Source organism: Nyctereutes procyonoides, unplaced genomic scaffold (assembly GCF_905146905.1).
Source record: "Nyctereutes procyonoides isolate TBG_1078 unplaced genomic scaffold, NYPRO_anot_genome, whole genome shotgun sequence".
NCBI classification, from domain to species: domain Eukaryota; kingdom Metazoa; phylum Chordata; class Mammalia; order Carnivora; family Canidae; genus Nyctereutes; species Nyctereutes procyonoides.
The window spans coordinates 22510007-22654185 of NW_026575052.1; the positions used below are offsets into that span (position 1 = coordinate 22510007).

General features: G+C 41.2%; 1 protein-coding gene across 2 annotated transcripts; it reads right to left on the bottom strand.

Moving 5' to 3' along the window:
- Positions 1-4263: 4263 nt before the first annotated feature.
- Positions 4264-108741, bottom strand: TOX3 (TOX high mobility group box family member 3). 2 transcript variants are annotated; one of them, XM_055332399.1, is made up of 7 exons: positions 108616-108741; positions 33919-33984; positions 29534-29785; positions 16652-16921; positions 12062-12289; positions 10242-10322; positions 4264-6185 (listed from the first exon to the last, which is right to left on the bottom strand). In XM_055332399.1, exons 1-7 carry the CDS (start codon positions 108700-108702, stop codon positions 5436-5438), a joined length of 1734 nt encoding a protein of 577 aa, XP_055188374.1. In that variant the 5' UTR covers positions 108703-108741; the 3' UTR covers positions 4264-5435. The 2 variants fall into 2 exon arrangements, with proteins under 2 accessions (XP_055188374.1, XP_055188373.1); XM_055332398.1 differs by having other exon boundaries at positions 29534-29788.
- Positions 108742-144179: the final 35438 nt, after the last annotated feature.

Consider the following 144179-nt stretch of genomic DNA (forward strand, 5'->3'; position numbering starts at 1 on the left):
AGAAGTGTATATCCACATTCATGTTTTCTATGAAGGTTCTTCTTTGAAATTAAATCGAGACCATCACCAACATCCCTCCCAGTGCTGCCTGCCTGAGATTTTACTCAGCAACAAAGCACAGGCTTCTTTTCATCATTCATCACATTTGAGTTCAAGCACTGAGAGGTACTTTTCACCAGTGGTGAAAATAGCTTTCTTTTCACAGCAGAAACACAGAAAAATGATCTCCCTCTTGATGCTAATGTAGGGATAAGGCTGACTCTACAGTTGTTGCCAAAAAATGCCTTACTTTGGCTCTGTGGTTGGTGTGTTCTTGCACGGGGAAGGTGGGAGTGGGGTGAGGCTAGGGAGCATGAAGTGACAGCTTTATTTAGGTATGTGAATAATTAAAATATCGAGACACATTTTCAAATGGGAATCTTGTTCCATTTTTCTTTCTGCTTTATCGCCAACTGGATTTCCCCCTTCTCAGAAGTCAGTTGATAAAATCCTTTGTGCATTTAATCAATCTTGATCATATCTTCCTCATTTGGACTTTAGTCCTTTCTGAGCTAAGCCAAAGTCCTCCTTGCTGGGCTTATAAGACCTCCTACAAACCTAACTCCTAACTTCCTTTCTAGTACCTTCTCCTGCTCACCTTCCCAGTAGCACTGTGTGTCCAGTTTGCTATGCTGCTGTTTTGATGGCGCTTGTGCTTTCGACATGAATGGCTTTTCTCCTGCTCCCCTTGTCTGGAGACATCTCCTGCTTGACTACCATCCTGGCCTGCTGAAATCCCACCCAACCTTCGAGGCACATCTTAAATGATGATGATTCCATGCAGCCTTCCCTAATACCCCTGACCAATTGCAATCTCTTCCCTTTTTAAATAAATTTTTCAATTTCTTAGACTACCAAAAAAACCCCCCCAAACAAACAAAAAAACAGCCCACCAAAACAAAACAAAATACACCCCACAAATCCTACTCAGAAAAATTTGCTTTGTTTCTTGTTAATACACTCATCATTCTGTCTGGTGGGTATATTTCTCCACTACAATACAAAAAATAAAAAGCTCCTGATGTTGAAGATGGCTTACTATTTTATTTTTTGAACCTCTGTTATGGAAAATCTCAAGTATATACAAAGTAAACAGAAGGTCTTGTTTATTTTTGTGTGTCCTTTGGGACCTATTGCCATGTTTTACATGTAGCAGAGCTAAATTTAAGTAATTAGGGCCGTAGGCAAATGGGGCTGCCTGTCTGCATATCTAACTCCAGGTTTCGTGGGTAGTTAAGCTTTTCCCCTCCATATTCATAACCTTCACACCTGTAGGATCACAAGCAACATGGGTTGAACCATTCATTGACTCACATTCAGGGAAAATATTTGTCCTTAAGGTTACTTCAGATAGTCGGTGAAGCTAACCATACTTGATGAGATGAGGAGAAAATTTTATCTAGGAATATTTTAGAAAATAAAGAGAATATGAATCTGGTTGTGAATCTGTGTAGTTTTCCTGCTCAGGCACATTTCCTATAAATGCCAGATAGGAGGGCTATCTAAACATACCGGGGTCATAGCTTTTCTTTACCTTGCATTGTTAGTTGACACAGGTATCATTATGCCATGTCCTCCCCTTCCCAAAACCTCAACCTCCAGCTCTTAAGCCTACAATTTTAGACATTTTTTTAAAACTTGTCTACTTAGCCCATTAATTTCTGCTATTACTGCGTGTGTCTGTGTGAGCAATGAAATCCTTAAAGCAAACCAGAATTCTGGAGTGATAGATTACATGCCCATGCTGTGTCATATCCAATTAACTCAAATTGACTGTACAGTGCATTATTCTGTGAGTGCATGGAAGATCAATAAATATGGGGAAAATCCACCCCAGCGCCCCACTTTCCCATCCGATTCTAGTAGATCGGTGGCGGATCATGCTACTGTGATGTGTATGCCACAGCCCAGGCAGGCAGGTGGTGCACAGACACCATTCAAACTTGGCCTATTCAATCTCAACGCCTCTAACTCGCCATTCATGCATAGCAAAACACCATCTGGTCCTATTTTGCCTCCAGCAATCACAGCTGACCAAAACCGATAATAACAGCTGTTGCAAAACAAAAGCCAAACAAAGGGGGTGGGGGGGGGGAAGGAAAGGTTAGATTGAAGTCCAGTGCTGAAAAATGCTCCATGAAGTGAGTTACGGGAAAGGAACCATTCAGAGGTCTGAAGCCTGCTGAATGGACACAGCGGAGGACTTCTACTTAAACTTGAGGTATTAATCCATCTGTCCAGAACGCCTTCAAACCTCCGTCAGGTGGTAATATATGGCAGAAATTATGCTGCACGAAGGCATTTAAGCTTTTGCTCTTTGAGTTGAGAACTAATGACCCCGTGTCAGCTAAAAATGAAAATTCCTTATGCTCCTCCGTCATACGGCAGTACAGGTTAATGCAAAAAAGGGAACATGTTTAGCCGGAGTAATAAAATAATGGGCACCAGGCAGGGGGAGAGGAAAGGTGTGCTCAGTAGAGGTGGGCGGTGCACCGGCGCTTTGTTAATGTCTCGAGACCATTTAAGAGGAAAGGTAGTTACACCATTTAGAAAGCCCACTAATCAGACACGACATTTCTCATGCCTATTTTTCATTGCCCTGACTTATTTCTGACCTGTAACAACAAAAAAAGAAGTACAGCAGGTACTTACTGATGGTGTCAGGAATAGGAATCAGTCCCATGTATACACTGAAATGCAAGTTGATTCATAATATGCTTTGGCGAATCCTGAGAAAAATAATCTGGTGACAAGGTTGGAGAATTGTTTTCATGATTCAAGCCTTTTGACATTTTAAACATACAGTTTTGCCTGATGATTAATTTTCTTAAACTGTAGTAATTAAACTATTTTTTTTCCTTGAAATTGACCGTCAGCGGCTTAGCAGCATTTAATCAAATGTGATAAAACCCAAGATTTATAAAATCATTTAAGAGATGTTACAACACCTGCCTCTAACTGCAAACAGTTGAAAACAGACTTCGCTTGCAATTAAGTCTTATCACTAGTGACATTTTTTTCCAAGCAATACTTCATGGGTTTTCAAAATGACAATGACAGAACTAATACACAATTACTGTCACATGTAGTTTAGCAATTAATTTTGAAGACATTTGTCTAAAGGTTTCACAACAGAATATAAAATGGTTCTTATTGTTATGTAATGTTAGTTTCAATTCACAGAAAATCTCTTACCATCAGCTCGGCTTCTGATGGGTCTGAGGCAAGCAGATCATTTCTTTGTGGAACACAATTGCCTCCTTGTAGATGTGATTAGGCATCATTCTAAGACTGTTTGAACACTGATACCTGTCAACTAATACATCTTATGAAAAGCTTCAATTTAGACATAAATTTTTCTACAGCAAGAAATCTATAAATTTATAATTAGAATCTCTTGCTGTTCAATATTTGTACATAATACAGAGTACGAGAGGATTATGAAATATTGAAAGCCAAATTCATTATTCATAGCCCACAACATACAGTAAATATTCTTTGAAATACAACAACAACTTTGAGGAATCTATATCCCATTATTTCTGAATGCCTTGCACACGGGAGCTATGGACACCATAACCCACACCTTCATTTTTGCCAGATTAGGATTCTGGTCAGGGTTGACACTTGCTGTTTTTAATTTTCATTTTATCATAAGCAGTTTAAGACTGTTGCCAGTGGTAATTTGCAATTTTTATCAAGACCTCTTCATTATAGCTTCTGACAGGACAGATGCTGTAATTAATCATGCAAGACAACTGGGGATAGTGGTCACACTGTTCTCAAAGAGGAGCCACTACAGAGCAAGAAAAGGGGGGAAGAAATGAACACTGAAATAATTATTTTCACCGTCCTTTTTAATAGCAATAACAACACAATGCCGGCTAGTTCTAGCCCCAAACAGAAGACAATTGCTTCTTCCTCTGTACTTACCTTGCCACTTGCATCTTAACAAAAGGATCATTAAAAAAATATTTCTGATTTTTTTAAGAAGTCCTGGGCTTGGGCCATACAATCCAAATTCTTAGCAACGAACATCCTATTTCCAAATGAATACAGAGGATGATGCTTTGGCCCAAGGAAAAGCTGGTGTGTATGTGGCGTCTTTTCCCATCATATACGTATTCAAGGAACCCAAAGTGAAATTTGACATATCATTTTATTTGAAAAGTGAACATTTTCCTGGTTGTTGCATCAAAATACAGTCCACGGTTTTTACTGAAATGTGTTTATTCTATAGCAAGATAAAAGCATTTTTGTTTTAGTTAAGCAAAATACAAACAACTTAATTGCTGCTATCATAACTCATAAAAAAGTATAAAACAGCATAAAAACACAATAAGCAACGTAGCAATGAATGGTTTATGTCACCAGTGTTTACGTTAAAGCCTCGTTTATGAAAACTTTACAACACATGATATGAAAACTTACAACTTTGAAAGAAAATATTTACATTGATTATTCAGATGTGGTGCGTCTTTTAAATATTCTACCGGTATCACATCATAATAAAAACTCTTGCATTTTTTTTAAATCTTAACTTTTTGTAATAACTGTTTTCATTTAAGTGCATTTCCCTTTTTAAAAATACAGTGTTTTTATTTTTCGAAACTTGTCACTCAAAACACAGAATATAATATTCACATTCTTTTCTTCTAATTGGAATGAGTATGATGGGCTAACAGTGGCCATAGATATCGTCACAACATATACTGTGGTTTGATTTGGAGAAGTCATGGGTTAAAAAAAGTGGAAATGAGTCAGTAATGGAATCTAATCACTTGCATTTTTTTTTCTTTTCTGGAGAGATTTAGGAAAAAAAAATAAGAGCTTTGGCAAAAGTCTGTGATTTACATTATTTTTTTTTTCATGACAAAAAAATGCCATCAACTATTCACGTCATACAAATGTTTGTATGAAACTGGATCTCCGTATTTCAGGTAATTACGACTGTGCTTTTTATTTTTAGGGCTCCGGAAGTTCGAATAGCCTCGAAGTGTGGTTTATTCACTTCTGGGGAAATAAGGCCATTTTCTATGACTCAGAGAGGCCAGGTTACAGTCCTCAGTATGTCCCAGGATTCATTAAACGGTTTGATTCACATATTGTAGGTATATAGCCTGAATAAATAAAAAAAAGGCATCACATAAAAGAGCACAGCTTCTCTTGTTTAGGAACAAAGTGATTTATAGTCAGCTAGGAGATGGTACTCAGCTACACTGTGTTCTTATTGCCTATCTAATAGACACTTGAGAGGACCATGTGATCTGTTACACATTTCGGCATCGCCAACAGCAACTTACAGGCTGCGGCGGACGGCGGGCGAGCCCTCCTCCGCCGCCTCCTCCGGGCGCCCGCCTCTGAATGCACCTGCACCTGCCCGCCGCGGGCCGTCTTCAGAAAATACTGACCTGTGACAGTACTTGAGTCTGTGTCTGGGCCTGTATTTGCGACTGGTGCTGCTGGGAGGCCGGCTGGGGGCTCCCGATGGCGGGGAGGGGCGATGTCATCTGGGAGGTGGCGGGGGAGTGCTGCCGGGGTGAAGGCTGGGACGGGTGCTGCAGGTGCTGCAGCTGCTGCAGCTGGATGTGCTGCTGCAGCTGCTGCTGCAGCTGCTGCTGCTGGCTGATCTGCTGCTGGAGATGCTGCTGCTGCTGCAGGTGCTGCTGCATGTGGTGCTGGAAATGCTGTTGTTGCATCTGCTGCTGGATCTGCTGATGCATCTGGTGCTGCTGCAGTTGCTGCTGCTGCATCTGCTGCATCTGCTGCTGCTGCTGTTGCTGCTGCTGCTGCTGCAGCTGCTGCAGCTGATGCTGTTGGGTTTGCACGGAAGGGCTTACTTGGGTGGAGGATGTTGAGCCCACCAGGGTCGTTCCCATGGAGCTTATCAGTGGGGCCCCAATGTTCGATGGCATGTTGGCTGCGATGGTGACCGATGTGACAATCTGGTTCATTGGGAGTCTCATGGTTAGGGGTTTGGGGGCGATCGACCGAGGGAGTGATTGTTGGAGAGTCTGAGGGGAGGCTGACACGGTTCCGTGTTGCGACAGCGGAGGGTTGAGGAGGAGCGAGGATGTCAGATTGGTGGACGCCAGGGTCTGCTGGACAGAGCGGATGGTCTGGGCTTCTGCGGATTCAGCAGCAGCCTGCATCGTGGAGGAGAAAATCCCCAAATATTAAGATACCCAAGGACTGGCTGTTATCTAAATGTTTTTAAGTGTTGTAAATGGATTTTAAAAAGTGACTGCCATCATTCGTTCTTCCCTGTACTAGTCTCTTGTCATGTGACTTTTTAGCTTCCCCTCCCCCAGAGGTAGCATCAAATTCCCTACTCTTGGGATCTGGGCTGGCCCTGAGCTCTTGCAGTCGCTCTGGGAATCTGCCGTCACCATGTGCGAGATAAAGGGGCACGTGGCCCAGTCACCACTCAAAAGCCAGCCAGCTAACTGCCACATACATGAACAAGCCCAGGCCCGGCCAACCTCCATGCAGACCAACGAGCAGGACTAGTGGATTCTGCCAGGCCTAGATTGAGGAACTAGCCAGTTCCCTGGCCCCCTCTGAGGTAAATGCTGTTCTAAGTCCCTGGGCTTTGGGGATGGTTGTTACATGGCATGATGTAGCAAAGGTAACTGATACACATGTTCAAGAACAACATGTCTTTAGCAGTTAAGTCTGAGCTAACTCTCATCACTAAGAATCATACTGAAAGACAACAGAGTAGCAACTGCCTGAGTTCAAATCCCACTCTACCACTTAACGACTCTGTGACTCTGGACAAGTTAATACACCCATCTGTTCCTCAGTTTCCTTACCCATAAAATGGGGTTTTATGGCTTTTGCCTTATACAGAGGTTGTGAGAATTAAACTAACTCATGTTTGTTAAGAATTTAGAATAGTGCCTGGCCCACAGAAGCATTCAGTAAATGTTAGCAATTTTCATGAATTAACAATTACTGTGACCAGAAAACCACTACTCAAAAACATCAAGGCTCTGTACTTACATGGCTGTGTATGACAAGTGCTCACCTGAATATAAGAAAAATGTAACTGAATTCCTCAGAGATACTAAATGTGAGTATTTTACAACCTAAGAAAAGTTTTAGTTTATCCAATATTTTCAAAGATCTCCAGATTTCAACACTTGGCTGATGAATCAGCTGTCATAAGATAAACAAGTGATCTGATTTGAGGCTTAACATAGAGAGAAATGATCTATTAATTCTGTGCTAAAAATAATTATTTATTTTTAAATAATTATAATTATCTCCACAAAAATAAAAACTTTTACTCATACAACAATGATTGCCACGATTGCTCTATTTTTTTCTCTTATTCTTCATAAAATTGGGTGCTTTGGGAGGGGGTTAGTGGGAGCACCTTGGAGGCATCCAGCTGATATCCACTCTCTTCAAGGATACTATTTATTTCCAGATTTTTATTACTCACATTTAAAAAATCTACCATTAGAAGGAAACTGAAGGGTGATCTTCTATTGAAAATCACTTCATGTAGAAGAAGCCATTGTTGATGGCTTCTGTTTGAACACACTATCTTTGGAAAGCACCATCTATCGGTGGACAGCTATGGTTTTGTGCAGAGGTTTGGTGGGATTGCATTCCTACTGGAGGGGTACATTTTAAGTCTAAGGTAGGAAGAAACCTGCAAAGACTCACTGATCACCTTTAAAAAAATTAAATCACCCATCAGGTAAAATACACAGGGTCATCCGTACAAACATGAAAATAATTCTTATATACTCTAATGTTAAAAATTACCCAGGTAGTCTTAAGGATGAAACTACTATGGAAGTCCACATTTAGGCCCCTGGGCAATCACCCCAGTGTGCCCTTAAGATGCCACCCTAGAAGCAAATAGAAATGAGCAGATGAGTGGAAAGAGGCCCCGCTTGCCTGCTCCATTTACTCCCTTATGTTTTAATATTAAGCTCTTACTAATTTTTGTTGGTTGTTCGGAAGATTAAAAGTAATAGCAGAGACACATCTTAAGAGGAGGGGCCTAGGCTCTGAATGTAGGGGCATAAGTTAAGTGCAAATATAATGCAACCCTATTTATGATTCTAATGAAGGCTGAAATTTTGCTGCCTATGACCTCACTGCTTGGACAAGACCTTACCTCTTGGACGAGACCTCACCTCCTGGATGAGACCTCACTTAATGGATGAGATCTTCTATCTGGGGCACAGAGTTCAAACTTAGGCTTCCCACATGATGGCCCTTCACTTGAGGACCAAGATCACGTGCCCTCGAATCCTTGTCTCCCTGATTCGTTTAATTATTTGAATATGGTCTGATTTTCAGTCCTCACCATCATGGAGGCAACCTTCCAGATGGGCTTTCTGTTGGTTACCATCTCTCTTTAAATCATGGGCTCCAGAATGGAACCAATTCTTCAGATGTGGTCTAATCATCACACTGTACAATTAGATTCTACTTCCTATGAGATCACCACATTAGAAGCTATTTTACACTTTTGGCTCAGACTGAAATCACTTTGCGCTTATGCTTCAAGGACTATTTTAGTTATCTGCCAGGGCTCTGAATATCAATTAAGGATGCTCTCAAACTACACTAACTTAATGAAAACAAAACAAAACAAAACAAAACAAAACAAAACAAAAAAACCAAAAGCCCCCCAACAAACATCCTTTTCAATTTAAAACTCTTTAAAATTCTATCCTATTGGTTTTCGGGAATCGCTGAATTCCATTTGGTGATACTTCTGAATCCCGATTCTGGTACCCAGTGTATAACTTTTAAAGGTATCCCTTCTATATCAGTCATAGGTTCAATTAGCCCAATCGTGGTTGCTCTTTCCCGAGTGCCTTTTGAGACACTGGCTCTTGGCTGAAATCCATGTGTGGTCAATATTTCATGCTCTAATGCACCAAGATCACCTATTCCTACTTCTGGGTAAATGAATGAATAAATGATCCACTTAGGAAGTACATGCACACTGTTCCTCTATTTGCGTCACCCTATCTAATCAGCCAACTATATACCTCCATCCTTAACATCTGTAGCCCACACATCTGGCCATTTGCTGCCAATATGCAAATCTGAGGCCAGAACTGGTACATCTTATAATGTGTGTCTTCCAGCATCTCAGAAAAAGGTTTTGCTATTGACCTGATGAATGTTTCTGTTTCTAACGAAGGGGAAGGTGTCCTCACTGCTGACAGGAAAAAAAAAAAAAAAGAAAAGAAAAAAGAAAGGACCTCTCCTGATCTGACTTGAGCAGCTGCCAGGGGTAGATCTTAATATAAAGAAAGAGCTCAGGTGAAGAGAGAAAAAAAGGAATTAAACTCTGTTTAAATGGCTTTGCCAGCAACACGGATGATGCCCTGTAGCCCAATGTGGTACTTGAGGCAATAAGCATGACAATGGAATGGGATCCCCAGTTGCCAGAGGAAATACATCAAGAACAAAAACATTAGTTCAAATTATTCTCCCCAAAGCCTCTCTAAATTCTAGGAAGGCTAAAGACAAAGTTAATTAAATGTTAAAATATAACCTAATAGCTCATGCTCCTTTTGGATCAAGGTAATAATAATCTAGGCTGACATTTGCTTTGGGATACTGGTGCATTTTATAATACATCAGGGTCCATTTTATACTCTATGTATAATACATATACACGTCTTTTTTTTTAAGTACTTGGAGCATAATTTTATTTTAAATAATCATGAGGTTTATTTATTTATATGATGTGGAACAGTTTGGTCAAAATGCAACATCCCCTATTACAGTAATACAATAAATTGGAGAATTTATGATAGGATGTCCCAAATAGGACCAAACAACCCCCGGTTGAAACAGAGGACATTCTCACAGATCTCAATCCCGGACAAAGAGTAAAAATAAGAGGCTACTGAAGATTCGTCTTTCATATTGGTGTTTGTTAAATAGTTTCAACACACAGAAAGAGATCCAGCAGTGAATCTTCTGGAAACATTTGAGACTCAGCAGCTTAAACTAACTCCTATTTTTTTTGTGTGCCATCACTGTGGTCACCTCTAATAGAAACAAGTTAGGTTTATGAGTTGTTCAAGATCCCTTTTTTGGGTCAACTCCAAAAGGAGCTGCCTTTGTGTTTTCAATGCTTGGTGTGTTGGGGGGGATGGGGGGTGCTTGTTTTCAACATGGTGACTCAGAGACTGGCTTTCCCTGCACAGGTTTACCTTCGAAACGAGGCTGGCCCGGTATGCAGCCAAGGCCTTCAGGTATTCCTTTTTGGCAGCTTCTGTTTTCCTTTTATAAACCTATAAAAAAAAGACCACAATTAGCACCACCTCTAGCATACAAATTCTCAGCCACAAAATGACGGCTGCACAAATGAGGTCACAATATAACTCACCTAAATCACTGGTCTCTGTGGCTTTGAGTGTTAAATGTGAACACACACACACACACTCACACACAGAAATATTAAAACCCTGCTATCCCCACTGGGAGCACAATTTTGATGTTTACGATTATAAATGAAAAAATATTTCCAGTTGTAGCACAGATTCCTTGAGAGAAACAGCTGAGGGCCTCATGCTCAGGCAGCAGATAAGGTAGCAAGAAGAGTCAAATTGGCTACAAATGGTTCAAATTACAGAAAATCACGAGTTTCTCCATCAGTGTCTTCTTTCCCTTATCCATATTTCTCACTGGCACTGAATCAGAGGATTAAAAAACCAACGACAGGTACGGTGTGTTAAAACACAAGAGAAAAAGATGAAACCACCTTGGTTTTCTTTTGAAGAAAAAAAAAAGCCAGAAATAGTTAAAAGATAAGAAATTTCCATTAGTGAGGTCAATGAGTTACATAAACAAATCCCAATATGTTAAATGTGATGTGCGCTTCCTTTTCTTAATGGTGTCTGATGGCTGTGTGTTAGACCAAAGCGCAACCATCTTTCTCTCCAGAGTTAAAAGATGTAGCAGTTTGCCAGTCCCTGAGGATTACATTTCTGGGGCAGAAAATCACTGTGCCACATACAACAATAAGCTCACATCAAATGGGCAAGTTCTATAGCTGCATCATCCCAAGCTAGTAGGAATGAGGTCATGATTTGTAAAGAAAAATCAAGAGTTTTCTTCCACGTTTCATTCCTGAGATGGTTATTCTATTTTATTACTAAGATAGGTAATATATGTCCTGACTGAGGACATATAACGTCCACTCCTACAAATGGTCATTGGGAGTTTCATGCAAGGAGCAAGGAACCCATTCTTCCTCTTCATTTGTGTGGAGGACCCCAAGGGGAGGCCCAGGAGTCGAGGCCCCTAAGGAAGTTATCTCCCACCAGCTTGGCTAGTCTCCCCATACCTCTCATATGGTCGAGCTTTCAAATGAACTTGGAATAAAATTTCAAATGCCTCATCACAATAATGAGACTCGTGGGGGGGGGGGTGGTCTTCAAAGTTTGGAAACCCACCAGGACAGCACAAGGGTCTGGACAGATGATCAAAGAAAAGGCAAGGGGTGGGGGATGGACCTAATCCCTTTGTAGTGCCCTTTCTGAATAAAGAGGCCAAATTCCTCATTATTTAAAATGAAAAGATGATCATCAAAAGTTCATGTGTGCATGATGCTGCCCAAATTTCCCCATTTCTCCTCTGAATGGGTTCTGAACACGTACTCTTAAGATGGGGGGCACACATATATATAGCTGGGAGGGGCTTGGATTTATACAACTGTGTTTCTAAATTCCATAGCTTAGAAAGGTCCTGATGAGAAACAGTCAGATTAAGTGAAAGTTCACTCAGAAAAAGTATGAAGGGAGCCTGGGTGGCTCAGTCGGTGAAGCATCTACTTTCGGCTCAGGGCACAATCCTAGAGTCCTGGGATGGAGCCCTGAGCCTGCTTCTCTCAACCCCTCTGCCCACCTTACCCCTCTCACATTCTCTCTCAAATAAATAAAATCTTTTTAAAAAAAGAAAAAAAAAGGTGTATGAAATACTCTGGAAACCTTTTCATATACAGACATATGCTGGATCTTCTTCACCTCACCTGCTTTTGCTCTTCCCCAAGGCTATCCCACATAGATGCGACGATTTTTGAGACCTCTCCAAAGGTTGCATTGGGGTTTTGCCCTTTAATTGCAGCCTGTGTGTCCCTGAAAAACAGGGCATATGCAGACACTGGCTTCTGGGGCTCGTTGGGGTCTTTCTTTTTCTTTTTCTTTGGAGTCTTGGGCTTCTTGCCAGAATCTGGAGCAGCTCTTTTCTCTCCAATGGCCTGCAAAGCAGGAAGAAAATTCACTGCCTAGAATGTACATCTGCAGAGAAGGTGGCAAGACCTACCCAGGTCTGCCACTGTTCTTTTAAGGTTTTAGTCAGCAGATTCATCAACAGACCAATCCCTGGCAAAAGCAGGGGAGGGGTGAGTTTTCTTAGAGTTAACTGGACAGCAGAGATTAGCATTTAGAACATTGATTAATGAGACCCAGAAGTATCTTCAATATATTCACAACATATGCTCTAAATAGCAATTATGAGTAATGAGAAACAGAACACTCTGTACCAGGCAATGAAGTGTGTGCATATGTGTATATATATATATATGCGTTAATGTGTACATATACAATATTTTATATTTTCAGAAGTTTTAGAAGTAAATCTAAGTAATCTGGGATGTGAGCATATTCAGATATTTTAAATGAGGAACCTTGCCATAGTCACATGCCATATATATATATATATATATATATATATATGATCAGTTTGAATCAATTTTTCGAAGCTTCATTTTTTTTTTTATTTTACCAGAATGCTACCTTGCTCATGGGTCTCCAGAATGGAGACTCCAATGGAAATCAGCTACAATCTTTAAGTTTGTACAATAAAAGAAAGGTCATCTTTATTTCTTTAAGTAATGATAACTTTCAAAAGAACAGGATAACAAGAAATATAAAAAATGCAAAACTCCTTTAGCTGGAGATAAAGAAGAAACTAATATTCTTCATTAAAATTAAAAACCTGGGGATCCCTGGGTGGCTCAGCGGTTTAGCGCCTGCTTTTGGCCCAGGGCGCGATCCTGGAGTCCCGGGATCGAGTCCCGTGTCGGGCTCCCGGCATGGAGCCTGCTTCTCCCTCTGCCTGTGTCTCTACCTCTCTCTCTCTATGTCTATCATGAATAAATAAATAAAATCTTAAAAAAATAAATATATAAAATTAAAAACCTGTACAAGAGCAATCATTGATACTTAAAATCACCAAAACTAAAAAGAAGACTGCTAAGAAAATAGTCATATGGAAAGTAATTCTGTTCAGAAGCACACTGCCGTAGGGACAGTAAATACCTCACATATATTTACCTTAACTCTCTGAGCTCAAAGCCACAGGAATGACACGGGTATAGATCCCCACGTTTATCTACCACTGAGCTCCAGATTCACCTGCTACTCCCATCATCTAATTTCCATGATCATAGAATATACTTATTAGAGAAGTAGGAAAAAAGATGGATCAGCCTTGTGGTATCCTCGTTGATTACAATATGACTGTACTGAAGTTAACTTCCATTGAGAGTGCTGAAATGTTTGACAAAATCGGTTTTAAGAGCCAGCCCATGAGGAAGATCAACAGAGAGACTCCAGTTACTAACAGATAGGTTTTTAATGGCCTTGAGTCTCGAATCCTAAATTCAAACTTTCCAAGAGCATCATTACTTTCTGAATGAGAGTCATTTGGAACATAATCCAATTACTAAAATTCTTAGAAAACTGAGAAGTAACTGGTCTCTGAGAGCTCTGGACCCTCAGAGTGTTGGGGAACCCTGAGTCCACCTCTCGGTGGGCTGATCACATGCTCCACCTGAGTGATAACAACATATGTAATTCATACAAGTAGTTCTCACACTTCACAGGGTGGTGAGCCACATCTCAGCTCTTCTCCAAAATGCCATCTTTCATTAGCTCACACGAAGAATTCAGTAACTTTCAATGGACTTTTTTCCCTAAATTCTCAGCATAAGCAAGACTTGTTTAATTCTACCTAAAGAATCTGAACTTGTAAGGGACTCAGATGCTTTTCAATTAGAGCTTCAATGGGGGCCACCGTTTCCTTCAGTGAAAAAAGACTGCTTTAGCCCCACGAAAAAAAAAATCCAGAGACACAGATTTTTGTAATTGAGTCAAACAACTAATATTGTTTTCCTGGAAGACAAGCTGGCACTGTTTTCACCAAAAATGCCCTGACCGATGGGAAGGTGAAAGTCATTTCCAGGGCAGCCTTTTCAAAAGAAGAAGAGCTCGGTCTCACGCTCTCTGTAAAACAGCATTCCAGGGGTGACAATCTTTTGATAGCTTCCTTGGACAACCATGACTTTCCCTAATCATCATTACCTTTTAAGAATAAACCCGAAATGAAGAATCTCCCAGTTTAAACAAAAGCTCAGAATTAATTTTCTAAAGAAACCTGTATGTAACTGACCGAAGAGTGTCGGGAAAGGTGGAGAAAGAGTTTTCTCCCGAAGAGATACCATCAACGATCATTTTAATCTTTCTTTCTCAACTCAGTTGCTTCAAAGATAACAAACTGGATTCTTTGCCTTTACCCAAAACCTAGACCTCTGCTTAAAATGGAGGAAGCAAGGAGTCCCAGATAAGTTTCTCCTTAGCCAGGACAATTTCGGCGTGGGACAAAAGGGAGTAGAAGATGAGTGGGAATGGTGAGTGAAATGGAAGGAATCCGTTTGAATTGTGTTATGGCCGGTTGTAACTCAGCTGGGCCTTATTCATTCACATCTCTTGAGTTTCTTTATAATTATTGTTTCTCACTTCACCTTAACAGAAATCCCTGTGAGTGTGAGCAGTGACTGTTAGTGCATTTACCCAATCTGTGTCCAGTAGGATGCTAACACATACATCAGTGAAGTGATAGCATTTCCAGTGAGGTGCTAACGTGTCCAGTGGGGTACTAAGATGTCTGGTGGCGTGCTAACCATGTTGGGACAGATCAAACCATCCACCTTCAAATCCTTGCAGTATATTCTAACCTCCCTTCCCCTCCTCCTCCTCACTCTCAGCCTTCTCTACTTCCTCTTCTTCCATTTGCTACCTAAAAATAAATGATGCTCAGGGCTCTGGCCCTGACTTGCTCCTTACACACTCTGAGAAATGCTGATTTCTTCCATGTCTTCACATCTCTGTGCTGATGATCCTCAGATCTGCAGTAGCACCTCCACTGAACTGAGTTCTAGACTCAAATGTGGGTGCCTAGAATTCAACCCATACTATGCCAAACTCTCATCTTCTTCATGGGAGAAAAAGTTAACATTCCTCTTTCTGCACTGATTCTCTCATGTACTTAATGTCCATGCTGGCTCTCATACTAAAATCCCACTTATCCTTCATTCCTTCAAATCCCAGTAGATTACCAAAACTGCATGGTTCTCCCTCTTACAAGTCTCAACTAATCTGGTACTTCCTGTCCATTCACTCCTGTGCTGAAAGGAAACACTTCATAACAAGTGTTGATCTGTTTCCTGTCCTCCTGTCCCTCCCTTTGTAATGCATTCCCTCTAGAGCCAAAGCCATCTTTCTAAAGCATTAAGTTGCTTATGCTACTCCTCTATCCAAATAATTAAGCAGCTCTCAAATACCTGCAGGAGAAAGGCTACCACATTTCAGCTACTGCTTTCTTCAATTCCTATTTCTTTCCTCCTCATATCAAACTGTTCATGATACTCATAAATTGACATGTACTTCCATTGCTCCCTCGACCAGAATGCTGCCCTCTCTCTTCTGCCTCACAAACTTTTATGTATCCTCTTAGACCTAATTCAAATATCACCTTCTCAGTAAAGTCTTCCTCAAATCACTTCCCCAAGCAGAATCGATTACAGTCGTAGCACACCAGATACATCAATTATACCTCTAATCACATCTGGAGCTAGTATTAAACATTGCTTTTCATCCCCAGTGGAGAAACCCACCGCTAGTAATTCTCTTTAAATCTTTATATCCCCAGAACCAGGTAAAAGGCCCAGCACAGAGTAGGTGTACAAAATATTACAAGTAAGGAATGCATAATTGTATACAAAGGATAAGTAACTTTAATGAAACAGAATACCTTTCTAAGCATTCAGAAAAGTCCTCCCAGCAACTAAGTTTTTACAAACCATGTATGTCATCTCCGCGACAAAAGCAGAGATGTGGGATGATGAGAACTTACTAAGTGATACACATCATAGAAGGTGCAAGGCTGTCAATATGACAGTGACTCGGCCAACTAACTGGATGAAACTTATCCACACGAACATTAACTTAGGAGCAGAGCACTTCAGAATTCCTAGGGGATCTAGTGTAAACTCTCCCTTCCACAGAACAGGAAAATCATGCCTACAAGAGTTAAGTGACATGTTCAAAGCCTTACAACCAGTAGAAGAAGCCAGATCTCCCAATGTCCAGTGGAATATACCTTTCAACAGAAAATGAGTAAGTAAAAGAGTGAAGAAAAAAATTAAACCATCATGAATTTAAATGATAGCCAAATCCACAAAGAGAAAGAAGATAATACCATGAGTGAAATTCAAAGACACAGCATGGGGTGATTCCAAATTCTCCAGTAGGTGATATAACTAAGGCAGTCAACTTACTCTGTTGGATTCATCAGCATCCTCTTCATTGATGGAGCTGGAAGGGGAAGGGGTTGCCGATTTGCTCGCTGGTGGTGAAGGAGACGTGTGTGGCATACTGGTACCTCCCAAATTCAACCCCAACTGGGCACTGAGCTGAGACTGGTTGATGGTGGTGAGCTGGGTGGGAGGCATGATTCCAGAGCGAGCAGCATCAGTCATATGGACGATGGACCTCATGATCAAGGAGTGATCCTGACGATACTGGGGCACTTGTGTGTGGCTCTGGTCCTAAAAAGGCAACAGACAACAAGGGTGGGTGAGAAACTCTTAGTTTTCCCAAATATCAACAAGCTGAAAATGTTAGCATTAGTTCCTTAGATAGGTCTCCAGGATGATGTCCTATTCATGAACTATAAGGACTTGTGCCTCAAAACTGAAAGTCAGTAACACAAAACCCAAATTATCCAGCCTAGCTATTTTGCTCTGGAACTGTCCACAGATGACTTAAAAAAATAATAATAAAAGACTATTGGCAAAGAAAGAAAACTTCCAACTCTTCTTGCTTCTTATTGAGGAAACGGACCAGGAAGAAATGGCTGAAGCAGAGGTTCAGTCCTTTCTGGCTCACCAGTGGGTCCTCATCCTTCTTACACACACATTCTGGTTCCATTCCCCTTTACCCAGCTCTGTGAGGGAAGGCGAATCCGTTCTTTATTTTATCCATCCGGAAGTGCATCTGACCATGTAGAGAGGATGGGCTTAGGGAGGCACAGAGCCAACATCTGTTTGCTTCAGGGCACCCTTTCTCTAAAACCCTCTGTGGTTAACCAGAGGGTCATTCCAATTCTGAATTACATTGTCAGTAGCATCTGGAAGTCATTCAATGTCTTTAGGATTGGATATCACTTTCTTCTTCTTAAACCTGCTTTGTTTTCTTTCGTTCAACTCACCATGATTTAATGGATTAATGGATTTTTAAAAATATGTATAAGGAGGAGGTAGTGATCATCAGAATGGGCTTCTCTGAAAGTTACTATAGTCCCTTTCAAAAGTGGCCTTCTGTTTTTGGCAGTCATATAAAGGCTTTAGAGTTGTTGCCTTTCTTGTTTTAATTCCAAAGAATTAAAAAATGAAGACACGGTTTTAAACAACTTACTTTAAGACTTGTCATTTAGTGTGAGTCTGTGATTTTTACTGAAACCAAATTCTCTTGACTCACAGCGACCCAGAATCTAATTTTATACACAAGCCTAAAAATTTTTAAGTGTTCTTCTTTTTGAGTCTTTCTGATAAGATATATTTTTGCTCTTTAAAGAAACAAATGAGTTGTAAATATCTAAAATGGAGCATTTGGTTTCTTAATATTAAATATATAAATGCCGCTAAATAAGAAGCCATAGCTATCAATAGGAAACTAGTTGAATAAATTATGACCTACTGTCCTACAAAGTATTATGTAGCATTTTAAAATAATGAATTAGATTTATGTGTATTGACTTAGAACAGAGTTTCCAATCTTGGCTCTATTGACATTTTTTTTTATTTTTATTTATTTATTTATGATAGTCACAGAGAGAGAGAGAAAGGCAGAGACACAGGCAGAGGGAGAAGCAGGCTCCATGCACCGGGAGCCGGACGTGGGATTCGATCCTGGGTCTCCAGGATCGCGCCCTGGGCCAAAGGCAGGCGCCAAACCGCTGCGCCACCCAGGGATCCCTCTATTGACATTTTGAACCAGATAATTCTCTGTTGTAGGGCTGTCCTTTGCATTGTAGGAGGTTTACAGCAACCCTGGCCTCTACCAGATGCCAGCAGCAACTTCCCACACCCCAGCAGTCATGACAATCAAAAATACCTTTCAGGCATTGTTCCTTGAGGGGCAAAAATTTTCCACCTGAGAACTAGTAACCTAGTGTGATAGCCAAGATTGTAATTGTAAAGTAATTACAGAACATAGCCCCCTCTTTTAATTTTTAAAAGATTTTATTTATTTATTCATGAGAAATAGACAGAGAGAGGGAGAGACACAGGCAGGGGGAGAAGCAGGCTCCATGCAGGGAGCCTGATGTGGGACTCGATCCCAGGTCTCCAGGATCAGGCCCTGGGTCTAAGGCAGACGCTAAACTGCTGAGCCACCCGGGCTGCCCTAACCCCCTCTTTTTCAAAAAAAGGACTATCTAAACTTTTAACAGTGGTTACATTATAAGGGGTAGAACTGAAGGGCAAAGAGGAGAGCATCTTAAATGTTTCCATTTATAAAAACACAAAATGAATAAAAAACACACTTTAGAAAAACACACTAAGCTAAGAAGACCAATAAGTAGTTAAAACCATGTATCTAATTGCTAGGGTTTCATCTTAAATATATAAACATCCAATTTCCTAATAATTTGAGTTATTAAATTGCTGTGGCATCCCTGAGGAAATGTGTCACATGTACCAGAACACTCCCACTCTTTCTTGTCTCGCTGACAATAACCATATCCTCTTCCAATGTTCCTAAAATATCACATTCTATTGGCAGGTGTCCCTCTGCAAACTTGTATCACAGAAGTGGGTTTTATGTTATCAGTTTGTTCTATTTTTTTTTTGATTAGCATTCTACCACTCATTTAGCCTTTTCTCCTCAAAAATTTGAGCTGTCTACTCTTCCACGTTCTTTTTAAGTTCCACTGTTGTTTGCTTACATCACTTCCACCCTCCAACTGCTGGCAATTAAGCTATCTTCTTCTTTTTATTTTTTCTAAGTTGTGTTATTATTTTTTAAGTGGGCTCCATTCCCAACGTGGAGCTTGAACTCACGACCCTGAGTTTAACAGTCATGTGCTCTACTGACGGAGCCAGCCAGGTGCCCCTTAAGCTATCTTTTTTTTTTTTAAGATTTTATTTATTTATTCATGAGAGACAGAGAGAGAGAGAGAGAGGCAGAGGGAGAAGCAGGCTCCATGCAGGGAGCCTGATGTGGGACTCGATCCCGGGTCTCCAGGATCACGCCCTGGGCTGAAGGCAGGTGCTACACCACTGAGCCACCTGGGCTGCCCCCCTTAAGCTATCTTATTTTTAATTCTACACTCCATCTATGTTCTTCAGAATACATTTTAAAAGTCCTTTCAGACTTATTTAAATCTGGATGTTTTAAGTATTTAGAAGGAAACGCCAAAGTCCATTTGAATTAAGTATTTTAATTCTGACTGTAAAAGAATAAATTGACTGGCATGACCATGAAATAGGATGATCTGATTTACACAACTTTCTCATTAACACACAAGTTGCTTTGCTCCAATACCTATGAAAATCAGCACATACAGATAGTTGTTTGACTTATCCCATTTACAGCATTCCAGATGGAGCTCATGGTCAAACAAAAGGCCAAGAAGTAAGTTTTCTTGGCTTCATCAGCTCTGTAAATTCTACCTGCAATGCCACAGAGCTAGTTTGATGGGAAAACTATGCTCTAGGGAGCCATGGCCCAACAGTGAAGGCAAGTGTTGACAGAGAGAGATGAATGGGGCCCCGGGCTCTCTACCACCATCACCCCCACCCCCCTTCAGTGAAAGCACTCTGTATTCATTTACTTTATAAATCAAGAGTGCTCATAACACTTCGCTTAAAAAAGAGAGAGAACTAATGGGGATTTTCTGAAGTGGGGACAGAGTGAAGACCATTCCTGAAGCATACTGTTGGTGGGGCCTAGGCCATCTCCAAACTTCGAGCCATCCACACATAGCCTTCACATCTGCAATCAAGCTGGCCCCATCTTTCTTATCTCCCATAGGACAATACACCAAAGATCTCGCAAGTATTTTCAAGTAACTCCTGAACCACATAACTGATGCATCAAAATGTGTTAGCATTTGCCATGGTCCACAGCTAGCCCATAAAAACTTCCTATGTGTGAGGATTACAGTAGAAGATTAATGGTAAAAGGGACTCTTTACAAATTCAAGTTCCTTTAGGGCTGCCAATTATTAACAACTCACTTTGGTGAAGTTGGTGATTCTTAACAGCTCTAATCATTTTCCATACAAAAGGTAACCTTTGAAAGACACTTACTTTGATCTTAGGATTCCCACTTAAAGAAAGATGTTAACTCAGTTTAAAAGTATTTACTGAACACCTGCTATGTGCCAGGCCAGAGAAAGGAATATACCAATGCTCAAATCCTTAAAAACTAGAAAACTAGCACATGATTCTTTCAACATTACCCAAATTAAACCTAATTTAGAATGGACTAATAAATTTACTCTGACAAAGCGTAGGCAAGAATAATTCATATATACTCCTCAAAAATAGCTAGCAATTTCTCCTAGTAGTCACGACACCATAAGGAAATATAGAGTCATAGATAAAGCCCTAGGAAATTTAATGCATTTTTGAAAATCATTACCTCTCACTTATTAAATTCAGTCTTAAAAGAGTTACCAATGATCACTGAAAGACAAAGCAACTAGTGGGTTATAACAGATTGCTATGATTATATCCAACATAAGAGCTGAACACTGGTAGCTTTCACAATTATATTTTATACCTCCAGTTTACTTGTATCATTTCCTAAACTGTTCATCCTTTGGGAAAAACTCATGGTCCCTTTTTGGCCTCATTCTGCCCTCTGATGTTATTAGGTAAGAGTTTCCCAACCTCAGCAGGATTGACACTGTGGTCCGGATAATTCTCTGTTGAGAGAGGAGTATCTTGTGCATTGTTGACTGCTTAGCAGCATCTCTAGCTTCTGCCACACTAGATGCCAGGAACCTCCCCTCCCCAACCTGGTTGTGACAAGCAAAATGTCTCTAGACATTGGTGAATGTCCACTGGGGGTGGAGGGCAAAATCCCCCTCATTTGAGAATGACCTTATTAGACAAATATAATGGAAAACATCTTCTTAGGAAGATGGATTGTGGAGGATGCGGAGGAGCCTACAAGAAAAGGAAGGGAAGGAAATCGTGTTCCAGGCAGAGGGAACAGCATGTGCAAAGTCTGAGGTGGAAGAGAGCTTGGCATGCCTGAGAAATGGAAAGGATGTCGGTATAGATGAGAGGATAAATGAAATGGAGTGGATGGGAGAAGTGGGAATGAGCTGAATCGTGCAAGGTGGGGTAATCAGGGAAAGCTTCCTGAGGAGATAACCCACTAGAGCCGAGGTATAAAAGGAGAGTAAAAGCTATTAAGTTAGAAAAGAGGGAAGATCATCCAAGGCAGAGAATATGTGCAAAGGCCTGACACATGAGTAAATAAAGTAAAGGGCAGTGTTACCAGGCCAGGAAGCAAGTCTGGTTAGGAAGCTGGAGATGCAAGGAATGGCCATAAAATGACAAGTCTTGTAGTCTATCCTAGGAAGTCTGCATTCTATTCACAGTGTAGAAGGATGTCACAGTAGCTATAAAGGCTGGGTACCTATCTAGTGGGGTTATTTATTCCAATAGATCTTAACTGATCACAACTCATGGGCAACTCATCTAAATCAATGGCAGGAAATTGGATTATAATATAAACGATATAAATATAGATCCGTATCCTAACACTAACCTACGTTTTGAAGAGTACGCAAGTCTTTCTAAATGGGCAGGCCATGGACTTCACAAAATAACAGGATGCGCACTGCCTTGTCTTTGCCTATCAGTACAATTCAACAAAGCCTTAATGGTTTGTGTAGGTCTTGCTGTGAAGAGTGCTCACCTGAGGCCAGCTTCTCTCTCCACCTAATAAAAGAGCCCCTTTGTCTTTGTTTTAAAAAAGGAAACCATGGAATGGATATCTCTGATAGCAGTCCTTCATTTTCTTCAATTGCCTGAAATCCAGTCTATCACTGAACATTAAGCATTTGAGTAAACTATTAAAATCTGAATAATTTTATGCTAAAAAGGAAACTTTGGATCACTAGCACAAATTAAAAACAGGGGACACCTGGATCAACAGAATGCCAAATAAAGACCAAGAAAAGGAAACAACACTGTTGTAGTCTGTCTAAATATGGGGCCTGCCTAAGGCTCTGAGCCAGACCTCTGCTTTCTCTTATTTAAAAAGGATAAAAGAGGTGTGAAAGACTTATTAGCCCCAAACTGAGACTTTTTCCTGGACTTAATCAAGATTGAAAGAAATTGGCAAGGTGAAAAATGTCCTCACTGTGTAAATCACAATGGGGTATCACCTCAGCCATGCTTCATATAAAGATATGTGGGGATTCCGGGAGGGGGTGTCTGGTGGGAAATGGGCAGTTTGCTCTCACTTTCTTAGGCAACAAATTTCAACCTCCTCTACATATTATAATCTGTTTTCACTCATTCTATCAAGCCTGGAGCAAGAGACCTGTCTTCTATGACATCTTCTCAGTACATGACTAGGACTGCCCTCCCTCCCACCCGTGGCACTTATTATAATATCTTTGTGCTGCATGCTTAGTAGTACATAATGGCATTGTTGAGTACTGGGTCTTGGTTTCTTTTGCAAATGCGAGAGAGAGGCTTTCCAATTGACATCTTATTTGAGATATGGCACATTATTATTGTATTTTACTTCTTTTTTCTTATGACAGTGGTACTTACTTCCATCTGGGCTGATTTTACCATAAAGGATTTTTAAACATCTAATATGCACCTTCCGTGCACGTTTACAAATAAATATTCTCCATAACGATCCAATGGTAGGTTTTCATAATAGAGGATAGCATCTAATTAAGAAGCAAATAATCCAAATATATTAACGAGTGTGACTAAACACATTCGCACTGGGGTGTTTTTAATCAATAATTCTTGAGAAATGGAGCAATTAAACAATTATCAGTAATAAAAACTGCTTTGTATTAATAAAGATCAGAGAACTACAAGTATGAAATTCAGGTCGGTAATTTTATGCTCAATTATTTAATCTACGTCCTATAGCAACGTTAAAATTTTGTCTCCAAGTGAACAATAATCAACTGCCATGCACAGCTAGGGTATTCCTAACCACACTAAACCCTGAAACAAACAGTTAGGACAAATGCATACCAATGATAATTATAGACCTACATGCCACAAACTTTAACTTCATCAAAATATCTGCACTGAAATAGATAATTTTTACTTAATAGCTACTCTCAGGGTTATAATCAAACATACCTACACATGACTGTTTTGTGAAAAACAGTCTTCCCAAAAGTTAATTAATAGTTTCTTAGCAAAATAAAATTTCCAAGAGTTTACCATAAAACACTTAATGGTATTTCCCTCATAAGACCCTGTAACTCCTTCGTTTTACCAAGGAGTCAGCTCCATGCTTATTTTATTCAAGCCTCAATGAAAAGTGAAAAGACGAATTCCATTTTTTACAGATGTTTATACTTCAAACCCCTTCTTTCTCATTTTTAGTTAGTAGTCAAGGTATGTTCCTAATGGCAAATACACATTCTTTCATTTAGTCGTATGTTCAACAAATATTTATTGAGCGCCTAGTATATTCCATCCCAAGTGCTGTTCTAGGTGTGAGCCTGACAGCAGCCCCTGAGACAGGCCAGAGGAGGGGACAGGTTGTGTAAGAGCAAAGGAGGCCATTTCAAAGAGCAACAGGTGACATGAATAAAAGGAGATGGGGCAAGAGCACAGATGTAATGCTCACCCCTCTAAAAAAAAAATGAGCCTCAAGCCAGTTTCATTTGACAATCCGAAGGACGTAATATGGTATCTCTACTGTCCCTGACACCCTAGGAAGTACTAATGGTATCACTGGATAGTAGGTAACTACAGATGATCTATGTCAAAAACAAGATACGGGGAAATCATAACTTTCTAACTCCACTTTTCCTTGAATGTTATAAATCAATGAAGTGATCACATGTCACACTTCACACAAAGCTCATTGGGTTTAACAGAAGTCTAAAACATGCTCCCCTTTTAATAGATGACCCTAACACCAACCCAACCTTAAACACAGCACTCATATGTTCAGGATGAATAGGTATTTACAGATCAAGAAGAAAGAATACTTATTTAAGCTACACATGGTACAAGGAAAGCTCTTTGCTCTACAAGAAAAGGCAGCTCATAAAAATGTCTGCGGCCTGGTGTTTTGGGTATGGAATTGTCCAGGTGTAGTAACTGCTAAATTAAAAGTGACAGTGGACAATAAACATCTCTAAAGCAGTCATCAGCCTCTGAGTTTTTGTATGACATGGAAGAGACACTGGTATTCATGAAAGCAACTTTGTAAACAGTATATATAAACACTCTCTACCTGTTAAGAACAACGTACGACACGTTATTGGTCTCAGCAAATATTTGGTAAAGGTTCATACCATTTCAATTTTATGATTTGGACTTGAAACATATGGGTCCCGTTCCACCCAAAGTGGGTGTTTTGCTTGTGTAACTTGTGTCTTTTCTACTGTTAACTCAGAATAAAAATATTTTTTTTTACCATACTGTGACCAAAAATAAATCTAACTGAAGTAATCATTCAATTTGTATGAGACTGTTGGTACCTCCAATGGCTATGTGGCAATTGTCCTGTGGAATGTAGCTCTGCAGACTCTATTGACAATGGCAATGAACATGTTCATAACAATAATAAGGGCTTGTTTTAATAGAACGTTCCACGCATTAAACACATTAATGATCCATGAAATAACTGTTTTATCTGTAACACATTAAGCAACATTGCTAAAACAATGTATTAATTGAAACTCTGCTATTTCTCTAAATGCAAGATTTTTTTTAAAGTATAAAAATGGCATGAAAGTTGTTTTGTGAAAACGAAAATAATTCAACTTTGAAAACAAAGCCATAGCAAATGACTGTGAGAAAAACTTTGAAAATAAGCCTGGTAGTTTTCGATGTATTATTCTGCTATATTCCCATTTCTCTGGTTAAAAGTGATATCTGTCCAGAGTGTGACTTAAGAGTCTTATGAATATTTTAAAAGCTTTTAATTTTCTTCTCTGCATGCATGTCTTCTATAGGACTTTTATCTCTCCTTTTCTTTCTCTTTAACTGGTACAGAAACTTCCACACTCAAATATGCCTCCCTTACTTCCTGCCTTTTCAATTTCCTAACACCATGTTTGATATTACCAGAGCAACCAGAGTAACATTCATTTTCTATAAATATGTGGTATCACAATTAAATCCAAAGCAATATCAAACAGAAAAATGTCAGTCCTCTAAACATGAAATATAATGTATGAAGAAAAAGTATGTGAATTATCAGTGTGTTTTATAAATTCTCTTTTGGGGGGCATACAAAATATCAGACTAGAGACAATTATTTTACTGTCTGTTTCTTGGATATCAAAGAGAATTCTGAAATTCATCAAAGCTAACCTTCTGTTATGTACAACAGGCTAAGCTGAAAAGAATGTTAACAAGTTCAATTTTCATTCAATCAGCACTACTGCTCTCTGAAATGTTTCATTGCAGGAAAGAAATAAAAATAATCTATATGGTAATTATGAGGATGAATCCCCCAGTAACTTTCAGCTACATGAAAGGTCAGTTCTATTCAAGATATTTTATCAGTCCCCTGCACATACTCCTGTCCTGTCATTTTAAATCTGAACAGCATTTTATTTTCCCATTTACAGCTACCTGCAGAATTAAGTACTTAAGCCAAATAAGAAAAAAAAAAAAAAAAAAAGAAATGTTGAACGCTGGCAAAGGCTATAATAGCACAGAGATAAATCGTTCAGCTGCTCTCTCAAGCCTCTAGGGCTGCAGATTTTTCTTCTCCTGGTGCACTGTGGGTATTCAAAACTTGTTCAACATGATTTCATTTCATTTCAGGCACTGCCTCAGAAAACTAAATTACAGAATCAATCATACAGAAGGTCAGAGTGAGACTTCATTACAAGTATTGCATGCTTGCATGAATATCTTTCATTTATGACTGACCCAATATGTCACAATAGCTGTCTAGTAAAAATAATCCACTTTCTGAAATTGATGTACTACTGATGTCAATGCTACTCAGCAGGCTGGGCAGATTATAGAGAGGTGTTAAAACACACACACACACACACGCACACACGCACGCACGCACGCACACCCCCCCAAACCCTTTGGAGCGCATGTAGTAGATTTTTAGAATCGCAATCATTTGGAGATTAAAATAATTTCCAGATGAGCATCTGAACTGACAATAATGATTAGAGGTAAAGATTTTTTAACCCAAATATACTGCTGGTTTGGACTGGCCAGTCGCATCTTGTTTTAAAATATACACATCCAGCACACACAAATCAAGGTTGTTCTTTGAAGTCACAAATGCCTCGACATTCAATTTTTCAACAATTTGCTTTTGACTACGAGGGCATTATTTGCATATTTTGAGATGTGAATGCTAATCATCGGACTCTTTTTAACCTGTCCTTTTTGTTCCTGCTCTCTGTTTTTAAATATAGTGGCATAAATTTAAGGAAGTTAAACACGGTTGTGCTTGTTGCCAACAAAAATGCAGCTAATCAGTAATGTGACAAAATTGTCAGTCTTTCCAAAGGAAAACCAATGAAGCTCTGAAGAAAAGCTGGTTCAATACAACATAAACAAGCTGGCTTAAAAAAAAAAACAAAAAAAACAAAAAAAAAACCAAGCTGGCTTTTCTCCTTCTAGGATAGTCTTAATTCACCACAGCAATCCTTAACAGACAGCCATATTCATTTGGATAATAAAACTTCTTACTTGCATAAGGTCTGAAATGTCCAATGCACACTGGGAAGCTGAATGCATGATGTATAAAGTATTATTTATTATTTTTCTGGTGACTTTCCTGAGGGAAATCTCCGAGGAGCTGCTGTGGAGTATTATGATGTAGCCAGCCAACTCGGTACCCGGAGGGAGATATAGAAGAACCTTGACATAGCCTATTTTTAACCATGCCTCTGGCGATTCTGAATTCAAGTTTATAGGTGAACATGTCAGGTAGTACATAGAACAAAGCCAACGACACATTGTATTCATCATAATTCTGTCCAAGTACATTTTATTTTTTCTAACATTTGTGATTTAAAATCCCATGACATTTCTTCAAGGTGAAATTCTACTAGGATTTTCAACAAGATTAGTTTGTTTCAAGCCAAAATAAATATCACTCAGGTTCAGCAAAACTTCAGAAAGGCACCCAATAAATGTGATGAGGTCCACGTAAATACCATGACAACAGCCTGCACTTAGCTAAAGCACTTATACTTTTAAAAATCAATGAAATAATTCAACTGCTTTAGTGATTAGCAATACATTACAAAAGAAGCATTAAAAATTGAGTCCTCTCTCCCAAGGCCAGTCCGTGAAAGCATTGTTAAGTGTATGTGAATATCATAATTATTTTATGATTCCATCTTTAGTTCTTTCCAATATAGTAAATTCAATTGACCATGAAATGAAATTTCATAGTCAAAATGCCTCCTTTACACTTTTTTATAGCAGCAATAACAGTTTTATAGCTTTAAGGCAAGGTAATTCATCAGATGTTTAATTTAAAGGCAGATTCTTATATTATTAATAAATATTTACCAATTTAATAAAATACACATTTTAGCATGCATTATATGGTCTTTTAACTATTTCTGCAACTTCAATGAGCTCACTGAGCGTCTATGAATAATGGTGAACCCTGATAAACTCCCCTGGTGACTAAATATCCTTTTTATTTTTATGCTTTTCCAGGCACAATGCTGCAAGCCTGACTTGGAGAAACAGAGGACAGAACCCTTCATTCCAGTGTCAAAGGGACAAAAATGTAAGAAAGTCCACAGGAAACAATTATTTGTGATGGTGAGGAACATTTATGAATACTTAATGACCATTTCCCGACTGTTCACTGCATTCTTTTCTGACAAAAAAAAAAAAAGTAAAAATAAAATCCCTGATGTTCAGCTCCAACACAAAAGATCACAAGCAAAGAAAATTATGTTGCCACAATCCTATTTGGGAAAGTAATCTTATATTTCAGAGAGCACGCTGAATCTTTGCACCGCTAATCCACTACATATTTTGCAATCATCTGTTGTTATCTGGGGAATTAACAATGAAACCAATAAACATCACTGGCATGGTCCTAATGTGCAGAGAAATATGTAAACAAGCAATAGGATTTGTTTTTTGTTATACCAACACATCTGTTTCATTTTATCAGGGTTAAAAAAAAAAAGCCCTATAAACTATTAATCTTGTTTTAAGATGTCTGCTTATACCTCACCTAGATAGACACAAATGTATTATATACTATGATGGGGGGAAAAAAAACAATCCCAGCAGAAGACTTTAAAATACTTAAGCAGATTTACTCTGGTGATTGCTGACTATAATTGCACACTAAGAAAAATAGAACCAAAATTATTGCATTAGTGATCTTGGCTCTCTAGAGTGCCTTATTCCATGTTTATGACAATAAATAACACAATTAGGTATATTTCACACAATAACCCACTCTCTATTTTCCTCTGCTGGCTAGGAGCAATTATTCTTTTTTCCCTTTCTCCGTATCACAGTTTGATATTTCATTTGAGGTAGGAGCAAATCATGTATCATAGACATTATGTTATAATCCAACAAATGCAAAAGACCTAGGTACCCAGTAAGGGCCTCCATTTCTAAAATCTCTCCTGGGCAAACTTTCCACTCAAGTACATCTTTGTGTTAAACCAAAGCCAAGGGAAGATTGGCTACTTCCAAATCAATGATTCAGGTTTGTTGAAAATTATTTCAAATCAGAAGGATCTTATTGGGTCATCCATCCTCCAACTGGGTTGCTGATGGTCATCAACCAACCCATAACTCTCTTCTCCCTGCATTTAAATGGCACGAGGACGAACAATCCTCAGGTCCATCGGTAAATGGGGAGAAGCCCATTTCGGACCACGAATTCTCAGGTCTTTACCATAAGAAGTGCAAATGATTAAAAAAACACTTTCAAGCAATTAATGTAGTGCCTACCATATGCAATCCACTGCTATGAAGCACACCATCTTGTTCCACAAGATTTCTTGAGATTGTAATGGAAGGAAGATCCAGGCTTTGAGGGGGAAACTGGGGTGTGAATTCACTTCCTTGGGAAGGCAATGGATCGCTGAGGCCTTGAAAGGGCAGAAGAACATCGGGCATGCCCAAGGCAGGGTCTGATTCTGGAGGAGGTGTGATAGGGGGGATTTCAAACTCCTCATCCCCGAGGCTTGGTGTATGGAATGTCTGCTAAAAGGAAACAAAATATAGTTATTTTCATATTCTGTTCCTCTGTTTTATTTCTCCTTGGAGGGAAAAAGAAAGATTTTGCATAAAAACACTGCATAGCTACACCAAATATTTATTTCTCAAATGAAAACATCTTAAACACAGATTTCCATATATAAAGTTTTGCTGATCATTCTGATTAAAGATTTAAGTCTCATTATCATATGGTTTTAATGGAGTATCAGTATTAACAGTTTTTTAATGCGTACTTAATTAGCAACATCTGTCTTTGTTGTTAGTTGGAGCATCAGCGACATTAGATTTGGCTATATAACAAATTGCCACTTTATTGATATGTTAGCGAAACAGCTCAAACCGCTTACATTATCCACATGCTTCATAAAATGCTGACGATTTTGTGGTGCACACACACAACATTAATCCAGAAGTGAACATTACACATATTTACTTTCTGCCACAACATATAAAACAAGTAATATTAAATTTGTAGTTTGCTTTTTTAATTTCCTTATCGGTATATTCCCAAGTGCAGTGAACGCTTCTATGGAAATTGTTACGGTTTGTAATACAAAATTTTATATAAGGAGTATCAGTGCATATATTAAAAGGTCCCAGTGTTTTTATTTAAACTATAAGGAGAGTTATTTTCTTTTATGATGATCTTAATACATATTTATCAGAACACTTCTGGCAGTCTTCAACTCTGAAAGACTATCCATAGGGGCGCCTGGGTGGCTCAGTGGGTTAAATGTCCAACTCTTGATCTTAGCTCAGGTCTTGATCTCAAGGTCTTGAGTTCAAGCCCCACCTACTGTGGAGCCCACTTCAAACCAAACCAAACAACAACAACAAAAGAAAGACTCTCTACAGAATGAGCACAGAGATATACTGATAGAGATGTACTAGTAACTCCATTGATGTTGCTCACTTACTTAGACAAGTGTTACTTCTCAAGACCTAAGTAAATAATGTACTACTTGGATGTAAATCAGGGCCGCCATGTTCTACTACACTAACCACCTTTCTTAAAATAGAACTGGATTTTGGGGAGAGAGCAGGTCAATATCTAGGATATTCTAGTGAGGTGAAGGAGTCATATTTTTTTGTTCTAGCTCAGAGGATCAAAGTTATAGTGCATTATTAGTAGCATTTTTAAAAGAATTAACTGGTGCAAGGTAATTTGAACCTGCTACAATTGGTTAAGAGAATGAATTAAGAACTACAAACCATCATTCTTCAAACTATTAATGATGCTATAACTTAATAACCACTTGTGAGAGAATAGAAACAAACTCAAAAAAAAAAAAAAAACCAAAACAAAACAAACAAACCATTCCTTGTATCTAGAACCTGTCAACTGCTAATTGCATCTTACCAGAAATAAAGAGGTCACAAGTTATGGCTGGCTATGGTGGGACCAGTGAACATCTTGAAGTTCCTAGCAGATTCAATATATGCAAAACATTATAGCATAAAAACATATTTAAAAGCTAGAATGAAGTATTAGATTCTTTGACATATTTATTCTAATCCTGACCCCCAAAAGATGTCAATGTCTTACGATGGTACCCCAAGTTCTCAAACACAAAGGGATGGATTGGCCACAAACATGGTTGGCTAATGAACATAACCCTATGGCTGCATTTGCCGTTACTTTGGCACTAATGTGGTCTAGTAACAGATGCAACTGTAATTTGTGACTCATTTGCTACCCCATTACTGCTTAATGAAATCTAACATATCACATTAACAATACGGATAAACACTCATTCTTGATATGTGGCATTTGGCTGTTTTCATTACCACTGTAATTAACACTTGAAATATTATTTCAATAAATATTTAAAGTACTTTAAAAATGGTCAGGGTAATCATGACACAGACAGAAAACATAAAGCAAATGTGTGAATTTCAAACTCAGAGTATCCTAGTCCCCGTGGTGTTATCTACAGGGCAATATCTATGTGAAGGGAATTGGTTTCAGGCACAATTTCAACTTTACAGCATTCAAACCTAAAGTCTTCCTGAATTAGTTTGCACTCATTAAAATGTTAAAAAACCAAATAAATTTACTTTTAATGCAATGATTGGGAAATTAGGCACATGCTATAATGTGGTGCATTAACATTTACTTGGGCTTTATTTTTTGTTCAAGAAAAGATGTATGGCAAAATCATTGTGTAAGATTAGCTCTTAAACTCTACCATAAAGCAGGTCTTATGCTAAGACGGTCAAAACTAAGGAGGCTTTCGATTTTATTTTTGTTAAGGAGCAGAGAGATGTCTTATGTATAATAGGTCCCTATGGTGTAATTTTTTTAAAAAACAAATTAATTTTAAGGAAGAATTGAGTATGTTACTATAGCATAACCTAATAAAACAATAAAACATTCTAATAAATAACCAAGAGAATGCTAAAATCTTAAACCACTTTTAAAGAGAGGTAATATATGAACTATAAAGTTAAGCATTCCTTAGAGAAAAAAGTAACCCCAAACACTGGATATATCTGAGATTATAAAATAACCACATATGGCACCACCAACAAAAAAAGACACGGACTTTTTGCAACTCTGGCATACGACCAATATCAGGTTAATCATTTAGAGTCTATAATGATTACTTTTTACAGATATTGACTCTTCAGTGTTTACCTTGAACATGTTAAAATAGTATGTACATGGTTAAATACCATCTGTACTGAAATGTTCAAAACATTTGTTCCTTTTGATAAAAATGCAAATCTGGAGAACTGTTGTATCAACATATAACAGCCAATGTCTGACACGGTGAATTATCACAGCTGGAATTAAATTGTCTCTGAACAGCTGCTGGCAGTAGAGCTTTCATCAATGTTTGATTCAAATGTAGGGAAAAAATCCTACAGAATGAAACATCATGTTGTCCTTACAGATGGGGTTTGTGTTCATTATCACAAACAACACAGCAGCTAGTGCCAGACAATATCCCTTATCTAAGCCGTCTTCTTGGTGAGAGAGAGGATGGTCACTGTAAAAATGATTAATCTACGAATACCCTTAATTCTTGATTCCTCATTTTTTCTAATAATTTCTCAAAGTTAATTTCTTTCGTACCACTTGCTTCCCACTACCAAGATCATTTACAAAGCCATTATGATTTTCATCCTCTGGGGTCAAGCTAGTTCAGTTTCCTATATTTGAATGTATTTGGAAAATGAAGACTTTTTATTACGGGAACCCCAAGAGGAAATATCCCATTTGGACCAATTTCACCTGTGTGTTCTTGTTTTAAAATCTGAAATCTCACGGTTTGCCTTTTTTTTTTTTTTTTTTTTTTTTTTTAAGGAAACTGTTTTCCTCATCTAATCAAGATCAGGGTTTTTCTGAAGGGCAGGCCAATGAGCCCGGGCAACAGCCGTTAAAGTCAGTAAACAGGGAATGTAGTAGAAACAGCAACAAGACCTTTGTTCCATCTGTGCCGGGACACTGTAGACCGACCCAGGGCCCAGGTGATGCTGCCTCTGGAGTCCACCCCCCAGTTTTCCCCGCCATGCCAACCAAGCCTTGGAGCATATCCTCTCATTCATTCGTTCTATATTATATTCATTGAACACCTACTATGTGCCGGGCACTGTTAACAAGCTGTGGGGATCTAACAAGAAAACAAAACACTCACTTCACATCACTGTCACTGAAGACCCACAAAACTACAATACTATTTTGCCACCTTATCTCCCAAACCATGCCATCTTAATGAAATTATCCCCAGAGCTAGGTGATGGTTGAAATATTTTCTATTGAAAGTCACTTCCACCCCAGCTTTAAAAATAACCACTCAGTTTGCTCAGATACCAATTTGGCTAGATGGATTTTATGTATTTTCTTACATATTTACTTTCGTTTGCATACGTATTTCTTTCCATTAAGAGACGTGTGTGAATTACTAACAGTTTGTAACAGCCTCCGGACAAGTGATAGACTTGTCAGGTCATTTTCTTTTCCAAAAGGTTTTTCTCATTTCTCCTCCACAGTTGTTACCTTGCACCACATAAGAGAGATAAATTCGATGCTTTGCTTTTCCCTTCAAGCCTTTTAAAATGATCTAAACGACACACAAAACATGAACCGACATATGAAGATAGACACCTACCTCACTGGCTGCAAAGAAAGCATTGTTTGCCTCAGCCATGTTCATGTAATTATTGTTACTCCCAAACTGAAAGAAAACAGATTGTTTTATGTTAATATGCAGAAAGATCAAGAATCCTGTTGGTTTACTTAATACTGGAATGGGATTTGGCAAGAATGCTGGTGTCATGAGATAAAAGAGTGGTTTTCCTCAGACCAAACGTGAACTGTGACAGAGGTTTTGTGCTACATGCTGTCGGCTGCTTCTTTCAGAAAACAGAGCACAGAGTTAAGCTAACTTGATAATTCTAGAAAATGGTGTTGTTTCTCATCAAGACTGGCAACAAAGGGAGACAATTACAAACAGTTGGCCAACTGGTCACGTGTGGGTGTGGTTTGTTCAACTGGCATTTGTCAGAAGGTGGAAGGCCAAGTTCCCAAGAAAATCACCTTGACACATTTTTTAGAGCATGTTGGGATTTCATAGCGTACTTTCCAGGAACAGATGTCACAAGTGTGGGGAGGTTAAAATGTGAAATAAAGGGAATGGAATTCAATTCTCAGGACTCAAATTCTATTTTCTCGTGAATGGGGTGTGGCATGAATATAAATAAATAATGAGACTAAAGAATATTTTTTTTAAATCTCCAGAGTTGAAAACGATATCTATATCCATCAGAGCTGTTGAAAACAGTGATATTTAATCTCCCAATGTAACATTAAGTGCAAAGAGGTTTAAAAAATAAGCAGGATCCAATGAACACAGCAATTTTTATTTAATTCCCTAACACAATACCCCATTCATACCATCACAAATAAGACTGTATCAGCATTTCAGACATAAGCTCTTTACTGCTACAGACCTGTTATCAAAATGTAAAACTTGGATTTTGCCAGAAATGTATTTTCAGGTTCAGATGGTATATGTAGGCACATTTTGTTGCTTTAAACATTTTGTTATCAGTCTGGCAATATGGAAGGGCTCTGTGAGCATAATTATTTGGAGCTGTATTATTTTCACCATTTTTAAATGGTAAACGAATGCCCTTCTTTTTATAATGTGTATTGTTTCCTTCCTTCAGTGCATCAAATGACACACAGCTTTGGTCTCCAAAGGGTGAAATGTATATATCCATTCTCTAATATAAATAGAGCTAGTTAATTATTTAAAGTAAAAGGCATAACTTTCCCAAGGAGAGAGAGAGTGAGAGAAATACAGATACACAGACAAATGCAGAGAATAAACATAGACACATAGATATGGAAGACCCACATAATCCTCCTCTCAGCAAAGGCAACACTCATTTCCAGGGGGCTCTCGGCCCCTGACTCTGAACCTGTAAGATTCGTGCACAGAAGTGGGACTGACATGCTACACTTTATCATGTCAGGGATCCAAGAACTGAGCAGGATTTACACGAAAGGCTCTAATGGCTCCGGAGTGCGGCTATGGTCTACAGAAGCAAAATCCCACCCTGTAAAACGACCCCCTAAATACATACTCACACAATGAGCCCTCAGATTCATTTGGATAAACATCTTTATAAGGATTTCTGAAAGATGTATTTGTTAGCACTTGAGAAAGACCTGTATCTAGTTTCTCTGAAGGCACGTGATAGAAAAAAGACGTGTGGGGGTGGTTTCGCCAATGTACACTTATCTCTGAACTCATCAAGGTGCAAACGTGATATATGTACAGTGTGTTGTATACCATCATACCCCACTAAAATGGTTTAAAAGTTTTTATTTTAAAAAGATTTACATATTCATGAGAGATACACACAGAGGCAGAGACATAGGCAGAGGGAGAAGCAGGCTCCCTTCGAGGAGCCTGATGTAAGACTCGATCCCAGGATCCCGGGATCACTACCTGAGCTGAAGGCAGAGGCTCAACCACTGAGCCACCCAGGCGCTCCTAAAAATAATTTTAAAATTAAGCAAGATACATATGTGAGCAGGTGCACACGCATGGGCAAGGCCCACATACACATATTTTCTCCATTTTTCTACAATGTTCATTATATGTAAGAAAAAGCATAGGTTTCTGTCTCGGAATTTTCTGTGAATGAATGATTCTAGGATAAAAATCTCAGGTCTCCATTCTGAATGTTGTTTTTGGGTACTTATGAGAACCTGGGTCATGCTGTGCATTCCGGGCACCCACCCTGCCTCCCCAAAATGCCTGGGCAGCCTGCATCCCAGCTTTAGCGTTATTTAAATGTAGGTTTTGTTGGTGAATTAGAAATCCATTTAAGGAAAGCAGCTCATTATCAGAGAGTATTTTTTTAAGATTAAACTCACTTATTATCTAATAGCACCTAAAACAACAAAGAAAAATAAAATGGCTATTAAAGTAAGGGCCTAAACAATTCAAAAAACAAATTAAGCTTAGAGTGAAATAAGAACTGGGTTAGAAATCCTCTTCTGAACAGTTAGTATGCGAATGTAATTACTGAAGAAACTACAGCTAATCAGCTGTGAATTGTATCCATTAATTAGTATTTGCCCTGGAGAAATGAGAAAAATCAGTAACAACGCTGGCACCGCAGTGCGCTGATGAGCCACGCGCCCGCCGCGCTGCATTTAGTCAAGCAGGTGGCTCCAGTGGTCCACGTAATTTGAAAAGCTCTCACCTGAAGTACCGAGCTGGAATTACAAAGCACTCCTTGCATATCTTTTGTATCTATATCAGGCCTTAATTAATGGCTTTTAATTTGGAAACACTTGGTGATCAGGCGGGAACAGTTATAAATCATTTCAAATAGAAGCCAAGGTTTCTGTGCAGTTGGGGGTAAAAATACGCCCTTCAAAGAAGGCCTCAAATATTGACTTGCGTGGGGGACAGTCTTTTCTCCTGCACAGGTGGTTGGGCCTCTGGTGTAGTGTGGGAGGGGTAGCTAGATAAGATGTAGGATGTCCAGTTAAATTTCAAATAAACAACTTTGTTTCAAGTATAAGTATGTCCCACACACTATTTGGGATATACTTATCCTTTAAAAAAGAGCATTCTCCATTTATCTGTGGTTCAACTACAACTGGGTATGGTGTGTTTTTACTTGCTAACTTTGGCAGCGTGGTTAAATGGATCAGGATGAAAGGGATGCCACTTTCCATTTGATTTACCTTAGCTGGTAACGCTAGCTTAATTTAATTTGTTTTATTTTAAAATGTGACCTATGAATCCTCCTTTACTCGTTTTGTGTACGAACAGATCTGATTCTGAGAGAAAAAGTGATCCTTTGGGGCAGATCTCTAATATAATGACCTCAGAACAATTAACTTTAACTGAATTGTGTACAATTAAATTTGCTTTATGTTCTGAGAGACAGTGACATCGGTAAACACAATATATTACAAAAAATCCCCAGCTCCATGAGGGCAAAGGATTTTAATTGTGTTCACTGCTGTCTCCCCCAAAACCAACAACAATGTCGGGCATATTATGAGCACTCCAACGTTTGTTGAAGTGGGGGGAGGGGTTGGAAAGGTTGATCCCATTTGTAACTTCAGTGTCTTATAATCACACATCTTAACTGGAACAATTTTGTCACTTTTTTTGAGATGATATCAAGAATGATAATGATAATAATAATTATAAACCCTGAGAAATTATTTACCTTTTCCAAGTATGACTAAATGTAATTTATTTTCCCCCAGAACAAGTTAGAAAAAAAATCATTATTATCCCTATTTTATAGATAAACAGACTGAGGCTTCTAGGGGTTAATGCCCCATATCATAGATGTAAACATGGGAGCCTGGCATCCCTCTTGCCTCACAATATGTATCACTATGTTCTGATAACCATAAAACCTTGATTATTATTTCACTCAGTGATCAATTCAATGTTAAGACTATTTTTATCAATCTGACCCAAGTCTAGAATTTCACAGGAGGTATTTCCAGGTACCTCAGACTAGGAGAATGCTTCTCAAGAAAAAGAATTTCAAGGCCCATAAGTTTGAGAAAGGCTGCAGAGCACTTCCCCTCTTTGATGAGTTACAGAGCCTGCTACACTCAGTTAAATGTTCTGAGAAGTCCTGCAGCTCATTCATTCAGCAAACATTTATTTATGCACCTACTATGTGAAAGGCACTGTGCTAGGCACTGACCACAAAATGGTAAGAAAGATGGCAAAGTTCCTATCTGGATAGAGTTTACATTTTTCTTTAAGTGGGAGATAGTTAACCTCCCTCTTCCCCCTAGATTTGCCATGGGACACTTCTTTGGGTTTCCCCCACAGCAATCTGGGGGAACACTCTGGAAAACCTTGTTCCACAGCCTTTATTGACAATGTTCCTTTATTTCCCCTGAATCCTTACCAAAGTCAGTATCCTCATTTTGTACCAAGGTAAAGTTTACACATTTGGCGATTCATCTAAATAAGAATTTCTAAATTAAGCATTTGGGTCATCTTAATTTGGCTAATTTCTAAATTTTCTAGATGGTAGCTCTCCACTGATGTTCCTTCGAAGATCCCCTAACTCGACCAATATATGGTTTTTAATGTGATTTCAGGAATTGAAACAAAGTATTTCAAAACAGCCAATGAACATTGGGTGAAAGAGTTTACCTAGCGCAAAGAGCATATAAAGACATTATGAAAGAAAGAGGCTAATTCCTACTGTTTCAAAGAGCTTATATATTGGGGGAATGGTCACTGCGAGGCAGGGGCATTTATGAGTACACTGGTGATGATCGGTCCTTTCCACTTTGATAGGCTCTAATAGATGTGATCCCCAAAGATATAATCCCCAAAGATATAATTATAAAGCAGAACTAAATTACTCTGCATGTCGAACTTCTGTATCTTAATAATTTCACAAAAGAACATCTTCATTGTACTTAGAGGTAGATTTGCTTTTGCTGCTTGATGAATAATTACAGCTTTGGCAAATACAATTTATGAAGGACATCAATTAAAAAGGAGCATTGCAGGATTTCTAAAAAAATTTATTAAAGACCATCGTGTTCATGGCCTGTCTAACCGTGTGAAGTGCCAAAGTAAATTAATGGAGATTGTTAATTCTAGCTTGTCCAGCAAAAGGCTTGGAAGAAAGTAGAGCAGCACAGACAAAAACCCATCTGTAATCACAAGACGAATACTTCAGCTTGATGAGTCCACACAACATCATTTTCACTGAAATTATTTTGACACCCATGTGAAGAATTGTATAGGCTTCTAATAAAGCAGCATTAACTACAAGGTATCAAACAGCTAAATGGCACAAATTTAATCCTTAAAAAAAAGATAATCCTTCGAATTCTCTTTTCTTTTTTCCCATTAGATTTGTTAGCAGACACCATCTAATTTGATGCCTCAGTAAGGACATCTGTCAAGTTGCTTACACAAATGAACTGTGCCATCATGGATCAAGTGTGCCAAGCATGGTCACATGGTAAGAAGGCCATGCCGCAAAGTTCACACACTCTCAAAGGCTCTGCTAACTACCCCATGGAAAAGAACTTACCAGCGATAATCAAGTTTTAACCATGTTCAGCAGTGGTAATCCGTTTCAAGATATAGAGCCCAAAAGAGTGAATGCAAGCCCAGGATAGCAGATGGGGATACTGGGGATACTGGGGATTCTCAGGGGTGGATCTGGAGTGCCACATCGGGAACAAAGAATGATGCTGTGAGTAAAGACAGTCTGTACCAAAGGTTATGGGTTCGACAACAGCCTGGAAACAAACTGCAAACAGTGGACTAGGATGTATAATTAGCAGAAGATACACGCACACACATACTTCTGCTAATTACGTATATACAATTATATACAGAGAGAGGATTATGTACACACATATGTATAATTATACACATATACATACATATGCGCACATATATTAACAGGTTCAAATATAAAGCAGGATTTTTTTTAAGAAAATAAACTTTCAAAAATATTATTTGCCTTTCCATATGCTAAAAACTCCTAGATAATTATCTCCCCGTGCCAGACTCATCTATCCCACTGCCTACAGCATTTGCATTTGGATGTCAATAGGCGGCTCGATCATATGCACAAAACTGAATTCCTCAGCTTCTCCCCAGACCCGCTCCACCCACAGCCTTCCCCATCTCCTTTGATTGGAGAGATGACTCACTTCCGGGTGACTCAGGCCAAAAAATCATTCTGGAATCCACTCCTCCTCCCTTCTCCCGTCAAATCATCAAAGATTTCATTGGCTCATCTTTAGTTACGCCCCCACAGCTGATCATTTTGTCACCCAGGCCCAAGTCACCCATCCCCTCCTGGGTCACCGTGGTCACCTCCTAGCAGTCCTGCTGGCTCTACCATGCTGTCCACCAGTCTTCTCAGCACAGACCTGAAGAGATCCCTTGAAAACCCAGGTCATATCCCATCTTTTATCTGCATAAAACTTTCTGTGGCCTTCTATTCTCTCAGGGAAGAAGCCAAGACTCACAATGGCCCTGGTTTCTTCTCTGACCCTTGGCCAATGTTTCCATCCCTGCTTATCCTACCCTAACCCTGCTGGCTTCCATTGTTCCTCGAAGACCTCAGACACATTTCAACTGCAGGGCTTTCATACCAGCTGGTTCCTCTACCTGAACTGTCATTCTCGGCCACATCCTCAGGGCTCGCTCACTTCTCTCCTTTGGGGCCTTTACTCAGTTGTCACCTTCTGTCCAACTATAAAATGTCTTTGCAGCCCTCTTCCTCCTCCAGCACTTTCTACTGCTCCTCCCCGTTTTGATTTTTTTCGGTAACACTTTTCCACGTAACATATTTATTGTCTTTCTCCCCCAACTAGAATGTTAATTTAATGAGGATAAGCATGTGTTACACTGTTTACATTGACGTCCCAGTGCCAAGAAGAAAGCTTGATAAATAGTAGGTGTTCAACAAATCTGTATTGAGTGAAAGAACAAATAAATTAATTTCTGGAATGGGAAATGCTGCTATGCAGAACTGCTCTCCAAGCACAGTATACGCACTTGAACTTCAAGCCAAAAGGAGAAACCAAGCATCTATCACCACAGGTCCTAGCGTGAAGAACGACACCTCTGGGAGAGAAGTGGTAATAAGAAAGAATTCTATATGCTAATAAAATTAATATTTTAAATGTTAGGGATGCTTAGCTTGAAAAAAATGCTTTATTCTAGAAAATGCACTAACCCTTTTATAGAAGATATAGAGGCCTGGGTGGGTGAGGTTGGAGTGTGAAGTAGGGGTGCCTTGTGGTTGAAAACACGCTGCAGGAACCATACTGATTCTGGCCTGTAGATGTAGAGTTCAGAGAAGAGAAAGCTAATAATCTTACATCAAGGGGGCAAGAATCTGAGCATTCAATTTGACAGCTGATTTTTTTTTTCTAATTTAAAATACTATTGTTTTTTTAAAAAAAGTGTTTGCTTTATAGGCTGGGTCAGAGTTCCTCAAAGTGTGGTGCTAGGGACCAGTCATTAACCAGATGCCTGTTAAAAATGCAGATTATTTGATTCCCCAAAGTTTACTGTGTCAGAATCTCTAGGCACTGGGGCCCTAAAAATCTGGTGTTTTTAACCAGGTTCTCAGGAATTCAAGGAGACACTAATATTTGAAAACTACCAGCCTTGTTATTTTAGACTAACATGGAGGTTTCTTTTGTTTAAATAAACCTTTCCATACGCCCGATGATGATCTCATTGAAATGCTGACGTAGCATGAGCTGTTTTATTTAGAGCAATAAAGCCTCAGCTCAATTATTTCCAATCTCTTCTTACCATTGTCACTTATAGGAAACTGTAAATGTCCGTGAGGTGACCATCAGCCCCTCTCCCACCCTCATGTTCTAGAAGGAAGGATGGGAACATCTTAGGTTGGACCAATTAGGGAATGCAAGTTCCACTATTAGTTTTCTCAACAAGTTCTGTGGACCCACACAAGGAACAATAATGCCTAAACATATGGACTCTACCCAAACACGGAGGCCTTTGGATTTTCATGATCTGGACACATTTGAGTCTGTAAATTGCATAACCATCTGGACTAGTTAGAGGTGGCAAGGAAAAAAAAAAAAACCCACAACACCCTCTCAAACCCAACTGCACTTGTTTAATATCAGAAAAACAAATAAAGCAGAGGAGAGGATCCTAAGCTTCCCAAATTAAGTTTTCTTTTTAACAAAAATGGAGCAATCTTTGGGACTGGCCCAGCATCACCAGTATTCAAAGAATGAGGAAAGAAAGACCCGATTTGCCTTAAACGCACACCAACAAAAATAAGCCAGTGGTAATACATATGTGGCTAAGGGGCCGCATCTTTGGTGTAATTCGGGTTTCTTTCTCCTTCCCCCCAAAAGCCTTACCACCCCGAACCCAGCGCCAATTAGATGCCAACTAATAGGATACATGTGGGGAATATACCTAACCTTTCCAAAGACAGCAAAAGATAGAAGATACTCCTGTTGTTTTTAAGGGCTGTCAACCCAGTTAGGGTGATCGGGAAAAATCATTTCTAAACATAAGGGCCAAGTCACGGAGCAATGCTGACAAATGATACGCACATTTGGAAGAACCACACGGGAATGGCCACTCTGAGAACAAGTCTTGAATCAAGGAAGGAGAAAGGAGGAGGGGATGTCCCTGGTGGAGGGAACAGAGTGTGCAAAGCTGCAGACCTAAGCATGATGCACAGGCTTCATTCAAAGAACAAAGAAGAGACCATTGTGGCTGCAGGTAGGTGCCATTACTGAGAGAGGGGGAGGTAGGCTGGGGGACATGATGGGCAGCCGGGCTCTGGAGAGCCCTGAAGAGCAGGAGAGTTTTACTCCTCAAAGAGCTCCAATGGCTTCTCACTGCTATTTAGAGCACAACCCAAGTTCCTGTATGATCTGGCTGCCAGTTGCTTCTCCAAACTCCCTCCTCACTAAGTCCCAACCACATGCCCCTGACTACTCCTCACTTTCTTCTCTGGGCCTTTGTACCTACTGTCCTCCTGACCTGGCCACTCTCCCCTCTCTCCTTACTTTATGTAGGTTTCTGCTTAATGACTGGTCACATGTGGTTTCCTCTGGCCCTAGGACAACGGGTGGTCTGCGGTATGGAGGTACTCAGTAAATATTTGTTGAATGTGTGAGTGAAGGAAGGAACCAGAGAGATACGAGTTCAAATTCCAGTTCTGTTACTTATAAGCTGAATATGATCCGGTAAGTTGCTGCATGTTACCACTCTGAATTTCTGTTTTTTTTTTTTTTTTTTTAATTATTATTATTTCTGAGGACAGAAGAATAGAGCTCTGGGGGACTGGGCTGTGTAAAAAGTGAGATGACACATCCTTCCCCCCTCGACCCACAAACGGTCTTCTATGGAAGAGGCACTTGGTAAATGTCATAAAGTTTGAGAGTGAGGAGCCTGAAAAGCTAGGAATTTGATAATCTGAGAAAAATAAATGGGTCACGGAAGTATTTTGTGTAGTATTTATTAAGTGCCTATAATACAAAAGAGATAATGATGGATACTGGTAAAAAAATATATATAAGACGCAGACTCCACACGACAGGTGCTACTGTGTATGGAAATATGCAAAGCATTCCCCATGAAAAGTCAGCAGAAGATTTCAGAGAAGAGGAGCCATTTGAGTGGGGCCTTGGAGGATATGTAGGAGCTTGCCTGTGAGACAAGCCCATCGTGGTAGAGAAAACTACTTGGGCAAAGGCCTAATGTCACAGAAGTGGGCTGGCCAACCACAAGATGGGGAGCCAGGCCTTCTTGGCAGAGAGGGCAGAAGGAGGTTGAAACAGGAGCCAGCAAGTATACTTTGGAGAGTTTTGGCTCGAACATGCTGTAGGGATAAAAGGAGACTCACACATGTTTGTCGGGGGAGGGAAGGCCAAACACAAAAGTGAGGGAAGGTCAGCTAACAATAAGCAGAAGATAAGACTCAGAGTATGACTTCCAGAAAGTAAGACTAATCTCTGTTCTGTGTGTTTTCTATTGTTTCTGGCAAACTGTGGGCATCTTTTATATCATGACAACAACTTGTAAAACAGATATGCTCGGTCTTTTCTGGTTTCTTGAAAAATCACTGAAATGATAGCTAAGAGGAGTTATTACTCTGGATGGGAAAGGTGGCCACTTTCTTTGGTGTCAGCATGAGAACCAGAAAGACCCTGGCCCCCAAAGTTTCAACAGTCACATGCAGATTTCTAGGACCGGTAGCACATCACCGGAGTTTAGAAAGGGTTGGGTCTCATGGTAAGTTCTTTTTTTTTTTTTTAAGATTTTATTTATTTATTCATGACAGATACACAGAGAGAGAGAGAGAGAGAGGCAGAGACACAGGCAGAGGGACAAGCAGGCTCCATGCAGGGAGCCCAACGTGGGACTCGATCCCAGGTCTCCAAGATCACACCCCAAGCCAAAGGCGGCGCTAAACTGCTGAGCCACCGGGGCTGCCCGGTAAGTTCTAACATCCCTGGGAGGAATAACAACCTCGCTCTCCCTTGTCATGGGCACTTTGGTGTGAATTCGTTTATAGGAAATAGATCCACTGATGGGCACAGTGGGTATCATCTGCAAGGATGGTCAGGAAGTGCCTTGGAAAACTCTTTCTTGGCACCACCTGCCCCTACCCCTCCTCCCCACCCCGCCAGCTGCACTGAGTTCCCCTGCATCAAGCAACAAGGCAGTCTACGCATCACTCTGCACTGTGCTCAATTGATCTACTTCCACATCCATCTCCCTTGAGGGCAGAGGCTGTAAAAGTCTCATTGGCCGCTGCAGCACCATAGCCAGGCACATAGTAGGTACTCAACTGATGAGGCAGTGCTTCAGGGGCAAGATCGGGGGTACTTCCGATTGGCAGCTTGAGTGGGTTTCAAAATGTGTAACTAAGCCAGTTATTTTTCTGTACACGTGATACAGTCCACATTGAATTCAGGTGAACCACTGTTACGGTTTGCCAAAGTACCGCCAAGTCTTAAAACAAAACAGAAAGGGAAAAATCAGAGAAGATAAAATCAAGAGTTATTTTCCTCCTACTTCCAGACTCTGTGGTTCATGCTGCAAATGACTAAGGACCTCAGAGACTTTCCGCTGAAAACAAACTTTAAAGGTCTCTAATGATGTGACCTATTTATACCGAATACCCTTAGTAAGTCTCCTGGGCTGCACTCCTTGCACACCATATGAAATTTCAAATGTAAAAAAGGAACAACAAATGAAGCCAAATACCCCTCAGTTTTTTGAAATGAAAATGTTTTAACCAATTACAGCATTTCTTGAGTTCAATAACTAAACTCTACTGACCAATGGTAAAACACACACTCTCTAATTTCAATTGGTCCCATAATTATGATTTATCATGAATTCTTTCTTTCTTTTTTTTTTTATCATGAATTCTTTCAAAACATCCATGACTTTATAATGGGTCTTCTGTTCTTTGATCTCTAAAGTATAAAATGTTGTGCTCTTAAAGGATATCGTGTTCAGGTGCCTATAACAAATATGCTAATACAGGCATGCAGATAAAGCCATAGATGTGGATATGCAGATAGAAGCAGAGGTATGCAGATCACAGACTCTCAACCACAAGCAATTTTGCCCCTCAAGGGACATTTGATAATGCCTGAAGAGAGTTTTTACTGTCATGACTAGAGGGTGCTTCTGGCATCTGGTGGGTAAAAGCCAGGGATGTTGCTGCTACACATCCTACCATGCACACGGCAGCTCTCACAATAAAGAATTAACCTGTCCAAAACGTCAACAGTACCAAGACTGAGAAACCCTGATATAGATCAATCTGTACATTAAGCATAAACAAAAGATATTCCAAGTATTTTAAAAATAAATATTACAGGATTATTGTTTCTGCACTATCCAAACACCATCAGTGGTCTTTCTTCAAGAGGGCATTATGCTGACTTGGGATAGATCTACTTACAAGATTACTGCCTGCCATCAAGGATCACTTAAATGTGTTTCAAATATGTATCAACTAGTTGGTTGTCAGCTAGGAAGCTTTTCCATGTACATAAATACTCAGTTGCTTTTTGTTGTTGTTCCTGTTGCAAATAAATCAAGAAGTAGAAAGAGTGTAACATGTTATTCTAAGGCAAGCATTTAAAAAAGAGTAACAGGGCAGCCCCCGGGGCGTGGCGCAGCAGTTTAGTGCCACCTGCAGCCTGGGGTGTGATCCTGGAGACCCCGGATCGAGTCCCGCATCGGGCTTCCTGCATGGGGCCTGCTTCTCCCTCTGCCTGTGTCTCTGCCTCTCTCTCGCTCTCTCTGAATGAATAAGTAAATCTTGAAAAATAAAAATAAAAATAAATAAAAAAGAGTAACAAAACCATATATCCTTCCTGAAGAATTGTGAGTTCATGTGTTTGTTTTCCAGTCTCAATCATATTTGATAAACCAAATGCTGCAAGCCTACATAACTCAAAAACCATCAGTGATAAGACCCCAAACAGATATAATATACAATCATTTTAATGATTCATATCTATTAACTCACATCTATTATTTCCAAAAGTTTAAGGAAAAGTCTCAACTACTTGTTAAGAATGAGAATATAAGAAACTACTGGCACTGTCCTGGCTACTGATGCATGGCTGGGCTAGAGTTTTATAGCATGGTCACAGAGAGCTTTTGCTCATACTGCAAGAAAATCTCGATTACATACATCTTTCTATGATTTTATGATTGCCCAAATTCTGTGGGGACAACTTTTACCAGATGGGTGATCATACAGCTTTCATTGGTCTTCTGTATCCTACCTGCTATGTTTGTTTTTTTAATCTAAAGTCTTTTACTAGGAGAGAGCTCACACAAGACTCTAAATCCCACTTCTGATAAGGTCTTGGGGCAGGAGGGAGGAAAATTTTCATTCCTTCTAACCAGCTATTCCAAAATCTGTAATTTAAGATTTCATAATGTGTTTACTTTAAAAAGAGAGGGTTTTTCCCCCAGACCTATATTTTTAATTACTTTGAGTATGAGGCTAATGGTTTCTTAAACATAACCATAAAAAAAAAAAAAAACCTTCAATGTGGTGGCTGTTGGCTTTCATCTTGGAGACAAATAACGGAACTCAGTCAAGATGTCAATGTTAATCTGGTGTATAGCTCAAGCTTATTTTAGCATTTTATATAAAATAATCATGAATTTAAGTATTTCTAAATAAAGGAGGCATTTTATTCTTAGAAGCCCACAAAGTCGCTGTATACTAATACAGTCAAGATTACCTTAACATTTCCTTGCATGAATTTAAAGAGATGTGATTATACAGCAATTTGTAAGCAGCTCTTCTTAAAACATATATCACATTTTACGCACTTCAGCAAAATCTCAATTCTATTCCAGTGGAGTGACTCAACGATATGAAGGAAAAATTGTATGAAGCTGTAAATGCAAAAGTGACCAAAAATGAGGGGAAACAGATGCAAAAAATTCTTAAAACCATCATAAAAGGATATTAGTGAGGCTGCTTTTTAAACTAAAGACAGTTTATGAATACTTCCTAAAAAACTGCCCCACCCTCTTGATACACTCCAGTTAAAATGCAATATATCTGGGGAGGAAATTTTTGCTTAGGAACTTTACTACAAAAGGACAAACCCTTTAGCTTTAAAATAAAATGTTAGCGCCTTTTTATAGTGACTCTTCTACAAAGTGCACACATTACCAACCTGTACTGACTCCATTTATTCCTAGAAAGAATTTTTTTTTCCTCATTGCTACTAGTGGAAGAATATATATGGCACAAAGGAAAAATTGCTACGCATTTCCCAGTGCTGGTTAATAACTGAGGGAAAAAGTAAGATCCATCTATAAAACCTATCTATAAATTTCTTCGGCCTTCATAAAAATGTTAGAGGTATGATCTTTTTTTTTTTTTAAAGAACTGCAGCTGCTTTCATATCAAGATTAATATTGAAAACAAACCCTGTATAATAGGGCCCCCTGGGATAAGTAACAGATTCCATGAGGGGTGTCCATCTGCTACTGGCCATAAGCTATTCCCTTCCCCATCGGGCTGTGGAAACACTCCATACCAAAAATAAGCGCTCACAGAAAGACCATGCCCTCAAAAGCCATGCTTATTGCCCAAACTGTTTCACTCTTAGGTTTTAATAACTTTCATAAGGTGATAAAGAGATGAAGCTGAATTCCTAATGAACAACTGGGAGGGGAGGAAGTACATACAGAAGAAAATTCAATGTAAAAGATCAGATTTCCCCAATGGGAAAATAAACCCTCCGGATAACAGGAAATATATTAAGTCAAAGTTCTTGACTCTGGCAATGACCAGAAGAGAAGAGCAGATCAAATACAGAGGGTTCATCTCGTTCCAGCCTCAAATAATTACAAACTTGCCTCGTATACCTTGTGAAAATGAGGAAATCTTCACGTGCCTATGCATCTCTTGCTGGGCAAAGTTGATTATTTTATTTTATTTTATTTATTTTATTTTTTATGTTTTTCAAAGTTGATTTTAAAGTGGCTTCCTCTACTGGTCAGGGTATTTTTGAAAACAAGAAAAGTGACTTAACCAAAGAGACAAGATTCCATTTCTACTGGCAGAACCCGAAGTTCATGCTTTATGTGGTCACCTGGAACTCTATAAAGCGTCACTCTGACAAATATTGACCAAGGAATCCTCATCCTGCTCTTGAGAAATGTGATTAATGAAAGGTTCAGATAATAACAGGGACCTTCACTAAGTAGCAGTAGTTCTGAAGTGGAAAATGTATCTTTGACATGAAACACAACATAATAGATTTTAAATGGAGCCTAACTTTCATCAAATCTTATGGACTCCAGGAATCTGCAGAGAAACTTCACATACTAGGCGAGGTCTTTCTAAGAGTTTAACTGCGTCAAATATAAACATTCTAGAAAGGTTGGATGTCTCAAATTTATTGATTTTATTTTAAACAGTTCTGAAGTGGTTTTAATGACATCGGAAAATGGGCATGATATAAACACCATGATTCAAAACCACACACAGCATGATATAATTTTTCTTCTTTTATTTTTGTACGCCTTCTAAAATTAGTACCTACTAGTTCTGTAATCAGAAAAACACATTTACAATGGAACTGCACAGGATTTCCCTAATCCCTATCAGCCTAAAGCATGTAAGTAAATAAAAATCCTGAAAAATAAAAAAAACAGCAATGATCAACTTTTACTGTTCATTCATTTATACTCATTCTAACAACAAATATATTCCGATAATATCTACATTGCCAGGCAGCCTGCTGAAGTATTAAATATACAATATGAGCCAAAAAAAAGTCCCTGTCTTCATGGAGCACATAGGCCTGAGCAGGGAAATAAGAGAGTAATCAAATGATTATAGAAATACATGGTGAGGGGCACCTGAGTAGCTCAGTCGGTTAAACATCCAACTCTTGATTTTGGCTCAGGTCATGATCTTGTGGGTTTTGAGACTGAGCCCTGTGCTGTGTGTGGACTTTGCTTAAGATTTTCTTTCTGCCCTTCCCCACCCCTCTCTCTCTTTCTCTAAAAATGAATGAATGAAAGAAACAAAGATGTGGTGAAATGTCACCTGTGGAGTTTGCCATGAAGAAAGACATAGGGTGCAGAATGGATTAGAATAGGTGCTGGTAACACAGCTAGGAAAATAATCCAATGGACCAGATGAGAGATGATGGCAGCCTGAACTAAGGAGATAATGGCAGGGGTAGGGGGCGAGGAGAAAATTAAGGAGTGAATAGAGTCCCAGGATTTTGACCCTAGACTTGAAGAATTGAGAGGGGAGAGCGAATAGGGGCTATCAAGGAAGACAGCTAGATGTGGAGCTTGCAAAACTTGATACAAGGCAATGTCATTCATTGTCTTGGGGAAAAGGGGCTGAATCATGGGCCCATTTTAAATGTGTTGGGATTGAGGCACCAAGAGATGCCTGTAGTTTCAGGGAAAGGTGTAGAATAGAGATTTTGTGTGTGTGTGTGTGTGTGAGAGAGAGAGAGAGAGAGAGAGGGAGGGAGAGGGAGAGGGAGAGAGAGAGAGATGTGCAGAAGTTCAATGAAGCCAGGAACATGAATGAGATGAAGGAGAAAGACCCTACAGAGTGGGGCCAGTGGAGGCCAAAGGCAGAGCCCGGAGGAACTGGAGTGTTAAATAACCTGGATGTAGATCCAGTAAAGGAGCTTGTTAAAGTGACAAGGATTGTAGAAGCAGCTTAGAGAGGGCAGTACTGCTCATGTCAGGAGAAGACTCCAGGAAGAAGATGGGGATGAGTGATGTTAAATATTGAGACACTCGAAGTACCAGGAGGCTAAAGTGCATCTGTTTGTGTTAGTGACACCAAGACACTTCTCCATTCACACAAAGCCCAGAACCGAAACCAATCAAAGAGAGGGACAGGACTCTAGGCCCTCAAGGAGTAGTGAAAGACAGACAGACAGACAGACTTGCAACACAGAATCATATCCAAAAAAACCTCAGATACTGAACTCCAGGTTTGTTGGGAGAAGAGAAAAAAGTGGAGGAGCAAAAAGGCATTCTGTGGCTAGGGACAAATGACACATACAGGTGGCCCCTGAACAATATGGGGGTTTAGGGGCAGTGGCCTCCATGCTGTCAAAAATCCATGTATAACTTTAATTTCCCCAAAAGTTTAACTACTGACAGCTTACTGTTGACCAGAAGGCTTACTGACAACATAAGCACATATTTGCATGTCACAGGTATTACATATTCTTACAATACACAGCAAGCTAGAGAAAAGAAAATGTTACTAGGAAAATCATAAGGAAGAGAAAATACATTTATTTACCCAGAACATCCACATATATGTGGACCCATGAAATTCAAACTTGCATTGTTTCAGGGTCAACTGTATAAACAAAATGTGAATACCCATCTTGAGTTCCTGTTGATTATGGAAGAAAAGATAGTAAGCAATTATGGCCCTTCGCGTAATTATCCCTCAATAAATAAACAAGAGTTGAAAAATGTCTGTAAAGGAAGCTTCCTTAGAACAAATGGACGAAAAGATTTTCTTAACGCAGAGATGTACCTTTTGGGATTAGTGAAATGGCCTCACTCGCCTATGAACTGTGAGTGCTAAATGTTCCAGAAACTGGTTGGTTTCTGGTGGTAGTAAGCACAGGGCCACACAGTGGTCACACCTCTACCTCATATCCCTCCCTCCTTCCCCAATGCCTGAAACATCAGGGGCCATTGAAGCAGCTGAGTTACAGATCACAAAAAAAAAAAAAAAAAAGAAAAAGAAAAAGAAAAGGACATCCCCTTCATCATAAATGGTGCAAAAGAGAGTAAAACCAGCCTTCCCAGTACTCTTTCACTGGTAGGAAAAGGGCATATATACTAAAAGGTATTACAGGTAGACTCCAACCTCAAGACTGAATTCTAATCTAGGGACAATTCAAAATTAAACACCCATGTACTGAATAAGAAATCTCTCTTCTCCAGTTTTACTGACACCCACACTTTAAGTATGAGGAACTTCCAGATGTGTTCAGAGAAAAACGATAACCACTAGAAGAAACAGGATTTTTTTTTAATTTTTATTTATTTATGATAGAGAGAGAGAGAGAGAGAGAGAGAGAGAGAGAGAGAGAGAGGCAGAGACACAGGCAGAGGGAGAAGCAGGCTCCATGCACTGAGAGCCCGACGTGGGATTTGATCCCGGGTCTCCAGGATCGCGCCCTGGGCCAAAGGCAGGCGCTAAACCGCTGCGCCACCCAGGGATCCCAAGAAACAGGATTAAAAGCACGGTCTCTGTCTTTGGGACACCTGTAAGCTAGAAACTGCCACTGTCAGGTGTCTTCTCAATATTGTTTTAAAAACAAGAGGATCAGACTAGCTTTTATAGTTCAAGTTAAGGCAGGAAATAGTAACTGGACATTTGAGGAAATTTCTCATAAAATCTGAAACCATTCCTCACAAAGCAATTTGGTTTTGGTGAATGTTGATGTCGGGGCTCTTTTAAACTGTCTGGGAAGCAAAGTGAATTCTTACAAGTCTACAATTTTTAGAACCAAAGACTTAGTGGCTAAGAAAATATGGAAATAAATTCTCAAAGGAAAAAGAAAAACTTGATGATTAACAGGGAAAAGTGAATTCCACCCTCCCCATTCTGATGTCAGCTCTATCTAGTAAGCAGAAGATAAACTTCCACGTCCCCAGACTTGAGCAACTAGCTAAACTTTCTCTATTGTGGCCTCCTGGGATATATTTTCTGCCTAGAACATACCCCCACCTACTCCCCATCTGAAATGCTTCTTCCCACCCCCATTCCTACACGCCCTTGCCCACAGCTAAGGGCCTCCTGTCGAAATTCCTTTCATTCATCCTGGAGCAGAGCAAACACCTCCTCAGGCAGACACCCTTCTCAGCTCAGGCCACCAGGGTTGCTGTCTCCTTCTTTCGCATCTTCAAAGCCCTTCCTTCCTATCTCTTTTATGGCACTCAGCATGTGCTGATAATACAGAATTCCTCCTATGCTTCACCCCACCACCCACATCCCCCACCACACTGGAAGCTTCTTAAGGGCACGGACCATGTTGTCCCACAGAACTCTTTTTGCAGGACTAACTATCCACAGAAGGGCCACAGTTAAGTGTTTGGATTTATCTTTTCATTCTCCATGAACTTTTTTTTTTTTAAGTGTTAGAGGAAATACCAGCTGAAGACAAAAAAAATGAAGGTCATGAAAGTAAAACATAACAAGGAAAAGGGATTCAAGTCTTAACATTATATTATCTGGATTCCAGGAAATAGACCCCCCTTTCAATGGTCTGCAAATCTACAACAATTGACTCATTTATTCAACAAAGGTGTACTGAGCTTTCATTATGGAATATATAAATAGATACACACACACATATATGTACACACAAAGGATTAAAATAAGCCTTGGAGACATGAGCACCAATAATATGTATGTCCCAACAGGCATGATCTATCTCTTTATTATTAGGTTTCTGATCTCAGCAGAGCCCCTATGAGCACTCAGCAATCCCTAGTAACTCTTCCTATTCATTTCCTAGCACAGCTCTACCAAACCTCCCCTCCGTCCCCTCCCCTCTTTCCTCCAGCATTCTCTCCCATCCTCCTCTAAAGAACTTAGCTCCTTACTGAGAAATACAAAGGCCATCAGTTGAATTCTTCACCTGTCACCCCCAAAATCAGCACCTTAAATCATCCTTTTCCTTCCCTTTGCCAAGAAAAACATGTTCTTCCAACCGCTACTCTAAATCCCACCCCCATCTACATGTGCTCCATCAATTCACCTCTTTCTCAGCCCACTGCTTTCTCCCTCAACTTACAGAAATGTTCCAACCCTGTTCATTCTGGGAATGGGGGGAGTGGGGGAAAAACACTGAGACCAGTGAGTCCCTCCGAAATTAGTATCACCTCCATCCCCCATCCCTACTCACTGGCTCCATTCTCCCACCTTGAGCTTTCATTCACCTCCTAACCCTCTTGCAATCAGTCTTCTGTTTAATGAACCGCTGTCATTAAGTCCACCGTGGACTCCTAATTACCAAATCCCATTGACACTTCCCCACAGTGTCACAGTCTCAGATGATCACTTTTCCTCCTCTGACACTTTCAACCATTCCTTTCTACAAAAAGAGTATTTTCACTTGGAAACAGTTACTCTCAGACAGTTTTCTTATCCCCCTGAAGACTTCTCAGTTTCTTCCTCACACATGCTCTGATAATTCATCACGTCCGATGTGTCAACCACCACTAGCTCTCCAGTCTAAATAGCAGTCATTGCACTGAGTTACAATTTTCCAACTCCTTCTGCATTATCACCATGCGTGTCTTACCAACAACTCCAAGTCAACAGACCCAACTCAGCTTTTCTTTCTCAATCCTCTGCTTTTCTGTATCAGTTGCAGACAAGTTCCCCTCAAAGAACCCCACCACTCACTATCAGTTATATTTTCTACCCAAAATATGATCTTTTCTCTCAACTTCCATGAAAGGTCATTCAGCTAGTCATCCGGCCAGCTACACACACATACACACACCTTTCACATTGTTCTTCTAATGGTATTGCCAATCCCAGGCAGCCCTTGAATTCCTGTTCAGATTTGATTCCCTCTAATCCATGTCTGGAGTTAACCTTTCTTTCAATTTATCTTCCAAATAACCTTTTTATTACACTGTAAAACCAGATGGATAACACTGAATAGTATGGCTAACAGAAAAGCATTTCTTACCCCCACCCTATATACCATTCAATATTTTCGCATAATGCTTTCTCATCTTTTTCTGTCTTTCCTCTCTATGGTGCAGTCTTTAAAATAAAAATTGGGACCAAAGTGGATATTTAATACTTTCTAAGCTGAAAGATATTCCTCAACCATTTTCCTCACTGTTACCTTCTAAGATGTGATTTTTAATAACCACATGGTGTGCCAAGGCATGGGCATGGCATAATTCACATCATTGGTGCTCAGTAGGGTTAGCCTTCCAGAATGGAAATCTCACCACATGTGTCCTTGTGGGGCTTAAAGTCCTTCAAATGCTGCCCACAGCTTACTGATCACAAGCTCTTCCTCAGTAGGGCAAAAAGGTCATTCACAAATGGACCTCACCTTATCTATACAGGCTCATTCCCTACCTTTCCCCTCCCCCGCTGTCAACCTCACCCCCCTCTACTCCCATGATCCTTCACTTCTCCTGGAAGTGCTCTCTCCTCCTACTATCCAATTGTGACAAGTCTTGCTGTCAAGACGCCTGGGCTGCCTTTCACACTGAGTAAGACTGCTCTGTCCTTTTCCCTTATTAGTGTGGGCCGCTCTGTGAGACACATTGTCTTCTCTCATAGCTCAGGACTCCTAGCACCCCCTCAAATTTGTGTTAAGTAAGTGGGGACAATGGTGTTCATTTGGGTGTGTCACCAGTACAGAACTTACTATGCAATGCTTAATATAACAAGAGCTCAAATTTGTTGAATTCAAGTTTGTGCCATGTGCCAAGTTGTCTGAGCTTCAGAGGTGCCATCTTACATGCATTTGGATAATTATCTGCCTGACCTACTCGACCTCCCCATGGGCTGGAAATGTCTCAAGGCAACTACTTCCCTCTCAGTTCACTATCTGAGTATTGGACATACTCGTTGGAACCTGGTAGGTTCTAAATAAATGTTTCCTGCATCCGTGAACAAATGACCCTGCTAGGGGTCATTACGTTAACAGTGTAATCTTCATCCTTAAAGAGTGGAAACTGAAGCACAAACACTGTGGTTGGGGTTTCACATCAAAAATCAGACGATGCGTCAGTATGGTTTCAACATCCCCTAGCAACTTTTCTGAATGTTTCTTGACTCTCATGAAAGGAGACACCCACGGCCATATGCCAGGCTGTGCTCAGGGCTGTATGCCGCGTCGCCAGGAGCAATAGGAAGTTCGGCTTTTGAAGGACTCCCATCTGAACAGCTCAGCTAGGCCCCCTTGACATGACAAAGGCTGACCTTGAAAAAGACTCCCTCAGTTGTTCCCGGCTTTATACATTAGATCCATTTCTCAAAATGGATCTGCACAGTGGATTTTGGTGTCAAATTATTTTGGCAATATTGTGGAGATTGTTTAATGGAGCTACTGATGCCAGTCACTTTTAAAACTACCAAAAAAATTCCTTAGCTTTCCTTTTATGTAGAACATTCCCGAGAAGCTGCGTTTTCAATATACTGTCTCTGGGACCTAAGACAGATGGCCAATCAAAACCAAGTCCCTCTTCCCCTTTCCAACTGAGTCGGGGCTCCCAACATTACCAGGTGTTATCGGATATGACAAGAAAAATAAAAGGCCGTATCTTTGCTTCTGATTTGCAGAATGATGAAAAGCGTCTTCATTTTTTTTTTCCTCAAGAGTGGAGTCTTTCAACTCTCAATTTTGTTTTCATGAGAGGCACAAGGTAGATCAGAAAACCTAACTGAAAAAAAAAGTTCACCCCAGCTTTCGTTCTGAGAACAGTCAGATCAAAAGAATTTTTCTGAAGGCAAAACAGGTGGGTTTTTCCCCTTTATACTTAGAAGTGAAACAAATATGTACTTTGTACTTTCACTGAACACAGAACAAGTGGACAGAACCTAGCTTCTCCAGGCTTCGTTAAATAATCACATCTGCAAAGGACTCCTGTCTTGCAAAGGAAAAGGGGACTTACGCCGGTGACTTATCACTGGGGCAAAGGGAACAGGAATTCGGAAGCAGAATTGCAAACAACTTGTGCAGAATAAAGTGCAAGGGAGAAATAAATGTAAGGAAATGTCAAGAAATATTTAACCTTGGGCACCCCCCACTCAGCCACATACACACACATACATGCACATTGACCCGCTTCCTCTCAGAAACCAGCTCTTTGGAATAGTGAGAGCTATGGTTTTTTACTCAGGTTCAGCATATCCATAAATTGGGCCATAAAATAAAAGTAGTAATGGTGAGCTCCCAGGAGAGGTTGAAAAATAAATGTATAAATAAATGACAGGGTGATGAAAAGCAATAAAGCACTTTTTATACCAAATCTCATCTGAAGAGAATTACTTACTGGCAGGAATAAAGAGAGACAATTGGTTATAAATGTTTGACAACCCAAAATACTGTCTTTGTCCTTCTCGACCCCACTGTGTCTCCCCAGGAAATGTCCTCAGTGTTTTATTTTCACTTCAGTCTGTCTCGCAGAATCTTCTTTAACAACTGTGTCTTGTTTGCCTTCTCCAAACATCCAGTGCCTTTGCTTCTACCTCTTGAGCCCCCACCATTCCACTCTTACAAAGTACCCCCCACGCACAATTTATTTGGAAGAAAGGGAGTAGATTATTTCCCAAACTCCCATCCATTAAAGTGCATAATTACCCACACAGCTCTTGTCACTGCCACACCCTTATGTTCAATGTCAGGACTACAGATGCTTTTCGAGTGTTCCGAACTCTCCCTGCAGATACGTGCTCTTTAAACATTTATCTTCACCAACATTGAAAAAGCTTGAATTTTATATCTTAGGAGAGCAGGCCGTTTCTGACTGATCATCCAAAACTCCCCCTTGTAACCTTTCCACCCATAAGTTTAGGAATAATTTTACAACCTCTTCTTCCAACTCCCAAAAAGAATCCTCCCATCCTGGCAAACAAATCTGCTTGTCATTTATGGCTGCAGCTCATTGTTTTCTTTTCTTTCTTTTTTTTTTTTTTTAAGATTTTATTTATTTATTCATGAGAGGCACACAGAGAGAGAGAGGCAGAGACACAGGCAGAGGGAGAAGCAGGCTCCATGCAGGGAGCCTGACGCGGGACTCGATCCCAAGTCTCCGGGATCATGCCCTGGGCTGAAGGTGGTGCTAAACCGCTGAGCCACTCCAGCTGCCCAGCTCACTGTTTTCTGAAAGCCAGGCTCCTCTTTCCGTTGGGTAGCATGACTGGCAAACCCCTTGCACTGTGGTGAGGCCATGCAACCAGCTCTCAGGCATGCTCCTGCCAGTGCAGCGTGAGCAGAATGGATGGGTGTCACTTCTGGGCCAAAGGAGTTGAGAAGTGAGGGTCGCTTTCTCAAGTCTTATCCCAGCTGGCTACGGGACTTAAAAGGGAGAGAGCAGTCTCCATTGGCTTAGGTTCACTACTAACCAGATGACCCCTGAACTGTACAGGTGAACAAGAAATGCACCTCATTTCTACTATGTGCACCTCATTTCACATTTGGGACCTACTTGTTAGACCCATTAGGCTATTCTCACTGGGCGACCGTCTCCTGTTTACTCACACTGCTCATACTTCTGAGGCCATCTCAATGGTTCTACATTACTTAGATCATCCTGTGTCTTTCATATCCTTCAAATCGCTGACCAAGTTCATCCCTCTAACAAAAACTTCCACCAAAAATCATCCTCTGGACATATAGATTGTTTACTTTAGCATTCACTTGCATCTGGTTGCATCAGTCTTTCAATCCCCGCCCCCCTCAGTAAATATTTTTTCAGAACTTAACATCAGATATGCAAAGTTTTTGCCAACCTGCTCATAGGATTCTGGAAGAGGAAGAAGGTTTTTTTAGTTTGCCTGGTTTCTTGTGACAAGTCATCCACCTGTGTCACATGCCAGTGGGTACAAGAGTTTATGTCAATTGGCCAACAAGGGTTTAATTAGCTTATTTATGACAACACCCCCCCCCCTTAGTATCTTCCAAGGAGGGGTGGTCAATAAATCCTCCATGAAGGACTCCTAAAAATAGGAATAGTGCCTGCTGTGGTGGCAAAGGGCATGGGTTTGCAGTCCAGGGGATGGGAGTTCAAATCCCACCCACCAGCTGGAGTGATAGAAGCTCTCCACAAGTTCCTTAAATCCTCTGAGCTCCCACTTCTTCATCTATACAAGGGAGTAATACTGACATTGGCTTTGTAAGACTGTTCTCCATAAGCTGATGAGAGATGTAACCCCTTGTACCTTGAAGATATCAGAATACCAGCTTCCAAAGAAAGAGTCAAGAGTTCCAAAAGTGCTTTTTGGAAACAGAGAAGATCTTCCTATTCCTCAAAATGCAATTCCCTGATGCCTTACTTCCCTTCAAAATTCACTAGAGATGAATCTGAAGAGTAGATTCTTTGGAGAGGTGGAGAATAGTCACATGACTTTTCACTAATAATTATCAAATAATTTGGCAGTGAAAGGAAAGCTAGGTCCCAGATTTAGCGTTCTGAGTCAGGCTTTCCAGATCTTACTAGCTCTGAAACATCTAAGAGACCATAGGAACAGCAACATTCTTTGGCAAATTTCAGGACACCGTACCCTGACCTTAATCCAGTGAGGGATGTACTATTGTCTCCTCTGGTTGCAGATGCAGCTGATTCTCAGAGAAGTTTAGTATCTTGTTCAAAAGTCACACAGTACATGCACATGTGGTGGACACAGGATTTGAAGGGAGTCGTTGCCAGATGGTGTGCTCTTAACAACCACCGCAGTGTTTATATACACCCCTGCCCTTCCAGAGCCCAGCTGGCACATACATAATCTCCAAATTCTTGCAGAAAGGCACTGGATCCTAAAATTTCCCCCAAAGTCATCTAGAAATCCACCGAATTATCATGGGGTGGGGGAGGCAGAAGATTATCCACAAATCCTTATTTCAGTATCGTGAAACTCAAGGACCCCATTTGCTTCCATTTATTCTCAGTCAAGTCAATCTGAGAAAGTTTGACAATAACCCCCACCCCATCATCGACAATGATCAAATACTACCATTGTGAACCACAGGCTGGTGAAAAGAGGCGCTCTATCCAGTTTTACCAAATGCTATTCACAAAAAGAGTATCAAATTCTACCTGTGAGTTTTTTTCTCATTCTCTTTAACTAAAGACTTAAAAGCCTACATAAAATAGTAACTGGGAGCTTAAAAAAACATGGAAAATACCATATAATCAAGATTGTTTAAATGTATAAAACTGTCAAGTAGATTATCCTTTATGCAATTCAAATGAGCCTTTGGGAAACAGAATTAACTGAGGGCAAACAAGAGCTTAACTTTAAAAGACAAAGAGTTGGCTTATATCAAGTTGACACTTCCAGATAAGATACTGCATTATACCAGGTTATACTTGCAATAATAATTTTTGATTGGCATATCATTTGCCACTAACTACTGCTTGGCTTCCACCGAGCACACGCAACATACTATAAACTGTTTTGAAAGATGTCTTTGTATTGTGCAATATTTACAGGGTGTGTTATTTTATAAATGCTCAAGTTGGCATAAGTAAAAAAAAAAAAGACATTAAAACATTTCAGATCAAAACGATCTCCTTGGCCTCACAAAAGAAGTGCTCTCTAAAGACAGGTGACGATTCTGTTCAGAAATCTTCACACCAAGGCTAAGTAAATGTTCAGCGGTAAAAACAGAATTGCTTTGTTCAGCTGCACAAACAGATTTCTACATCGCCTCTATTTGCGTATTCCTGAATATCCTCTTTCAGATCCCACTTTTATGGGGAGCAAAATCAATTTTCTTTGGGACCAAAAAAGTGAGATCTGGTCTAATGATTTTAATCTTTTAAATAAACATGAACTGAACTTGGAGCACAGGCTTTTTCCCTTAAGAAAAGATCTTTGTTGTTCAGAAAGATCTCTTTCAACCTAGGAACAGTTAATGCCAGCGACAACCTAACCTGGGGGGAAAAAAAGGAAAATCTGTATTTCTACCAATGTCCTTTTAAAAGAAACAGTGAATATTACACACACACACACACACACGCACAGAAACGCACACAGAGGCACAAACACACAAACCTGGCAACCACATTATTCTGCCCCAAGCGTGGATGGATGTTGAGTTTAATTTTTGAAGCAAATGAGGTTCCCCAATTCAATTTTAAACAAATAGAAAATGAGAAACAGAAAACTCTCACATAAAACTTTTATGGCTACTTCGCTAAAAAAGCGCACTCATGTTTATGAAATAGAGTCTCCCTTAGCCTCAAAAGGGGAATTATTCTGAAATTTGCCAATGCTTCAGGATCCTCACGAACACCGGCCCGGTTCAGCGTTTCCAGGTCCCGTTTCAGCCCTGCTAATAGTTATTGTTTGTACAACTGTAACCAAGTACATTACCAACCAGTTGTTCAATCTATATAAATTTAAGAAACACACATTGCCAAGGAGTGACTCATATATCAGTCTATTATATGCTACAGGGCTGACTGTATTAAACAAATCACTCTGCCTCCAGCCGAAGAATAGAAGCTATATACAGAGCAGAGGTGATTGTCTAATTTAAATCTTGGCTCGCTTCCCAGTACTGTACAAGATTCCAATTTGTGGAAATGTTGCTCTTTGCTACTGCCAGAAAGGCTGCAGAAAATGGTATTGGGAGCCTTCCAGAAATATGTCTGCAAAATGCCAATCAACAAGTCACTAAAGATTAACAGTATGACTGTACCAAATTAATTTAAATTATAGAAACATATGGCTAGGATGTTTGCTTTGCACTTAAGACAACACCTTCCTCACGAAGAGCTAGGTTTGCTCCATGATATAAAATCATAGCCCCATGTTCAGATTCCTGCAGAATGTGAACATCAGCTAATAAACTGGGAGCCAGAGGTCCTTGTGGAGCCAATCCTTTTGGATGTTTAGGGTCTTCTCTCTAATATATTCAAAACATGGGAGAAAATACTTTTTATGACAACATAGTCTTCACCTCCAAAGAGATAAAGAAAAAATCAACATTATTCAGCGAGCAAAAACAATTTGCTCTGTAATGTGAAGAAAATTCTGGCTTTATTGAGATTCACCACAGAACCCAGAGGATGATGTGATCTATTGCACATCATTCCCAATTCTAAAATATGATAGTGGGCTAAGAATTTAATATATAGCCAAGAGAAATGCACCAATTATATGGCCAAATCATGAAAATCAAAAGACAACACAATTTATACCCCACCAGCTGCTCTCAATATATATTACATTCATGCTGCCTCCCCATTATTTTCACACGAATCTTTAATATATACAATCATGTCATCAACCAAAAGGGGGTGAAACCAATGGCACTTCAAGCCATAGTTACACATTAGTGTACGTTGTATTTCAACTGAATAGGAAGAGAACTGTTTTATGTTTCTCTCCACTGCTTTTCTATTATTGCCTAGCTAATGGAAATACATCAAACAAATGTTCTACAAGAGCAATAAATATTAAAGTTGACCTATCCATCTGGGAGAAATGAGAACAATACTGCTCACTTTTAGCCCAAATATGACACTGATAAATGGAGCGATGAGATTCCATCACACTTTCAACAATCTGGGCCGGAGCCCCCGCGTGATCCTGGTACCAGCAATTTTCTTCATTCATCTTCATTAGGCAGCCACTTGACCTGCCTCCCGACATCCCTGTCAAATCAGAACCTTTGGGGGGCTTGTTGTACTTTCTCACAATGTAGCCTAAATGTGCTCTTCATTTAAAAAAAAAAAAAAAAAAGCCAGAAGAAGGCCTCAATGAGCATGAAAGAGAGTGTGAACAATTCCTCTGGATGCAAAGAGACATCAAATGTTACTCATGATTAAAAGGGAAACTGTGGTATGAAACGGGTCTGTGCAGCCCCCTGCTCGCCAGCGCATCGCCAGGGTGGCAGGGGAAGCCTGGGGGGGTGGCCAACATGCACCCCCTGAGCCGTACAAAGACAATTAGGTATTCAAATGAAGGATATATGCGGGGCTTTATCACAGATGTAGAAATGCTTTCCATTTCCTTCCTCAATCACAGTTTCAAGTGAGCTGGAACAAGAAAGGAGGACATTCTTACCCTCGCACAATGAGCGGGTGTCATCACATTAGCGGTTTTACATTGCAGTCCCATTATTTTCTATTTCAACGGCATAATAAGAGGGGTGCTGATTTGATTATTCCATAATAGTGAAAATGAATACCAATGCAATATAAAATTGCTATTATAACACAAAGCTACTAATATGATTCACAAGACCCCCTGGAAATTAGGTTTTATAACTATGATCACAGGGGAAAAATTAGAAAGCCAGTAGGCAAGAAGGGAATTAGGTGTTCCCACACCAGTCTTAGCAATGCAGGCAGCTGCTCAAATGAAGCCAGGCGGTATTTACTTCGAATGACATACAAAACCCAGTCCGTGTGAATTATTTGAGAGGTAGTCCTTTCGTTTGTCTTTATGGCATGTGTTCCAAATACTCATGTTAACTAAAGCCGTGCTCGAGTAAGGCAAGGTTTTCTGATTCAAAGAAAGCCATAAATAAAAGAATGCTAGACAAAGTATGAAGAATCCATCACTTTTTCCGGAACCAGATTTTTAGGACCAGATGGATTCTAAAAATCCATAATAAACGGAATGATAGAAGTAAAACTGCCTGGGATTTTGGTCAAAATCCCTCTTTTATCCTGGTCCTGCATCCCAAATAAAAAGAATGAAAAGATAAATAAATAAAACAAAAAGAATGTAAACCTCGTGATTATTTCTAAACCAATCTCCTCCCTAGCAGTCTTGGAAGGATCTAAGTAAGACCCACTGCAGGATCCATTCAACAGGCAGAGTATGCGCCTGGCACCTGAGGTGCTACCAAGCTGAAAATACACTTTCCCTCTCGCTTCAAACACAGACCTGCCTGGACAGGTGGTGGTCATGAGCACAGAAGCTGCTGGACAACATCTCTAGGTCCCACCCAGGTATGAGATAAAGATGCAAGGCCCTTTACAGAAGCTCCTTCCAAGTCAGTTCTCTTCTAGTTTCTGAGGATGTAGGAGATGTCTAAAAGAAGCCAAAACCATGGCAAGCATCAATCTTTGCCTTAAACACAAGAGTCCCCGGCTTCAAAGTGACAACTGTAAATTTTTGCTTCTGACCCAGTGTAGGAATGGATATTTTTATGCAGCCCAAAAGTGTTCCACCTTGGCAAAAACAGGACATTCTAGAACTGGTAAAAGATTTCTATTATTTGTAGGACATGGTTTCCCTCTCCAAATAAAAGACATTCTGCTATACTTAAGGGACCTAAGAGAAACAACTCGTTAATGTTCCATGGGCAAAGGAAGCACATCAAATTTTACCCTGTATCTGAATACTTCCTCTAGTGTTTCAACATCTGTTATGGAAGGAAGTGGCACTATGCGGTGAACAAAAACCAAGGATTATGTAAATAAAACAGGTACATCCCACACACATCACCCCCTCAGCACAGGCCATAACTCTTGACACAGCCTTGTCATCAAAAGTTCCCTGCTCATTGACCAGTACTGGTACCACTTCAGGAGCATTTGATCATATGAACCAATGGTATCACACTGGAATGCTTCACAAAGAATTCCAGAACATTAAGATGCTGCCAAGTTTCTTAAGCAGGGCACCAGAGAAGCATTTCCAAGACTTGGGAAGGCAGACGGTGACACTCTTACTAGATACTAAGGGCTGATCTCTAAAACTCTGCACTTTGTGCAACTGCATTTTGTATTGGTATCTCCTGTTTTGAATAAACTATATGCCAATGTGTCTTAATAAGAATATCTACTGAGCTTCTTCTGGATACTGGGTATTATGCTAATCACATCCCGTTATCTCATTTATCCTGTACAACTATCTTAGGAGCTATAAACTATCACATTTCACAAAATCTAAGACACTACATTGTAAGATAAAATCCAAGTACAGACATGTTACAATGGGGAGAAAGTGTGTGCCTCAGTCAATGAAATATGGTATTATTATTATTATTATTATTATTATTACTACTACTACTATCTCCATTTGCACAAAGGCTCAGAGTTCAAAGCTCAGAGAGGTTAAGTAACCTGTTCACAATCACATACCAGGAAAATCTGGACTGAAACTAAGAGCAGCTGGATCCTGAGGTCTTAAATTCTACATAAGTAGTCTCCAGTTATTTTTATTACATGCCTCTACTAAAGACGTTCATAGAAATAATAAGAGTTAACACTTTTCTGTTACTTGCCATGGTGCCAAACACAGTCCAAAGCCTTTTCATGTGTTACCTCATTAATTCGTCATAACAACCTAAGACATTGGTATCGTCGCTATACCCATTCCATAGAAGAACAAACTGAGCACTTTGACCAAGGCTACATGGTGATGCAGACAAGCAGGCTCCACAGCCCACGTTCTTGAGCCGCTGTACTGTCTCTCTAAAAAATGAGCATCCACCCCCAACATATGCAGATTGACTTATTTATAAATTATATACACAATTGCTACCATCTGACAAAGTTGCATATTTGAAAGCATCAAAAATTGTAATAAGAAAGGACTGAAAATATAGAATTACTAGTATTTTCTCTAGTCATAAAGGTCACTCCCCCTGAGCTCTGGGAACCATAGTAGGGAAACCACTGCCCCAAGCCACTAACCGAAACAGATTCCTTTGGACAATTCTCCCTATCTAGAATGATCTATAAGAGACAATCATGCCACCAACTAAGGATCCATCGACCTTCCTTCCTGGGGTAGCATGGATTCTTCTCAATTAAGTCTTAAAATTACTCGAGGGAAGGAAGCAACAGAAAAGGGAAGGGGAATACTGTGGTTTCCTGTCATTTGAATATCCACCAAATAAAACTTGGGCCAGGTCAATAAGGGAAAAGGAGAAACCATCCCCCAGGTGGCTTATCAACACATGCTATCCTGAGACACTGCAAGTCCATTTCTTCCTTAAAGTTCCTTCCAATGCTCCAATAATAATATAAACAAGCATCTCTTGAGTACCTACTGTTAGCCAGCCCATGTGCAGTACCAGGAACACAAAACTAAAAGCTACCGTCAATCAGGAACAAGCATTCACAGTCAAAACTAAGAGGAAAATCTAACATTGGAAAAAGCCCCACTCTCCCATGCTTCAAGTTTAATCCTTATTTCTAAAATGTCTTCCCTTATGTATTAGCCAGAAAGCCAGTTTCCAGTATGATAAGCAGCAATAAATACAATGCAAATCAAACCTACAAGAACAGATCTTCAAGAAAAGGAAACAGTTTTCAGATCCACGCTGCCATGTCTAAGGCTTCTAATAAAATCTTTAGTATTGAAGTTTGATGCAAAAAATTAATTACATTGTAGTCAAAATGAAGAACTACACAAAGATCCCTCAAATGTCACTTCTTAACAAAAATAAGAGCAAAGGAAGTATTTTTACAATAATTTCAAATTTTTTTCTGAGAAACTAACATAAAATTCCATGATATCCTACTGAAGACTAATCTCAGTAATTCAGTTTCTGGGAATTTGAAAACACTGTCAAATAATATTGTTTCTTGCATTATAACTTGCTGGTACTAATACTGCTAATAAAAATAAGAGTCCATTTTAAAAAATATTTTAAAACAGGGGTCAGCAAACTTTTTTTTTAAAGGACCAGATTATAAATATTTTAGGCTCTGTGGGCTATGAATGAGTATGGCTGCATTCCAATAAAACTTTATTGACAAAATCAGGGGAACCAGCCCATGGGCCATAGTTGGCTGACCCATGCTTTAAATTATTATTTGTATCTATTTAGTTTCTTTTAACAATTAATATTTATCAGGCGTTTCTCATCATAAAAACTGTATTTATTCATTAAAGACATTTGGAAAGGATAAAAATGCAGAATGAGGGAAAAAAGCTGGACTAGGATGTCATACAAGGGCAAGGTTCCACACCAGCTGTGTTAACTCTGGGCAAGTGACCAACCATCTCAAAGTGTCAGTTTCTTCACTTACAAAATCAAGATAATGACTATCCTGACTTTAGGATGTCATGGACAGTGAGGACCAGACAAGTGAATGTACATAAAGCATAAACCCACCACTTGCTCTATCACAACTATTACTATCAACTTCCTTCTAATTTATCTCTGATGATATTAAAAACAAAACACCCAGCACGATGCCAATGTAACCAAGTAGGGCATACTCATATGCTCAGAATGAGCAAATGAAAACAATAAAAGGATGGAGGGAGTTGGCAAATTTTGACCTTAGCTTCCAAGTTAAAATAAAACCTGAAACACCTAATGTTTTCTGAAAGAGAAAGGCAACAGAAAGTTATAGTTAATGCTAAATATGCATCGATAGTTTTTCTAGAGAAAATTTCATATGCTTTTTCTCAAACTCCCGAAGAAGACATAAAAAGTAAAAGAAAAGAGCTGCTATCTCCAGTATGACTTGAGGCAAAGGATGCGTTCATGGGAATGACATACAACAATACTTCAAGAGCAAATGTGCCCCACAATAACACATCACTCCAAAGCCGGCTTTGTTGTTTTTAAAATCAAGTGGTCATATGCTGGTATTTGTCAGAGAACACCAACAGAACCAACAGAACCACTGCCTGATTATCCACGACAGCAGGAGATGAGATATTTAACAAATAATGGGTCAGGAAAATACAGGGATTAAGTCGTTTCTTTTGGCAAAATTGAACAGGAGGGCAGCGTAGGCCAACCAAGTTGTGCAATAAATTCTGTTGTTGAGAAATGATGAAAAAGTCCACTATGTTCCCTTAAGAAGCTCCCATTCTAAAACGGGGAGCATGAGGACATGTCTCTGTGCACACATACTCCCACATATACACATTAGCTGGAGAGTGTGGTTAGGTCTACATTCTCTCTTGCTCACATGACAACATTTCAAAGCACAGGGGAGATTCAAAGAAAGGAAGAGATGTGGTTTGTTTCACTGAGCGAATAAAGGAGGCTCTTGAACATCTACTGGGATGGCCAAGTAAAGAATCAAGCATGACAGACAGAAAGGCAGGGTGGGGGCTCCCTCTAGGGAAATGGGAAGAGGAGATAAAGACCATCCGATGGAACAGCAGTCTCTGGTGATGTATTAAAAGAAGAAAAACTTTTTACAAAGCAGGATAGTAAAGATCAGGTAAGGAAGACAATAGATCAGAAAGAAAAGGCCTAGCTAGGAATCTCTGAACCTTACCATTTCATCACTACTGTCATTTTAGTCATCGATATGGTTAAGATATGATGACTAATTTATGCCACCAATAGTTTTGATTTTATTAATCTCTTGTTCAAATAATAATCATCTGGCTAATCTATTGCTTCAGAGGGATTACTTATTTGCTTGTTTCTTTAGCTATAATAAATTCTGAGTGCCAGGGTCTCCAAACTAAGCATTAAACAAATTGATTGATAATTTGGAAGCATGGGAATAATTACAGATTATGCTAGACAATATAACTAGATTGGGTTTTCATGAAGCTGATGACTGGATTTTGTCACAAAAATCACTAACTGCTTTGGCGTCCAGAAAATGGCCTCATGGATAAGCCCCAAGTTCCTTCTAGAGAATGCAAAACAGTCAAAATCACATTCAACGAGCTAATAAATTTATATCACAATAAGAATTTAGAATCTCTAGGAAGGTCTCAATTTTTATCTAAGCCTATTTGAAATCTCAGTGATAAATTTTATTAACTTAGCCCTGAATTGACACTTCTAGTCAAAATTACAATCACTGTAGGAGAAGGGTCTCAGCATTAAACTCTTTGGCTATTTTATTTACATCCAAGAATTTAGGGTGCGGTGTAATTAAAACTTCTCATGCTAAAAACAATGCATAAAAAGTACTTCTTGGTTTCAGGTCTTACTAGACATATGCCTGAAACACACAAAATGCTCAAGCTCTAATACCCATGCACCCTAAGGTCCAGCTACCTTAAAAACAAAAATACACAGAGCAGATAAAGAGGTACATTTTTCCCAACTGGTGGAAGCCAAGTCTAAGGTGAAGAAAGAGGATAGAACACAAAGTCACGACTGCCTTCATCTCAACCTAACCCGTCAAGTAATATATCAAATGGGATTGTAGACAAATTAGAGGCTTTATAAAGTATCTGCTGAATACAATAGAAGTTGTGAATTCATAGCCCTTCTTTTGAAGGAGGGTTTCTGGACAGTGTTATAGTATAACTACAGGCTCATGGGGCCAGCCCCCAACTATAAGATACTCATTATCATAAGCATATTGGTCAGGTGCATTAAGTAATTAAGGACCGGTTAGAGGGTACAGACAAGATACAGGAAAAAAGACTATTATTGGGGTAAGAGAACAGGGCTGGAGAGGCCTCCAATGATGAGAAACTATTTACAATCATTGTGAAGATTAAAAAACATGACTAAATCCCATCTTAACATTCTCCTCCTTAGAACTCTGACTTTCCTTAGAATGCCCTTCTAAACCTACTTCACCTAAGAAGGACTACCATTTAGAATGTAGTATTGTTTGTGTCAAATTCTCAAAGGAGGTTATCATGGAGACTCTAAGTAGCTGGAAGCTATTCACAGAGGTGTGAATTCTACTGTGTTCACAGCTCCTAAAAAGTGGTCATTGACCCTCAAGATGATGAGACTCATAGAGCCTGTATTTATTATTAAAATCTGTGGTGTGTGGCACCCCATCACTAGGGCACACAGATACCTGAGATACATATAAGACATTTTCCAAGTTATGGAGTGAAGGTGATAGTTTCCCTATCTGGGGGAAACTGGGGGAAACTTATTGCATGTGATTGATTATCTATCAATTTTATTCAAAGAATGGGGAGAGAAAGGGAATTGTGACTTAGATATTATAGCAAACATGGAGATGCTATATAAAAGAATACAAAATCTGCATTAGAAAAATAAAACAAGGAACTCCAAAGAGTTATTGAAGCTATGTCACTTTGAAGAATAGGAGGTCTCTACCTTCTTTGCCATCAGGTGTGCTTCTGTGATAAAGTTTAGGACAGTGAATCTTTCAGAAGTCATTGACATCTTCATTTCAACACTTAGGCTGAACTGTTTGCACATATTCTAGTAAGCAAAAGAGGCCACAAACAAGGAAAGAAAAAGGAAAATATTCTGTCCAAGACTGTTTTTAAGGAAAATGACATATACTCAATATGTACCTGTTAATGGAGCAAAGGAATGCCACAGATAACCCAAGAGATCAGTTAGTCCAGAACTGGTACTCAAGTCCAGAAGTCATATGCTAAGAAATGAAATACACCAGATTTTTCACAGTTTATCTTTTATCTTAATTACATTTTACAAAGGCTAATATCTTTTCCCCCTCTTTTTGGTATCTGGATTATATTATTCGAAAATAATGACTTCTGATCATGTTGGGTAGCAGAAGGAAGCCCAGGAAACAGTGAAAGTAAATCAGATAACTCAGCTACATCCCAGCCAAGCTATGGAGTTTGCATACCTACAACAACGTTTTAAGTTTCAGGTTAGTTACAGAGCATGTTTAATATTTGATCAAAAATATTGAGTGCTTTTGACAAAGCAAGGTAAGCAAAGAAATATGCCATCAAAGCAGAACTCCTCCAAGTTTCCATTCTGTAAGAAGTTTCCTTTGATTTCACTAGACAATTAGGCAAGCCAATGAATATCGGGAGACATTATTATGGAGACTGATTTTGTCAAGATGTCCAGCACAGATACATTCTGGGTAGGAGTATAAGTTAGCATAACCACTCTGGACAACAGTTCACCATGACCTAGTCAAGCGCCTTATCCTACCCAAAAACCTAAGTTGGTAAACAGAAGAAAGGAACTCTTGCATGTTGCTCTGGTGCACAGACACTCAGATGTTTGTAGGGATACTGTTCCTAATTGCAGGATGTTCGGAACACATCAAATGTCCACTGACAGAGGTGGTGTATTCGTACAATGGAATACTACAGAGCAGTGAAAACAAAACATGTACAGCCATATGCATCTCCTGAGAAGAGTATCACAAAAATAACATTGAGGGGGAAAATAGCAAGTCACAGAAAAAAATGTACAGCATAATCCCACTGCTACAGAGATGAGAAGTACGTAAAACTGAACAATATATAGTTGGGGAATAACTAAACGTATGGCAAAATCATAAAGAAAAACAAGGAAATAATAAATTCAGGAGGATGACTACCTCTGGGGCTGGGGATGGAGGGAGTTTTAACTGGAAAGGACCCTGCGGGGAGCTTCAAAACCAGTGATAACGTTCAATTAAGTTGGGTGTTGAGTAACTAGGTGATCATTTTATTATTATTCTTTAAATGTTCTCATTATTCATACTCATATATAAAATATATTTCATCATTTTAATGCACATATATAGTTTTATATACGTGTATATGTTACATATACAACAATTAAGAGGCTTAAAATGCAATACTAGAATGAATAAGCCCAAATATCTGACATATGAATAATGAAAAGATGACAGTTATTAATAAAGTAGTTCAAAAAGAAGCATAAGTATATTGCCAAGAGTCCTGGTTGCTGTGACATTCCTGCAACCCAGGACAGCCAAAGGAAAGTTCCACTTTGTGTATTTTTCTTCTAAGCTACAAGTATGAATAAATGTTTACTTGGAATTATCTCTATAACTATGCTTGAAGCTAATGTTGCAAGCGAAGCTATTTATATAGCTCATCATTGGTTTGAATGCTTATCATTGCAGTTTTATTACAAAGAACATCTAAAAGATTTCTTTCCAAGCTAAGAAAAAAAACAGTACTATAATAAAGTATCTTACATTAGTGGGTAAAAATACTCCGTTTAGAGAACATAATATAATTAGTTTCTATTCCAAGTCTGACAGTGTGCACTGTTAACCTCTGACAACTATACATGAACCTTTTAATTAGTGTGTTATCTTTGGTGCAATTAATAACTTGTACCTCGTGTTATAGGCAAATTAAAGTTTTCCCACTAAAGCCAAATTCTTCAGTTAGTCCTCGAAGTGTTTTTGCCATTTAAATGAAATTCTAACATTCGATCTCTTGCTCCCAAAACACATAAGCCATTTTTCCAGAGCTAGGCAGCTTTTTGCTATCAATGTTCTTTCAAATATTTTACCTAAGACAGAGAATCTCATATTAAATTCAATTTCACACTTGCCAATCACACGCACCCACTCACAATTCCTCCAGATGATGCAATGTGGCCTACTGCGTATGTGTATATGTGTATACCTATGTACACACAAACACACACAATGCTTAAATACATCAAAACACAGTAACTGCTAGGTACTGGTTGAACAGATTTTTATTATACTATTTTATTATATATTGAACACAATGGTTGATAGTAGCAGTTCTACTAATATAATCAACCTCCGAATGTGAATTGGCAAATCCAAAGTCTGACATCCATAGTTGTGGTTCTCAAGCTCATGATATAATGGTGAGTCATAATATTTGTGAGATAAATCTACAAATCTAAAAGGAGCCTCCAATCCCACCTCCCAGAAACCAGAGATATTTGGATCTGTAATGGGGGGAAAGAGCTTCTAAGTACAAAATCAGCTATATTCCTCCAACCCCTAGAAACCCAACTCCTCTCCTCCTGCCTCAAAAAATACATGTTGCATTTCAAAAGAAAGAAAAAAAAAGAAAGAAAGAAAGAAAGAAAGAAAGAAAGAAAGAAAGAAAGAAAGAAAAAAGATACAAGCCTTGGTAAAAAATGATGCTGCTTACAAGATAAAATGCAAGGTCTTCTTTACTTATCATTCCCCTTTCTCTAATGACAAGCTTAGATAATCTCAAAATATCTGTGTCAGTAAAGTGATGCATGAGACATAAAGATTCAAGTAGAGAAAGAACAAAAAGTTCATACTTAGCATGAAGGCTTGAAAGATCTAGAGTAGGTATGTTGAATAGAAATACATCTAAAAATTTATATTGGAACAAAATAAAACTGGATTTAAATTGAAAATAGCTATTTGAACTCATGGCCTTACCAAAAAATTCTCTCTTTAGCTTTCTCCTTAAAATGACCTAATGGAGTTTCCCCCTTCCAGAGTATTTATATGGAACGGTAGCCAAACTTTAGACTCTTAATACTATTCTCCACTAAAATAATCAGAGCTCCTTGGAAAATAGTGAATTCCAAGTGTTTGAATAGGAGAAAATCAAGATTGACTGGTACTTCTTGTGGTTCTCAGAAAACAAAAATACTTTCAGGAGTGTCCAGGGGTGATGGTGACAGGGCCACAGAAGAAGCCCCAGATGTCAACACTATGGCCCTCTGAGAGTGAACATGAGAGTATGGAGTATAATTAACTAGAACTAGTGCATCTTATAAAAAGCTCTGAGTTCAGGATGCTAAAATAAAAAAGTTAATGTAAAGTACACCAAAAAAAGTTATTTGCAATACAAAAGCAGAGTGAGTGTGAGAAGATATTTTATTTTTATTTTTTTAATTTTATTTATTTATGATAGTCAGAGAGAGAGAGAGAGAGAGAGAGAGAGGCAGAGACACAGGCAGAGGGAGAAGCAGGCTTCATGCACCGGGAGCCCAACGTGGGATTCCATCCCGGGTCTCCAGGATCGTGCCCTGGGCCAAAGGCAGGCGCTAATCCGCTGCGCCACCCAGGGATCCCGAGAAGATATTTTAAAATAAATTTTAATTGGTGGTGAAATACTCAGATTGGGGTGTTCTGTTTTTCCTATTAAGCATTTGCCTTCTAATAAAGTACAGATCTGCATTTTTCACTAGGTTGTATGTATGAAAGAATGAATCAGGAACTCTGAGTAATCCAAATAGTTCCAGAAAAGTAAAATATACTCTGAGAAAACAGGAAGGTTTCCAGCAACTGTTGGAAGAATTATCTTAAAAGAGTCAAAAAGTTTGAGACCTCTAACTCCATCTTCTCATGACTAAAAAATTTAGCACCCTTCAAAAAGAAGTCTTCAGTATAAAATCCCACTTGACTTTATAATTTCAAAGAATATTTAAAAGCCAGCAAAAGAGCTACTGCCTACCTGGAGAAATACAGAACTCCTGAGGGAGGCAGCAGAACACAGTGGAGATCCAAATCTGGAATCCAAGAATTCCAGGTTCAAACACCATGTTGCCTATTTCCCTACTTAAAAAAACCTTAACGCCTGCCATTCCTCCCCCTCAGAGAAAATGAGACGATCAACTGTGCAATAATGCATTGAAAGTGACAATCCCTGTGCCTTGGATTTGTTAGATTGCATTTGCTGGTTCATCGTTAAGATAGTTTGACTATGAAAAGAGTAAGTCATTTTTTATTACCATAGTTTAGAAATCAGGACTCATTCTGGAAAAGACAAATATTAGTTCCAGTTGATTTTCTTTTGACTGAATCAAAGGAATAAAAATTTGCCCCAGGAACGGTTGCTAAAGTGCCAGGAAAGTTCTGGAAGGAAAAACTACAAAGCTGACTGCTATCAACCTCCTCAAAGTGATTCCAACCCCAAACGCTCTATAACCCAGAGCTTTACTCTGGGGATATTCCAGCCAACATGAGCCTCTGTTCTGTTATTTACCCACAGCATAGTTACCGCTCAATATGCCCATTTATACAACAGATGCCAGGTGCTCTTCTATGTGCTTAAGATGTAGCTAGCAACAAAACAGAACAAAGTCCCGGAGCCTGACATATGGGGAAAGGCAAAGAGAGGACAAATCAATAAGAACCGCAGATAAAGAAAATACAAGATTGTGTTACTTAAAATGACTTAGTAGAAGGCTGCTTTTAAAAGGGAAACAGGAAAAGCTCCTTGGAGGAGGTGACACTGTGAACTGAGACACATACAATGAGGAGACAGCCTTAACCAAGAATTGGGGAAAGAATGCCTAGCAAAAGAAAGAGTAGGAAAGCCCAGAGTTAAGAATGAATGTGCCTAAGGCGGGGGGGGGGGGGGGGGGAGGAAGGAAAAAGGAGGGGTAGAGGAAGGAGAGAGAGAGAGAGAGAGAGAGAGAGAGAGAGAGAGAGAGAGAAGGGAAAAGAAAGGAGGGAGGGAACCCGAAGGAAGAGGAGAGGGGAAAGGAATGGAGGCAAGAGAGGGGAAGAGATGGGAGAAGAGGGGAGGAGGAACCGTGGGGAGGAGAGGGGAGGGAGAAGAGAAAAGAAAAGGAGAAGAGAAGAGGGGAGGGGAGGAGAGGTGAATAAAGAAGAAAAAAGGCAAGCAAGCAAGCAATCACACTAAAATGGCTTCAGCAAAGTTGAATGCCAGGGAGTATTATGACTTGAGCTTGGACGGGAAGGAAAGAACTAAAGAACATAATGTAAGCAAGGTAAGCAAAAAGAATAAATAATATCACTCTTAACATCCAAAAGTTGATCAATTTTCTTTCTGCAGTTCCAAACATCATGTCGGGTACACAATCTCACATTGTGCACAACAGCAGTGTACAATAGCATTCTTACCTTCAAAAGGTAAGAATGGCTAGAATGCAAATAGCAATGGATTCTTTTAGGAGTTTTAAAAACATGAATACAAAATGCTGAACAGATCACAGCCCTACCCAACAAACACTGCTAAGGAAGTTGTATACTGTAGAAAAGGCAACTGGTTTTCCATTTTCACTCATGCCCACTGAGAGCCATTACTACCAGTAACCTTCCAAGCAATCAGATACACAATGTAACCTGTGTCCTAGAAACAATCTATATTATGATAGTGGGAGATTTATGGGATATTTGTTACAAGGATGATAAATAACCATCTCTTCTTTCACACTCAGTGTAAAGAAGTATCTAGGACCAGGCTCATACTTCCCAAACATTCACATAAACTGGAGCTGTTGTAATAATAAAGGCATGACTGAAAACCACAGAAGCTTAGATGAGACAGAAATTGAAAATACACTGAAAACTATTTCTCCTGTAGTTAAAATAGGATAAAAAACACAAAGCTACTAGCAGAGTACCTCGGATCCTATAATAGTTCAGTAAATGTTATTTCCTTTCCAAAATAAAAGCAACATGTTTTTTACAGTATTGCTTCTACTCTAGCTCTAAAGCTAACTCTACTTAGTAAAAGTAGAGTGATCTAGAACTGCAATGGAAAGGTCAATTGAAGAAGTCTAGGGACGCCTGGGTGGCTCAGTGGTTGAGTGTCTGCCTTCGGCCCAGGGCATGATCCCAGAGTCCCAGGACCAGGTTCCACATCAGGCTTCCCGCAGGGAGCCTGCTTCTCCCTCTGCCTCTCTCTGTGTGTCTCTCATGAATAAATATATAAAATCTTAAAAAAAAAAGTCTAAAATATAGAATTTTGAAAATAAGTTATTTGGTTCATTAAAACTACTTAGAAGAAGGACAGGAAAGTTACATCTATTTTTCTCGATGCTTTACATACATTAAATCTCCCAATGGACCGGAGATGGGTATCGCAATCTCCTTATTTATGAAGAAAAGAAAATCATGATTCAGAGATATTAAGTAATGTCAACAAAGGCACAAAGCCAATTAATGGCAACTGTGGGAGTCAAACAGAAGGTTTTTAGGCTCCAAATTTAGGTGTTTTCCCACTATATCAGATTGCCTCTCTGGTATACAAATTTAATAAATTCCAAATCAGTGTGACCTAAATAAATATCTTTTTTATTAAACACTTCACATCTTCCTTTTGCGTTTCTGGGTGTCATTGCAGCCATAAATCAAGAGCCAGTGCTTCCTAATTTAACTCCATATGACCAGTCTTCTGTAAGATCCTGATACTTAATCCCTAAACTACTCATAGCACACTTTAGTCAACTTTGGAACAGGCATTTTACAAAGGGGGAAATAGTTACTGTTTTGACAGTATAATTGTAAAAGTGAGATGAGGAAAGTTCTAGCAAGCTCAAGAGAGCTAGATATAGAAGACTCCAGAAGCCTATGAGAGAGGATGGGTATACTAGAAGAAGACAAGTAGGCTGAGAATCTAAGAGCAGGTATTGATTTGGGAGAAAGGAATTATCTTGAAAGAGCTAAGACCCAGAGGAAGAAAAAGAGCACATAACTACATAGAAAGGAACCAACTTTTATAAAGGGACACAAGAGAAAACAGTTCCATGAGAGCAGAGTTTTGATCTTTTTTTGTCACACAGTAGATACCAACTAGGTGTGGCTGGATAAATAAATGAAGCTAATGGATAACTTAAAAGTATAGATATGTAGAGTTTATTTAAAAAAAATCTTTTTTAAGTGGGGAGAGGCATGCTCGCGTCCCTGTCCTTGGTCCTGAATAGTTGTGTTTGGTTCAATAGGAGTTTTCTAATTCCCTGTTCACTCATGTCCAGTTTCTATGAGTTTTTCTTTGTCAGAATTTTCATATTTATGGAATAAAGAAATGAGTCTGATTTTTTGAGCTGCAGAGCAAATCATTCCCTGCTTTGTGTTCTGAATTTGCATTGCTGGCTGCCTATACTCTCAACGGTTCTATCATGCTCCACTTATAAATATTTTCCCTACTCTCTTTGGGAAGTTGGGCGTTATGTGTTTCTCATCCTCCCCTGATGTTATACTTTAGTTTAAAAATAACAGTCATTATCACTCAATTATTCAGTGATCAAGTGTAACACCAGGTGCAAACAAAAGTTCTGACAACAGTAAAACATGCCCTTGTTACTGCAAAGGATTTAAGAGCTTGACATTCATGAAGCTAGTGATCATGTTACTCTCAATTTGAAGGAGGTAAAACAGAAAACCAGCTGAAGCTTATTATTTTTTTTTTTGCTCTTGTAATTTCCTTTTCCTTGGTATTAAGGATAACTATAAAAAAAACTCTATTAACTTTTCCATTTTCTTCACTTTCTCATCAACACAATCAACATCTAGAATGTTTTTAAATTATTTAAATTATTGTTATAATCAATCTTCTGAACTAATAATGCTAAAATACCAACAGCACAATACTTTGCGTTTTTCTTTTTTCTTTTTCATTTATTATTCACCTGGGGGGAGGGTCAGTATAGACACATCTCTATACACTCACACACACACACACATACACACACACACAAATGTAATGTATATACATATATTTGGCGGGGGGGGGGGGAACCCTCCAAGAATTATATATTTCAGAAGTGAAGGGCATTTAAGCTCATCTAGTCCAAACTCTTGGTGTTACAAATGATCTCAAATGCAAACTGACTTTCAAGTTTCACATAGATATGTAACATGGTCATGGTTGTAACAGTTAAGAAAATCAGCCAAACAAAGATTAACATTAATACATTTAGATTACAAAATCATCTCATTTAATATTTTAAATTAGTTTTCAAATTTCAGGAACTAGATCTATATAGCCCTGTACAACACACTATAAAAGAAAAATTACAATATTTTCCCAGTATAAATGTAAATGTATAAATGAAAATTCATAATTATAAGAAAAAAGGACCTGGATGCATCACCTATATACTTTTAGAAAAATCTATCTCAAGGGTCCCTGGGTGGCTCAGTCAGTTAAGCATCCGAATCTTGATCTCAGCTCAGGTCTTGATCTCAAGGTCATGAGTTCAAGCCCCACAGTGGGCTCCATGCTGGGCATGGAACCTACTTTATAAAAAGAATCTATCTCATTGATCAGCAACAATGAAATAGAAAGGTTGGTAACAGAGACAATTATAATTTTTAAGAAACAAATAATTTAAGGTATTTAAAAAGCTTTTTTGCTATAGTTGATAGAAACTCTTCACTAAAATTTCTGGTGTTCCTTTTCCTTTTTTTGTAAAGATCTTATTTATTTATTTATGAGAGACACACAGAGAGAGAGAAGCAGAGACACAGGCAGAAGGAGAAGCAGGCTCCATGCAGGGAGCCCAAAGTGGGACTCAATCCTGGGTCTCCAGGATCACGCCCTGGGCTGAAGGCGGCACTAAATCGCTGAGCCACCCAGGCTGCCTCCGTTCCTTTTTTCTGATAATGACTCAACATTACCAAAAGTAGCAAGAGACTGAAGAAATAGAACACATGCTTATCCACAGAGGTTTTACAAATAAGGATATATTTAAACATTTACATAGTTATTGGCCTAAATTAGTTGCCTTAAATATAAATGTATATCATAACCACTATAGCAACAGAGCATATGAGTGCTTAGGGGAAGGTTGTACAAAGGGGCACAAGGAAACTTTGAGATAATAGAAATGTTCTATCATCACAGTCGTGGTTGTTCACAACTATCATATTTATCAAAACTTGTCAAACTACACACTTAGAATTGGCAAATGTTACATAAATTATACCTTAATAAATCTGAATCCTCTTCCCCTGAAAAAAAAAAATCCAAACCCTGATGTACCATGACTCCTAAGAATAATTTCTATGGAGTACCTATCTCGAACATCACGTGCACACAAATGCTATGACCCAACATAATATCACAAAACATGCATAAGGTAAATGGTGTTCTCCTAGACAACCATACACACACTACACATTAAGGAATAAGAAGTACAGAAATTAAGCTAGATAGCACTATACAGAGCAGAAAACAGATTTCCCAGCCCCTGCCCTAACTATCCCTTAATTCTACTCAGTCTCGTGTGGGGTAGAATTAGAACTTCTGGAAGCGTCTCGACTCACTTCCTCTAGATACCCACCCGCGAAAGGTTCCCCTCATTGCCAGACACTTCGGTCTGGCCTCACTTGATGCTCAGAATTATTTTAATCAGGAAAGAAGAGTGGCTCACCTCCATCTAGGCCTCTAACTCTACACCAGTAAGAATCAGGCAGAGAAAGAAATTCAAATATTGGAAAGAAAAAGATCTAGTGGTCAGCCAGGTTTGTTATGGTAAAACCTCCTCTTGCCACACCGATAGCTCCCTTCTCCTCGGGGGTGCCCTGGGCCAGGCCCCAAGAGTATCTATAAATAGAGAGAAGAGAAAAGCACAAATAATGGCTAATGTAACATAATTAAATAATTGATGAAGGATAAAATATTAGAGCCAGGGGAGCGCTGCAAGAACAGAGAGGCTCAGTCTTTAAAAACCTAACTGTCCTCTGCAGTGCCATTATACCATGCAAACTAATACACTGGGAATGCCATGGTCTTTTTGGTCAGAGTGAACATGTCAAGGCCAGCTTGGAAGTATGTAGGAAAACACAAAAGTCACAGACCATTATCATTATACTTAAAAGATATAAACTACTGGAAGTATGAAAACATTTGTATTTAGTCCATCTGCAATCTCTCTCAAACCCCCAAGCAAAGGAGACACACATTTCAGCTTCCAAAAAATACGTGGCTTTTTTTTTTTACAAACGGTATAATACATGTGCTTTCAATTTTATTTAATAAAAAGTAGGGTGAAGTAAAATGCAGGTGCCTCTACAGATGGAATATGCTAAACACATGTAACCCCTGATAATTCTGAATCCCCACCCCCATCCCCCACCCTCCTTTTGGAATTTACAATAGCCCTAAAAACCTGCATTTCAAATATTGCTAAATATTTAGAGTCTGAAGGGATGAGGGTCGTTATTTTGCACAGTAACACATCTTCAAATAATATTTCAGGCTAGTTTTGAAGATCTGCAATTGATATCTTTTCCATATATACTTAACCTCCTACAGATTTATTTGATTCTCAATAATTACTATTCTCTGGTAAAAGGCATATGTTATTACAGTACACTGCACTCCCACAAGCTGTCCATTCAGTGTATTTTAATAAATCTCTGCCAGAGCTGTATAAATTTGATCCTGTTTAAATTTAATAAGGATCAGAATATATCAAAGCACAAATACCCATGGGAGAAATAGATATTTTGCATAGTTATTGAATGGCCTATTCAGGGATACAATATGTAAGACCCAGACCATCAACCTTGAATTAAAAAGAGAGATTAATGTGTTCAAAGCCGGCTACTTGTTAAATAACATATGAAATTAGTATTTAATAAAACATCTTCTCTATATTGCTGCTAATGGTATCAGTCCTAATACAGCTTTAATATCAATATTCCCACACAGAATTCTAATATTTACAAGAATTGTCAGCAACATATTTCTTAAATATCTACATTTACTCTAATAAAATGCAATGGTAGCAATGCTATATGGCACAGAGATGAAGAGTATCTTATAGTAATTTAGAATGCTTAAGGTTCACCTGAATAATATAAATTAAAAGAACAACTACTTTATTTGATATATTTCTCACAGATTTCAAGCATGATGAATAATCGCTTCTCCAAACATCCTCTTCCATGGTGGGATGTTTCTGATTTGAATCCTATTTCAATGATCATTAATATTCTGTGGTTGAGTTAATCATTTCCATTTTTGTCTACCATAATTTACACTTGAGTGTAAACACAAAGGACAATGACTGGTGAGCCTGGATTTAGGAATGAGAAGAAGGTACAGAGGGGCAAAATGTCAGTTATCAGGAAATCCTTCCTCACAGTGAGAACAACCATCACAAGATCAAAGGGAAACAGTATCACTCAAGGCATGTAAAACCAACCTCTTCTAGCACTGAATGACCTTCCATGGCAGATGGATGGGCTAAGCTGTCTTGAGTTATCTACAAATATTTTGGAGGCTACAAACGGTTTAAAGCCCGTGAAATCGACATGTGCTCCTTCATGTTATATTGAAATTTATACCTTGTTACTCCCGATCACTTTCATCTTCTTTAGACTAGAAATGTAAGGGCTAGTTCATTCGTCACACAAACTGATAAAACACACTGCCACTTGGCCCACCAAGATCCATTAGTCAACCTTAAAAGAAGATTAGGTCTTAACTATCAGATAGGTGGTTATCAGGTAACCAAGCCTCATGTCAACATGCTCTGCTCCCTGAGCTAGGCAATCACCCCTTCCCTATATCTTCTGTGAGCATCTGTGTCTTTCTTCTCTACCATTTCTGCCTCTTTTGTCCTTCTGCTGGCCTGGTTTGGGTAAAAGAAGTGAATTCTGGCTGACCAACTGCAGGCAGGAAGAGATGGTTGGGCAATCAGCCATTTTTCTTCTCTGGTGAGAAGACACGCTTAAACACCCAACAGTATTTCTTACTCAATAAAATGACCTACAAATACAATGGTCAATGGCCAATGGAAACTGAAATATGGATGCAGGTATCACATGTCAGATAAACCCAAATGTATGAAGTATTGGTGTATAAAATCCAAATATAAAAAATAAATCCATTAGAGTAATCAGCGAATTAAAAAGAATCTTGAGATTGTACCTCTAAATCTATTTAAAAACTGGCTCTTGGTTGGATGTCTTCAGTTTTCCAAAGAACGTGGTATAATTTTTTCATACTATAATTCCCCTGGAAAGCTTTTATTTTAAGATCAGTTTAGCAGCAGGACTAGCACCTTATCTTATGAAGAAGACAGAAAAAATAGGGATGCAACCACTACCAATTTTTATATGCAATGTTTACAGCATGCAAAAGCTGAGACCTCTATCACATGTCATGTTTGTTCCATTCATGTTAATATATTCACCTCAAATCACAGCTCTTCAGCTTAGATCAGTGTCTGCCAAATTTCAATTATTTGTGTAATACCTTTATGCATTTTGCCATTTAAAAGCACTGCCACATTCTTCTTTATCCCTAAAACTTTAGGTCTGGGATATGTTTTACAGTTGAGAGTTTTTAAGATTTAGAAAAGTAATACAGGGCATATTCCATCATTTATATAATACCTCTAGTGGACTGAGGCAGTACCTCATAACCCGCGAATATTTCTGCAGCAAAATGTCTTAATATCACACAAAGGGGGATAAATACAGAACGAAGACAGTCTCACGTGAGCTCAGCTCTGGTTTTGCTGCAAACATATTGCCATAAACTTATTTTTTTAAATACTTTGTTTTTCAGAGCTTTTAGAATTTTGGAGTCATGGATAAAGTATCATGAACCTTTATTTCTCTTTAAGTCAGCCATTTGAATAAAAACAATTGAGGTTTTTTTTATTAACAAAAAGAAACTTGATATCCTAAGTGGGGGGGGGGGAGCTGTATTCTTGGCCATAAATAGAGCATAATCAACAAAAGCAGTACAACAAAAGTAAAATAAGCTAAGCTATTTCGTTCTAGCAAACTTCTAGCTACAGAAGGGTTCTGTAACTAAGTGCCATGCTCTCTCCTTTCCTTATCCCTCTCTCTGTTTCTTCTCTCTCCCTCTCTCAATCTCTCTTTAAAAAAGAGATTAGCAAGTGTTAAGTGTTAAAGACATATATTGTCACTAAACTGAGATTTTTCTCGTTGATGTAATAACAGAGACTCGAAGGGAAATGGAAAGAAAACACTTCCTACGTAATTCAACATGGCTGGATGACACATGTTGTGGCTAAACATCAAATCACACCCTACTGAGGGTAAAAGCTCACCACAGCCTAGTTTCCTCCTGCCCTAGACCAATGCATCCCTGTGTCTGCTCATGACCCTGGCCAGCCCTACCTTCTCCATCAGATGTTTGGAAACAGGTCCCCAGCATTCAGGAAAGGAAACTGAAGCTATCTAAGACCACAAGGGTCCAGGAAGTGCTTCATTTCCCATAAAACACATCTGATGACTGTTAAATATGCTTTGCCTGTGTCTAGGCCTGCTGCAGAAGACATTGTAATCGCCAGAGGACGCAAGTCTGACAGCTGAAGACAACTGCATGTGCACAGCTCTGGTGGACACCATTATCTTCTCTCCAATAATCTCTTGTCCCCTTAGAGGCCTCAGGATGGTTCAGAGCAGTGGTACTCAAACTGAGATCAGTACAACAGCATCCCATCACCTGGGAACCTGTTAGAAATGCAAATTCTTGGGCCCCACCCCAGACCAACTGAATCAAAACCTTTGAGTGTGGGACCCAGTGATTTGGAGTTTTACCAGCCCCCCCCCACCCCAGGTTATTCTGATGCTCATTAAAACTTGAGAAGCAAGGAGGAGGAGGGGTGGAGTGGAGGTGGCAGGAAACATAGGTCCTGGAAAGGTTGGGTTTAAATCCCAGATCTTTAACTTCTTAGCCTATGACTGTGAATGAGTTATTTAATCTAGCCAAGTCTCAATTTCTTCATCTGTAAAATGGGATAATAAGAGAACTTGCCTCAGAGTTGTTGAGGGTTCAATTTACTAATACATGTACAGTAGAGATCAGAAGAGATCCTGGAAATATTCCACAAATATTAACATTATTCCATGTAAGCTACACAAAACCTTTACCTACAGCTAATAATGATATTTATTTTCTCCAAACAATACATGTTAACACCATGTTCTTCATTTACCACTTAGAAATTAAGATTCACAGGCCCTCTCTCCTAATGTATTGAAGTCTGGGTCTACTTCAGCAGAAGTAGCCAAATGACAGCCCACAGGCCATATGTAATCCTTAGACAGTTTCAGATTAGCTGCCAACATTTACAAATTAAAAACTATCACAGAATGAAAATTTCTTGTTCCCCTTGAAAAATCAGGAGCTCAGAGAACATCAGCCTACAACTCCCCAGAGCAGCTGTTGGCCAGAATTGCAACCACTGCCTTCAGAAGGGTCGATGTTCTCCTGTTCAACACAGCCCCCAGCCATATACAAGCAGGTCAGGTGCAGCCAGGAAGATTCCTGGTGTCCATAACCAGTGGGCTTGTGAGCCCTATCCTCCTGCAAACTCTAACATTTTCCATAAGTCCCTGTGCATATAGTGGCCAACTGTCCCAGCCTGCCCAAGACCAAAAGTGCTTTCTGGACATGGCTCTTTCATGCTAAAACTGGGAGAGTCCTAGGAAACCTGGAACATAGCAGTCACCCCATCCATGCTATGGTTACCAGATCTATATTCCTGCCACTCTGGTCCCCACTTCCAACTATCGTGGGGAACAGTTCCCTTGCAAATCCCACTTTTGCCTCAAAAACCACTTTTCTCCATTCATCTTTTGCATTCTGCAAACACTTGCTAAATGTCTCCTCTATGGCAGGTACAGATCTGGGCAACGGGGACAAAGCAATGAAGAAAAGAAACAAGGACCTCTGTCCTCACAACGTTATGTCCAACATGGGGGGAGACAGGCAATCAATAAAATAAATACAGAGTAGGTTTTAAGATCAAACAGTTGGAGAAAAATGAAGCAGGGGAGAGGCATGGAGAACATCAGTGGGGAAGTAAAAAGATTCAATTTCAGACAGGGTAGGTCATACAAGGCTTCCCAGAAGACCCTGAGAAGATGAAGAAGGAAGACATGGACGTATCTGAAGTAGGTTTGGGGCAGAGGGAGGTAAACCGAAGGCCCTGAGGTGGGGAAGTACACCTAAAGTTTCCAGTGATAACCAAGAGGCCATCTGTGGCAGGAGCAGAGTGAGCCATGCCTAGAAATGTCATGGTCAAGGACATCATGGCGGTCACCAAGTTAAGGCAGTGCAAGCCTGCATGTGGACTCTGACTCTTACAGTGAACGAATCAGAACCACTGGAGAGCTCTGAGCACAGGAGCAATAGGAGTGATGGTAGCTGGCTCAATTCCTTTTCTAGAACAGTCACCAACATACAGTTGCTTTTTCTTCATATCCAAGTCAGTTCAAGAAAGGTAGGTTCTACCGCTTATAGTTTCAGCAACACTCCCCTTAAAAACAGGAACCACATTTAATATCATGGGGTCCTTAAGCAACAAAGATTGACAGAGAATCAGGAAGTTGAAAAGAAAGTCTGACCTCAGTTTTCCCCACTGGGATTTATGCACCACTGGGATTTATGCACCGCAGGCTACTAGGCTATTTGTGTTTATGAAGACATTCTGATGAACGATACTTTTTTTTTCCGTTCATGAAATTTTCAACATAAAAGAATCCTGAATTCCTATTTTGAAATCCATTGTGCCATTTTTATTCTGCCTGTATTTTAATATAGCATCAATATTTAACTACTCATTAAATGAAGTGTGACTTTTATAGTGAAAATGTCAGTCTTTGCAGTTCATTAAATTCATTTAAAGTATAGCTGCTTGATATTTTTTTCCCCTGGAAGAATAAAAGGACTATGAATTGAAGGCATAAACTTTAAATTTAAGCATGTGTTTTCCTCAAAATTAACATTCAGGATCTGTAACATTATTCATAAGATTGAGGGACTGTTTGCATCTTCCTGCATTTTACTTAGTGACTGTCGTCTTTATGGAGGAGTATAGAGCTGTTTATCACAGTTGGATATGACCAGTGGAATGTCACTGTGGACATTAAGATGTCATAAGCTATTATGAATCTCTGGAATTCTGCATGTAGTATTAAAAAAACATTATCTTGAACTATGGCATCAGAAAAAAATAAAACCCTGGAAGATGTGAAATTTAATAACTCGCTGAATCCGATAGAGCCTAAAAGTGGTCTAGTTCAGGGGTTTTTTGTTGTTTTTTTTTTTTTTAATTCTGGTAGGACATTAGATTGTCTGAAAGAAAAGAGTATATTAAGGATGGAATTTGAGAAATGAATTCAAATGAATTTTTTAGATGTTTGTGATTTTTTTTTCTTCCTAAAATTACTATGATTTACATGTATGGAGCAGTAAATGCAAATGATTTCAAATCACCACGGGTACGTGTGCATGATTACAAAGTCTCCTAATGAGATTTCAGAAGACTTCAGCATTCACTGAACAAGACATTAAGGCAACAGAGGCTTCCGGGCCTTTCCTCCTCCCGCAGAGGGCTGAAAGGGACTACGCTCTTGGACCAGAACACTTGGCTACTCCTCCCTCCCCTCCTCTCCCAGGTGGGCCCCTTCATGCCAGCTCTAGTCTTCCAAAACAGAAATCTCAGCATGTCCCTTTATGCCCATTGAGCTACTAGGTACCTAAAAGATAAAACCCACACTCTGAAGTATGACAGCCCAGAACCTTCCAAAATCTGCCCTCAACTTTCTTTCCCCGATCTCCTCTCTGAGAATCCCCATTTTTGCTTTTCCTGACCGCATGCCTTGCATTATCCTTTTACCCCCTGGTGAAGTTCTTCCACTAAGGTAAAATTCCCCCAAATCAGTTTCTTGAGCTGGGATGACCATTATAAAAGAAAAAAAAAGTCTACTTTGTCCTATTCTGGTTTCAAAAATCTAAAAAGGAAAATATTTAAGGGAAAAAAGGTTGGTGGAGGGGTTTTAAATTTCTTTAATTTCTTTTTAAAGATTTTATTTATCTATTTGACAGAGAGGGAGCGCCCATGAGCACAAGCAAGGGGAGGGGCAGAGGGAGAAGGAAAAGCAGGCTCCCCACTGAGCAGGGAACCCAAAGTGCAACTCAATCCCAGGACCCTGAGATCATGACCTGAGCCAAAGGCAGATGCTTAAGGGACTGAGCCACCTAGGTGCTCGTGTGTGTGTGTGTGTGTGTGTGTGTGTGTGTGTGTCTTAAATAAGATTGCAAAACCTAACTGGGAGTGTGTGTGCTGATCCCACTGCACCTACGCAGATACAGTAAATAAGGTGATTGGAAAATCTTTCTGATGTGTGAAGTTGATGTCTGGGGGATGGGCTATCTGTGGATTATGATGTAATACACTTGAGTACTTTTGTGGAGTTGTTTCTTCCTTTCCTTGAAATTTCTTTTGTCCTTTCCCTGAAGCCCTCCTACTGGAAAGGAAACGGAAAGAAAACTTATCTTGAGCCCAGGGTACCTACCTAAATTACTAAGACAGTATAGCACCAGCAAAATAAAATAATAAATCAAATTCTACTTCAGGCTTCCTGGTCACTTGCCTGCAAGCGTGCATCCTGCCACCAGTAACTTTATCAGCTACACCTAGAGGGGCACACACTAATTTCAAATCAGTGGCTACTGTCCAACATTTATGAGTTTATCTCATGGCTTCTTTGCTATCAGAAGATAGTAGAGCCATGAATTACGAAGGCAGCAACCAAAGAAAGGACCTCTTTTCAGGTTCCTCTCCCTCCTGCTGGAAGTCTATGTGAGTCCCATGGAGTGCAGGCGCACGCATGTGTGTGCACACACACACACACCCTCATGTTTTCCAGCATTTTTATATTTTGCCCACTCCCTTCTTCTCTACTGGGGATAAGGGCAGCAATACTGTAATACGCACCTGTCAGGTAAACGTAAAAGAAAGAGAAACTTTAAAAACACGTACTATTTCCCATTGAAAGCTACCCCCCAAATTCAATTATTTGAATTACATGTTCCTACTTGTAAGTGGCAAAGATCTTGGTCTGCCATAACGAAACAAATGCCCATTTGCTTTCACTTACATCTTCCAAAATTGGCTCTACAGAAGCTGCCCGTGAGGTTCGAGGCAGCTACTTTTTATAAAAATCTCCCACTGCCGCGAAAACCTTCTCCAACATTCCCACTAGCTTAGGCATTCTCTCATACTTTACTGCCTAAATTTGTAGTTCCCCCAATTTAATTACCCCAGAACAATTCAGTCGACAACCATCTAAGAGAGTATGGACTCCCCCCCCCCCACCACCATAAATCTATTCATTGAGAGTCTACCAAGCCTGGAATGTCCAGGGAAAGATTCAATAATCAGGGGAGAAATGAGTTGCAGAAACTCAAAGAGAACAGAATAGCCAAGGCAGGAGATTAAGAAGCCAGGAGACGAGGGCTCACTGAATTAAACATTCTTAAGCAGACTTACATACATAATGAATTGGTCAATTCTGTCCAATGTTTCTGAAAGAGATTACCCTTCCAACAAGCCAAAATGACTGTTCAAGGATGGTAGCTCGGATGGATTCCCGAACAAAATAAGTGTTAATCACTTTATCTCCTCCAATCTTTTTTGTGAAGAAGAGCAACTTTTCATTTCCATAAAGCCTTGAAATCGCTGGCTGGCAGAGGATGGGGGGATGGGAGAGAGCTAGTAGAGGATGCGGACAATGAAGTCCCTGAAAAGGGGGATTTCCTGACAATAAAACCCTGATCACAGCCAGAGAGGGGACATTGTTGTCTGCAAGCACTCCCCCTTTCCTTTGGGAATTCCAGGCATGATGGAGACGGAAGGGTCATGGCGACAACTGCTTTGGAAAAGATCAACCAGGTACACTTTGCAATTTACTGCTTGGGATATAATGCTGGACCACCACCATACATGCTCTTAGAATTCGTCCTTTCAAATGTAATGCTACAGCTTCCTTGAGCCATCCTGCCAATGATTCAAAAAATTTGTAAAGTGGTCAGCCTCTGAAATCTTTAAGCGAGGGTCGTTGAATATTAGCATGAAATCTTATAATTAGTTACCTGTTGAAATTTTCCTACACACCAGGCACAGTGCCAGATGCTGAAGACAGAGCAGAGAACAAAACAGATATGATCACTGCTCTCTGGAAGCCAGTTTGGAAGGCCAAGATGATTTCTTAAATTTCTATGCAAGCCACACAATACAGGGTAGCCATTCCAGAAATATTTGAGGAATAAATGAAGAAAAGACTTCTGACCTTAGGGTTCATATGACTCAAGGCTAAAATAAAATAAAATAAAATAAAATAAAATAAAATAAAATAAAAAATAAGCAGCAGATAAACTGGGATTAACCAGACACAGGAAATAATCAACTTCCGTGTGTCCCCAAATTAAAAGAAACAGGATGAGAAACTGATATTCTTGATAGCCAGGTGCTATCTAGAATTCTAATACAGTCATTGCACAGAACTAGTCACCAGCTAGTAATCAGTGTTTTCACAATTCATCCCAAATAGTTTTGTGACTGACTTAGTTCAAGCACCTAGAGACATGGGTAGACCCTAACGGATTGAGCCAATTCCCCAGTTTATGGTCAATTATTCTCTCTAATGAATACAGGCTTTCTCTTCTTAATCCTCTAGATCACACAGCTTTAAAAAGTCAAGACCTTTTTACTATCTCCCAAAAAGAATTCGAGAGATGCAAAATGAAAGGAAACAGTTACAGGTGCCAAGACAGGTGTGTAGATTCTTTCGCTTGGCCCTGGAGCCTCCTTCTCGGGTGGCCACCCACTCCTCGGAGTGGACGCTGGCCTTCTTAGCCATTCTAAGGAACACACCACGATGGAGGCTCCTTTAAGTTCTACCAGGGCCCTAGAGAAATAACTGCCGTATATTTAGACAGATGCCCTTTGTAACAAAGGAGTAACTCATCCCAGTTAGCACTCTCTAAATGGCAAAACTAGAAAGTTTTCTGAAATATTCCTCAAGCACAGTGGTTCTCAAGCAGGAGCAATTTTGCACACACCGCCCCTCCCCCCAAGAACATCTGGCAATGCCTAGAAACCTTTTGGGTTGTTATAACTGCGGGTGCTATTGGCATCTGGTAAGTAGAGGCCAGGGGTGCTGCTAAACATACACCAATCACAGGAAAGCCCCACAGCATCAATAGTGCCAAAGCTGAGAAACTTTGCACAAGTTATATGTTAAGTAAAGAACAGAGGGTCTACCTATCTGTGCTCAAAGTGTGAAGTCCTCCAAAGAGTTCTGTTAAAACATCAGAATATTCTGTGGCAAGATTCTTCTCCCACTGTCTATGTTCAGCAATCTATCTGTATGTTAAGAAATTTACCCGATCTTAGGATAATAACAGTATCTTACAATAACAATGATGACAAGAGCTAACACTAATAAAGTGCTTCATATAGAGTTATAGTCAATATTTACAACAATTCTATGTTGTAAATACTGCTAGGATTGCCCACACAGTTAGCTTCTTACCCACAATAACCCTAGGTGGTAAGTGGGTTTATAAGTCCTCAGAATCTAAATGTGATGGGGCAGGACTTTCTCTGTTTCTTTCTTTTTCTTTTTTAAGATTTATTTATTCACGAGAGACACAGAGAGAGAGGAAGAGACACAGGCAGAGGGAGAAGCAGGCTCATGCAGGGAGCGCGATGTGAGATTCGATCCTGGATCCCAAGATCATGCCCTGAGCAAAAGGCAGATGCTCAACCGCTGAGCCACTCAGGCATCCCGGACTTTCTTGGTTTCATTCCCCACTGTTTATCCAGCACCCAGCAGAGGAAAATACCCATTTTTAAGAGATGAAGACACCAAGAGGCTGAGGAATGTGCTGGAGATCACAGCGCCAATAAGTGGTAGAAATGGGTTCAAATCAGACTTCCGCCCTCACACCCTGCCAGCCTGCCAACTGCTCGATATTTGAAGTCATCAAAATCCAAAGGACCTCTTAGGCCTAACCTTAGATAAATAAAACCAACAGCAACTTAAGCAGGAATCAATCAGGCTGCTTTCCAAAGTTACCAAAATAAAATTTTCCACTTTTCAGGAAGCTGATTAAACAAAACAGTGACCCCAAGACAATGGTGAAGTGCATTTGCATTGCCGTGAGTCACTTGAAATCAATCTAAGAGGGTGGCTGGTTTTACAAGAAGTTAACTGCTTCTTTTAATTTGAGCAGGGCTCACAAAGCACCAGGCAGGTTTCCCTATGCCAAGTCAGCAGTGCTTTCTCAAAGGACAAATGTCCCCGGTGAGGATGGAAACTCTTCCCAACCATTAGGAAACCAACTCAGAGGTCATGGGATACAAGTGTAGACCAGTTAACACTTGACAACTGGTCCAATGGACCCCCAATGCCCGGCTAATCTTAGCGCAGTCTTGGTAAAACCACATTTTCCTCAATCAAAACAGATACTAATTGTGACATGATAGGAACTTGCAGGAATTCACTACTTTTTAAATAATAAGAGAGCTCAAACTTTAATGGCTCAGGGAATGTACCAATTTCCCCATTTTCATCATTTCAATAGATTCCATAATTTTGGAAGAAACATCCTATAAGAAACAAATTCTAAGAAGTGCTATCTATAAATTGAGAATTGCATTCATCCTTATAAAAAAGACCAAAAGGGGACATGCTTTTTAGTTTTATGACACTGACACAAGTAGACTTTAATTTTTTTAAGTGGAAATTTCTCGTAGAAAGGTAAGTATTCTTGACACTATACAAACATATTCATTGCAATTATAAGTACTTTAAGTATTTATTCACAACCTGCTTTTCTCCACAAAGGACCTGGGGGTGACTTTCAAAAGCATTTTTGCTTCTAAAAGGAGGGGTAATATTTATAAGAATCAAGGCAAAGAAAAGATAAAATTAAGAAAGTTATTACTAAAGCCAAGATGGCCAGTACACAGGAATGCATGTACTACTGTGGTCAGTTACATGTTGGTTTCATGTTGGGACTCCAAGCTTCTTGGAAGCTAATGCCATGAAAGAAACGAGAATGACAAGATTAATAATCCTCATAAGATAAAACTAAGTGACTTTTTTCAGCTCTTCCTGATATAGTAACCTAAGAAAAGTCTCTGGTAAATCACTATAAAAATGGACACTCTGATATGTAATAGGCTATACTCTAAACAGAATGTTCACTAAAATATTGTTCATAATTCCACTCAATGCAAAGTGAAGGTGCTAATTCCATACACGACAGACACCCAGTGAAGTCAACTGTTGGGGGGACCTTCACAACAGTGCACCATCCTGACCCCCCCATCAGATCAGGTTATCTGGATGACCTATCTGAATGGAGGCACTGAGTCCTCTTCAGCCCATTTGCCATAAATATATTATTTCTTACAACAGAGCTTTTAATAAAGATTGAGCAGCCTACTTCAAGACCATAATTTCTGATAAGAAACCAAAGGATAAAAATACTGTGTCAATCACTAAGTATGATGGCAAAATTTATCATCAGAAAAAAATTTCCCAAATGTTGAATTCTAACCTGTATGGGTTATGTCACAGTAGGAAATTTTAGTTAACTATAATCAAGCAATTTTGGGTGCTGTCTCTCAAAGTATCTGCAAACTTCAGGCTGAATTGGCCTCATGTTTTAAAAATACACCATCTCTTTTTTCTCTTCACAACTGGACACCGTTTTTGTTTTGTCTTTCTCCCTTACATAAGAATCTTCTAGATCATTCTCCTCTATTGTCACTCTTCTTGTCTTCTATTAGCACTATTCTTACTCTTCTCATTACTCTGGAATCATTTCTCATTACATCAGAATCCCTTGAACTTGATTTGGGTTTCTGCCTTGAACTTCCACAGGTTTCTCCCTAATAACCATGCAGGCTGAAGAAATGTGGAGGAAGGGGAAAAGTAACTGCAATCCACGATCTTACCCCATCAAAATGCCTAACTATGAAGACAAGCTCAGATGATCAAAGCAGTATATGTCATGATTACAGAGTTTTCTAGGAATCTGAGATAGAGACAAGCCATAAAAATAAGAAGACATAGTATATGATTTTGGCCCACTGGCAGTTAGAAACCTGTTAAGTCAAGCCAGAATTGAAGAGGATACTTGCAAAATGTATTAATGAAGACAAGGCAAGGCTATTATGCTACCAAGAAAGTTATTTATTATGAACACTGGGCTTTGAGGGACAGGAAAAATAGCTATTTCAAATTACTATTTTCAAAACAACTAATATGTCTATGCACTATGTAAAAATATTAAGACAGGCAATCCTACTTTGTGGTGCTGATATATAACCACTACAATGACCTTGAGCAGAATTTAAGAAAATTCACCAGCTTTTTTCTTTTTTTTTTTTTTTTTCCACCAGCTTTTTTTCTAAGGAATTTTGTTTCTCCTTAATGCAGGAACTTTGGTGCTAGATATGGAAGGTCTCTCATGTCAGGTTGAAGACATAGTGATTTATCCTGTAGCCAGTTCTCTCAATATCTATTACGCATATGGGACTAATTTAATTGGTATATAAATGAATTTGTAAAATGTTCATAATTATGCATTTATTGTACAGGTAATTTTCATGTTACAAGTTATACAAGGTTGCCTTAGGCAATAGTGGTATAAATTAAAAATGAGTCAGTGTAGGGGTGCCTGGGTGGCCCAGTCAGATAAGTGCATGACTCTTGGTTTCGGCTCAGGTCACAATCTCAGGATTGTGAGATGGAGCCCCATGACATCCTCTGCAATCAGCAGAGAGTCTGCTTGAGATTCTCTCCCTCTGCTCCTCTTTCCACCCCATCAAATAAATAAATAAATAAATTCTTTCAAAAACATAAAAAAGAAAAAATACATAAAAATGAGTCAATATAAAAAAATTCACATCGATAGTAATACCAATGGTAGGTCAATGTGGCCTCAATAAAGGTGGAAAGTCTGAGAAAGCACTGCTATGAACAAAGACCAGAGACTGGAAATGTTTTCAGAAGGAAAATGACAACATAGAAAGATATCCATCTGAGAATTAAAGCAGAAGTGGGACATAGAGGAGATGCCTGGGTGGCTCAGTGGTTGAGCATCTGCCTCTGGCTCAGGTCATGATCCGGGGTCTTAGGATCCAGTCCCACATCGGGCTCCCCACAGGGAGCCTGCTTCTCCCTCTGCCTGTGTCTCTGCCTCTGTGTGTCTCTCATGAATAAAGAAAATAAAATCTTGTTTAAAAAAAGATTGTGGGGGGGGCAGGTTGTCCCACGGCTCATACTGGACTTGAACCAACAGCAGACCATGAAAGGGTAGAAGCCTGGAGAAAGCTGCCCACCATCCAGGAGGTAAGAGAAGCAGATCAAGGTAGGGGTGGGGATTTGAGGTCTTGGGGAAAAGTGCAAAAAAGCGCCACAATTCTTCACACTTTCCCGTATCTGCAACCCTTTGTGATGTGATTGTTGAAGCTCCTCTCCTGAAGAAAAGGAAATCTATTTCCTTTCCCCTTGAGTCGAGGCAGCGAGGCAGCCTCTCCACTCGCTCAGGACAGCAGAATGTGGTAGAAGCAACATTGCGACAGGTCGGCGGGCTCAAGTCTTCCTGACAATGCTGTCACTGGGAGGGCTCCTGAGTATACCCCAGCATGTTGGAGGACAGCGACTCCATGCAGGAGAAAGGAGAGGCCCCCGCTGGAGCTAGTCAACCTCTAGAAGCGAAGTCAAACCTGCAGTTGACTGCAAACACAGAAGGGAACCCAGCCTACACTGCAGACTGGCAGCAGCATGAAGGAGGCAAGTTTCTTGCTTGTTTGTTTTAAGCCTCAAGGTTTAATTTGTTTCACAGCAATAGGTAACTGATACAAACAGTACCAGAGACGGAGTAGCTAAAGGCAGAAAACAAGATTCACATACAAAGCAGAAAGAATAAAGAGGCAAAAGGGTAAGACATCAAGCTTTGGGAAGGTATTCCCCCAAGTGCATGGGAAGAGGCAGGAAGGCAGACAAGATTGACAGAGCAAACACAATCAGAGGCATCCAAATATACAGTTGTAGAGAACCAGGACATGGGAGGTTAGGGGAAACAAATGAATAGGATGGGAAGAGGGGAGTTCAAGAAGTCATCAGAAAAGTGTAACTCCAGGGCTTAGGGCAGTATCTCGCCTGAGCAGACACTCCATATTCTTCCATGAACGAATGCAGTGAGATCTGGCAAGGCGGAGCTCCCTGGGAAAGAGTGGAAAGATAGTTTTGGTAATGTAACCGAAGTAGCCTGCAGGGTGTTAAGGAGGGCCTGGGTAGAAAGACGTGGAACCCTTGGTAAAGATTTCTGGTTTGAGGAACTGTTCAGAGAGGTGTTTTAACAGGGGCCCACTGAGTCAGGTGAACGAGTGAATGTGCATGGTCCTTTCTCTTGGGACTCTACAACTCCAAGTGGGGCCAGTGGCCTGCATCCCCTGGGAACGTACAAGCAATGCCAATTCTCAGGCTCACCCCAGACCTGCGGCTCTGCATGTCATCCAGAGGCCTAGTTGACTTGCATACGGGTCCCAGTAGGAGAAACACAGCTCTGGGAGGTACAGAGACAACAAACCAAGAGAGCCTTTAATTACATCTTGAGAAACTCATTCTGTTTTGAATTTCCTTTCAAGCTCTCCCCACCGCACTACTGAAATCAAAGACAAAGTCTCAGTTTGGTGCTAACGGGTCTTCAACACCTTCCTCACACTTGCAAATCTCCCTTTTCAACAAACAGAGGGCAAAGCCTTAGGCAAGCAAGGTCTCCAGTAAGCTTTTGATAATGGTGTTTACTCCCCTTGTGTTTATTTTCAGGATTTTCTTCTATGTGAAAAAAGTGATAGGGTTTTCCATTTGTGGTGGTCTTCATTTCACATTTATCTGAGGGGGGAAAAACCTGCGTTAAACAAAAATGTGAAGCGTATCAGAATGTGGATGGAATGAGAAGCGAGCAAAAGCCATCACAAGGGAGGTGAGAAACTGAAACCTGGTAAATCCATAGTTGGGGGGGCACTTAGAAGATACTTGGGGCACTGGTGGGAAGGAAACAGGAGAGAAGGGAGCTGCCTGTAAAACCAAGAATATGTAACAGTCAGAAAGGGATTAGCACTGTGGGAAGCATTTATCCCAAACAGCAGAACAGCTCTTCTCCAACCCCATACCACCAAACCCTGCCCCGGGGTCTGGAAAAATCAACCACAGTCTGGTTCCCAGACAAGAGGGGAGAGCAAAGTAGCAATGTTCCACATAAAGTGAAAGATCAGAGTTCCCTTCTAAGAATGAGGATAGCACAGGCTGGACTGCAATGGTAGAAGTATTGGACTCTCCGTGGTAGAGAATGTCCTAGAGAATCAATGGATGAACAAAACCATAACCCATCAAGGACCCCAGTAATCCGTCATTAGCAAAGAAAATGGACGGTATTAACTTGAGTTCAGTCACCCTCAAGGTGAAAAATGCTGCTGCCTGGGGGCTGATACAACATACACAGCAAAAGGAGGAGGGACTGAGAGTGTTGGTGGTGCCAAGGACAAAGGACATGTCTTTATAGCCAACATTGGACACCAGTCAAAATTGGCCAGTGGAGGAACCAAAGAGGAAGAGCATAAAGAGCATAAAGAACCCAGGTTTCTAGGGAAGGAGACCCAGTGAAGTTGGAGGTAGGCTGGGTTTGATTTTTTTTTTTTAAAAAAGCATCAATTAAAAAAAAGTCTAGTTTAAAAAATATTGATTGCAGATTGACCCATACTCAAAACTACTCAAAACAGTGAGGACCAAAGAGATGACAGTATAAAAATTCAAGAGGTATTTTTAAAGAGAAGAGAAATGTGGGCCTGAAATACGGGTAATCAATTAAAATCAGGACATCAGGACATAAGGATCTGCAGTTTCTGCAAAGAAGAACATAAATCATTGGGTATTTTAAGCATGTCCCAAATACAACCCCCGAGTGAAGAAAGTACTGAAAAGCTATCTTGTCATGGTGCATCACCAAAAGGGGGCCCTCCAGAGAGCAGATGAAAACTAAAATATTGAAAAAGGTTACCAAAATATAGTGCTGTACTTGTTACATAAAAATCTCAAACATGAAGATACCCAAGAAGGGTTTCTTGGACCTCACCCATCATTCGCTCCCAAGCACCTGCTGAAGTATATACTTTGTCTCGGTCTGACCACTCATGTCTTCTTCCACAGCAATGACGTAAGTAGCTGGGCACATGGCTCAGCCACAATACAGACCACACTTCCTGGATACCTTAAAGGCAGAGGTGTGGTCATGCATTTCAGTTCTGGCCAGTGAGAAATAAGCAAGTGTCATGTGGCAGCTCCTGGAAACCTTCCTTTTCCCTCCATCACCTCCCTCCTTGTTGGACCATGGATGCCAACTGGAGCTCTACCCTGAAGGGTCAAACAAGGGTCACATGAAAGGCAGAGGTAGGTTGGCACCCAGTTGTCTACGATGCGGCAACAGCTCTGGACTACTTACCTCTGAAGTTCACTAGAGGAAAGAGAGGTGATGTCTACCTCATTCAAGCCATTGCTACTCAAGTTTTTTTTGTTTTGTTTTGTTTTTCTTTCTCTGCTGGCCAATCCTAACTAGCACACTCTTCTTGGCCTTTTACTGAAGTCTCGCTGTCCTAGACCATTTGACCTTCCCTGACCAGCCTGAACACTTGGATTGATAAAAGTCTTTTCAAATTCCCCTTCTCTCAACCCCTGTATCTCTCTCATTCCTGCGTAAACAATATTCACCACCCCATCCTCACCACCCATCATTCCTTCCCTGTCAGCAGTGCAGGAACTACTGAAAGGGGAAATTGGAAATAAAATTTAAGCTTAAAAACGTCTCTCAGAGATTATCACTACAACCACAGGCCAGCTCCTCAAGAACAGGACAGGTGACTCCTCACCACTGCACTCCCACTGTCTCCAAGTATCCGGTGCATAGTAGGTCCAACATGTGTTTATCCAAAGCTTAAACTATCACCAGATCTACTCAACTGTATTCTTACTTATCTCTAGCTTGCATCATATCACATGTTCCTTTACATGCTAAGTAAGCACTCTTCTAGATGCTAGGCATACAGTGATCACCAAATGTCCCTACCCTCACGGAGTTTTACATGCTAGTGGAAAAAGGCAAATGGGAAATAGATGAATAAATGAATAAACGAAAAATTCAAACAGGGATACATGCTATGAATTAAGTGATGAAACAATGAGAGGAGGCTGGGGGGAAAAAAGATTTTAGATATTCAGATGGTCTTAAGCGGTCAGTCCTTAAGTGGAGGGAGTAGTGGCCAGATCCCAGGTAGAAATAGGCAGGGTGGATCTTGGGCTTGTCAGACAACTCCCCCACCCATTCCCCCTCACATTCTCATCTCCCTCTCTCCCTTCTTCCTTCCCTCCTTCTCATTATGTCCCTGTGTCTCTCCATCCCCATGTCTTTTCCACTAAAATGTGTATCTGAATCTTCAACCAACCTCTCCTTCTGCCCGACTAGCTCAAAGAAAGGGTTACCCGACTTTCAAGGCTAATCTCCCTCTATCGACAGACAGCCTTCATTCCAACACCAACAGACCATCCATCCATCATTAAATCACTCTCTCTTCGCGAGTCTTTAATTTCTCCTCCAAATGTTCTCAGGTACAGTATTGAAAATACACTCTCATTTTCCTCCCCCCACTCCGTTCAAACGGCCATCCTCTGCATACAAATACACCATAGACTTGCATACATACACATATGGAAACACACACATATACGCGCAAGCAGATGTACCCCCACACCCATACAGGCACACATCCTTAACTAGATCTGTTTGGTGAAACCTCAGATCTTTGACCACAGAAGCTCATGCCTCCACACCCACATCTCCCACCAAAGGATACTTCTACACAGATGAAACTCATTGTCCCATGGGACCATCCTACAAAAGTCTCCAGAGGGACCCTGGCTAGCCTGTCATGTTCATGCAGAAGTGCTGCCTAGAATTCCTTCTCTGGCCTTCTCTTCTCTAACATCTCCTTTTCCTACTTGCCTATTCCAAACCTGATAGCCTCTGTGAGCTCTTGTACTTAACCACAACACCCTTCAGAAGCCATTTCTCTTAATCAATCTGTTCCTGGAGCTCTTCTACCTACTAGAGTATCTCCTTAGGTTCACTTATATTCTGCACCCCCCCCCCATTTTTCTCTCATACACACACACACACACACACACACACACATTTCATGAATGCTCACATGCACACACCTGCTCTCCTATTAAACTAGAGGTTTCTTAAGGTGAACCACATCCAATGTCAGTCCCTAACAAGAAGCACATTCCTAATAAATACTTAAAAAGTGACAATCATTGTATCTTATTCAATAAACACAGGCTATTTCTGGTTTCCACAAAGAATAATAATGAGCATGGACAACTCAAGTCCTCAGAAATCTTCAAAATTGGCAGGCTTTACTTCACTAAGCATTTAAATGGACTTTCTTTCCTACCCGCCTCCACTTCCCCTCCCAATGAGGCAGAAACTTTGCTCTCTCTTTGGGGAAGCACTGCTCCAGACTCTCAGCCCACGTGGTTTCCATGGGGATAGTTATCCCCATGGGGATAGTACCTGTCTCTGCTCCTGAGAGAGGTATGTGACTTTGGGCCTGGGCAGAGGACCCAAGTCTGTCCAATGAGCCTACATCCAGAGAAGTTTCTCGAGCAAATAGGAAAGAATCTGTCCCTCAGGGAGGCTGAGCTGTGGGGACGTGCCTTGGAGCTACTTCTGGACACCCTCCTACTACCTGAATGGAGTCTGCCAGGGAAGCCAAGCTGATGAAAGCAGAGCTAACAGAAGGAAGTGGTGATAACATCCCTGGAAACTCGGTCCAGCCAGACCGGAGACAAAATTCATTATCCCTTTTCTATTGAATTAAAAGTTTAAGGATTTTTTCCCATTTGCAATCAAAAGGATTCTCAATCAAATACAATAGTTTTAACTACCTCTTGATTAAACATTTTTATCAGAATTTATATAAAAGCCAAACAATAAGGGTCGAGTTTCTCATTAAAGACAAACAGGCATGAAGGAGGAGCAAGACAGATCTACTGAGTATGCTTGAGTGTCCAATATTTCTAGTAAAGTTTACCTCATTTTTTTCCCAGGAAATCAACTTCCAACCAATCATACATACTTCATAAAAGTTTTCTATTCAGTCAGCATTTGGGACTTCTACCTCTTATACTAAGAAAATTTTTAAGAGAAAGGGTAAAATTGTTATTATTCTACAGTACAACAAATCCCTCGCTCATTACAAAGTAGAGGGCAAATTGCTGCAAATTTTCACAATATGGTACTGTCACTGACATCACATCAATTTGGAATATTTAAAAAAAACTCACCTCCATCACCACGTTTAATATAGTTCTTTTTTTTAAAAAAAGATTTTATTCATTTGACACAGAAAGCGCACAAGCAAGGGAGCAGCAGAGGGAAAAGGAGAAGCAGGCTCCCCAATGAGCAGGAAGCCCAATGCAGGGCTTGATCCCAGGACCCTGAGATCATGACCTGAGCCAAAGGCAGCTGCTTAACCGACTGAGCCACCCAGGCACCCCTAATACAATTCTTCTATATAAACAATCCAGTCAGTGTGGAAAAGGCCACAGTCAACTTGCAAAATAGAAAAGGCCTACCTTAAAATGCATCTGTAAGAGAAGGAAAACGTATCATTCAAATTTGTATTTAGAGAAAATCCAAATACTTCCTGGTATCAGCCAGTTTGTTTTAACTTCTGGATTACCAAGACATTCAAATTATTCTTTTATAAACGAAATAAAATCAAATTAGGATTAAAGACAGAATGTTGGTCATAAGAGAAGGGCCATTTCCCCATGTTTGATGTGCTTCATACAAGCATAGAACATATTTAAGAGAACATGGCCTCCTTGAGGAAGGGATTAAGGATACAAACCTAGAAAACAAAGAAAATAATCTACTACGAAGGGTGAAGATAAAGCCTATCAAGCTCATGCAGACCTTGAATAAAAGCCTCTGCTTATGTTTAAACAGAGTTTGGGTTTGTTTGTTTGTTTGTTTGTTTGTTTGTTTGTTTGTTTGTTTTTAAAGAGTTCAATCAATCCACCTTCCAAATACGTTTTATCTATAAGAATACTTCGCAAAAATCCTGTCCTTCCTCATCAAGCACACTCAAAACAGATGCTCCAAGATATTCATGACTTTGCTAACATCATGAAATCCAATTTGAAATTGTACCCCTTACATAAAGAAAAGACAGGAAATGTTTTCATTCATAAATGGCTGATACAGTTTAAATTGTTATTCTTATAAATTTTCCATCATCTCCACTTAACAACGGTTTAAAAATGTTTCTTCCCAAACAACTATTGAGATAGAAAAAATATACCATCATGTGTGCATGCACAGGTACACACACAAATACTCCTTTTTTATACCATTATTGTAATGAGACAGCAGAATTTGCAAGTTTTCTGAGTTTCACACATTACCCCACCAAGTGGGGAGGTGAATCTGGAAACTCAGGGAGGCAGGGAGTCACCTGCATTTCTATCGCTCTACTATATACAGGAGGACTCCCACTTTGGTTCCTGGGCCTTGAGTGCTCTCTTGAATTCCAGTGCACTGGTGCAAGTGCCTACATGATGTCTCTGTGGGAATATTCCACCAAAATATCCAATGTCAGCTTTAGCTTTCCTTCAAAACTAGCTTCTCCTCTCACCTCGCTGCTTCTGCTTCAGGTCCTACCATTTATCCAAGGCTCCAGTTCACTCTGAGTCACCTTGGCTCCTCTGTCTCCCTTCTAAGTTAGGGAGATGTACTACTTAGTGCCCGTGCACACCCCTCCTTTCCATCCATGTTTCACATCTTAGTTCAAATTCTCTCACATCTCTGTCTCCATTGGGTTGTGGCATCCTCCCTGGTCCCCCCACCCCCAACCTCTTTTCAGGCTTCACACTAATCTAGTCAAAAGCTCAGATTCTTACTCACTCCAACCAAACCGTTGGCCCACTCCGAAGTCTTCATGGGTGCTCAGTAGTAGAGCCACTGTCTTTCCAAAGGCCTTCTTTCTTGCTAATAGAGCATAAGAGTATTGATGCTCGTGTGACAATGTGCCTGGCCCCCAGGGAATGACATGGGATTAGTCTAAACTGATCATGGCAATCTTCTTGTCAATGACTGGCCTAGAGTGGTCATGTGATCCATTTCTCATCAATAAATAAAAGAGCCCAATAGAACTGTTCCCAGGAAAGCTACTCTTTATTAAGAGATATACAGAGGTTTGCTATCACTCCCACCCCCACCATGACCTTGCTTTCCATGTTCCATGCTATCATGTGAGGACATGATGTCTGGAGCTGTGGCAGCAAACTTGTGACCATGAGGAGGCTGCTGAAATTTCAGGAATGGCAGAATAAAAAGAAAAAGAGGGTCCTTGAAGACGTGATTGCCTTCAACCAAAACAGCCTGAGACTGCCTACCTAAAGACTTCTTTATCAGTAAACAAAAGTCCTAATGCTATCTGCCAGTGTTTGTTGGGTGTTCTGTTACCTACAGCCCAAAGCATTCTTTTTTTATTAAGATTTTATTTACTTATTCATGAGAGACAGAGATAGAGAGAGGAAGAGGCAGAGACACAGGCAGAGGGAAGAGCAAGCTCCCTACCGGGAGCCTGATGCAGGACTTGATCCCCAGACCCAGGATCATACCCAGAGCCAAAGGCAGGCACTCAGCCACTGAACCACCCAGGCATCCCAGCCCAAAACATTCTGACAAACCCTTAGAACAAACTCTTTACCTTACCACTGGGAAGTCCTCTGTGCCATGCTACTCACAACACAACACCAGCATCACGTGGGAGCCCCAGCTTAGACCCCAGGATTCAGAATCTCTAGAGGTAAGGTCTAACAGTCTGTGTTCTAAAAAGCTCTCTAAATGATTCTTGAGCACACTGAAGTTTGAGAAACACTGCTCTGTAATATGATAACAAATTACTTTTTTCCATTCACCTACTACCCTATATACTGTAAGGAATACTGGGGTCTGTATTTCTCCAGTGATGGCAACCCCACTTCACTAGGTTTGAGCATCACATCTGTCACTTGTTTAACTCTACCTCTTCTTAAAGTTTTCAAGCTCAAGGCCTCCTGGGACTTGAGAGGAACTCCAAGGGAGTATGAGAAAGTCAAAGTGGAGAGGAACATGTTGCCATGCAAGGGAACAGGTCCAGGACTGCCAGATTTATGATTATGTCTGAAAAGAAAGAGAGAGAAGAAAGAAGAAAGAAGAAAGAAAGAAAGAAAGAAAGAAAGAAAGAAAGAAAGAAAGAGAGAGAGAGAGAAAGAAAGAAAGAAAGAAAGAAAGAAAGAAAGAAAGAAGAAAGAGAGAGAGAGAGAGAGGGAGGGAGGGAGGGAGGGAGGGAAAAGGCTGAGAATCTAGATTTACATGCAAAGATTTTTAGAGAGAGACAACTAATGGAACTTTTTAAACTACTGGTACATATTAGATAAAATAAGTCCTCAAGTATTTAGCATCCCCCTGACAGTTGTGACCCAAAATAGATAGTTCTTAAAATATCTACACCTTACTTTGAATGTTGTGGCCACATACATTCATTGACTTTATCTTAAAAGCCTAAAATTAATTTTCTATGGCTTATTATGTATTAGCCTCTAGTGGACACAGGGTATTCATCAATATTTATTCCCTGTTTGCAAAATGGGTGGCAAATGGTCAGTTTATGAACCTTCAAGTTAGTGTTGGAAGGACTATTTTATCCATTAGTTGGTGAAGACTAGACACTTATAAGTATGAGCTTCTCAGGGGCCTATGAAAATGTTTAAAACGTGAGAGAAAAAATTAATTGGCCACACCACGCACACACACACACACACACACACACACACTACAAAATTAAAACTAACAGATGCCTACAAAATGCAAATATAAGTCAACTAATGAGCATCAACTCAAACAGGGTATATTACTAGTATGTCATAGCACAGTAAATGTAGGATGTGGATACAGCCATTTTAACGTCTGATATGATGTGGAGGGGAACCACATCAACAGGGCTTGGGACCTGCTGAGGTCCTGAAAAGGCCCTGATTCTCAACCTGGAACCAATGACTCTGTTGTTAGTCTTGTCTACTTTAGGGCAATCACCAATCTCCTTACCTATTTCTACTGCCCCTCAAGGTTGCTTACTCCAAAGGAGGATCCTCAGCGTAAAAACAAAGTTTTCAACCATGGCCGCACATTGGAATCACCTAGGGAGCTTTAAAAACACTGCCACCTGATTTCCATCCTGGAAGACTCTTACTGAACTAGTCTGGGGTAATGCTGTGAGCATGAGAATCCTCCATCCCCACTCCTACCATAGCTAGAGTCTAGCCATTTTAGAAACATTTTAGAAACATTCTGGAAAACAGGCTGTGGAATAGTAATCTCCCAGTTATACCATCTTGTTAACTAGATTTTCTTTCTACTGTCAAGTCTTTGAACAAAGGAAGATCCTGGTACCATCAAGTGTTCTGATTATCTAGAACAGAGGTCAGCAAACTGTTTCTGTAAAAGGACAAATACTAAATGTTTCAGGCTTTGCAAGCTATGCAGTCTCTGTCACAACTATTCAACTCTGACACTGTGGCCACAGATGATATATAATAAACAAATGAGTGGGGCTGCGTTCTGATAAAACTTTATTTATGAACACAAATGTGAGTGTTGTGTAATTTTCACAGTGATGAAATGTCATCTTTCTTTTGATTTTCTGCCATTTAAAAATGTAAAAACCATTCTTCACTCACACACTAAACAGGAACACTGGCACTGGGCCAGTGGGACCCGTGAGCCACAGTTTGCCAACCCCTGATCTAGAACTATTCCACTGCAGACCTAAAATTAATGAATGACGGAATTCAAATTATTCAATGAGAACTACATTGAAAGTGGTCAGATTTACATCCTTCACTCATTCAACTAAATCGTCCATGTAGTTGGGACATGGAGTGTGGAACTGTCCACATAGTCGAACATAAACCATAAATGACCTATTAAAACATGACTTTCCAAACCTCATCTGCATAGGAGTTTGCAAAAACTGTAAAGAAGCAGTATACAAGCATGTTTTAAGGGTCCCACATAAGGATTTCAATAATATGTTAATTTGCTGCCAACATTTAAAATTCAGGATATTTCACATAAAAACTCAGATTATCATTCTCTTGGAAAAATAACTGCAAAATGTGGATACTGGGCCCAACCGTTGGCATGGCAACAATCTGCAAGTGCTGAACAAGGCTACCCCTTTAAATGGGCCATGTTGTCCACTTGACCACAGACCCTATCTTCAGGTAGGTTAACTGGATGTCCCTAGAGGCATTTTGCATTTATGACCCCTTCTCTACAGGCCTTAGAAAAACCTTACATCTCTTACATCTCTTTCACAATATGGCTTCAATATCTCATTGGAAGACCTCATATGAAAATCTCTCCATCTGCTCTCAAAATTCAACACCTCCAGACACCAAGGCCCTAGAAATGAAATCATTGGTTTTCACGCCAGAGCAAGGTATCAACTGAGGAAGAGTTTCAGTCAAATCCCCCTCTCAGTGTGTTCTCAATGCGAACCATGGTCTCCAATAAGATAGACAAATGACAAATGACCCTTCAGGTCTTCTCCTCTTCAAGCCAACCAAGGTAGAGAGGCCGACCCCAAGGAGGCAGGGTTAGGGTGAAAGCACTCACATCAGAACATCTCAATTAAGCAGAGTGATCAATAACACATATAGTATTTAGAAAGCAAGCTTTGGGACTGATGGAGTAAAACCAACAAAAAGACTATTCTGCATAGGATAAGAAGTCAATTGCCAGATTTTGAAAAAAAAAAAAAAAAACTAAGAATATGCAGGAAAAACTAGTAACTAGAGTTTGGTCCACTGTGTAACCCACACTGTGTGATTTCACCTGGCTCACACCCACCTTCAACACAATAGTTTATTTTGGGGTGGCCGACTTCTGACAACTACATGCTAATTGATACGATGCATATATCTTCTTACAGGTGAAAGGACCCCGGGAAAGGAAAATTTCCAGGTATATACAGAGTGGGTCCCTAATGCGCTTGAGCAACATAAGCCCAACCCCCCCTTTTTTAAATATAGGTGTTAGTTTAATTTGTTAGCCACATCAGAAAAAGAAATGTTCAAACAGTAGATTTTCCACTAGAAATTAAAATGGAAATTAGCCCTTAGAAAGCAGAGATGACTGTTAAGTTTATACATCAGTGGCTGGTTCATGAATTATTAACTGATTTTAATGATCCTGGCTATATTTTATTTGAAGTTATTCTCCTACTTTCAACGACTTTTGAACCCTCAAAACTCTTTCATCCATTCTCCATAGACAGTACACTTTCTGCACGCTGACATTTAAAAAGGATCCATATACTCACAGAATGTAAAGATAATACACACATGTAATTTATACAAAGGACTCTGGTCGTTTGTTAAAGACAGAAATGAATGAAACCCTATTATTCACGGTTTGTAAATAAATTTAAAGATAAGCACTAACTTTTCACTTGTTAAGCCTGGAGCAGAGGGTTCTGTATTTCTTCTAAAGTTTCCCAGATGGTCATTAAAACAAGAAAAGGCAGAAACATACTTGCTTTGAAACCCATCATTTCCCATCCAGAATGATAATACATGTCATCGAAAGTTAAGACTTCAGAGATTAATAATTACAGGTATTTCCAAATAGAATAGATGTATGTCCTGGTATGCTAGTTTTTACAGTTTCTATACAGATCTGCATTGAATAGTACCACTTCAGACACACAAGTTAGCTGTGAAACAAAATGCTATAAACCGTTAATTAGCACTTGCTGCTTTATACCCATAAAGTTAATACTTCCTCTTCTACTACTTTCTCCCTATAAAGAAAAATTACTGGGAATAAAATTGGGTTTTTCACTGCTGAAATTAAGAGTAGGAAGATAAAGTATTGGGGCTTGAATGAAAGGTTATTGTATTTTTACCTGCAAGGAATTAAATGCAAACACCCCTTACAATAAGTACAATTTAATTTCTAGCAATATTAAGTGCTGTGCCTGACTTTTGTAAATCTGGTGTACACGCAGCACGTACGACCACCAGATTGCTGAATTACTAAGAAACCAGGTTATTTCAGGCAAAAAGCTACATCAAGAAAATATGACAGCACCAACTTGCATCCTCACTCCTGAAGTTGAACAAGCATCTCAATAAACAACAGCAGGTTTCGAGCTTTCTATACCCTCCTGAAGGAAATGTTCTGACTTTAAATGGACTCAAAATAGCTTTTCTCAAAAATAAATAAATAAATAAATAAATAAATAAATAAATAAATAAATAAAAAGAGACACACACAAAACACCCACAATTTCCTCTGGTCCCTTGAAGTACCCTTGGGATCTCAGCGAACAGAGAGATTTGCCACGCACTGCAGTGACTGGATTAGTACAAAAGGTTTCTATTTTGGTGTCATTCGAGTGTTGCTGATCTTAAATCAGGGAAAGAAGTAGTTACATTAAGCAAGGTAATGGCTTCCAAAGATAAGAGCATGCCCGGTTCTCCAAGGCTTGCATACACAGGCCAAGTTGTAAGGAGATAAATAATACCCCACTGGAACAATTAGGTGGATTCTCAGAAACACGACATACTTAATTAGGCTGCCTAAGTCCCTAACTGAGCATACAAGGGGGACTTTTTAAAGCATTTAATAACCTGAGTAAATCCAAAATCAGAAGACAGAAACGAAAACCTTCACCCAGGCCCCTGCCATAGGCCTTTTCTTGCTTCTCTTTCAATGCTTAACCTACCACTCTTGGAATTTTGAGAGCATGAACTCCCTCCTCCCGGCCCCCGCCCCCCAGCACCACCAAAGGGTTAAATCACCCTGAATAATGTCCCTCCGTTGTATACTTGGTGGGGCGGGGGGGGGGGGGGGGGGAGGCCCACGGTGCCAGGCGCGGGGCTGGGCGACGGGGACACAGGGGTGAGGCACAGAGACCCCAATGGTCTTTCACAAACTTCACCACTGGAGTTGGGAACGGAGTATAAACAAATAGAAAGGAACACGAGCCTGCATCAGCCACGGGGCACAGCAAACTGTTCCTCACTCTCTAGATACAATTCCTCCTCTTCCTGTTATTTATTCATTAGTTTTGTATAGCACCTTTCTTTCAGCGGCTCCTTATTTCCTCCTCTGTTATCCAAGCAATCATAAACAAACTACGATTTGAAAGAAAAGGGAGGGGGGAGGAGGGAGGAGCAGGGGGGAAGGAGAAAGAAAAACCACATTCAAAAGGCACAGGCCATCCAGAGCACAGCTCTTTCTCTGAACATCGCCCTCGGGGTGATGTTTCCTCCAAAGCCTGGCCCCGGGGGCTTCAGGAAGGACCGGGAAGGGGAGTCCGCGCCGCCCCGGCCGCAGGGCTGCGCCTCCCGCACCGACTCGCCGGGTCCGAGCTGCGCCCGCTGGCCCTGGCGAGACCCACCTTCGCCCACCTGAGACGCTCGGTCCTCGAAGTTGGCGCAGGGGCTGGGGGCGGGGGGGCGGGGCGGACCGGGTGGAGGTGGGGTGACCCCGCGCGTGGCGTGGACGTCTCCAAACCCGATCTCCCCGAAATGCAAAACCTACCCCTCCCCAAAAAATGAAAGATGAGAAGCCGCTCGCGCTAACCGGGGAGGGGCCGGCACCTCCGTCCCGCGGTCCGAAGCGCCGGAGCGAGAGGGCAGCAGAGGCCACCTGCGGGGGTTCCAACACTTCGCCCCCCCCCCCCCCCCCCGCCAATCCAGGGCACGCTCAAAAGTTTGTTCCTTTCCTCCCCCGAGCGGCCCCGGGTCCAGCTCTCGAGTGCGCGGGGAAGGTAAGAGGGGCGGGGAGGGGGGAGGGGGCGGCGAGGTCGTCGGACCACGAGATCGGGGACTCCTGCCTCGCACCCCCCTCCCCAACTCAGGGCGCTGGGACCGTGTTTACTAATAACAACAACAAAGAATCACAAGCGTGTCCCCTCCTTCGGTCCTTGGGCTGCTCTTCGCTTCTTTGGGGCAGCAAAGGGGAGTCGGCGGGGCTGGCGGTGGGGGCGCGCGGGGAGGGAGCGCCGAGCGCCGGCAGAAGGACAAAAAGGGGGGGTGGGAAGGGGGCAGAAAGAGTAGAGTGGGAGAGTTGGACAGAGACGAAGGCGCAGAGGCAAAGGAGCGGAGCGGGAGAGAAAAGTGCAGCGGGCGGGGGCTGGAGAGCGGGGCGCGCCCGCGCCGGGGATGGGGAGGTGGCCCCCGCCCCCCGGCCCCCCGGCCCCCGGCCCCGGCCCGCCGGTCGGTCACCTTGCTGTAGCCGTAGTACCCCAGGCACTGCGCGAAGTCCAGGCCGCCGGGGTCCCCGGCCGCCGCGGGGTAGAACCTCACATCCATGCCGGAGCCGGGCCCGGGGCCGGGGGGCCGGGGGGCCGGGGCTGGGGCTCGCCGGGGCCGCTGCCCGCCTCCTCGCAGCCGCTAGATCCACCGTCGGGGGCGCCCGGCCGGGGCTGCCCGCGGGCGGCGCGTGAGGGGCTCGCGGCCGGAGGGGCGCCGCGACCCGAGCCCGGGGAGCCCGGGGAGCCCGGGAGCCGCGGCCGCCGCACACAAAGGCGCGGCCACGCGAGCCGCGGGAGAGCGGGAGGCGGCCCGGGGGACGCGCCCCGCCGGGGCACCGAGGCAGCGCTGCGCGCGGGCCGTGCGCCCGGGGCGCGGGGCGCGGCGCGGGGGCCCGGGCGGCGCGGCGAGTTCAGGTGCGCGGGGCGAGGCTGGGACGGCGGCGGCGGCGGCTGGCCCCGCTCCTCCTCCTCCTCCCGGGCCGACTGAGCAGAGGAGCGGCGGAGACAAGGGGCCCGGCCCCTCCCCTCCTTCCCCCCTCCTGCTCCGCCGCCGGTCCCCTCCCCGCGCCGCCGCCGCTCCGCCCCTCCCACCGCGGGCAGCTGGCGCGCCGCCCGCCCCGCCGGTGCGCTCCCCGGCCCGGCCCGCCCCCGGGCGCGCCGACCCCGCCCCGGCCCGCCCCGCCGCGGCCCCTGCCCCGCGCCCCGCGCCCCGCGCCGCCCGGCAGCGCCCGTCGCGCGCGCCGCGGCTCCCCCTCCCGGGCCCCTCTGCTCCCCACCTCGCCCCCCTCCCTCCCTCCCGGTCCTCTTTGTCCCCGATGCCTCGGAGCGCTCCTCGCTCCCTTCCTCGCCTCGGCCGCCGGCCCGGTGCCCGGTGTGGCCCCCCCAGCCCCCCTGCCGCGCCCCGCGGCGCCCGGCCCCCGGCTCCCGTCGGCGGCGTCCCCTCGCCGTGCGCTCCCTTGCCGCCCCTCGCCGCCGTTTGTCCCTCGTGGGGCCGGCCCCCGGCCCGCCTGCCCTCCGCCGCCCTCCCGCACGAAGGGCCCCTGCTCGGCGGCACCTCCCCGGCAGCCAGCCCGCGGGAGGGCCTCCCGGGGGCCGGGGCCGGGCCCCCAGGTACACCTGTGGTGCTCTCCAGGAGGGGTGTTGGGGCCTGACCTTTCACAGGTAGGCAGACTCGAAGCTTCCCGGGTTAAGCCTCGTGTCGGTTCTCTCCGTATTTCCTTGGCTCTTGTTTGTATTCGAAAGGCATTTGAGTAACTGGATCTAGGCGGATCATTCACTGCTCTCGGAGAGAAAATGTCCCCATTTTCCTAAAAGGTTCTGGGTGATTAACTTCCTCAAACTGCACTCACCCACCTCCTCTTTATTTCTTTCTCTTTCTTTAAGCTACATCTCGTGTGTGTGTGTGTGTGTGTGTGTGTGTGTGTGTCCCTCCCCCTCCTTCCCTCCACCCCCCCCCTTTATTGCTTTGGGTTAATTTGAGAGTTTGGCCCTCAGCCTTGGCGAAGGGAAGTGACTTTATTTCCAGACGAGAACGTTAGGGAGAGGCGGTGAGAGTTAGCCCCCCTCCCCAATTTGGTGATCTGGAAGCTGCTTTAACCGGAAGGGAGAAATTCTCCAATATCTTAGCGGACACTCACGAACACTTTCGTCTCCCGAGCACACTTTGCTGGCGCGGCCTGAACTTTTTCAGACAAGCACCGAATGGGTTGCTTTTCACTTCTTCTGTTCTCCAAAGTAGGCTCTCCAGCGTGGTGACACCTGCGTATGTACCTTCACCCAAGATTACGTTTCTGGAACCAAGCAGGAAAAATAAACGTCAATTAGGTGAAAGTGTGTGTATTTGCTCTTCTCTTAGCCGAAACGTGTGTTTGGATACCGCCGGAGAGAGCGGTGTGTATTCAGGGAAGGAACAACTGTTCACATTGTCCCTGGGTTGACTCCAATCCCCCCCTCCCGAAAAAGCTTAGGTCCTCTCTTCCCGGTCTCCATTTAACGTTGACAACCCAGCGGCGCTCCCTAATGGCCCAGCGGGTTGCACAAATTGGCAGCGAGCTGAGATATTATCAGGACAACACCCCATTGAGCAGGTTCTTGAAACGCAGAAGTGGAGGCCCTTTCTCTGGGCCACTGGGCGCCTGTGGCCTTTCCACCAATCAGAGCTGGAGGTTGCAGTGGCCACCTGTTGTCTCGCAAGAGAACATCTTTTAAGTTTCACTATTAGTATTTAACAATGGCGTATATAGTGCAGCATCTGGCCGCAGGAGAGGGGCAGCCTGCTGATCCGAGGTACCATAAAAGAAATTATATATTTTTCCCAGATAGTTGTTAACAGGAGCCCAAAAGGCTGGGAAGCAGAGTTTTTCATCGCACGTGTACATTGCCCACCTTGTGCTTGTGCTTGTTCTGTTGTGCATCTGGAGCAATCTGAGCTTGATTACACAGGATGAAGGAAAGTATAATCAAAGTTACGGAGAGGCTCAACCTGACGCTGTAATCAGACCTCGAGGATCAAGAATACAAATATTCACCGTGGAAACCCCACTAGCTGCGAGAATGGGAATTGCATGTGGGCTCATGTGTTACATGGAGCCCTGAGCATTTCCAGTAGACACTGGAAACTGAAGTGACAACCTTCTCCCAGGAGGCTCCCAGGAGTTAGGAATGCTGGGTCACATCCTGTACCACCTCTTGGCCCTTGTTTTGAAAATCCCTCTCCCTGTTATGATGCAAATACCTTTGGGAAGGGAACAATATTCATCAGTCACTATTTTATTATGATGATGATTTAGGAGGCAAGGTAAGTGATTTCCGAGTGTAGACCTTGATTAAAGAGAGGGGAGGAAAAAGAAACTGAGGGGGTCTGAAGATCTGTATGTTAAGGCATTTAGAATGGAATAAAAATTCGCTGGAATAGAAACAGGTCATTCCGGAAGGCTGCTGACCTCAGGGTTTTGCCCACAGTCTCCAGGCACTCAGCAGCTACTTGTTCGCTGTGCCAGACACTGTTTTAAGGCACGCATGAATGAGAAAGAGGGTCCCCAAAGGACACGGGTGGAAATCCTCCAAAGCCGCTGTGGTTTGGACCCGTCACAGTCCTTCACACACACACACACACACACATCTGTGGACACACATGTACTCATGCCCTGTTCCATCCACTCACCTGCCCTGACGCAGCTACCGGTGCTATGGAGAGAAGCAATCTGATAAACAAATTCACATAGAGTAGGAGGGATGCCTGGCTCTGCACCTTCATGGTATTTGTAAAAGAAAGCTCAGTGCTGAACATGCTTGCTCAAGAGCCCGAGCTGGATCGTGGCTGTATCCCAAGAACCTTGGACCGTGCTTGGTACTCAGGGGGTTTGCAATAAATTAATATCCATTTAAGCAAGAACAACGAGAAGGAAGAAAGGCAAGGAGGGAGAGAGGGAGAAGCGGAAAGAGGGGGAGGGCAAACAGATGTTTTAATGGTGGAAAAGCATTCCCAAGGGAATCGTCAAGGTAAGATTTGAGAAGAGTGAACCCAAGACCTCTGATGTGGATATATAGGAACAATCTACCTGAGGGGGGTTGGGGATGGGGGCTCTTTTGCACTCTGCTGCTTTAGATCTCTTGTATACAACAAAACCAGAATTCTGTGTTTTTTCGTTTAGAGCTGATCTGATCCACCTCCCTGTTGCATTCAGAATACTGCCTAATTTCAAGGGTTCTGGTGGATCTGAAGCCCATCCATTAAAAACTTGAGAATGATGCCTTTTAAAACATTAACGCAATTGTAGTTGCCATGCTATTTGTCATCTTAAGGGTGTCACCTTTTTCAGGCTGTCAGCATTTGTTTCTGAAACAAAGGTTTCCTTTGTACTAGGTTAGCCTTGAGTTTGAAGAAACTTCTCCAAGAACATATCTTAAACATGCTTTGATTTTATGCTGAACAGTGCTAACAGTTACTGATGTAGAAGGACAGCACTAGAGTCAGTTATACAGAAAATACAACTTCTGAGCATAAGAAAAATCCCATAAGGTTTTTGTATGATTTGAGTCAAAATGGTCAGTCTTATTAGCTTGATGTTTCCAATTGAATAGTACGTATGATCCAAGAATCTCCAAAAAAAAAAAAAAAGGAGGGGAAATATACAAGCTTATCTTTAAGAGGTTCAGTGAAAATCGTTTTTATGAAAGCAGAGAAACCATGACGGGAAAACTATCTTACATCTTGACAGAATCCAAAAGCTGTATTTCTCTATTCTGTCTCCAAATTAAGCAAAAAAGTTCCCGTGAGGACTGCACTAAACCTGCCGAATTTTATACCCAAAGATCTTACTGAGACCCCAGCTTTTAGGGAATCTGTGAGCGGTGATTTAACCTCTCTGTGAAGTGCTTGCCCAGATGAGATGAGATTACTATTAAACATTATATACAGTTTAATTTTCCGGAGTTTTTGGTCATGAAAAGTCATATCCAAATATTATGATCCTTGTTTGCAGTATGTAATGTAGCCAAATTAACAGCAGCTCCAAATGGAAATTAACAAGGCCAGAGCGAGTTGAATTTCTTCTCCTCCGATTCCCATAGTAACAGCTAATGTATTATATTGGTAAAACATTTTATATTCGGTTTTACGTCTGAATTTGGCTTCATGTCATAAAGCATAGCATTTCTATCCAACATGGATTCTTTGTATCTGTATAACTCATCTCCATGAAATTTAGAGTTCCATGTCAGAGATTCACCACTTCACATTCACAGTCTAAATCACATGCAGATAAAATCAAGTCGAGATCTAGCAAGGCTCTCACGACAGCGGATGTACACACATTCCGACCCTGGGCCCTCAATACAAATCCCCTGTGCAGACACTAAAACTAATCACCAGGGGAGAGTTCCACATAGGAATGTAGTGTGAAAAAAAATCCCCAAGCATCATCATTGTTAGCTTCAATTTTCAGTGAATCCAAACTTTTCAGGTCTGGAAATATGAGCCATCTTGATATTTTTACTTAAGTCAAAAAATACGGAAACATGAGCAAATTGGGAAAAAAATAAGCTCACTTTTCACACATGTTTATGTGTATGTATGTGTATGTGTATATACATGCATACATATATGTATACACACACATATATGTGTGTGCATGAGATATAAACGTTTGTGTGCATGAGATTGCTTCTTACATTACTGCAACCAACTTTGGCCCTATTGGTCTCTGTGCTACCAGGCACAAGAACCACTCTAGAAAACCAATCATTTTCCCAGTTGACCATTACTTTTACTAAGAATAGATACACCCATAGGTTCTGATAGATATATAGTAATTATGGAACAGTAACCCCCCAAACCTCTAGTAGCAAAAAAGTACTGAGCCGAGAATTCATTCCCAGAAATATAAAATGCAGCAACTATTTGCTTGTGACCTAAGTAGCTCTTCAATAAAGCTATTTTAAAAACCAATACACTCGACACAATCAGGAGGTGTGCAATTTTCAGTGTGTTTACACTCTGCCTTAAAAAAAATATCCTGTATTCACAGAAATCCTAAACTGTTGTCCTGCCTGTTTTCTGAAATATATTCTATTTCTTTTAAAGTGAAAGAATGACCTCTTTTGCAGGAACAATTTTCAGAGACAGCGTGTTTATCAAATGGTTTCTCTGCTTTCATAAAAACAATTTATTTTCACTGAACCCTTCAAGATAAGCATCAAAGCCAGGAAGAATGTACAATGAAGTTTATAATTACACTCCAGAAACAAATACAGGGTAGTTTTTATTTTGCTCAAGTGAAAAGACTTTTTTTCTCCCCCAAAGAGACAAAAGTAGTGATGGGGGAGGAGGTTTATACAGGAGTAAAATTCAGGAAGCTCAGAGGTTTTCCAGCAGGAGGGGACCTGCAGTGTTGCCCACAAAGACCACTGCCAAACAATGAAAGCTAAGGGCCAGGACTCTCTTAGCAATTGGTGGGGGTCAGTCCATGTTTCATTCTTCACCAAGAGGCAGCTAAAAGAGCATTAAGGAAAGAAAATCAGTAAGCAGATATTAATTAAGCCCTTCCTCGACAGATCTGTATACCATTGCTCATATGTATCTCTCCCAGTTGGAGCTCCTAATGCCATCCTTTCTTTGTTAGGCACCCATGTTTGTAGGTATAATTTATATGGCATATTATTATTAATAACCGCAGAAAAATAAAATTTGTCAAAATAACCAAGAAAAGAATCGAGTCTAATAAAGATTCTGTTTCTTGGGTGCCTAGGTGGCTCAGTCCGTTAGGCATCTGCCTTCGGCTCGGTCGTGATCCTGGGGTCCTGGGACGGAGTCCCACATCGGGCTTCTCGCTCAGCGGGGAGTCTGCTTCTCCCTCTCCTGCATCCCCTGCTTGTGTGCTGTCAAATAAATAAAATCTTCAAAAAAAGGAAAAAGCTTCTGTTTCTTAAGAAATGGGAAACAATTGCATTTGATCACAGAACAGCCAAGGACTAGCAGCAAAATAATCTCCCCTAATTTACATAGATCTGTGCGTGCCAAACAGATGAGTGTTTGCTTTTCGAGTAATAGTGCAGGTGCGTATCCTGCAGTGACGAAATCTCTAACTCATCAAACTGTTTCGCCAGAGTGGGACAGGCCCTCTTTTCTGGAACAGTTTCAAGCTTTCTCCCCAGCATTCCAGCCACCTGTTTATGGAGTTCATCCTCAGGAGTACATGCATGCAATTAGAAACAAGAAAATGAAAATAAATGACCTTGTTTGTTATTTATAACAAAGAAACTCAGCGAAATTAATGCTGTGGAGCTTGACCTCTTGACCCGGGAGAAAAAGCCACCTCATGGCTTTGTGAAGGATGAATAATACTCCAGCAGCTCCCTTTTGTCCAACCGGCCTGACTTTTGGCTGGTCATTAAAGCCGTATATCCAAAATATTAAAATGTGTTACGAGTTAAATTAGAGGATTTGCGCTCCTCAAAAAAAGCATGTTTACAGAAGTGAGCCAAAGAGCTTGTCTTTGTAAGGTTAGCAGGTAAAATCACTTAGTTTTATCTACTCAGCGTGTCCTGTGTCAACAACATGTTGAAGAAAAGGAAAATATTAAAAAGTGTGAACTAGAGCTTTGGGAATCAAGGAATTCTTAAATATGTAATAGGACTCAAGTGGAGAGGTAGTCTTGGCAAGTGGCGCAGGGAAAACCTCACGCTTCCTTGTCGTGGAGGCTACTGGTGGGGAAGGAGGTGCACCTTCCTTTGGTTACATAAATGCAGTGTTGGATGGTGCCCCCCAGAGTTGTGCACTGGGGTAGCGCTGCCATGCCCACCCCCATTCACCTCGCCCCCCACCCCATGCCCACTCACCTGAACCCACGCAGTCTGGAAACCCAGGCAGGACAGAGAGATCACAATGATGAAAGACTCTTCAGAACCAGCACCCACCTGGCTGAAAGATCTTCAGGTAGGATCACTGGTCACACCTGATACCCTCACAACCTGTGTGGCTGGTCCTAAGGCTGGCCTCTGCTACCACCTACTGCCTTCTTTCTCCCCTTTTGGATCCCTCCTTCATTCACCTACAATGCATTCCACTAGTATTCTGGATTCTTCTAGTCCTTACATGAAAATCTAAATCTGATTGATTTTTCCTCCTCAAGTTATTTATTTACTATCCTGTCTGTCTGGTGCTACTATGTCTTTAACTGTTTTATTTATTTTATTTATTTTAACTTTTAAAAAGGTTTTATTTATTCGTGAGAAACACAGAGGGAGAGAGAGGCAGAGAGACAGGCAGAGGGAGAAGCAGGCTCCCTCAAGGAGCCCAGTGTGGGACTTGATCCCAGACCCCAGGATCATGCCCTGAGACACTCAACCATTAAGCCACCCAGGTGGCTGTTAACTGTTTTATTTTTCCCCAGGAATAAGTAAGTGTTTTCTCGGGAAGAACTCTCTACCATTCCTAGAAAATATCTTTTTCACTGTCAAATTAGAAGCCAATTTCATGAGGTATGCAGACACTATTATGAACCATCCCTCCTCACCTTTTCTTTTCCTTCTGATGCCCTGGGGTCCTTCATCCTGTGCCTCTCCCCACGTTTCACTGGGGATGCTGCAGCCATAAATCTGGAGGGATTCCTACAAAGCCTTGTTGGTCACTCCACATACTCACACAACAACAAAACTATAGCCATGAAAGGTCCAACCTTATAGCTAACACCCGTGGGACTGGCCAGAGAAAGAAGTTTTTGCATTTAATTGGTCTAAAAAGTGGCACCTGTGTGGCTCAGTGGTTGAACACCTACCTTTGGTGCAGGTCATGATCCTGGGGTCCTGGGATCAAGTCCCACATCGGGCTTTCCGCAGGGATTCTGCTTTTCCCTCTGTCTATGTCTCTGCCTCTCTGCTGTGTCTCTCATGAAAAAATAAATAAAATCTTTAAAATAATAATAATTGGTTTTAAAGAAACCCATTCCGCAACTCAAAGCTACATGCCAGTTATTCTTTCACTGAAAGACTAGGCTCCCGTAATCTAGAAGCACCACCAGATGAGTTCCCACTGTGTGCTTGAAGTACCAGGTGTTATAGCTGATTTCAGGGGGGAGGCACAGGGTAGCCTGTGATTATTCCATCTTACCCAAAACTAAAACTCATGTCACTTAACTATTCAACAAATTCTCTCTGTGCTTTTGTAAGTATGTGGTGCTCAGGTTCTAGAAATTGGGGGGTGAGGAGCATGATCACTGTCCACCCTGAAGATTTTAAGACACAGGGGAAGTATTATAATAATGAAATTTTCTCATCAGTGTCATGGGAAGAGCATCCCCTCCCTGATGGAGTCAGCAGATATTTATTTATAAACATTTATTTACAAGTATTATGGAAAACATGTTGCTTAGAGAAGAGAGAGATCATTTATGACTAGGAAGATCAGGAGAAGCTGCCTGGAGAGGACAGTTGAAAGTAGAAAGCATTTAGGGGAGGCAAGAGAGATAGAAAGTGGCTAGGGCGAGAGAGGTTTCGAACAGTTACTAAAGAGAAGAGGTCATTTGTGTGGTAGGGACAAGAGGTGCTATCGGCCATTTCTTGGATAGTTTATGCTACAGTCACAAACAACTCCAAATACCTTAGTGGGTTTGCCACCACAAAGGGCTGTTGCTCATCCACCTTTCTGTCTACCAGCAACCAGCTGCCACTGTGCTCCACACTTACACCCCAGGATTGAAGTCATCTTGTGACAGAGGAAGAAGAGAGAGTGGAAGCATACTATGGCGTCCCGAGCTCCTGCTCACATCCCTTCCACTCACTTCACTGGTCAGAGCCAGTCAGATGGCCAAGCCTTATCCCAAGGGGGCAGAAGGGATGATCCTCCTGGAGGGAATGGCCTGTACTGTGCAATAATGCAGTCAGTGACACGGGGAGAGTTTGTTGTTGCTGTTGTTGCTGCTGCTGTTGCCGTTGTTGTTTTAGCCACTTAGCAAAAGTCTCAGACAAACAGTAAAATTGTTTAGCTGAGCAGTGAGTGAGTGTTGAAGAGGTTGGTGAGAGAAGATGCTAAGAAGTTGTGGGGGGAAGTGAGGGCCAGAGAAGAGAAGTGCTGTGGAGTTTCCAAGGCCAGGCAGCTGAGTTAGATTTGATGTGGGTCGCTACATGGAGAATGACACGGAAAACATGGCTGGCTGCTCTGATCTCCAGTTTGCTTTAACTCATCTACAGCAGATTCATTAGCATTTTATTAGTTTATACCCTGTGTCAGCTGTGGTGTTTGCCTAGGTGTATATATATATATATATATATATATATATATATATTATATATATATTTTATATATTTTTTATATTTTTTATTTTATATACTATATGTATACATGCATATGCATAGGTATATGTGTGTATATATATACATATAGTATATATAGTATATATATATATATACATATAGTATTTTAATCCTCATGACATCTCTGTGAGATAGATCGTAGTCTCTTTTAGTTGAAGAAGTGGGCTCACAGAGGTTAAATGACTTGCTTAAGGACACAAAGGTGGCACACAGGAGCTGGGATGCAAATTGAGGTCTCTTCTTTCGCTTCATCACTGCAGGGCAAAGAAATAAAAGTGTCACCTTGCTTTAGTACTGGCTCGTTATTCCTTATGTCTCCCTATACCCGCTGTCTGAAAGCGAGGTTAATATGATGCTTTTTTCTCCTCAAGCAGAAGTTGTCATTAACATGATGTTTCTATAACCCCTCCTTGCATAGTACAACGTCATAAGTGAATAAAGAAACAAGTCTTTACCTGAGGTCTTTATTATAAAATCCTGCGGCAAAGACAGTTGCTGTTTACCAAATGTTCCTGTGCTGCCACCCACCCCCATCACATATTTCCCAACGAGTCTTGCCATTAGGTAACCAGGCCTGGCCAATGGACTCTGAGCAGACACGTGTCTCTTCCAGGCTGGGACAACTAATTGCTGGTATGCATCCTCTGTATTCTCCATGCACCTCTCTTGCCCTACTGTGGTGCCCCTTGGCATTCCAGATACCATAGGTAGAAGATGGAGGAGGGCCAACCAAGCCTGAGAATTTACATGAGCAAAGACATATCGCTATGGTGTTGAGCCATGAGATGTCAGTGTTTACTAGTTACTGCAGACTAGGCCACCCGGATCTACACAGATCCCCCTGACTTTAAATGACACAGGGAAAGACACCATATATATATCTGTCCTGCTCATTCTCTGAACGTGTTGCTGAATTCAGGGCCTGCCACGTGGCATATGCTCAGGGGACATTGGTGGAAGGAAAGTGAATGAATTCCAAACGGAGTCTGGTCTCTGAAAGCTATTTAGTTAAGCCACCTATGAATTATTTTTGGAAATGAGTAGTCGATCAGTCTTCCGGAAATATCTTGGCATCATATCCGACTAAGACGTTACTATGTATTTTTCAGTTTCAAATGCCTCCCCCTAACATCCAAGGTCCTCATAATCTGATTAGGATTCCTATGATGTTACCACTTTGTATCTCTAATTTAAGCCATGTGGCATGTGACCTCCAGTCGTTTGAGTGATAGTAAAGAAAATATCTGTATTTCAGCCACACGTGTGTCAAAATTTTCCATGATGATCTCATGCATACAATTGCTGTCTAGAGAATCTTAGTAAAAAATTGCTGGGAAGACACTGTTGGTTACCTTCTCCAAATTCATTCTCCTTCTTGTGTAACCCTAGCTCTGATTTATGTAGATCGCATCCTCTCATGTGGCCATATTCACTCAGGGTGGATGCTATCATGACAGGCCCATTTTCATTGGCTATGACAGGTTTTTGGTCCACGAGGCATAAACAAGGGTACAGGAGTGCTTTTATTAAGGGTTTCCTTGCTCTTAAAAACAAACACTCAAAAAGACACCATAATTTCTTCTTCCGGACAATATCATGTCTGCCAATGTTGCGCGCATCTTGTCAACATGAAGGGATCTAGCCTGAGGTCAGAGCTTACACACACTGAGGAGAGAATGGTGAGGCAGAAACATGCAAAGAACATAGATCCTTGACAGTGTCATGAATCTCTGAATTAACCAACCCTGGAGCTTTTTCCTTTTGATTTCTAGTTATGTGAAATAACATGTGATTATCCTTGAATCCAATTAAGTCTAAGTTTTCTGTTTATACAATTAAAAGCACCAAAACTCACTTGAACTTGCTGCTATTTGTCTGCCAGGTCTGCCATGCAATAAGTATATCACAGACAGGAGGCTTAAACGCCAGAGATGTATTTTCACACAGTTCTGCAAGGTGGAAGCCCCAGGTCAGCATCCTGGCAGGTCTTGGTTTCTCTCCAGACTACCCTCTTGCTCTCTCTCCTGTGGTTGCCCCTCTGGCCTCATGCATCCTTGTTGCTCTCTCCTGTCCTAATCTCTTTTTGTAAGGACACCAGCCCTATTGGATTAGGGCCCACTCCAACAGCCTCATTTTAACTTCAACACTTGTTTAAAGGCCCTATCTCCAAACAGAGTCACATTCTGAGGTCCTGAGGGTTAGGGCTTTGGCATAGGACTTTTGGATGGAATAAAGTTACAAGACTTGCTCAAGCCAAAAAAGGGAGTTAATTTTAAAACTACAGAAAAGCTCACAGAATCAAAGTACAGGTTATAAAGTTAGATACCTCATGGGAACTGGGAAGCCAACAGACAGCTACTCTCTTCATCTTTTTTTCCTCTCTTTCTGGTTTCAAATTTCTGTTTCTCTCAGCATGTATACTTTGGTTCCTTCTTTCTCCCTACAGATCAGCCCCGACTGTTCTGCGCATACTTGGCCCATGATGGCGCCCCACCAGGGGGGCCTCAGCCCCCAAGTCATACGACCCTCTTGTTTAGCTCCCTACAGCTTACAAACTCAGGCTTCATGTCTTCTCTTTTCATCTTCTCCCAGTTTTCTTTTTTTTTAAATTTTTTTTTTAACTTTTATTTATTTATGATAGTCACAGAGAGAGAGAGAGAGAGGCAGAGACACAGGCAGAGGGAGAAGCAGGCTCCATGCACCGGGAGCCCGACGTGGGATTCGATCCCGGGCCTCCAGGATCGCGCCCTGGGCCAAAGGCAGGCGCCAAACCGCTGCGCCACCCAGGGATCCCTTCTCCCAGTTTTCTTTAGATATAATTGACATATAATATTGTATAAGTAGTATAAGATGCAAAAGAGGATGATTGCGATGAGAACTTTCAAGATTTACTCCCTTATCAAAACTTTATAGAGCTCTTGAAATAGAAAATCTGATTGGCTCTCTTACTTCACCCTTGGTCCAACCTGACGTGGGCAGCTACCTAAGGGCTGGCTCTTAGGTCTATGACTAAGTTAGTTCTCCAAGGAGAAGATTGGAATGGAAATGAGATATTTGGTAACCTCAGTGAAACAAAGGAAATATGGATAAGTTTTCACTACAGTCAGATAGATTTGAAGTAGATTGAGCAATCATTACAAAAAGGGTGTCGATTTATTCTTGACAACCCACAGAGAAGCCTTTAGTAAAGTCTGACTTTATTCTGCCTTTGATTCTGATTTCTTAAATTTTTCCAACATTTTAACAAATAACTTAGGTCAAGACATAGAACACATGCCAGCTGAATTTCCATTTGACAAAATGATGGAAACATTCTTTATATAGTTGGAGACTAAATTCAGACTCAAAACAGTCACGAGAGACTGGAAACCCAGGTAATGAATAGGATGAAAGTTAGCTTTGATTAGTATTTACTTCCAAATTTGGGGTTCTGTGTTCACCTGCAGAGCAATGGGATGGAGTTTTCAAACTGAGCCCTTTTAGAAATTGGAGCAGTTGATAAGCCCGTGTCTTTTCTTCCCAAGAAGAAAGTCCTTTTTAATTAGTTGTATGCTAAAGTTAGTTTGGTTAAGTAAGTATTTTCCTAAAGTTGGAGGGTTCCTATAATTTTGTTTTCCGTTTCATTTGCAGGTCAAGTAGATGACAAGACCCAGTAAGTAATTTCAGGTTCCCACAGGTAACTCATCAACCTGGAAAATCCCTGAACTAAGAAGCCCCCTCATAATGAGCTTAACAAGGGGAAACTACTATAAAATATAGTGTGTGAGTCTAACCACGATCTCTATATATGGCTGAGTATTGGGCAAGCTCAGCTTTCCCAAATTAGGGAACAAAAATAAAGCTCACTTTCCAGCTGCTGTATCTATTATGCATTCTATTTCTTTAATTTTTTGGAATCAACTTATTATTTTCCTCATATATATGAGTATATCCTCATTGAATACTGAAGTCCAAACATTAAAAAAATGTCATGTAGAAAATGAAATATTGCATGATATGTAACTAATGTAAATAGTTAGGTGACTACTCCTTTTTCAGATTGTATTTCTGGGGTGCCTGGGTGGCTCAGTCAGTTAAACATCTGCCTTCCACCTGGATTGTGATCCTAGGGTCCTGGGATCAAGCCCCATGTCCGGCTCCCTGCTCAATGGGGAGCCTGCTTCTCCCTCTCCCTTTGCCCCTCCCACTGCTTGTGCATCCTCTCTTTCTAAAATAAATAAATATTTAAGGATTATATTTCTATGCATATTCTAAAAATCAAGATTTTATTTTAATGAATATGGGATCACACACATATTCAACTTGACTTTATTTTCCCATGTAACCATACATCCTAGAGCCTATTATTATGGACGTTTTTGCTGTATACTAATTCATCAGCTAAGGACAAGTAGGAAAACCAGACAAAGTATTTGATTAGGTTTGAGGTATCAGAGGGCTACCAAAGCTACAAGGACTTGAAGGGCTAAGATTCTGGAGAAATGACAAGTACAGAACAGTGAGTTCAGCATTCATCTTGCTTTTCCTCGTTGAGCCCTTTATCTGGTTCACAAGCTGAGCAATGTTTCTGGCGGTCTTACCAGACTGAGGGGGAAAATGGGAATTCAGAACCCAGTAAAGAAAAGAGGCTATGATACACACATCTAGTTTTCCATAGGCATCCACAAAGGCTGTACCCTAGAAGTGGCAGTGAATCAGAAATAAACCAACATTCACAAAGAGTAAAGACTAGTTTTGAATAAACTCAGTCTCTGGTAGGATTAGGTGATGTGCCTCTATCCGAATTGCTAGACGTAAATGCATGTCTCTTTTAAAGAGAATAAAGTTACCCAGAAACTCAAGTGATCTTAAGTGTTTGATATATGTACAGTTGACCCTTGAATAACACAGGTTTGAACTGTGTGGGTCCTCTTATCTGTGAACCTTTTTTTCAATAAATATAGTACAATGTAAATGTATTTTCTCTTCTATAGGATTTTCTTAATAACAGTTTCTTTTTTCTAGTTTACTTTATTGTAAGAATACAGTATAGAATACATATAACAAAAAAATATGTGTTAATAAACTTATGTTATCAGTAAGGCCCCTGGGTCAGTGGTAGGCTATTAATAGTTACATTTTGGGGGATTCAAAAGTTATACATGGAGTTTTGACTGCATGAGGTAGGTACCCCTACTTTGCTCAAAGGTCAACTTATGATACCTGCACCTAACTCTAAACTAGCAGTCACTTTAGAAGACAAAACTACATGATCGAAAAATAATTGAAAGAGATGCATTTAAAGGGTGTCCAGGTATTGAGCTTATTAGACCTGGATTTTAAAATATCCACAATTAATACCTTAAAAATAGACTTGTAATAGAGGGAATTTCAGCAGAAAACTGAAAACTATTTAAAAAATGAAGTGGAAATTCTATCACTGAAAAATCACTGATACTAATAAATCATTAATTTTGACAATAGATCAAATCAAATCATTTGACAGTAGATTAGCCACAGAGAACAGGGAGCTATTGAGAAGAAAACAGCTGAGCTAAAGTGGGTACCTGGCTAGTTCAGTTGGTGGAACATGCCACTCTTGATCTTGGGGTTGCAGGTTTGAGCCCCACATTGGGTCTAGAGATTAATTAAAAATAAAAATCTTAAAGAAAAAAAAATAGCTGAGCTAAAGCAAAGAGAGAAGAAAATTGGATGAATGCAGCTAAGAGCCTAGCAATCATATGGACATGGTTTTTCTAGAAAGATATGTAATTGGACTCTCAACAGAAGAGGAAAAGACAAATGGGGAATAAATAACACATGAGAAAACAATGGCTCAAAAATTTCCAAAACAAATAAAATACTTCAATCCACAGATCCAAGAAGGACTTTGAATCTCAAACAAGAAAAATATAAATAAATAACACTGGGATGCCTGGATGGCTCAGTTGGTTAAGCATCAGACTCTTGGATTTGGTTCAAGTCATGATCTCAGGGTCATGAGATCAAGCCCAGAGTCAGGCTCCACGCTCAGCACAGAGTCTGCCTGAGATTCTCTCTTCCTACACCTCTGCCCCTCCCCCTCTAGCCTACCCCCTACTCATGCTCTCTCTGTCTAAAATAAACAAAATCTTAAAAAAAAAAAGAATACTTAGCACATTATAGTAAAATTTTTTTAAAAAATCCTGAAAGCAAGCATCCTTCCTTTAAAGACATAACAATTAGACTTGCAAATGAATTCTAAATGAAATGACAGAAATCATTATACAATGGAATAATATATATTCAAAGTGGAGAAAGAAAATATACACCAACCTAAAATTTTTAAAAGAAACCTCTAAAAACAATGCTACAGTATCGTAAAGACATCTAGTCTCCCCAACTTTCTGTGCAGGATAAAATGCAATACTAATCAAAATCTCAGCAGGTTTTTTTTTAAAGAAACTAACAAGTTGATTCAAAATTTATATTAAAATGAAGGCATCCAAGAACAGCAAGACCATCTTGAAAAAGGACAGGTTGAAGGAGTTATACTATCAGGGATCAAGCCTTATTATAAAGCTATAGTAATTAAGATAGTGTGGTATTGATGTGAAGATAAATTAAAGGAAATAGTACAGGATCCAGAAGGAGACCCACACACATATGGACACTGATTTTATGAAAAGGTAACACTGTAGAGCAGTGCGAAAGAAAGGTCTTCTCAGAAAATGGTTCTGAACCCTTAAAATTCATGTGAAGAGGGTGTCTGGGTTCCTGAGTCAGTTAAATGTCCATCTCTTGATTCTGGCTCAGGTCATGATCTCAGAGTTGTGTGATCAAGCCCTGTGTTGGGCTCCACGCTAGATGAGGAGCCTCCTTAAGATTCTCTCTCGCCCTCCCCCTCAGCCTCTCCCCTCTAAAAAAATCACATGAAGAAAAAAAACTTCAATTATTCCTCATTCTATACATCCAAAGTGGATTATAGATGTGTATGTGAAAGGTATAATAGTAGAGTTTTCAGAATATAATATAGGAAAATGTCTTTATGCTTTTGGGACAGTATTTCTTAACATGACATAACAAATACTATAAAAGAAAAGATTGGTACTTTGGACTTCATGAGAATAAAGAAATTGATGTGCTCTATAAGAGCACTATCCTTAAGAGAGTAAAAAATCAAATCAGAGAGTGATAAGTGAATGTGAAATACTAAAACTAAAAGAGTCATATCCAGATTACATGTAAATTCCTGCAAGTAGATAAAAATAATAGAAAAGTGGGAAAAGATTAAGCAGGCACTTGGCAAAGAGGGTATCCAAATGATATCCAAACCAGTAAATACATGGAAAAATGTTTAACCTTATTAGTCACTGGGGAAATGCACAGTGAAGCTACAAGTACTTACCACTGCATGTTCAACAGTGAAATGAAAAAAAACTGTCAATACCCAGTGAAGTGAGGATATAGAGCAACTGCAATTCTCATTCTGCTGGTAGAATAATCAACTAGTAAAAGCCACTTTAAAAACTCATTGGTAAGGCAGCCTGGGTGGCTCAGTGGTTTAGCGCCACCTTCGGCCCAGGGCGTGATCCTGGAAACCCAGGATTGAGTCCCACGTCCGGCTTCCTGCATGGGGCCTGCTTTTCCCTCTGCCTGTGTCTCTGCCTCCCTCTCTCTCTCTCTCTCTCTGTGTGTGTGTGTGTGTCTCTCATGAATAAATAAATAAAATCTTTAAAAAATATAAAAATAAAAAAATAAAAACTCATTGGTAGTGCATATAGAATTGGATATACATGTACCCTATGATCCAGGAATATCACTCAGAGATATATTCCTAACAGAAAGGAACACATATGTGCACTAAAAATTATATCCAAGAATGTCCATAGTAGCGTTACTTCTAATTGCCAACGTTTGGAAACAATAGAATAGACAGAGTGTTATATATTCATAAAGTAAAATACTATACAAAAATGAAAATAAAAACTACTTCTACATGCAACATCACAGATGAGTTTCACAAACGTAATGTGGAATGGAAAAATCCATACCCAAAGAAGTATGTACAGTATGATTCCATTTAGATTAAGTTCAAAAAATAGAGAAAACTAATTCGATGCTAGACACAAGGATAGTGGCTCACTTTGGGGACAAAGCAAGAACAGTAACTGGTAGGGAAAACAAGTGGGGCATCTGAATTGATGGCAGCATTCTATTTCTTCATCTGGCTGGTGGTTGGGTATTTGACTTTGCATTAGTCATCAAGCTTTATGCTCATGTGTGTATTTTTCTGTGAGTATGCTATACTTCAATAATTTTTTATTTTTATTTATTTATTTAAATTTTTATCTTTAAGTCAGGGCATCCGAGTGGCTCAATTGGTCAAGCCTCTGCCTTTGGATCAGATAATGATCCTGGGGTCCTGGGACCGAGCCCCGCATTGGGCTCTCTGCTCAGCGGGGAACCTGCTTCTCCCTCTCCCTCTAATTGCTCCTTCAGCTCTCATGTTCTCTCTCTCTTTCAAATAAATAAATAAAATATTTTAAACAAATAAAAAATAAATGTATTTAAATTACAGAGGAGAGATAAATGAGAGAAATATACTAAGTAAATAAGAGCAGGAGGTAGAACAAAAATTGTGACAATGATTATGTCATGACTGAGTCAAGAACACTGACATACCCAAAGAGGTGACATTAATGGTGGGAATTTGAGGTTGGTGACTTCACCAGGCCAGAGTTGGAGCACTTCCCACCTGTCTATCAGTAGGTCATCATCAACTTAATGAGCGGGCCCACTGAGTCCAAGACTCTCCTCCAGCTACAGAGATAGGGCAACGAACAAGACAATCTACCCTCAAGGTGTTTCCATTCCAGTGGGAGAATAACAGAGAGCAAGCAGAAAACCACATCTAATAGTAAAGATTAACTTGGATGCTGATATTTGCCCCGGAGAGTCACCAGAAAGGGAGTGACTTGGATTACAAGTGGGAATCGTGAGGCAGTCTTGCTGGGCCACAGGCCTGGTCAGAAAACAACAGGCCCCCACTCCAGCAGTGCCTGGAAAAAATGCAGAGGGGCAGGCCGGGATTTCTGGATCATTACCATGAGGAAAGGAGTAAATGTGTGTTTTCTCTGTGTCCCTCCTCTTGACACCTGGGTAAATGGCTATTTGCACAGGCACATCACTCAGCCGCTCCCTCAAAGGTAAACAGCTGCTTCCTGCCTTCCCTGCTAGCACAGATTGGGGCCCCTGAAACGTTGTGTACCCAGAGGAGAGAGGAGGTGTCGTCCATTCATGTTTTCATTAATTCATTCAAGCAAGATTTATTGAGAGCCTCCTAAGTACTGGACACTGGGGTAGATACTGGGAATACAGTAAGGAAGAAATAACTCCTCCCCTGGAGTCTACTCCACTGAGAGTCCAGGGTTGCCCAGGCTAGAGGAGCTTCAGAGTCCCAAGGCCACTCCACTCATGGTGTAGATGGGAAGGTTGACACCCAGAGAGGAAAAGTGACTTGTCAAAGATGTTAAGCCAGGTCATTATAGATTTCAAGCTACTCAGCTCTGAAAACTCCTTTGTCAACTACTTTCAATAGTGTGCTACTTCTGAGGCTGTCAATCTCAGACAGTATCGGAATTGACTCTTCTAGTGTGTTCTCCATTACCAAACTGTCATGGCTTGGAGAGAAACCAGACGTTCCTTCTATAAGCACCTTGAAATGTGATCCAATTCTAGGTTCTGAAATCACCGCATGAACTACTTGGACAGGCCTGATTTGTCTTACATTTATTTACCTTATTCTCTAGGGGACACCCCCAAATTCTAGTTTCCACATGGAAATTAGTACTGCCTATAGTTAGGACAAGCAAGTTAGGACATTTGACCATACTTTCCATTTTCATAACTCACTGTATTTTCAGTGGTTTTATTCTTTTGTCAAATCGGCATTGACTGAGTACCCACTGTGTGCCAGGCCCTGTGGGAGGGGCTGGGATTTAACGGTCAGCCAGCATACCTTAGAACAAATCCCTGCTTTTATAATTTAGTCTGGGAGGTAAGCAAGTGCCAAATAATTGTACTTATAAATCTAAATTTATCCCTGGAATAGATGTTTTGGCTAGTTCAGCTCCTCCCAGAAGCAGACACTAGGACAGGACTAAACATGCAGGAGATTCATTTGTGAGAGTAGGGAGGGGGCTAGAGAACATTGGAGAGCCATTTGGTGATGAAGCGGGTCTGGGGAGCAGAGAGATGAGTGGTCTTGACTGCAGGGTAGTTCCAAGGGAGTCTCGGCTTGGCCAGAGTTATCCATCTGAAGAGTCTCATGTTCTGAAGAATAGACCAGAGTTTCTGCTGTGCTTGGTCATGGACTGGGAGCAGTCTGTAGGAATGTGGCTCCAGCAGAAGGGTGGTGGTAGATTCAGGGAAGAGCAGTGGGGATTGTCGGTCAATTAGACTCCCCTCCCTAAGAGATTTAAGAAGTGCATTCTTGTGGACACTACAATGCTACAAGAGAGCACACTCTGGTCATAAAGGCAGATAAATTAGACCTATTTGATCTCATCTAGGAAAACAGAGAATCTGTGAGAAGACAGTCTCTGTGGTGAGTCGATGAGGTGAAAGTCCAGTGTTCCAGGAGGTGAAGACAGCAAGTACAAAGGCCCTGTGGCAGATAGCAGTGTGGGTTGTTCAAGAAACTAAAAGAAGGCCAGCATAGCTGAGTAGAGAGTAAAATGTCAAGCTAAAGAAGTGGTTATTAGAGGGTGGCCACACAAGACCTGTGAGCAAGATGTTATTTTAAATATAGGGGAGAAGGTGGAGTGTCCTGTGTGTCCCTGGATTTCCAGGTAGTTTAACTCCAGTGGTCTGCTGAGGTAGAGGGGTGGAGGGGCTCCGGCCTCCAAGTCACACACTTCTGTGAGGATTAGAATAGAGGTTACAGATTGGTGGCACTAAAAACAAATAGAACCTAGAGACATGCTTCATTTGGCCCAGACACTAGGTTTAAATTTTTTGAATTTGTTACTCACATTTAGAAGTTGGACATTTCTACACGAAAATCGTGGTTACCAGCTTCTCTTAAGAAAGCAAATCTAGCAATACCAGGCCTACTTTCCTGCCTGCAGACAATTATCTGGTAAAGAGTAGAGGCTTCCACCTTTATTCTCCCAAAAGAGTTGGTTGTTAAACATTTATCAGCATACCCTGTATTTAGTCTTAAACCACATTGTCTCTCAGGCTAAGAGAGTTTTTTTTTTTTTTACTGCAGCTCACGCTGACCTCCAGGTCTCTGACTTTTCATTCATTTACACCCAATCAGTAAATATTAATTGATCAACTACCATGCAATAAGCTCTGTATCAAAAGGTGGTGGCCTCTTCTGTCCTGAATTGGAGTGTTTCTCAATTTTTGTGCTGCAAATACTCATTTCAAGCTACCAATATGATGTCACTGATTGTGGAGTTGAGGATGCACACAAGCAGTCTCATGGTTCAAGCCAGCTCCTGCACACTACTTATGTTAGGCTAAAATTACTACATTCCTGAAATGATGACCTTCTGGAACAGTGCCTGGAACATAGCAGGTACACCATACATGTTTGTTAAAACAGGAACTCAATGGGCAGTTTCCAGAGTCCTGAGCTGCCTAAATCCAGTTCTCCAGCTGGAGAGACCACATAGAGAGGCCATGAGAGCTCATGAGGAAAGAGAGAGTCCCTAAGATGACACGGAATGACAGCAAGAGACCCAGCTATCCCAGGGTGCCCAAACCCACCTGCCAGCTGAATGCATCCACAGGGACAACCACAAGCAAGACCAGAAGTATTACCAGGTGTATTACTAACCCAGAGGTATTACCCAGTTCAGATAGTAGAACTGTGAGCAAATGCAACAGCTTTTTCTAGGTTTTAGATTATGTTAGAGTCTAGGTGATATTAAAGCAGCAAAAATTACTCAGGCTCCTGGTGGCTCAGCCAGGTAAGCAAACAGCCCTTGATTTCAGCTCAGATCATGATTCCAGGGTCATGGGATGAAGCCCATCTGCTTAAGACTCTCTCCCTTTCCCCCTGTCCTTCCCCATGCTCATACATTCTCTCTCTCTAGAATAAATAAATCTTTTTAAAAAAGGCAATATTACCTAACAACCATTGAAACTGATGCATAGCCTTGGAAACCGATGCATCATGGAGAACTAGCCCCACTATTGAAGAAATAGGGCAAGTCTAGGTTTACTGATATCATATGACGACCAAGATTTACTCTCACATGAGAAAGCAACTTTCAGAAGAATCCATAGAGTATAGTACATAATTTCACCTACCCTATAGGAAGAAAAGTACATGTCTCTGTGTGTGAGCAGGTGTGCACAAACACGCACGTGTGGGTGACTGTTAATCCATAAAATGTTTCTGAAAAGATGCATAAGAAACTAGTATCAGACTGGTGGACTGAAGATAGAGGAGAGACACCTATTTTCACTATTCATCCTTCTGCACATATATTTTTTTTACTCATTTAAATGTTCCCATTTATTACTAATTCAAATCACTGAATCACTTTCACTTTTGACAAAAGTGAAACAGAAAAGTGAGGTCTACTAACATAATGTTGCAGATAACAAGCTGCAATTCACTGGTAACACACTATTCTGTTAATGTTGATGATGCAAATCTTTGACTGAGTTTTACTTAGAAACAGTATCCAAGAGGGTGTATACTGGGTGGCTCAGCGGTTTAGCGCCGCCTGCAGCCCAGGGCGTGACCCTGGAGACCCAGGATCGAGTCCCATGTCGAGCTTCCTGCCTGGAGCCTGCTTCTCCCTCTGCCTGTGTCTCTGCCTCTCTCTTGCTCTGTATCTCTCATGAGTAAAAAAAAAATAAGTAAAAAATCTTAAAAAAAAAAAAAAGATTCTTCTGACTTAAAAAAAAAAAAAAGAAACAGTATACAAGAATATAGGAGGAATCCCTGGGTGGCGCAGCGGTTTGGCGCCTGCCTTTGGCCCAGGGCGCGATCCTGGAGACCCGGGATCGAATCCCACGTCGGGCTCCCGGTGCATGGAGCCTGCTTCTCCCTCTGCCTGTGTCTCTGACTGTCTCTCTCTCTCTCTGTGACTATCATAAATAAATAAAAAAAAATTAAAAAAAGAATATAGGAAAAAGTTGGAAACCTACCTGGCCGATGCATTCCCTCATCTCTCATTCCATCAGAATGGGAGACTTTGGTAGTGGTGGAGGGGGTTCTCATCATGAGAGAAGGTCTCAGGTCCTCTAGGGCCTCAGGTGGCTCTCCTCAGCAGCAGATCCAAAGGCAAGGATTTCAGCGGAAATCATGTATTTGGAGGATAATTCCAAGAAGCACCACAACAGCAGTGAGGAATTGAGACAAGAAAGGGAAGGGAATCAATAAGATGTGGTCCATGGTTAGCACCATGAGCAGCTGGGGCTCGGTGCCACTGGGGATCTCTGGGAGGCAGGGGAGAACTTGCTTGTGAGTTCTCCCCACCTAAGTGGGAAGCATCAGAGGGATTTATCCTCCCCTCTCTGGTGGCATCGGTTCTCCAGTGCATCCAGCCTTCCCTAAGTGTAGGCTGAGGTGCAGAAGAAAGTGCTGGTAGTAGGAAGTTATCCACAAATAGAGGAAGTGAGTCTCAAGGGGATACAGGGGTGTGTGAGCTTCTGCTTGCATAGGTGACAAAGCTTGTGGCAAATGTGTCTATGAGGCAGTGAAGGAGAGAAGCCATACAGGGAAGTGCATTACTTCCGGGCAAGCTGATTGCTTCATCTTGCTGGATGTCTTCTTGGAGACCATGGGGAATTGTCTTGTCTCCAGCCTGTCCCTCTGCAAGGAGGAAGTTAAGGCGCCTAGCGAGTGTCATGGTGATCTTGCACCTCAGTGAAATAAGAAAGTCTTGGGGCAGAAGATGAGACATGCATAATGTGGGATTGGGGAGACGAAGTGCCTGATAATCCTGAATCTGGAGCTCTGCCACAGGGAGCTGTTTCATGTATAACACAGCAGAAAGTGTAGGAATTTGGCTTTGTAACTGTGGGAGCAATACATGTCCATGTTGGTGCTGTCCCACCACTGGCAAGGCCAGGTTGGATTTGGGGTGGTGCACGATGCCTTTAGTCCAGGAGGCAGTGAGAAAAACTGGATCAAGCCCGGGGTGAGTGTCCTGATAAGATACATCATCTTAGAGTACATTGTTCCAAATTGTACCACTTCATCAAGAAGGAATTACATAAAAACTTTTAAAGATAGATTTTCAAGACTAGAGACATTATTCCAATGTTGCTTCCTGACAGTTACATGGTAGAAATTATTAAACAATGTTGATAGCACAGAGAAAAGAAAGAGCTAATTACTGAGACCTGCTATCAGTTCCCTAAGAGCAGATCTTGTTGTTCCAACCAATTTCCATTTTTGATCAAGTTACTTCACTGAACTAAGCAAGGCTTCTGGCCATGTCATTCATAATATTCTTGTGGACATGTCAAAACACAGATAGGATGACTATACAGTTAAAAGGGGATTTGTTACTGATTTTAAGCAACCTACTCATCTGCAATCTGGAAATCTCTAGGGATATGCCATAAGGTTCTTGTCTTTACCTCTGTTGTGTTTAATATTCTTTCTTGTGATGATTTGGAGGAGGACATGGCAGGCATACTTACCAAATTTATGGATGGCCTAAATAAGGAAGGAACAGTTGATATGTTTGATGACAGAATAAGGATTCAAATTGTATCGATAGGCCAGGCTGGAAGGTCAAAAACATCCATATACAATTTAAGAGTGATAGAATCTCTATTTAACATTAAAAAAAGTCAACTGTGTAAGTACAGGTTCGAGGAACCCGATTGACAGTGATGGAGTGAAAAAAGATCGGAGGGTTAATTAACCCAAAGCTCCATACAATCCAACAACGGAACTGATTTTTTTTTAATTTAAAGTAATTTTGGGTGCAGTAATAAAGTATTATTTTCAGTTGAGGGCAGTGATGATCCTAATAGGTTCTGCGAGGGGCATATTACATCTGGAGTACTGCATGCTCAGTTCTGGGTGAAAGAGTGAGCAATCACATTCAGGAGGGATTTGGAATGCATGTCACACGAGGAATGGTTATAAGCACTGGGATATATGAGAACAACATGATAACATTTGGGGGGAATAATAGTGGTCTCCATCTATTTGAAGAGCATTCTGGTGTAAAAGGGAGTATACCTTGCTGTATGTCTTAGCTATTGCCACGTTAATGCTTATAATCACATCTATTTGCCTCTTGCGTATCTACAGGTGAGCTGCAGTTTGTCTGATGTGAGGTAGGCTCCGCTGTGCTTGGATCCAGGTCATGATTTGGGTCAGTTTTTTTCCATCTGGGTTTTTTTTCTTTCCTTTGGGAATCAGTAGTTGTCCATTGGAACATTTTTCTCATAGTGAGTGAAGAGTACAAGAGGGCATTCCCAAATGGACACACACACTGAGAGCCTCTGCTGGCATTGCATCCACCAACATCCCAATTGCTTAGATCAAGCCATCCCAAAGTCAAGGGTCAGAAAAATATACTTTATTCACTATGAGACCATGGGAAGGGACTGAATGTATTAACATTACAGATTACTAGAACCAAGAATTCAACTCATTTCACTCTAAACTAGTAGAGCAAAACAAGAGTCAGTGGGCTATAGTTATAAAAAGATCAATTCTGGCATGATGCAATAAAAAAAAAAACTGAGCGATCATGGATGTTGCCTAATCATAGATATCGCCTAGTGAAATCTTTGTCCCAGAAGAGGTTAGACAGAGTCCAATGGCTCATGTCCCAAGAGTGGCATAGATGGAGTTCCAGTATCACTTAGAAAGTGAGACTCTGAGCCAGTGGCTATCTTTCCACCTCTAGCATTCTACAATTTCACAATCCTGTTCTGCACCACACTATTCTTTTCCTAAGGCTATTTCTCTCTGTGCCATCACCTGGGGACCTTAATTATATATGGCATATTTGTTTTCCTGAGAGATTCACATGAGTAATCCTTGACATCCCAACTGCTTTGGAAGCATCTCAGCAATCAGGCTGGGTTTTACACTTCTCTTTCCTAGTCTATGATCTACTAGATCAATGTTAGGCACCAAGTCCTTAGCATGGCATTAAATCACCATCCAACAACACCCATTCTGACCCCACACCATTACTCTGGCCTCATCTACTTTTCATACCTTGTAATATGGCCAAGTTGAGCTACTTGGCTTCCCATACATTGCCTGTGCTTCTTAGGGCTTTGCTTCCCCCAATACTATTTTCTCTTGTCCTCATAGGCTCAGAGCCTACCCATTCTGCCCAGGCCAAATCAAATGCTACCTTCTCCCAAGTTTTTCACTGATAATCCACCCAGAAATAAGTTTCTTCCTCTTCTGAATGGCTTGAACACTTCTCAAGATGCTTAAGCTTTCCATGGGATGGAAGCGTAGTTCTGAACCCTAACCTACTAGGGTGATTTGGGAAGATTTAAAGTATACATAACCAGGTCCCATTCCAAGATAGTCTCATATTATTGATCTGGTAATAGAAACTCCAAGTAGCAGGCTTTTAGGCAATAAAAACACTTAGCTTACTGACATAGCAAGGAATATGGAAGTTAGTGGCTCCAGGATTGATTGGCACAGCAGTTTAATGATGCCACCAAGAACTTAGGTGCTTTCTGCCTCCCTGATCTGCCATTCACAATGTATCAGCAAGGTCTCTCCTCATGGCTACAAGGCAGCTGCTGTGGCTCCAAGTATCACATCTCCACACCAGCATGCCAAGCAGGAATAAAGCAGGCATGGGAGAGTTGTTCTTCTCCCAAGTCTCTCCTGTCAGAGAAAGAGAGTTTAGAAGTTTCCTCCAGACATTTGCTTACATCTCATGGCCAAACGTGGGACACATGCCCATCTGTGGCCAATCATTGGCAAAGGAAAATGGGTTGTCCAGAATGCTTTAGGCTAAGCACGATCCATTCTTGGAACTAGACTGTCCTGAACAAAACCCAGGCTCTGAGCTGGGAAGCAGGGATGGAAGAATGGAGAATAAGAAGTGCAGCTTGCTCACCAAATTCTATCCCTGAAACTAATCACACAGTATATGGTAACAAAGTTGAATTTAAATAAAAAATTAAAAAAGAAAAAAGAAGAACAGCAGCTTGAGTATATAGATGCCCGTATGAGACAGTAAGCTTGCTGAAGGCAGGGACATGTCCAGACACACTGAAGCTTTTGGCATCCTCAGAGATACTCTATAGTCACTTGCCAAGTAACTGAACACTTTCTCTCCAAACTGTTGTCTTAAAAGCTATTTTTATCCATTTGTAATGCGTGCAATCCCCATACCCCACTTATTTGGATGTTTGTTTCCCCAGGATCCCCAAATACAATTCAACTTTTTACTGTGGCCTTTCCAGAGGTGTAGAAACCACAATAAATGGTGCTATTGAGTTAGGTTCCAAGAAAAATGTATCATCTATGAAGGAAACATGGAGTAAACAGAGATTAAACAAGGATTTTGTGTTTCCTTTTATCAGCTACCATGAAGCAGGATGGGGAGGGGGTATATCAGGCAAGCCAGGGATCAAGGACAAGCTCCACCATTTACTGCGTATGTGACCTTGAGCAAATTACTTAACCTCTCTGAGTCTTGATTTCCTCACATGCAAAACACAACCTTTCCCCTCAGGGGCGCTACGTAGACCAACACTGATAACATCTGTAAGAACAACCATCATTCTGTGGGGGCCCCGTCCATGGTGGGCCCCATTTTAGGTTATTTCTTATGTTCCCCAAAACACAGTGAGGTCCAAGGTTGCATTGGTTTTGAGGCTCAGAGAAGTTGAGGGACTTGTCCGAAGTCCCCCAGCTCTGGAGTGATGGTTGAGGTGCTTGACTTCAAAGCCAGTTCTGGAGCATATCAATCACTCAATATCTCTCAGTTTCCTTTGTCCTTTTGTCCACCTAAGTGATGCTGTTTCTGAAGTCACTGGAATGCTTGTTGTAGGCACTTTTTGCCCTAAGTCCATAACTCAGCATTCTCCTTCTCTCTTTTCTCTGTTTGGTTCCCAGGTGAATGTCTAGTATTTTTTTAAGATTTATTTAAGAGACAGAAAGAGAGAGAGAGGGAGAGAGAGCAAGAGAGCATGTGTGCCTGAGTTGGGCAGAGGGGCAGAGGGGCAGAGGGAGAGAGAACATCTCAAGCAGACCCCTAACTGAGCTCGGAGACAACCCAGGGCTTGATCCCAGGATCCCAATGAGATCATGACCTGAGCCAAAATCAAGACTCCCCACATTTAACCAACCGAGCCACTCAGGCACCCCAATGTTTAGTACTTTTTAAATGCTCATAGATGAAATGCCCTTGCTAATAAATACCACATTTGGATGGTCCTGCTTTCACATAGATTCAGAGGAAGCAGAAGAGAGGCAGGGAGACAACAAACTCCAGTATTCTTTGTAGCTTTTATTCTGTTTTCACTTCAAGATGCCTTGTCCCTCCATGAATCCCCATCTCTCAGTCTCTCCTTCTTGGAGAGCACCAGCTCAGTTTTACTTCCATTTTCAAATACCCATGGATCTTTGTGCCCCTGGTCACTTGGGCTGCATTGCACCGGGCCTTGCTGATGGCACAGTATCCTTTTCATAACAGGGTATCCCAAATGGCACAGTAGACCTTTGTACGCAGCCAGAATCACCGCATTGATTGCAGATACCACGCACCGTTCTATCAGATACCCTAGTTTTCTCTTTTTCAGGAAGGACTGGTGTTCGCTTTCATCCTGCCTCTTATGAACCAGGGGCTTCTTGTCTCCAAGTCTTGAGGCTGCCGTTTCCAATATCTGCCAGTTCCCATTTCTGCGTGGTTATCAGTTGACCAGAGTGTGGGTGGGTGGGCGGCTGGCATTCTCCCTCAAGTCTGTTCTGCATATATTCCTCAGACCTGTTGGTTGCCCATCCACCTACTTTCCTCCCATAGGTAGAGTCCGATGGACACATCACTCTCTTTCTTCTTACAAAGCCTCACCTGCTTACCATACAGGGGCCATTCTTGTTGCTAACGCTGATAGAGTCACATTGTGGGCTATTTAGCCTGAATCTGTAGTGACCACAGAGCATGCTCTAGAAGTTTAAAAAGAATACTGTAACAAAACTCTGATGTGGCTTTTTTCTTGAAGTATGAGCATAGCAAAGGAATTTGAGAGGAGACAGCCTGAAAATAGGTTAATTGCAGTTGGATTGCATATAAGAAAAGCTATCATTGAGCCCATAATAATGCCAGGCACTCTCCCAAACATGTTCTATACATTATAACATTTCATCTGTACAACAAGAGCCAGAGGAATGTATTATTATCACCCCAGATTGATGGAGAAAATTAAGGCAAAAACCAGTTAAGTAATTTGCCTAATACCAAGCAGCTAGTAACTATCAAAAGACGGATTTGAACCCAGACTTTGGCTGATTTCCAAGTCCACCAGCTTGGCTACTGTTTCCTAGCCTCCCTTGCTTTTTGCTCCATGCACCACATTTCTGATGTTTCCGTATTTGCTTTCTGGTTAATGTTTACTCCCTCCTCCCTAGTACACCACGTCAAGGGTGTGGCATGGGCTTTTTGCTTCCTGAATGTTCGTTACTCAGTTTAAATTGGCTTTACTCTCTTCCAGGGGGACTTGAAAAGTGACAGCCTAAGACAAGTAGGGAATGGAGAGCTGACTCCAGTGCACTACTGGCTACTGTGTAGGCTTTTGATTGTATCGTTGAAGCTTCTTTGATGGCAAAATGGACCAAGCGTGATCTATGCTTCAGATGGCCCCAAAGGACCTATGGGAAACCCCCAAACACCCAGGAAGGGTCACTGAGGATAAATGGATTAAGGAAAGGCCATGACTCATAGGACTAGTGGTGGTGATGGTGGGGGGAGCATTTTGGATTTTTTATTTTTCTATCGTGAAATCAGTGCAGAAGAGGGAATGTGTGTTTTGGAGTCAGAACCAGGTCTGTAGGATGACCTTGGGCAGCATTCTAGACATTTTGGCCCACTTCAGACTCCTCAGTGGGGGGAAACGGAGATACCAATATGCCTTCTGAGGAATCTGTTGTGCATTTATGAGATTTTCATCTCCGAAGCACCCAGCAGATACCTAGCACATTGTAGATGCTCCCAAAACCGAAGCAACAACTCTTTCGAGAGACTGAGCTTGGCTCAGTCTGAGATCCCACGTGGTCTGGGGTTCCCTCTGAGCCTAGATTCTAAACCAGTGAGTGAAACTGGACTTGTCAGCTCCTTTGCCAATTCAGCATCCTAATGTGGGAGACAGAAGTCCTCATTCCACTCTGCCTTCTATACATTCTGATAAGAATTGCCAGGAAATCCATGTAGTGTGCTGCTGAAACTCTAACCTGCTATTAGATAACTCTTTTGTTTTCATAGTGAAAAGAAAAGAAGGGAGGAGAGAAAATGAGAAAAGAACTCAGGACGGTGGTTTCCAAATTTGTAAAGCAGGTAAGACTGGTGTTTGGTACTTTTTGGTCTTTCTTTTCCCTACCCCTTTAGTCTCCCCTAAAAAAAAAAGAAAAAGAGGTGGGGGGAGTATATTAGGGCCCCCCACTCCCCATCCAGAGAGAGAGAGGGGAGGAGAGAGAGAGGGAAGGAGACTCATCCCTCCCATTATCTCTCCAATCGTGCCGGAGAGAACTGCTACCTTTCCTTTTTGCCCACTGGGCTACAGTTGTCACATCTGTTGGAGTGTGCTTACTAGCAGCTGCCCCACACACCTGCCAAGTTGTTAGAGTGGTGGGGAAACAGCTAGTACTGGACTGAGACGAGGAGATTTCCTGGTAGAGGGAAGGAGCACGGGGCAGGAGTGATGCAAACCCGAGTCTGATTCAGCCGTTGACAATAGCAGCATTGTGACTTCGGGCAGTCACCTCATCTCCCCGCACCTCGGGTTCCTCATCTTGCAATGAGTGAAGCAGAACCTGGCACCTGTGCCTCTCCTGCTTGGAAAATCCACGAGCTCCTGTGGGTGAAGGCACCCGGAAAATTGTGTGCTCAGGATACAGCCGTTTCTGCCACGGTCTGAGGCCAGTGTCACCTTATGCTGGCCTTTTGTTTTGCTTTCTTTTTAGTCTTTCTCCACTGTGAGGCAACACATGTGAATCCCCTATCCATGTGCATTTCTAGCAGCCTCAGAGGTGCCTGTGGGTTATATCTATCCGAGGCCTCTAACCAACGCAGATTCAGAGTGGGTGTAAGACCAAGTGAGCATGAACTCTGGGCGGCAAATGCACACTCCACCTAGGAGAGGCAAAGGAACTCAGAGCTGATAGGAGTGTAAGTCCAGTGTGGCCAGATCTGGTTTTTCTTTTTCTTTTATTTTTAAGATTTTATTTATTTATTATGAGAGACCCATTGAGAGAGAGGCAGAGACATAGGCAGAGGGAGAAGCAGGTTCCATGCAGGGACCCCGATGCTGGACTCGATCCCAGGATCCCAGGATCACTACCTGAGCCAAAAGCAGATGCTCAACCACTGAGTCACCCAGGTGCCCCCCAGATCTGGTTTTTCAAGGAAGGCGAATGATCTTGAATTTTTTAAAAAAACATAAAATCTACCATCTCAAAAGTACTGGCTCAAAAATATTTGTGAACAATTGTAAATAACTGTCTTTTCAAAAAGGCTGTAACCCTAACCTAGTGCATCTGCTCCGTGTTTACTTTGGGGCCTGAAATCTAGAGAGATGAAGAAGGCTTCTTGCTTGGCTGGTCAGCACCTGAAGCGCATAGCTAGGGCTGCCCGCTTTGGATGAGGCACCTTTCATTCTTTCTAGCTACAACCAGGTCTCCTGAGTTCCTGGGCAGTGCCCGTTCTATCACACTGGGCTTCCCTTTTTCTAGAAACGAAATAAAAGAGAAGAAGAAATAGGGAGAAGGAAAGAGGGAGGAAGGAAAGAGAAGAGAGAAGGAAGATCCTTGATTAGCACCACCTAGTGAGTGCCCATCACATCTTTCAGAGGAACACAGGCAAGTACCCCTTCCTCCCACTTGTTCCAGCACCCCCACTCATGCTGGACAGGGTATGGCTGTTGTCCCGGGGTACAGAGCAAAATGCATGTGACCCCCAAAGTCCAACCTGTGGGACATCATGTTGCTGTGTTGCCAATCTCAGGCACTGAGGGAAGAGTTTTCAAAGAAGGATTGGAGGAGTGGCTTCTGAAAGCCTGGCAGGGTTGGTTGGATCTGTTCTGGAAGCCCTGCCGGTGTACTAGGTGAAAGGGAAGTTGATTGTAAAGCACTTTGGATATTATCAAAGGTTATTAAAAAACAGCAAACACCCTACCTCAGTGTGCCTTATTCGTGATACAAATTGGTTGGGGTGGGGGACACCTGGGTGGCTCAGTGGTTGAGCGTCTGCCTTCGGCTCCGGGTGTGATCCCAGGGTCCTGGGATCGAGTCCCGCATCGGGATTCCTGCATGGAGCCTGCTTCTCCCTCTGCCTGTGTCTCTGCCCCTCTCTCTCTGTCTCTCTCATGAATAAATAAATAAAATCTAAAAAAAAAAAAAAGTGGGATGGGGTCCGGGGAGGATCTTCCTTGCCTGGCCCTGGACCGATCTGCCTTCTCTGAGGCAAGTCAAGGGGTCAATTCAACTTTCTTGAATTTCCTTCATTACTCACTCACTGGCTCCCTGCTGCAGGGGCCCAGCTAGGAAGCGCATCATCTTGAAGTCCTGGCTTGGCCGTCTGGGGTGCTCCTGCCTTTGTCTCAACCCTGATTCTTCCACTCACTGGCCATGCAATGTAACTTCTCTGAACCTCACTTTTCCTCAACTCTGAAATGGGAATAACAATGCATACCACTCAGCCTCAGTGAGGCAATCAGAACAAAATAATGAAGGTAAACACCTACCCCAGGATGAGGCACACGAGACGTTGTCAACAAATGACGGTGATGGTTGGGAGAGCAGTGGTCTCCAGAGCTTCCAGAGTCTCAGCGGAGAACTGTGAGAGGCGGTGCAGCCCGGCACCCCAAAGGGTAGGTTCTGGCGCCAGCCTGCTTGAGTTTGAATATCCTGAATCCACCAGGTCAACGAGGTACTTGACACTCTAGTGTGTCTGTCCTCGTCCATGAGGTGTAGATAACAGTACCTACCTTGTGGGTTTGTTGTGAAGATTGGCAGAGCTGACCCTGTGAGGGGCTTGGCATTCCATGCACCATGAGTGCCGAATGGGTGATACCTGTTATTGCCCAGACCGATGCGTGGGCTCAGCCTTTGTCACTAGAGGCAAAGTAGTTGCCCCTTATGTGTGGGGGATACGTTCCAAGCCCCTCAGTGTTTGCCTGAAACTGAGGATAGTACCAAACTGTGTATATTTTATGTTTTTTCCTCTCCATCCATGGCTACACCAAAGTGTAATTTATCAATCAGGCACAACAAGAGGTCAACAACAATGATAAGAAGATAGAGTAGAGGTGCCTGGAGGGCTCAGTGGTTGAGCATCTGCCTTCAGCTCAGGTTGGGGTCCTGGGATCGAGTCCCACCTCTGGCTCCCCACAGGGAGCCTGCTTCTCCCTCTGCCTGTGTCTCTGCGTCTCTCTCATGAATAAATAAATAAAATCTTAATTTTTTTAAAAAAGAAGATAGAGTAATTGTAACACTATGCTGTAATTAAAAGTGATGTGATGTGGTCTCTCTCTCAAAATATCTTATGCTGACCTCACCCTTCTTCGTCTTGAGATATGACACAATGAGACGCCTACGTGATGAGGTGGAGTGAGGGGAATTGTAGGCATCCTGACATCATGCAGCGTGGACCTTCTGAATATGTGTCAAAAGGATCATTATCTGTTTTTTTTTTTTTTTAAGATTTTTATTCATTCATGAGAGACACACAGAGAGAGAGGCAGAGACACAGGCAGAAGGAGAAGCAGGCTTCATGCCGGGAGCCTGATGCAGGACTTGATCCCGGGTCTCCAGGATTAGGCCCTGGGCCAAAGGCTGCACTTACCTGCTGGGCCACCTGCGCTGCCTACAACATCTGTTTCTGAATGGTGATTGACCGCAGGTAACTGAAACCTCAGGAAGCGAGTACAGGAAAGTGGGGGGGACTTTTGTACAATCTAGAAAAAGACAGAACCCCCTGAGCTACTGCCCAGTGAAGTGAAGCACATTCGCTCAGGCTTTAGCCTTGTGGCTCACGTGCTTCCCAATGGCCCACCTTCCAACGTCCTCTGTGCCTCACACGGGGTCCTTCTCTGGCATCCAGGGTCTGTTCTGCCCACGTGTTCAGCAGGGCACACGTCTCAGAGAATTAAGGCCTCCCCCGCTGCCACCGCCCAAGGAATATCTCCCAACCAGTGATTGATGAGAGCACCGGGCCAGCTCCCCAGGATAACTCTGCAGTGCATGTTCTGTAGCGGCTCCGGGCAATCCCCAAGAGGAGGGAGCCCTGGTGCCCACTGGCTTGATGACACAGCATTCATTGATTGCCTTTCCACCCTGTCCCCATTCCCCCCTTGAGGTTCCCTGGGATCGTCTCCAAAGACATTACTTGCACTTGAATCCTATTCCCAGGAACCAAATTGTGACAGATACAAACCGAAGAGCCCAGCTGAATACCCCAAAGTGCTATGATGTCTGTACAGGCTGCAGGTGCCAGGAATCCATGGGTGACACCCCGAGAGAGGCCTTTCGCCCTGGCTTCCCACAGTGGGAAACTGTTATTCCTCTGGCTACTGGAGATCTGCACTCCACGAATCCGCCCACAGGTCCTCTTCTGGGAGCTTCCTTGGCAATGTCCCTGGAGGCCAGGAGCCACGGTGGGCTGATGCAAGAAGCCGGGATGGTGTCTCTAGGCTGCTCCATGTCAACACGAGCAACTGAACAAGAGGAAGCACACTCCATGCAGGCAAATTGGAGCTTTCCCTCCATTCTTTTGCTCCTTCTTTATAATAGGGTGTAAAAATGGAAAAATATGTCAGCCTTTGGCCCCTTCTCTGTAAAAAGATAAAAATTTTTTAAAAGATCGTAACTAAAAAAAATAAATAAATGATCGTAATAATTAGAACAGTAAACCTAGCTGAGAGAAGTCTGTCTCATGCAAATGAAAGAGTATTAGATGCCCTCCTGGACCAGATAAGGAGTTGGTGGTGTGGAAGGGAGGATTTAGGAGTGCTGCTTCAGCACTGGGCAATTGGCGTGCGAATAAGTCAAGTTCTAGCGCAATTTTCCATGCAAAATAAAAACACAGAAGGAGAAGGGGAGGCGGGGAACCCGCACAAGACCCTCAGAGTCAGCACTGACCCTCAAGCATTCACTGGAGAAAATGAATGTATTACGGAGACAAATGTGCCTTCTCCAGAAAGTCACTCCACACCAGACAAACACACCCTCGGTTTGACCCTTCCTTTGCACACTGGCCCAGAGTTTGAACATATAACAGAAGACCAGAATGTGGGAGAGGGTGGTACCCAGGCCCTAGAAAAATCAAGGAGATTAAAGAGCAGCTTTCCTTCAAAAACAAATTTTTGTAACAAATCGGGACCTGGTCAGTTTGGAGGAGCGCGCAGAACACTCAGAACCCCCTCCGGAAGCTCTTCCAAAACCAACACGGTCATTTCCAACCACTCACAGGTGTTTTTCCTCCCAAAACAAACACAGAAACAAATATTTACAGAGTTATGAAAATTCAACAGAAGTCACCTGGACTCAGAGCTTCCCCCACCTGTGCTCAAGATCTC

Bases quoted from the DNA above. Each gene is read 5' to 3' on its own strand.
- TOX3 (XM_055332398.1), bottom strand. From the start codon at position 108,702: ATGGATGTGAGGTTCTACCCCGCGGCGGCCGGGGACCCCGGCGGCCTG. The intron at 16,922-29,533 runs GTAGGCACTACA...TTGCCTTTTTAG, and splicing joins ATAGCAGTGGATTGCATATG to GACCAGAGCCACACACAAGT. The intron at 6,186-10,241 runs GTAAACCTGTGC...TCCACGATGCAG, and splicing joins GGGCCAGCCTCGTTTCGAAG to GCTGCTGCTGAATCCGCAGA.